The sequence below is a fragment of the Chiroxiphia lanceolata genome, chromosome 6, assembly GCF_009829145.1.
Source record: "Chiroxiphia lanceolata isolate bChiLan1 chromosome 6, bChiLan1.pri, whole genome shotgun sequence".
NCBI classification, from domain to species: Eukaryota; Metazoa; Chordata; class Aves; order Passeriformes; family Pipridae; genus Chiroxiphia; species Chiroxiphia lanceolata.
Window position 1 is genome coordinate 56,964,320 of NC_045642.1, and position 144,179 is coordinate 57,108,498.

At 44.6% G+C, this 144,179-nt stretch overlaps 1 protein-coding gene across 2 annotated transcripts; it reads right to left on the reverse strand.

The window, feature by feature from the left end:
* Positions 1 to 9,173: 9,173 nt before the first annotated feature.
* Positions 9,174 to 86,254, reverse strand: GPR132 (G protein-coupled receptor 132). Of its 2 annotated transcripts, XM_032691087.1 has the most exons (4): positions 23,471 to 23,596; positions 23,261 to 23,377; positions 22,401 to 22,525; positions 9,174 to 11,550 (listed from the first exon to the last, which is right to left on the reverse strand). In XM_032691087.1, the coding sequence occupies exon 4, from the start codon at positions 11,524 to 11,526 to the stop codon at positions 10,426 to 10,428; it is 1,101 nt and encodes a 366-aa protein (XP_032546978.1). In that variant the 5' UTR covers positions 11,527 to 11,550; positions 22,401 to 22,525; positions 23,261 to 23,377; positions 23,471 to 23,596; the 3' UTR covers positions 9,174 to 10,425. The 2 variants fall into 2 exon arrangements, with proteins under 2 accessions (XP_032546978.1, XP_032546979.1); XM_032691088.1 differs by lacking the exons at positions 23,261 to 23,377; positions 23,471 to 23,596 and adding an exon at positions 86,046 to 86,254.
* Between the last annotated feature and the right edge of the window lie 57,925 nt (positions 86,255 to 144,179).

The following is a 144,179-nucleotide window of genomic DNA, read 5'->3' on the forward strand; positions in this document are numbered from 1 at the left end:
GTATTGGCTCAGCTGGGTGTTTGTGCTGGCGAGAAGCTGAAGAGCAGTAGCAGGCAGGTGATGGGAAGGGGGTGTGTGGCTGTCAGCACAACAATGGCAAAGCAAATCCCTTCTTAGGCAGAAATCTGCCTGCCTCAGGCCACCAGCCTCAGACCTTAGGTTTTATGGCTGTGGGTATCTGATCTATCTACTAGGAGGCCAGGGGGATTAGGGGTGACATGAGCCAAGAAACGAGTTCTTTGTAAGAACTTGTACAGACTAAGATACTCTGTGAGCTAAAAGCAGCACTGTTGTGTTTACCCAAGCCAGCGAGTAACTTTATGGAACTCATAATAAATTGCTAAGAAGTGGTATTAGTATGTTTTGACTGCAGGAAATAGAGTGGAAACAGGGCACAGGGAAGCTGTTAAGCTTGTTCTAGTCCACAAACTTTCTTAGCCTGCCTGGCTGAAGTATTGTGTTGGAGTTATCCCTCATGTGCAGGTAGGTGTTGAAATCACTGACCATCAGTTTCCTCTTACAGTGGAAAGAACCTGAAAGGAAGAGTGCCCTCCTGTTACTCTATTTGTTTATGCTCCTAAACCAGCAGGATGTGACAAAATAAAAATTAAAAAAGTGTTTTCAGCAAGATTTAGAGTTGCCAGACAGTTCAGAGAAGGGATTCTACATGGTGGGTGAGATGCAAAGCTATAAAACCAAAGGGGCTACGAAGTACACTTGGGAAATTCCATTTGTGACACCACAATACTGTGTACGTGCCCTGGCAGGCAGGGGCCAAGAGCTGGTGTTGTAGAGGGCGGGAGGAAGAAAGCCTGGATGATACCAAGTTAAGGGCAATGGGAACCTCCAGTGACAGAGCCCCATGCACTGAACCAAACAGCAAAAATCTCCAGATTATGTACCAGCAATCAGCAAAGATGGATTTTGAAGTGCTGAACGATGTTTGGGGTTTTATTTTAAGGCTTCTAAGCCCTCTCCTGGATCATCATGGTAGTTCTGGTTTGTGTTTGTGAGGGACGATGAGGGATTGTTTTGTTGTTGCAAAAGTGCTGCCTTAAAAGGATTTTTAATAACTAGAGGAACATGCCTACTTCTTAATAGGGCTTTTCTTTTAAACATACATTTTGGACACTTGAGTACCATGTTATCTGGTGCTGCTTAAAATATGTGTTCCATATCTAAGCATAAATACCATAGGCTATGACAGTTGCTATAGCAACTAAGCATCTACTATTAAGTAGCACCCACAGGCTCAAAACCCATGTGCAGCCTGTCACTACACAAGGTATTCCTTTCTTTGCATCCAGCTAAGTACCATATTTTCACCTCGGGAGTTAGTCTGTTTCTGATGAATGTGTTTGTGCTGGGCATGTGAAGATCTTTTCTCCCCCATCAGCTCTACCTTCCTTTGAAACTGCAGATACTGTAAGAACAAAATAGCCCGAAGCAGTTGCAAGCTGAAGAAGTTAATGAATAATTCCTTTTTCATATATCCTTGAACATACATTAGAGCGTGGCTTTCAGATCTTTTAGGCCAGATTTGCAGCTTGCACCTTTGCTGTTCTGCATCTTTTGATATTACAGTGTTTTGCTCTTGAAACCAGCCTTTTGGAAGGCACCGTGCTGTTCCTGGAAGCCGTATCCTTGAAAATTACAATACCAATGGGAAACTATTTTCTGCAGTCATGGCAAACCGGAGAGTTATAATTCAAAAGCACAGTTAAAGCTAACAAAACTTTTAAGATTATAGAGGTCAGTTGTTTATTTTTAAGCTTGCCTTAAAGTTGGTAAGCATTTGGACCATGGAATCTAGGGGGGGAAAAGCAGAAGAATAAGAACACTGAGGTTAATATGCAGTAACAGTTCTGGTAGTTCAGACTTCAGTAACAAGCTGTTGACAGCATTAGTTGTTTTACATTTTCCAAACCAGAAATGTGATTTTCTTTAGATCCATCATAAATAGTAAGGAGAATAAAATTAAGCGTCAGTAAGAAAATTATGCTGGTTATAGAAATTAATGCTTTATCTACAAGTTAAAATGACCCTCTGTGCTCCTTGAAGAGAAGACGAAGGCTGTGATGACTTGTTGGAGTGTTTGGATTGTGTCCAAATTTTACTGGAGAGTTTGGTGAGTCCATAGGTTAAATGGAAAATGTACTGTATCCACAAATTATTACTGATGTTGATTTGATGTTGGCTTAGTAGAATTGCGTAGTCTATAAGAAAAAATATATTCTAAAATATAGTAGCAACATAGCAATTATAATTTATTGAAGGTATCAGAAAATATTGATAAGAATTAGGTAAATGAAGGCTTGAAAAGGCATATTAAAAATGTGATTTTTTTTTAACACTGTTTTTTCCTAAGAGAATGATTACTAAAGCCTGTGTGTACCTTGTCAGGTTAAAGGGTTAACCCAATTAGAAACATGAGTATGAACACAAATAGCAGTCTTTGAGCTGGTCTTGTTCTCTGCTCTGGTCCTGCACCTTGATGGGAATGACAGCTTTGACTTTTGTAGCAGTAAAGGAATGTTAGCTCATGTCTTCTGGTGGTCTATCAGTAGCCAGTGGTTTCCCAACAATCATTTCAACATGTCTGTTGTTAATGGAATAATACTTTGATTGGCGTTATTTACAGATAGCACCAAATGCCAGTAGACTTGGGATAAAGTCACCAGAGCTGCAATGAGCAGTGGTGCAGGATGATGTGGAGAGTGGTTTTCTGAGGCAGGGAGGCAAAGTGGGGCTCATCAAAGGGTTGTTCACAATTTGCTGGGTGTTTAAATACTGCATGGGGCTCCTCAGCTGAATGTCTTAGATGATCTCTTTGCCTTCTGCCACGTACATGCTCTCCAGGGAATCACGGGCGCATCCTGGCAACTTCTATCATCCTCCATTTTTTATTTTAGTGCAAGGGAATTGTCTCTCTCTTTTTCTCCCCATGACTTTCCTGCTTGTTTTCAATTCTGGTTTTTTTTTGGTTTTTTACTTCTTCTTTTTCATCCTGTTTGTAGCCATCATTTGGAAAAGGTTGAGTGTTTCTGCCATATTTGGATAAATATTATAACCCGGTCTTGTGTCTGGCTCAGCAGCAATCAACAGCGCACACACACACATCTGTACGGACTGTTCTACTGAGCAGCACGAAGTCTTACAAACTTATGATTACAGGATGTGAACTTAAGAGATATGAGCGTTATTCATGTTTTTTCTTCTACTGTGAAGTCCACCATGCCCAGAAGGAGAAATAGGGTAGAGTCTGGTGCCCTCTTGTGACTACACGAAACCCCTGGAAAAACATCATCCCGTGACCTGAAAGAGATCAGGACTTGAATTACACTGGAAAACACAAAGAAATTTATCCTAAACAAATCTGGAATATAGAAAGGGGAAATTAACCTCTCAGTGTAATTTCTGAGATGAAACTTCTTCGTGGTTCACAATAAAGGCAGTAGACTTGCAACCCATACATGACTGTTACGTTGAATATTTCAGTGATATGTTGCTTTCAAAAAGCTTTTTTTCGTGCTAGTCAATTAGATATGATACTGAAGGATGGACAGGTCAGGATTATATATTAATATTGCTTTACATTGTATAATATACTGAAGCTACATTTCTACCTTAAAAAACCCCCAGACTCTCCAAATTCTGGAGGTTTGAAGTCATTATGATCTGAAAGTATGGTCCAGCAAAACAGATTCACATAAAATTTTTCACAGCCTTCAGGGAGGAGGAGGAGGAGGTCTGTTTTCACAGCTTTAGTTTAACTTCACGGTGATTTATTTGTAATGAGTTTCAGTATCTCCAGAGTTAAAAAAAAAAAAAAAAGATTATTTTCTGGGATTTTCCCTTGTACATTGTTATTTATCATCTTGGAATTTTACTGGTTCTAGTATCTGAAACTGAATGCTAAGAAAACAAAAAGAAAAATATTTATTATAATTTCCAGCTTCTCCCTTCTCATGAGAGGGGAATATTTCTGGTCAGAAGAGGGAATGACTCATCCTTTAAAAAAGCAAGCAGGGTCCACTCAGCCACTCATTAGGGAAAGCCCCGTGCTGAGTTACAAAATGACTTTTAATTCTGATTTTGTGGATACTGAGGTGGCCTTCTGACCTTTAGTTTCCCATCAAATCTTTATGACATTACAGTTTGCCTGTATCTGCTTCACACCCCTGTGTACAGAGGAAGTTCCTCATTTGCCCCTTTGTTTCTGACAGAAACTTGAGATTTGTTCTTGACCTGCCTGGAATCTCTTGACTTTTGTCGATGGGCCATTCCCGCAGGTCAAGACAACAAGAAGTCAGTGATACTCCTGAGTTCCCTTGTTGTTTAATGTACATTTTTCTTCCCTTCTGCATATTGCTGTGTCCAGTCCTGAGTTTAGTTTGAGGCTTGTGCATTTGTTCCCTTAGGACAGAACAGTCACTGCCAGCGGTGCAGCGAACTGTACCATTCCACTGAGAGCTGAGGACTGTCCATTTTCCTAAGCCTTATTTTAGGGAAGAGTTGAACAAAAGAATTAGAGGTAGACAGAAACTGTACGTGCAACTAAATGGAGAATTGCAGGATTTTTTAATAACACCTCATTAAATATCCTTTATTAAACATATTGTCTAACCACCTATAAATGTCAAGCATATAATAATAAAAACTAGCTGTAGTGGGTAGTGCGAGCCTAGTCTTCTCAACCATATGTAAGTAAGGCAACCCCTTCCCCCAAATTAATCAAATAGATAAGCTCAAATAAATAAGAATAGTTCTGTTGTCTCAAGCGTATCAAACTCACATTGTCAGAGACTCATCCCAGAAATCTGGTGCTAAGAAAGTGCTTCCTAATCTATGAAAATAGTGCCAGGAAGGGAAGAGCTAGAGAGGCAGAGTCCACTTGGATAGGTCTCCAAGAACTGAGGATGTTGAAGATTTTTGCTGGGGGCCTATTGTGTACAGTAGTGCAATAGCAAATGCCATTAGTGTTACTGATGTCTTCAGTCCTGTACCCAGACAGGTACTAGGACCCTTAAGACTACTTGGCCCTGATAGTTTCCAGTTTGGAAGTCAACTCTGTAGATCAGTATCACTCATATTTTGGAAACAACAAAACACCTCCAAACACCAAAACATCCCAGTGAAGAAAATCCCAGCAAAGTCCCCAAGGGTCTATTGCCCATGTTACCAGAAGGAGACACGAAGTTAAAATGAAAGTCTGCATAATTTTTTTCTGGTGTCCCAGAATAAATAGAAGCAAAGAAAGTACTTTGAATCTGACTCTGAAAGTGCTGACCCATTAGAATTTGTGCTTTAATACCTTATATTTGCCTCCATGCTCTTCACTGCTCCATTGCAATAAGCTCTGAATATGCATACCACACACCTGCTCACTCTTTCTAGTATCTCCTACAAGGGCTGGTATTTTAAACTGAGAAGCCAGACAATGCTCAAGGGAAGAAGTGTCACATTTTACAGATGGGGAACTGTGATACAGGCTGCTGCATTTCTAAGTAGCTTTCTGAACATGGATATTTGCATATTTGAACAGAACATCTGCGACTTCAGGTTTACAAGGCTTTTCAGGACTTTGTTTATCACACAGCACCTTTTTCCCACAGTATCTCTCTTCTCTTTGATTCTTCATCACCCTCCACAAAATATCTCGAGACAGACCTTTGAACATAGAGGGAATGCTCTGTGATCAAGGGCTGAAATGCACAGGCCCTGTCACAGACTGAGGCTACCAAACAGGATGGATCATTTCTTGGTGTACTGAGAGCTTGCTCTTGTAGACAATATTCATGTGATATTTCATACAATTCTTACCACAGACCTTATCATCTCTCCTCAGCAGACTTTCTGTCTGTCTGCAAGGCTACTTTTTGCTTCCTTACCTCAGAGCATTTCTTATGGGATGGAGTAAGAGAGTAAAATCCTAGCAGTTATCCATGATGCGAATTACACATGATACATAATGAATTGAGCGTCCTACCCTTTCTTACCAATAGCTCATGATGGCAGCTACTAACATCTATTGCCACGATGTAAGCATTAGTCCCATTTGGGATAACAGATTTCTCATTTTGTGCTTCATATTCTTGTCACTTGAAGATTGAATCGTGAGGCCATGCTACATCCCCCTGCTGCAAATATAAGCGCCCTCTCCTGTGCAAAGGTTCATTTTGCAGGGAAAGAGGGAGTGCAGAGGAGTGAAAACCACCTCAGAAGGCAGAGGACTGATAGGTATCACATCCTCTATAAGTTGGTTGCAGAAGACATACTGGGAGATCCCACTTTGGGGATGCTGACAGCTGTATGCCTCCCTGCACACCGAGGAGGTTAAAAAAAGGATTGCATCCCTCTGATGCAATCCCTCCGATGCAATCCCTCCACCCTTATTTGCTGCCTTTGGTTTGTGCTGGTTTGGAAATAAGACAGGCATTCCAACCTGTCAGGGAACTTTGTCATCATTTCACTACATAGGGGAAGTTTCCTAAAAGACGTGTCCCACAGTGTGAGCTGTAGAATGATAATATGCTCACAAAGAAAAGCGATTAGATTTTGGATATTTTTGAAATATTTTTGAGTTAGGTTTCATCACTCAGTACCCAACAAAGATTCGATATGGGGTTGTACATGAGAGCAGGAACTAAATGAGACCAGCTACAAGGTCACCAACTGCAGATGAAACTGTATCACACATAGAGTCTGAGTAAATTCATGTCGGGTTTTGCCTGTTTTGTGTAACTATCCTCTTGAAGCAAAATTTAAGACAGAACATTATTTACAGAAAATTTAATACAGAAAGTATTTCTTAGTCAGAAATAGAGTTTTGTAAGTGACTTACCCCAAACATTTACATAAAAAATTGCGTCTTTAGAAACAGCAGAAATTGATGAATAAGCAAACAGATCAGATATATCGTCTGCAAAAACTAGTTTGGCCAGCTCTAGTTCATAGCCAGAAATTATTCACTTCACGCTTTACAGTCATACTTAAAATAATCAGCAATCCACTTATCTCTCAGGCACATTATGAATGTCTGAGACACATGTAAAAATAAAATCATGTTTTATTTATTCAGTAGCCCTCTCTTCTTTAAATGACGGAAGTTATACTTGAGTAAATGCTGAATACAAAAGAGAGTGAAATTTTCTAATCTCAACCCCGTACACCGATGAGCAGCTCACCTGCTCTGAGTCTGATGTGTGAAGACCTGGCCATGTAAAGACCAAACTGGGAGGCAGAGCCTAGATTTCGTTCTGTACACTCTCCAAGTCATCCTATAGCCTGAGTGAGTAGGTTGTGCACGGATCCGAATAGCTGTGTTGAGATTCAGATCTGATGTAGCAAGTGAGCCTTTCTTCACAGCATGAAGCAGTCCCTGCAGACCCACTGCAGGGTGATGTCTCTGCAAGAGGAAAGGGTGGAAAGACCCACACAGTCAGTCTACCCCTTAGATCTGCTCTGACATGAGTAGTGCCCCTTGCTGAGTCTCTTACATGTGTCCCAGTGCTGAGACCTTTTCTTTGCCTGCGTGGCACAGTCAGATACTGTCTGACAAACCAGATCACGTGCTTTAATTTATCGGATAAGAAACATCAAGTTTGTCTGATGGGATATTTTAACAACACAAAATAGCATTTCTATATGTCCTCTCTCAGCTGTAAAGCTGCTTTTCTGTTTATCCAAAGAAGTCAGGATTGGTAGTTCTTCCATGTGGATATATTGCTTGATACCTGGCCTCTAATACTTTCAGTAATCTGTCACAGAATTATTTGGAAAGCACCTCTGGAGATTATCTGGGTAAATTTCCAAGTTAGATCAGACTGCATGGGTCTTTGCCACTTCTGAGGCTTTTGGTTCAGAGTGTGTCTGAACAAAGAAATTCCAATGATTTTCTTTAAGAGAAGATGATAATGATATAGTAATTTAGAACAGCATGTAACTTCAGTGAGGCAAAAGAATTACAACTGTTGCATCAGATCCTGATAATCCCTGTCCCTTGCATCTATGGCACTGAGCTCTAATGCTGGTTCATAGAATTACATAATATCTTGTGTGGGAAAGGACCCACAAAGATCATTAAGTCCAGCTCCTGGCCCTGTGCAGGACCATCCCCAATAGTCACACCACATGCCTGAGGGCATTGCCCAAATGCTCCTTGAGTTCTGTCAGGCTTGGGGCCATGACCATTGCCCTGGGAAGCCTGTTCCAGTGCCCAAGCACCCTCTGGGTGAAGAATCTTTTTCTAATATCCAGCCTAAACCTCCCCTGACACAACCTCATGCTTTCGTCTTGGGTCCTATCACTGGTCACCAGAGACAAGAGATCGGTACTTGCCCCTCTGCTTCCCATTCTCCCCTCATTCTCCTGTGGGCTGAACAGATCAAGTGACCTCAGTCACTGCTCCTACAACTTCCCCTCTAGACCCTTCACTGTCTCTGTAGCCCCCCTTTGGACACTCTCTGATAGCTTTATTTCCTTCTTGTATCGTGGATCTGAAAACTGCAACAAAAGGCTTGAGCTGAGGCCGCACAAGTGCAGGGTAGACTGGGACAATCACCTTTCTAGACACTCACTATTTATCAGAGGAAAAACATCAGAGAGATTTTTAAATTCATTGAGGTCAATATCTAATTTGCATCCATTTCAAGTAGTTCAGAAGCCTGTTCCTCTGGTTTCTTCTAAATTCACTGATATTATTCATCAGAGTTTACATTCAGGCTATGAAAATCCTGAGGCTGGGGCAGTTTGCATTTGCGTCTTCAGAAATGTGTCACCAGTGTGGGGGCTGTATTCAGCTGCTGCTGAAAGTTTGATTTTCAGCAAAGTTACAGATATTCTGATATTCTGATCTCTTCTTGATACCTCAGAGAATTTGATTTCTGGGATGTATATGAAAATAGAAACACAGAATTTGTTGATTACCATCTCAACAGAACTTCACATTTTTCCAATTTAGTATTATGTGAGCTACTTTTGAGGAAAAAACATTTCATATGTAGATACTAGAGGAGCAATTAAATAATGGTAATAAAAAAAGAAATATGTAATAAATATAATGAATTGAAGAAATATCATTTTGGCACAATATTTCTTCCCAAACAAGTATAAGAATAAAACATAATATATAGAAATATCAATGGCAATTTTAATATATTAAAAAAAATGTATTTACATTAATATTAACATTGGCTAATACTAGTTCAATTAAAAAATCTGAACAAATAACAGTTTTAAAATATCACAGAAATACAAAATTAAAGATGAAACAAAATGATGCTGTGAAACACTTTACAAACTCGTACTCAGATTGACTCATGATCTTTGTCTGTTGGATTACATAAAAATATGAAGAAGCATTTATTGCCATATTTGTACAATTCTTAATTTTTAAATTCTGGTTTGAAGGCACAGGGAACTACTATCAGTAAGTTATTAGTAGTAAGAGTGGTAGCATCAATAAGAAATTTGCTGCAGGGTGGTCTCCTGTGTGCACCTCCAGCATGTCCAAGGGAGTTCCCAGCTATGGGGAGAAAGGACTCTGCTCTCCAGGCTGCCAGCCCTTCCATGTCAGTAAGGCACTTGGCTCTTTTATAGACAGTGTTAGCTTATTCAGAAATGAAACACAAGCTCAACAAATGTTCAGAGATGGCATAAAAGAGTCCCTGACTCCACTTGGAAATGTCTAAGTTTTCTATATGTGTCAGTTCATTCTAGGTTTGGCTGCAAAACAAGTAAAATTTACTAATTGTAAGCCGTCAGGCATTAGAATTGTACATTTTAAGAATTTCAGGACAGTGCGGGATCTTGACTCATGCAGCAGCAGTACTGTCATTCTGTGTTACCAGGCCACTGTTTTGCCCTCTAATTCCCCCAGAATGTGCAATGCATACAGAACTATGGGAAACATTTTCAAGGCTCTCGTTGAAAGACTTACTCATTCTTAATATTTTCCACTGGTTAACCACAAACAGTAACGGCAGAGTGCGTTTATGAGACTCTGAACATGTACCTCCTCAAGAAGCAAAAATGTCAACCATAGGAAAGACACGTTGTTCTCCTCAGCAGTGGGTTGGTTTTTTTTTTTTTTGCTCAGATGATAAACCTGATTTTACCTCATGTGAGCAAAGGAATCAGTCCAAATAATAAACTTTTAAGATTTCAGTTTGAGTCAAAGTAAATTACTTGGTTTATTCCACATATCCTTAGCAAATCAATATTTTCACCGATGATACTGGTGGGCAAAGTTTATTGTAGGAGGCAAACAGAAGAAATAAGAATTATTGCTCCCGTAGTGTCCTCGAGGAGTTGCTGACCCATGCAGGACATGCAAGGTGATGTCAGCATGGAAATACTTGTGTCCTACAGTCTGCAGCCTGCAGCTGGCATTGGGAACTTCTTATTTGTTTCAACATCTACCTGCTAGCTACCACCTTCTTGGTCTCTGCCACTAGTACAGGTCTTTTGAGTGTTGGGCGAATCTGTTAGTTCTTTGTTTTCTTCCCTTTGCCCTTCTTCCCCTGATTCTTCTTGTATTTTTGATTTTCTGCTCTCAGTCTTGTGATTAATGGATGAATTTAGCTTGGATGAGTTCAATCTCCATCTCCTCAGGCTCCTGTAACAATCTCTTCTGATGTTTTCACTAACCAGCACGTAGATGATTGGATCAGCAACACCATTTGCAGTGCCTAAACACAGAAACATTGTAAAAATCGAATATATCTTCCTTTCAAATGGACACGGGCAATTCTGATTAAACATAAAGTGTATGGCTCTTATTATGAGTACCACATGGTAGGGAGCAAAGCAGATCAGGAAAATTACAATAATGGCAATAGCCAGATATTTCACTTTGGCTTTTTGGTGACAAGTCAAGCTGCTGCTACTTTTTGTAATTTGAAAAATTTTGTAGTTTGTGAAAATGAGGATTGTGAAGGGTATGGCAAATCCAAATAGGAATCTAGCAAAGCTGAAAGAAGCCAATTTTATGCCAAGGGGCACAGTCTCAAAGCAGGTTCTATTTGTGTGGTTTTGCTCATCTTCCATGTAAAATACTGGAGTGTGGATTACTGCAACCACAGCAAAAAGAAAACAGACTATTATGATGGCCTTTTTCTGTCCTCTTCTCCCCCTTGATTCCAGGGGATACACCAGTGCCACGTAACGATCCAGAGAAATGCAGCACAAAAGCAGAATGCTGATGTATATATTGCAGAAAAAGATGAATCCTGTTATTTTGCAAGCAGTGTCACCCATGGTCCATCTGTGCCTGTTTTGCACATAGATAATCCAGAGAGGCAAGGTACTTATATACATCAGCTCACACAATGACAAACTGAAAATGTAGATGGCAATTATTTTATTCCTTTGGATTTGTACCAGTGTAAGCAGGGAGGTTAAGCAATTTGCTGGAAGGCCTATGGCAAAAACGATGCTGTAAACAGCAACCAGAAGTGGCTGGCTCTCTTCGTAGGGAATTCCTGGGCAAGTGGAGTTATTTTCTGTGTCTAGGCAGTCTTCCATTATTCTTATTCCAGCTGGTGTTTCCTGAGAATGAGAAGACAAGGTGGAAAGTTAGCATTGTATCACTTAAAAATGTGTCAGTAAAGGTTATGGCCCTGTAGGTGCCCACTTGACATGTCAGGGGAGCAAGTGGGATGCTTGAGGAAGCATCTAAGGCAAGTTTTCCAAGTCCTGCTGGTCTTCTGTGCAGACCCCCTGGGAGTCAGGTCTGATTTACTTCCAGGAAAAAGTGCTGTTTTCCACAAGGATTTTCTTGACTACAAGAAATTTCATTTTGTTAAAAAGGGTGTCTGTCTATTAAAACAGGGTTTCATGGGCTGTTCCTAAACCATGCCTCATAAATAAGACTGAGCTGCTGATCAATTACTAAAGACAATTCCCAGAGTAAATTGAGGGCTTTAGTTTTCAATTATTTTATTTTTTTTTAACTGAATAACAAAAAATTCAGAGATTTCAGAGGCAGACTTCCAAATGAAGGTAACATTTATCATGTAACATTCCCCCACTCAGGTGGGGGAATCATCTAAAGTGGGTGATGGTAGTTCACAGAATCATAGAATCGTTAAGGTTGGAAAAGAGCTCTAAGATCATTGAGTCCAACTGTGCTGTTGTGTCAGAGACTACCTGGTATACAGAAACCAGAATCTGGCCACTGGTGTGTGCCTCCACACTTGCAACATAGTGGGTCAGGTCTGTCTAATTCACACTTCTCTCCTCCCTCCTCTTAAAGAACAACAGCTGAAGAAGACAAATTCATAGTACGATACTACACCCATGACAGAAAGTCAGTGAAACTGCCAACCACATCTGTTTGATACCTCTGGAAAACAACAGGAAATAAGGGCAATTAGAGGATGTAGACAAGACCAAAGAGAAGAATATACATGTTTAAGAGATGGAGGCAAAGAAATTTGGTGCTCTTTGAACAGGAGTGGTTACAAAAATCTCCACCTTTTCAAGATGACCATACACAAAAGCAGATGTGGCATTTGGGTTGTGTTAAGCAGTGCTAGGGGCAGCATTTCTTGCAAAGATGTAGGATGATTTCCGTGCAGAAGTATTCTCCAAGGGAATAGAGAAATATGGAGGTGGGTGCGCTGTGATGGTGGTGTGTGCCCTTAAAAATTGTATTTTGCTCTATTTATGAGTTGAAGGTGTCCACTGTATAACATTCTTGATAAAAAGAGGTCTTATCTGGCTTAATATTTTGGGGATTCTCTTATGGGTGGACACCTACTCCAGGGTAACTAAATCCTGCTAACTCCACAAGGAGATATGTTGGCAGAAACAGTCCCTTCAGACAGAGGAGGCACACGAGCTTTCACAGTCCACACTATGTGTGTGCAATTTTTTTAACCCTGAGTTCATGCAGGGGAGAAGCTTTTAGCAGCCTGTGAACATTTATTTATTGCTTGTTTGGGCCCACCTCAAGCAGACCAAGGGAAAGCGGTTTGCTCCCAGTGCAGTGGGATTGTCTCCTGCATCTCTTCCCCTCCATGTGGGCAAGAGCAGTCCCTGTGGTGGCACAAACAGGTCAACCCTGAATGCTTCACAGGGCACCTGCCTTGCAAGATCCCTAGAGCCTGAAGGGCAATCAGGTCCCCTGACTTAGTTTGGTTACCAGATGATGAGAACAGTGTGAGAAAACGGACACAGGTTGCATTGAGCTGCAAGACCCTCACAGCAGCACAGTACTGGCCACAGCCATGGACACCAAGAGAGGATCTCCTGTCCCATGTTCAGAGATGTTCACTTCCATCAAGTACCCCGATGCAGTCAGTTTTGAAGATGTCCTGGCAAGCAAGAGGGCAGAGGCCAGTGGTACCTGCCGCCCCCAACACCAGCAGCAGAACAAGCTGTTCCCTGAGCTGGGGATGTTTGAAAGGCACCTCCTCAGACAGAGGAACTGAGAAAGTGCTGTGAGCATAGAAGTACAGTGGAGGGTGTGACCCCCCTCTGAGACTGTCTTCCACTTCCCCACAGTAAATCTTTCTCCACTCTTGTGTTGACAGGCTGGTGGTTGCTGCACCGATTGGGCCAAAGTATCTTTCTAGAGGGTTGCATCCCTCCACCTCTGAGAACTGAACTGGAGTCTGGTGGGTATGTTGAAGCTCTCTCAAGGGGGATCTGAAGTTTTGTCCCTGGACACAAAACCATCCCTCTCCTATCTGCTAGTTCCCCATTCTACAATCATATTTTAGTTGCTAAAAGCCCCAACATTTCTCATGCCATGTGTCACTGCATCCAAAATCTCACATGGACCTCAGCCTACAAAAGTAAGGTAGGTGAATATGAAGTTGTAGAGTAATTTAGATATATTCATGCCTTCAAAAAAATTTGGATCCACTATTGTCTCATCTTAAGAATCAGTGTAGAAGAGAATCCTCACTGCTGTGTGGGGAAGACATCACAGTACTCAGCAGGGCTGCTGCCAGGTTGTATGTCAGAGGGTGCAGTTACTTCCCTCATTTCCTAGCAGTGAAAGTGAGAGCTGGTGTTAACTTACAAAAGCAATGGTTGAGATCAAGGCTGATGGTGACTTGAGTTTTTTGCTGCCTCTGAGCATCTGCCACCCATGGTGTAGGAGGAAGGGTTTTCTATAGGCCACCTCCCAAACTGCTGTGTAGAGGGTATAAAAAGGGTGTTTGATTTCAGGGTCATCAGTGGTTCTCTGCCCAGACTTCACCTAGGAACTGATATACAAGAGCTTGTCCTCGACTCAGACGTGCCTGACCAATGTGAGAGTTGCTGTTCAGCTGCACACCAGAGCTGCTCTACACCTCTGCACCACAGAGAGTCTTGGAGACCTCCCCTTCTATGATAAAGCACAGCAGGTGAATACAGCTCATGGGGCAGGAAGATGGGGACAGCCAGGGCAGGGACATGGCAGAAGTCACACACCATCTCAGTTACTCATCAGCTTGTCTACTCAGAGCAACTTAACAAAAACACCTTCAGGACTGGTTGAGTTTCTCTCTCCTCCCCTCACTCTGGGCTTTGCACACTTCTTTTGACCCTGTGTTTTTCTGAATATTCTCCTTTCTGCACGGCTTCTACCGGGGCAGCTGATGGTGCAGGGCAGGAAGGAAGTGGTAGAAGAGTTCTGTAGACACATGCTCCCAATGTTTGTGTCTCTTGCTTCTTTCCTTCACCTCCTTCCCTCTCACTCTGCTCCAAGTCTCCTTCCTATGCTCAGCACCTGGGAGAGAGCCTCAGGAAAGAGATGCCTGTGACTTTCTTAGCTACCTGCACGGAGCATACTTTTTTCCCTTGGTGTTTGGCATATGGACTAATCACAGAGCTGGGGCTGAGCTGAAGAGACCTTCATCTTTATAAGACTGTCAGCTGCCAGGAGCAATGCCTTGGCTGGCACAGTGCAGCTGTAGGTGTGGATTTACACTCATAGAAAAAAAGCATGTGCTGAATGACTCTCCTGGAGCTCTGGCCTGTCAGCTTGGGAGCATGTATCCTTCCCAGCAGGAATGCTCTATGTCCCAGCCCCACATCAGGAACAAGGAGAGGAGACCATCCACTTCCTCCACTCCCTCACCTACTCTTACCTCTCTGCCACTGGACACTGCATGCAGCCCCAGTTCTGAGCTTTACTTGTCTCTGCTAAGTTCTCCAAGCCTGCAGAGGGATTTCCTTCTCAAACTGAAGATCACAAAGCAGCACTCAGCAGATAATTTATGAAATTTCTCCCAGTGACATTGTGATGACTCACGGTTACGGGGAAGAAAACACCACTACAACCCACTCCTTGACTAAAGTCAACTTCTCTGGGCCTCTACACCCCCCTTCAACTGAATACACATTGTTATCTTTTTCTCAAGCCTTTAGAGCTTACTGGATTCACACTTGATTCTGAGTTCTTGGCTTCCTCTGTGGTGTCTAGTCTAACCTGCATCTCAGATCTTAATTCAAATGAAAAATAATAATAATTACAGAGCTGAAAAATCCATGCACCATTTTCTGCTAATATTTGTGATGAGTAATTTTGATTAGAACAGCAGAACTTAAAAGATTTATCACATCCAGCAATTTTCAGGTATTTATAAAGAGTCAAGTGTAGCTGTGATGCCAAGGATGAACAATATCCAAGAACACCTTTGTGAGATACAAGCTGCTCCAATGCATTAGGTTTCTTCAGTGCTCAGAAGCTTTCAGTTGAGCTAAGCCTCTCCAACGTAGCTGTTTTCACCTTTCTGTGACTTATCCTTATCTGCTAGGTCTCACCAACCATAGCTGGGTGTTATATCAAGTCCTGGCCATGTTTCACATCAACAGCTCAACATATATTTATCATCACTCTGAGGCTTCTTGCTCCGTCAGACTCACTGCACGTGACAAACCGCAGTCAGCATGTGCATATTTGTCACCTTCAGGATGTGCAAAACATCTCATCTTCCCAGACAATCCACTCTGGCTCAGGAAGCACCTGAGCACAAATCACTGGGAGGTGGGGTAATCCGCTAAGGAAGACGTGCTGCGTGTGTGCTCTTTATTTACAACCTTGCATTTCTGATGTAACTGTGCTATGTTTACACTGTTAGTTGAATAGATAATTATGTTTCTTACTCCTAAAATGGAGTGCCTACATCCTCTAATGTATTGAGAACTTACGAAGAGAAAACCCTGGGAAAGGCCAGGAGATACCCAAGTATAAAGGGAATGGATGGAAGGGGCATGACAAGATGAAAACCCACTTTCTTGAGGCGTGGTGAGAAAGCAGCAGAAGTGTCTTGCTGCAAACCCACTAAGCAGGGCTATGAAACCAGAGTGTGATTGACTGCCCTTTCCTCATCTCCTCTTTGATCCAGTCACCTTGCATTCCTCATGGCAGGTGGCCCAGATTTACCAGGAGGAATGGAGAGATGTTCTTTCTCTGGCTTTCCTAGGAAGTGGCAGATTTCAAATGCCAAACTGGTGTCTGGTCTAGAACAGATCTTCTATATTGTGGACAGGGACCAAAACATGGCACTGATGTGCAGGAGAGCCTGTGCGATGGTCATTTGTCCTCTCCTCTACCCAGCATCAGGGAGCATTGAACTATCCTACAGCAGTGCCTTACACACCTCATGGGCAATGAAATCAGGAGCCTGGGATGCTGTGAGGATGTGGTTTCACATCACAGCCACACCAGACTTACAACCCGTCTGCCATCTTTTTTTCTCCCTTCCTTTTTCATGACCAGTAGCTCACCTGACCCTGCAGTGACTTAACTGGTGGTTCCTGCTGCTCATTTGGGCCAGTTGCATTAATTCTCTCCCAAGAAAAGTCTTTTTAGTAACACTGAAGTGTAAAAAGGGAAGTGAAAGCAAGCGGGAAAGCAAAAGGCTTTATTTTGCCTATTTTTTCTTTATTTGTCTATGAGCTGCTCGTGTAAAACTGTTTAAATTTCCAACAGAGAAGTAGGAGTGATAAAAATAACCCCTTTTAGAAAAAATAAAAAGGAAAATTACAGATACCATTACAAAGAAGGGAGAAGTAAAAAAAAAAAACCATAGTTGAACAGAGACTGGTTGAAAGTCTATGGATTAACTCACATGAGATACAGAGGGACAGCATAGAAAAAACCCAATGAAATCCATAACATGAGTACAATTACATGAGCAAAGTGCTTTATTTCATAAAATTTTCTTTTTCTATTAGTTTGCCAAAGATTATTCTTAGAACTGAATGTTTTGAGGTATTTACGTGATATTAAGAACAATTTAAAATAAGTGCAGTGATGGTTAGGATTAAAATAAACCTTCTCTTCACACCTTCCTTTCTGTCCCCAATAGTTGTAGATGAAAACAACCTGTGTGTCTTAAAGCATAAATCAGCCTTCAGAGGAACAGAATCTGAGCTTCTCTTGAAGGGTTTTGTGTGCTTTCCTTGGTAGTATGTGGTACTGGAACTGCCCAGATGTGGCAGATATGCCACCTACAACACCCATCACCAGCAAAATCACTCCTTGTCTCAACCAGGGCTTCTCCTTTTTGTGCAGAACTTACTTTACCTGCCTGTAAGCTTTATGAAGTATTACACTTTCCAGCCCCTAGCTTTTGTGTCTCTTAACTTGAATACAAAATAAGAAATTGCCATGGATTATTTGCTCTGCTGTTCTTGAAAGTAGGAAAAATGTTTATGGTATCTTTGTGGATAAAAATAGATTGTAACCCATGGTCCCAGCAAGTCAGTGAACATCTTTATTTTTTTTTTCCATTATTAATAGACAAATTAATAGATGAAGTCACTCCTATAAGAAAATCTCAGCATAAAAAGGGAAAACCAGCAATGGCTCCACTTAATTACCCTGCTTTACTGAGACACACAAGACGGTAGGACTTGAAGTTATATAATTTGAAATCTGAACATAAAAGTAAGTATTTTCAAAAACATTGTTTCAAGTTTGAATGTAATATATGAGTATATAATTTTCAAACTATATGGTTTCAAAAGTCTGTAGAGAAAAAAGGCTGTTTTTAAATTACGGGTCTCTACTGGGAATTCAGCCTGAGCACAACTCCATCTTAAAATATCTTTCCTTCACTGTGGTGAAGCAGGTAACCCCTCTCTTGACTAGTGCTGGTTAAAACGAATCATGGGGCATTTGTAGGCTAAAAATAACTACTGTCAGGAAGCAGCAAGACCTTGGGATTAGTTATACAGCCTTAATACTTAACTCTATACTGCAGATACAAGCAGTCTTACAAAAATAGAGAAGATATTTGTTAAGCAAGAGAGGATATTAACCAATTACCTTTCAGGAGGGGAGCTCAGCAATCATTTCTGATGAGAGGAAGAGGTTTGATTTGTCTCATGATACTCTGTTCATAGATTTGAACTTTTTGAAACTATAGATTTTTAAATGCCTCTGTGGAGGTGTTTTTACATAGATCCACTTCCTCCTTTCCACAATCTGCAAATCCCACAATAGTGGTAAATGTGCTAGTTTGCTAAAATAAGCAGCTGTGGTATCAATAAGCGGAACTGTCATAATTCAAGGTTGACAAGGGACTCAGTTTAAAATAGTGATCCTTCCCTAAACTGTGTCTCCTAGTGCCATGTCACACTACCTGGAGAGGGACTGCAGAGGAGAGAGCATGCCAGGTGGTTTGGAGAAAGATGTAACAGAAGATCCTGATACAGGGTTTAAAACTGTCTCATTAAACATATCTAAAAGCTGGTAAAACTACTCAAATGTCATACACTGCACATAGGGGAAGTTCACAGATGAAAAATAGACCCCAAAATCCACCCGTACCAGTGGACTTTTTTCTCCAGTCTCATGATTCAAAGGCTGTGACTCATAATTTTGAGACTTTTAGACGCAGCAAAGTTTCTCAGTCCTCCCTGAGACCATCAGAGAGCAGCTGTTGCAGGGGACGTTTACTTCCTGGTACCTACTACCTTGTCTGGAAAGGATCTTGGAGCCAGAGGAACAGTTTCATGGCCAGAAGGGCCACCAGGAACCCCGGAAAAGCTCTCATACATGTGAGGCTAGACTATAAAGCTTGTCAAGTCAAAAGGCTGAGGAAAGCACAGGTTTTGGAGCAGAGGCAGTGAAAGTGAGTAGCTGAGAGCAGCTCTGCTTCACACCCTCTTCCTCACACTTTCACACACAAAGCCATCAGGCACTCCTGTTCAATGACTTCCTAAAGCTGTCACAGCTTAACTGGTAGCCTTGTTGATGGGGGCTATTTGTATAGGGCTTCTGTTAATTAAGTGGCTCATTTGGAAACCTAATTGGCCAAACTTTCTTACTGGCTCCTGCTGGAACTACAAAATCTTGGAAAAAGGAGGTGAGAAGTGTGACTCCCATGCACAGACGCTTTCTCCTGCACCAGAGTGCTCATGGATGCCAAAGCACAGCCAAATATCTGCAGATTTGGCAGTGAGGGCTTACACATGGATGAATACTCCTCTGGACTCCTAAAAGAGCAGGCTGGGGTGTTGGGAAGCAGGCTGTTTTAACAAGACAAGGAGCTAGAGCTGAGTGCGTCTAATTGCCAGATTTAAGGAAAATCTGACTTCAAGCAGAAGAAGAAAGAAGCACCAAGACTTATGTCAAAATCCACAGGTCTACCCCTTAAAAAATAGTGCTCTGTTATCCTTAGACTTTAGGATTTCCCCAGCAGCTACTTAGGACATCTTCCTCCTTATTCTTGGCCTTCGGGCCTTCAAACAGGACACTCCTGCCAAAACTCTGGCACCTGCAATTAGAAACACACTAGGAGCCACAGAAAGCCCACACTAGAGCCATTTGCACCCTCCAAACTACCGTGACTCAAAGTCATCTTTGGGACAGCAACTGTTCACCTGGAGTTGCTGGAGATTTCTGTACTGAGTCCATGCACCTCACCCTTCAGGGAATGCCAGCACATGGCCATGTGTGACACCTGGACCAATGCAAGGCATCAATAAAGGTCATCAAATCCTGAGCAAGCAGAGGGCAACCACAGCCACCCTGTGGTAGAGAGACTTGTTCTGCAAGGAGGACATCACCTCCAGAGTTGTGAAGATTGGATCTCATCACCTCATAGGCAGGCAATGAGATCAGCACACAAGGCATGGCCATGCCTGTGGCTTGTGGCATCCCTTGGCTGGCACTCAGCACCTCTGTGCTCCTGGCTCCACAGAGGCTATGGGAACTCTTTTGCTGCAACACAGGAACAGAGCAATGCTGTAGCAGAGTTCGGTAGAGAGTGTGAGTTTTCGCGATCATTCAGTTATCCTACCTTGCAGTATGCAGCTTTGCTTGTTTTAATTTGGCTGTGGATGGTGCCTGGCTAATGGCTCTGTTTGTTTCTCAGGTATTGGTTTGTTTTTATTAAGGGTTGTGTCTACCCAAGCATGGTCCTGCATGCTGTTGGCCTGCCACTGTTGAACCCAGGCTCTGTCCTCCATCCCTGACCTCTTCTCATCCTGCCAACCTGTCGTCACCTTGGTCTGTCTTTCCCTGTATGTGATCTCTGTACTGCCACGGTTCATTCCCACCTTTCACCATCCCACTGCTGCTTTTCTTCCCTCTGTCCCAAGTCAATCAGTGGTTTTCAAACCAAGAGATTCACAAATGGTAGCTCATACCTCTTCTGTCAAGTTCCCATGGAAGCCAGAGGATGCTGGCTCAGCAGCAAATGTCCAGTGCCACCACGCAGTGACACTTGTAGAGAACATTTATTCATAACTGAACACATCTAATCAAATTCCCAGATTCACAAGCTTCCCTTCATCCTGCACTGACACTTTCACTGCAACCATGACAGTCACAGGGATCTCAGGATTTTCCTGAATTCCCAAAATGTGTTTGTCTCTTCCATCCCTCTGAAATCCCTCAGTCAGAGCATGGCTTAACTGGACTGCAAAGAGTGAGCATGGACAGGATGCCAGGAGCAGAAAAGTGCAAAGACAGTGCTGAGCTTTGACCTCATGGACATTTACCATGAAACTCAATTTCTTTGTTCCCTTTTGTCCTATGATTCAACGAATTGGGGAACCTCCATTTTCCTTCTCTGACGTTTGGGTCTCCTCCTGTAGCTACCAACTCCCATACTGGCAGCAGCGTTTCCTCCTTTAGACCTTAGTCATACCAACAAAAACTGTGACGCTCAAAGATTCCCCTTTGCACCTACACACGTCTCTGATGTCCCTGTAAGCCAACTCACATCTGCTAAATCTGTAGTGTCTTGTCTGAATCCTCAGCTCTGATCTCTTCTGACTCTTTGCACATCTGCCACAATGAGCAACTCATTCTTTGTTGGGCCACTTAGGGTTTACCCTGGAAGTTATTATGTAAAAATCCCAGTTGCTGGATATTTCTGAGTGTCCTGACACTAGACAGCAGCACTATTTGTGTGATCGTGATGAGGCTCTAAGATCAATGGCTCCCTGAGATGTATAGGAAATGCTGAACCTGAAAGAGCCATCTGCAGTTTCAGACAGAAATCTGTACAGAAGGGAGTGATCAATTCAAATTGTGAGATTTCTGTAAATGTAGAGTCCTGTGTACAGAACTGTGGAAAAGTTCTCAGAAGAAACCCAGTCTTGCCCATTAAGTACAAACAATCAGAATAAGTAGGTTTCTTTCTTTCTCCCCCTGCCTCCTCGCCACCACCCCTAACCCCCCGCCCCCCATCACGATGAGTTTACTGGAAGTTAAGGAGCTGCTGGTTTAGAAGCAGCAGCAGACTTAAATGGGATAATGGGAAGGGCAGGTTTAAAATAACACCAGATGCACTTTGGTCTTTGGCAAAGTAGTCAAATCCCAAATATTAACTCAGTCTTCATGTTTCTGAGTGCCAGAGATCAGCAGTACTGCATGAATAAAAGATGGAGAAAAAGAAGGAATGTAGTATATCAAATTAGTCACTATAGACCAGCAGGTAAACTTCACAATTAAATGCCTGCCTTGCTTTTCCAGCAGAGTAAGAATGAGAGGAGAGGCTGGCTGTTAATTCTCCTCAAAAGAAACCCAGCATTCATATTTCTATTACAATTCTGTATTCATACCTCATGCACTGCAGTAATTGCTAAATCTAAACTCACAGCAACCTATATCCTGCCAAAATCCTTCAATCCTAATCTGTCCCTGACTAGAACTAAAGTTGATTTGTAAGAGAAATGTGTTTTTTATAGGCAAGGAAATTCGTAAGGAAGACAGGTAGGAAAGACTTCACAATCTGCAGAGAACTCTAGTTAGTACAGACCCAACAACACTTTTTTGCTGTTATGTCAATCACAAGGAGATTTAGACTACGGTGAAACATCAACAGGGTCTGCATTTCTTAAGCATAAACCCACAGCATGGAGAAGCAGTGATCAAACCAGAACAAAGCAAAATGACGCTAAATAGAAGCAACGCCTTGCCTTGTGGACAGAACACTTACTTTTTTTTTTCCTTGATTTGCAGAGGAGATGATGGGGTGCTCCAGCTCCTGCCGTACTCACAAGCTGCTCTGAAAAAACTGCAGGAAGTGTCTAACTTCCCCCACGTGCAGTCATAAGTGACGAGCTAAAAAGAAAGCACATAACTTCACCAGACTCTCCAACTGTGTCACTTTTAGTTGGGTGTGCACAGAAGGAGGCTGACCAGTGCTGTCAGGAGAGCAGCTAGGAGAAGAAGCCTTAAAAAGGAAAGCGTTTGCTGTCAAATTCTGTCACTTGTACAGGGGTGGGAAGATGCTTTTGTGACTGCCAGACTCTATTTGGGCTCCCGTGCTGAGCGTGCACCTTAATCACTGTGCTGACGTGCCCTGGAGGGACCAGAGACCAATGAACTGCCCCAAACCCTCCTGACTCCTCAGGAGCAGGATGCCTGTGGTAGGTGCTTATTCCTTATTTGTAGAGTGGAGGCAATCACCTGGCTATGTGTGAAATGGCTAGGTATTGAAATAGGTGAGAGCCAGTATTAGAGCCCAATAGAAGGATGGTGACAGGGGGGAGAGACTATTCTGGTGCCAGCAGTGCTAGAAAAGGCTGAAAATGAGATGGTGGTTTGAGCAGCTTCAAGAAGAAGAGATCCTTTGCAGGAGTTCCTTATTAGCAAAGAACATTGATACAAAGGAGCATATGATCTTTGCCAACTGCTCTAGCACAGGCTTTAAGTGAAGGAGGAAGAAGATCCTGATGTTACGTTGCCAGCCCAGACCTTGTTTGTGAGATCTGTTCCAGGTGTTTTTGCAGATGCTGTGTGTAACTCTGCAAAAGTCAGTTATGAACAGATTTATTAAGTTTTCAGGCGGCTTACCCATCAACTTCTACCAATTCCACTTTCAGTGAGATGCTTACAGGACCCTGTGAGGGTCTGTCAGTGCTTACAGGCTTCCAGGGGCTAGGGCAGAGCAGGGTGGAACTGGGTGGTAACCTAAGGCAAGCAGAGTACTGAATTTACTTTTGATATCTGTATTGAAAGCAAAACATTTCTGCTGAAAAAATTAAAGAAATACTTAGTATGTACTTTCATTCTGGTCTGAAAAAGTTACTTCCGTTACATTTTGCTGGAGAGGGTCTCTGGGGATGAGTCTTTCTGTGAAGAGCAATTTATTCTCTGGATCCAGAAGAAACTGAGGAAGAAGAGACTGAAGCCAGTTTCCATCTGCAGAGGAGAATAGGTGAAATTTCTGTCTGTATCAGCTCAACCTGACTGGGCATAGGGCTGGAACCAGTTTGTGCACTTCCTCAAACACGTGGTTTCACCTTGGTTATCCTCTGTGTAGAGACCAAACCCAAAGGAAAAGAGAAAGAAGGACAGAATGACGTTTCTGAGATGACTAGAGCTGATTTCTCTCTGTAGGTGACCATTCTTCGTTTAGAGATGTGGGTCAGAAAAGAGCAAAGTGCTCTCAGACCTGAAGAACTGGAGTTTTCATAGAGACCAGTGAGCTACCCTGTGGTATTTTTGATGTCACAGTTCCCATTTGGATGCAGCCAACTGTGGAGTCAAATACCTGCCTGATTATTCTCTTACTGATGTAGGGTTTAGGATAATCAGAGGCATATGCATTTTCCAACTAAATTTCACGATGAAACACTGAAAATTGCATAGTCTTCCATAGGGAAATGGAAGATGACACCTCTCTGTGCCCTTGAATCTTCCAGTTGAACCTGAAAGGTGTTACTACTTAGAGTCACTGCTGCTTCATTCTTCTCTCAGTACAGCCACAATCACCCACAACCATTACCCTGCAAGCTGAAGACTGATGCCAAGATATCAAAAAACCTTTGACAAGATCTTCTGTGACTGAGACGAATACAGACCTAGAGCTTCCGTGGGTGGCAAAACTAAACCAAACAGAAGAAGTAAGTTTAGTCTGTATTTGGTAGAGATAATGAAAGCAGTACAGAAATATAAATTCTGGCCTACTACTCATATTGTAGTGATGTCATACCTAGGCAGTGAAAAAAGATCAGATAAAGAACCATTTATAGCAGAAGGCAGAAACCCTCTGGCCTCTGTCTAAGTCCAATAGAAGTAAATGAAAATGTTTCTTTTAGCCTTACTGAGTTTAGATTGAGCAGTCTAAGAATATTTCTTTCTACCATATAATTTCCCCATGCTATTCAGCCAGTTACCTTTATGGTAGCACGTTTAAGCAAGTAAAGCTGCAGAGATGTCTCCTCTGCACTCTTGATCATTTTGCTATTGAGGCAGAGTGACTGTCCAAAGAATAAAAGAAAAAAAGAGTCCATCCTTGTTTTAACTCAGTGCTGCATAACAGAGAATATTTGTGGGGATTTTCACAGCACTATGATAGAGAAATTGCTTGTGCACCATTGACCAGTAAACACAAGTAACTGTGGAAGACTCCTGGGGCCCAATGTCTTTGAAAGACTTTCAGATTTGAGTTTTTCACTCATCTTTTTTTTCATTTAGAAACTATCAAGAGAAAAGCTGGTAGGATATTTCTCTCTTCCACTGCATATGAAAATGCTCCATGTTAACGTTTTCTTCCCCTAGTTGTGACCAATAAGAACCCAGAAATGGAGAAAACTTCAGATTATCTGCCTCTCCTACCTCCATCTGCAGCTGACACAGAGTCATGGTTATACAAAAGCTCTGCAAAAGATTACCCAGGAAGACAATTTTGTACAGTTGTGTATCTTTTTCCAAGGTTCATTTTTCTTGGAAAATGGTAGAATATGGCTTTAAATTCGCAACATGGGAAGTGCTCACACGGCTTTCTGGCTTCCTGTGCACACCCAGTTCACAGCAGGGAGTGCAGAAACTTTCTTGTTCTGCTGCTGGAAGCAAAATGTGGGAGTTTCAGCTGCTAAGATTTTCGATGCACTGGCTTTTCTACATGTGATGGGTGGGTAGACACAGTCAGATTCCTTCTGGTTAGTCAGGTTGCATAAATGCCTTCATCTCATGTCTGCACTGGAAAATCCTCTTGCTTTAAGTTTGCCTGTTTTTCTGAATGGCACGTGGAAATTTGGTCGTCCTCAGTTTTCACTGGTGCAGTGGTGTACTGTGTGCCTCAGGGGTGGAAATCCACAAAATGACTGATCATGCCCTTATTAAGGAAAGATTTCTCACTCCAAAAAGAAAAGCCCTGTCACGTTTGACAGTCCTACCCCTTCATGCATTGGGATTGATGTATTCCCTCCCAGGAGCTCCCTGGCAGAGCGCAGCTTGTTGCCACATGGCAACCGAGAGAACTTTGACTCTACTGACTTCTCTGGGGCAACAACAGGTTTGTCCTCTGTGTGGTGAGAGTGAAGAGGTGCCAGTCTGTGCATTGGGGCCCTCGGGATGAGGTGGGGCACACAGCTGGGTTATTTCTAACAGCGTTTTTGGGAGATCCTGCTGCCAGTGTCACGGCTGAAGCTGAGATAGCGAATTTGCTGCAGTTCAGTGGATTTGTCTCCACGCTTTGAACTCCACCTCCAAACACATGTATCTCCAAACATCGCACTCACGCCACACGTGCAGCCTGGGTTGCAGCCTTTTGACAGATATATCTGGCTTTTTTTCTTGTAAAAACCCCACCTTATACTAGGAAACACTAACACCCACAGGGGTAAGGAGGTTACAGTTGTTAGAGCAGGGGGAGGAAAAGGGTGCGGTTCAAAGAATACACATTTATAATTTTTTTTTACTAACTCAAAGTAGCAGCAGTTCTGGGCCAACAGTTGTAGTTGGTTTAACCTTCACAAACTCGGAGAGAAGTTCAAGCTGGTTTTGCATCCTGTGCAAAGAGCTAATGTGGCTACCCAGAGCTCTTTGCGACTGCAGAGCTCTTATGTTTTTGTTTACTAGATCTGAGGTTAATGCAAAAATTGTGTCAACCATGTAAGGTCGAGGGCCACTATGGGCAAATGAACTCCAGCTCAGCCAGACCCAATACAACGATGTCATAAAATTTGTCCTCCCATTTGAAATCCCTAGGATGTGGAGTGGCTGAAGGACTGGGAGTTGACATGCATAAAGTGTGTGCCTTGGACAAACCTGGGTTTTGGATCCACCAAATCCCATTCAAACACCATAAATCCAATTTTTTTTGTTTACTCCAGCTGTTTGGTGCTTAGCCACCATAATTTTTATCTGTAGCTAGGCTTGACCAAGCTGGTGCAGCAGAGATTCAAAGGGTGTTTGGTGTTTATGCTACATCTGCTCCTTCTGCTACTGTCAGGGACCCTCAGTGCCAGCTCTCCTTGGCAAAGATTCCAGCAGCCCACCTTGGAGAGCTGCAGCAAGCCCTGGGAGGGTGAGTGGCTTTAGGAAGCTGGTGCCCTGCTAGGGGAAGCTGCCACAGAGCTGGCAGGTACTCATGGGTTATCCCTGGCACGACTGCGCTGGGCCTCAGTGCCGAGGGGCACCTTAGAAAATGCTGCAGGCAGGAAAGCAGGAAACACTTTGCAGAACAGAGATAACATAGAAAATAATGTTATGTAAATGGTTTGATTTACTGATTTGCACGTACAGGGGCTGACATGTAAGCACACAGGAAAAGGAAACGGGACGGAGGAGGAGTGGGAGGAAAAAGGCAAGAAGACAACAAAACAGGCAGGCAGATTTCACTGGGGACAGGACTTAATGTCCTGGTTTTTCTCCAGAGCATGATGTGTTGGGGAGGTCTGCAATCACAGATGGACACTGAGAATACGAGTCCTTTGGTTCAAAAGAATGTCCCTATATATCAAAATGGGCAACTTGCATCATCTTGGGATTCTTCTGCACTGGGAATTCCCTCTTGTATACAGCTGGAATCACCCTGGGCAGGACAGCCCTTGTCTAGATCAAACTGGTCCCTGAGTCACTGATCTGAACTTCAACAGCTCTGTGTGATGGAGAAGTCACAGAAGAAGCTGTCAGCCCTGTGCTCCATTTCTCAGATTTTCTCAGAAGCCTCTTTTGCGAGAAGACTTCAGAGGTCTCAGTGATTTCATGTGAGGTGAAATCTCCCACGATATGAGCCTCAGCAAGCAGTGGGATACACACCTCCTGCCAGCAGCAGTCATCTACGTAAGACCATCAGGTAGAACCTCTCTGCACAATTGATTTTTGTGAGCCCTTGCCAGGCTTTTTGTGATCCCCCTGACTGCACCTCAGTGGGCGAGCTGACAGAGCTGTGCAGGCTCTCCGTTACAATTACTTGTTCCTTCATTTGGTCCACTTCCTTTGTGCCACTGACCTCCAGTGGAAAAACTGAGGCTCTTATGTGGGTATGACCTGTATGGATGACACTGTTCTGCAGCAGCCAGGCTGTGGAACCATCTCCTGCAGTTACATGGTTACCTCTGATGTCTTTTCTGAGGCATCTTCTCTTGAATATTGAGGGATGCTGGTGGGTGTGAAAGACCCCTTCCAGTCTTTGCTAGAATCATAGAATAGAATCATTTGGGCTGGAAAAGACTGCTAACATCATCGAGTCCAGCCATTACTACAGCACTACCAAGGCCACCACTAAACTGTGGCCCCAAGTGCCACAATTAACATATTTTTTGAACACTTTCAGCAAAATGTTTCAACAAAAAATGTATTGTTATAAGCAACTTAATGTTTCAGAGAAAGGATAAGTGTCTGATGTTCAGCCTTCAACTAAAGTGAAAGATTTAGTGGGGCACATGTCTTGAGATATTTGCTTCACCTTTTCTCAGATAAATTCCCTGATACAGTCTGAAAAAGGAAGTATGGCCTTCCTTGAGATTTCTAGGGTATGTATACACCCAAGGAAAAAAAATCCAAGCTTTTCCCCCTCCTTTCCCACCAGTCTTTCAGATCCTCTTACTTTGTCATAAAGAGGGAACAAACAGAAAAATCTACTGGAAATCACCCTTGAAAATTGCTGACTTTTGATCTCTAGTACAATTTTTTCAGTATAAATATACCTTCCTATATGTGTCGGTCTTTGTATAGACATCCAGAACTTTTGTTGGTGTTCAGCAGTTTCCATTCACTTAAACAATTAATTTACAGCCTGGGAATGTATTTTTGAAGATGCATTTGTGAACCAACCATATTAATTGGGAAGATTCTTCAACATTAAAAGGCATCCCTTCCATCACCTTTTCTCCTGACACTAGCAGCTTCAATCATTTGGTGAATAGAGCTACTCATGGGAAGGCAGATAGTGCAGCTTCACCTGGTGCAGACGCATTTTAACATGTGAAACTGAGGATGGGAAGTCTGTCTGCCCTGCAGTCTGCGGTGTGTGAGTGGAAGCACGTGGACCTTGACACCACAAAGCTCTGTGTACTCCAGGTTATCCAGATGTGGGATGTTTTTGCATGAAACTTCAGTACAGGCAAACCTGCAGTCCTCAACATTTTAAGAAATGCAAATATTTGATAATTCTCCACCACCTTTGGTGGAGTATGCTGTCAAAAAATGGGAAGGAAACAGATAACTCAGTTCTGGACTGATCTTGTGGTCTCTTTTCATTAATCTCTTTCTGAGTTCTAGTTTTCTGTGTTTAAAAGACAGCTGCGATATATACTTCCTTTGAAGATATTTTGAGATGAAGTGGCAAAAAGATACTGTATGAGACCCAGGTATTATTACAAATTAAAAAAAACAAACCAAACCAAACCCCCAAAACCCTAGATATCTATGTGTAATGAACATGCATGATACTCCCATAATTCTACAGGACTAAATATCAGGACTGACCTGACTGAACAAAAGCGTCGTGCTGTGTTGTGCCAACATCAACACAGGTCCCAGGCAAACAGGATCACTGGCAGGAGAGAGGCAGGTTGCAGTCCAGCTGCATCCTGGAGCTCCAGCTTGTGGAATACATACAGCAGAGATATGGGTGAAAATAAAGCATGTCTTGTTAGGCTCCAAAGTAATAACAAAAAACCAAAAATGCTAATACAAGAACACCCATAAAATCTGACTTCCATTGGTCTGCAATAGCCTTCTCTTGTCCCATCATGACATCCTGGCACTGTCAGGAATAGGAGGAAAATGCTGTAAGGACAAAAGAAGAAAGAAGATGGTCCAGAGACCCAAGCAGTGTCTTTGTTCTGCTTCGTTTCAAGATGCCTGAGATGCCTACATGTCAGTGAGGGCTCTGGGCAGTGATAAACAAGCTCATTTTTTTTTCCAGAGAAGTGAACAGGAATATCTGCAGGTAGCTGCAGGAGCAGCCACTGGTGTCCTACACATGACTTTAGTTGCCCTGGAGAAACGTGGCATTGTACAGCCAGGCAGTTTCTTTGCTTAGGACTTCTTTAAAGGCCAGGAAAGCAGCTGCCATGGCAGAAGTGTTGGTCATCAGCCTCCTGTTACCCACCTCAGGCGATTCACGTTTCATACATTTTGCTTTGTTGAAAACAGCTGCCTGTACTCTCAGTCAGAGCCCCAGCAGACCCCTCAAAAGAGCTACCCGAGCCTGCCATTCCTATTGAGCCCAGTTTGCAGTAGTTTTTATTTGTGCCACTGCAGTGGACATGCTGCTGTATGGACCAGACCCCCTTTCTTACAGGCACTGCACAAAAGTAGCATAAAACTTGCTACTAGAATGCTGCAAGCTGCAGTTTTACACAGCATCTAAATTACTGTTGGGAGCACCACCATGCACTTTTATTGGAAGGGGAAGGTCCATCCCTCTTTGAAAAACAAACAATAAGATGGGTTTTGTTGCCTTGAAATTTTACTTTAAAAAATAATTGATAAAATGGACACAGGGGATACTAGGCTTCTTTCCCTAAAAAGCTTCTTGACAATCCAGAGGCAGAAAAACAGGAGGAGAGAATGTAAGCTGCTGTACTATATATAAAAAGGTCACCTTCTGGTGTTTTCTGTTATTGTTCTGTGGTTCCCCTATAGTGTTTTTTTTGTAAAAAAATTATGAGCCTGTCATGATAATCTACGATTTGTGCACCTACTCCTAGCAATAACATTTTCTGTTAGGACACCATCTTCTATCTCCCTGTTAGAGGGTGTCTTAGTAGAAGCATCAGTGGTAGGACAACAAAACAATAAATAATCAGTTATAATGCCTAAAGCCTTTTGAAAAATGGTAACAGCATGCTGATATTTGCTCTTCAAAGTCTAATCCATTATTTGGGAATGAAGAGGAGCAACCTCTGAGTTCAAAACCTTATCAAGCTCAATCACAAAATCAAATTAAAAGCTGCGTTCAAATGTAACTTAATTTATGAAGTGAATTATTACTTCATTGAATAAGAAATTTAAAATAGTTTAAAATGAAAAATCAGATTCTATCAGCTCTTGGTCTTTCTTTGTAAACACCAGATTACAAGTAGTCCCTAATTCTATGTCTGCTACTGAATTTCAGTTCACTTTATTTTAGCATATTTGAATGGCATTTGTTTATGGTATAACTAATGGGAAATTCCAGATGGAAAGGAGGAGTTAGTACGTACAAAGCCGGACTCCGAGCTTTTCTTCTAAGCTTTGGTTTTCTTCTGAGAATGAAAAAACAAAACAGCAACAATTCCCTTTTACCAGTGCTTTTTCATCTGGCTGTGTGGGTGGTATGTTGAAATAATAGTTTGGTGGAGATTAAAGAAAGTGTGACTGCTGTGTAACTTCTATCAGAAGGGGGAATCCCAGCTCTTTAAAGACTGTGCACAATGAGACATGAGTAGTGTTATTATGGGGTTCAAAAGAAAAACCAGCCCAAACAATCCCCTTCTCACAAAACCTCCCTTAGATTTCCAGTGTGTGCAGAAGTGGGCCAGGTCTGTGACCGGGGAGATCTCTGCCAGTGTTGGTGTGTGTGGCTGCTGGGTCTGGGCTCTGTATTGAGTTTGAATCGCCCTGGGTTAGAGCCCCCACTGCAGAGATGGGCAACCGTGCTCTGGAGGTGCAGAGAATGGAGACCCCACCAGTTCCCTGATGTGTTTGGTCACTTCCAATGGTATCTCACCCCAGTTATCAAAGAGCACTGCTGAGAACTGTCTCCTTTCTTCCAGGCTGGACCCAGCAGAAGCCAGGGCTTTGTTTATACAAAAGTAATACGCCTGTTTAATACATAAGGAACGAACCTGTTTTAACCTTCCCACCTAAAGTAAAGCAGCCTTTAGTTCCTGGTGTTTTTTTCCATATAAGTCCAAGGTACAAAAAAAGGCATAACTCCCAAGAACCATTCTTAGTAGACACCCTCTTTCTAGCCCATATCTAACCCACAATCTGTTTCCTCTTTTCAGAAATCGCATTTTTTATCATTGGTGTCCCTAGATACCTACAGTTGAGTCTTCCTACATGCCAGTGCTAAGCAGTAAAGCACCTCAGCAGTCTCACTTTTATTCCTGGTAAAATTATGGAGAATAATCTGGGAGTTACTGAAAAACACCTGGATGACAGGACAATCACTGGTCACAGCCAGTGCGGGTTCATGAGGGGAAAGTCCTGCTTGACAAATTTAATTTCCTTTTATGACAAGGTAATCAGTCATAATAATAATCCTTGATCAAGGAAAGCCAGTTGATGAAATCTTTTTGGATTTCAATAAAGCTTTTGATGCCGTCTCTCACGGGATCATTCTGGACAAAATGTCCAGCAAATGCCTGGATAAATAAATACATATGACTCCCCAGCCAGTGGCGGGTACCAGTCTGTGCCTGTGAGTTCCTCTGAGGATTTTTGTTGCTCTGGAGAGAAGACACGATGAAGAGAAGAGGGGTGGAAGAGGGTGAGGCCTGTACCTCTCCCACCAAAAGCAGGCCAAGTATATGGAAAATTACATCTACATTTCATAAGGAAAGTGATTGGGGAACTGACCCAGAGACTGGGGAACTCGGTTCTCAGAAGGAAGTCCCAGTCCAGGGTGCTGAGGCTATTTTTGTCTTTTGACAGATAACTGTGGTGGATCAAATGGAAAAACACTCCTGACAGCTGGGTCTGAAACACGCCTGCTGCCCATGCACCCTGCTAAAGGTCATGCTCGAGGCCAGACCTGTGCTGCCACAGCTAGGAGACTGTGCTAATAGCTAGGAACTCAAGAAACAAGTGTTTTGTGAAAATATTTGTGCAATTAGCCTACACACGGTCACAGTAGACCGAGAAGTGATTTAATGTGATGGATAAAGCAAATAAAAGACCAAAGTGCAGAGCGAGTCCTGAACCTCACAGAGGATGGAGTTTGCTCTGGTCTTTGCAGGTCACTGTTCCAGGTGGTTGGTTCACGATTTCCTCTTTTCAGATTCCTCTAAAGAGTGCACACATACAAAGACAGACATGCAGACAACAGAAGACAGTAAGAGTGGCTTTACTGGGTAACCAAAGGTTTGCCTAGTTCAAGGTCCCATCTGAAGCAGTGGCTAAAAGCAGCCCCTGGGGAGAAGTAGTGTCCTGGGGGCAGCACACAGTGTCCTCTGCCCAAAGCTGCCCCATGACTCCACAAGTCTGCACGTCAGGGACTATTTCAGCAGGGATCTTTCTAGTGCTATGCATGAACACAAAAAGATAAAATCGTTTTGCTACGTCTCTGCCTGCATGTAACACCACATACACACACTCATGGTTGACTTATTTCCTTTTCACATAGGACTTGTACTGGGAGCCCATGCTGTGGTCATTCATTGGTATTTGAAATCTCTCACTTCTCCAGCTCTCATATCAGTTATGGGATCATTTTCAGTGTTTTACAGGACACAGCCTTGTTCCCTGGTACAGCATCTGACGCCTTGGAAAACCCTGAGTCTGTCATGTCTGGGCTGGACTCATCAAAGCTGGAACTCAGTTTGGAAAATAATTCTTGTTGTTCTTTGAAGGATGCTAATCATCATTTACTGCACTCTCACCCTTAGCTCACAGCTGTTTGCATCTGTGTCTTCTATTTGACTGTCCTTACTGGGTTCATCCTCTTTACCTTTTTGGACTATTGATACACTATGAGCCCTTCTTTAAATGGAAGTGAGATCATGTCATCTCTTTCAGGAATGTTGATTAGCCACAGTCCTCATTTTAAATATTTTTTTCCCTATTAGACCTTGTTTATGAGCCTCTTGAAATTACTAAGCAAAAATGTCAATCAGGAACCCCATGTTGCACCTGCACACAGTCTGACTTCTTTCTGAATGCAGGCAAATATCTATTAAGTACTCTCCTTTTTTACATTACCATTAATTTTACTACCTCTCTCTATTGATATTCTCGCACTATTGTTAAGCTACTTTTGTCCTTAGTAGATTTTTTCCTCTGTTCTGAGGTGTTTCCAGAGAGTTCTAATTTCACTTACTAATTTCTCCCACATAGTTATTTCTATTTGATATTAACTGGCAACTGTTTCCCACTTTCACAGCTGTGATAGATCACTTTTCTGTTTCACATTGATTCCTTCACTTTGTCACCGAACCAGGATGAGATTTTTTGCATGATCTGTTTGCACTCTTGACTTGGAAATCCTGGCTTTTTGACCATCTGATAAACCCTCATCAAAGGCCTGACCTTTCATTCAGATTTTTCTACCCACATTTTTTCTACCAGTGAATCTGGATAGTAATTTTCCTTTGAGTTAGAGAATTTACCTTTTTAATGCTGAGTGTTTAGGGCAGACATATAATCAAGTCACAATCATAATGTCTGGTATTCAGAGATCAACAAACTCTCTACCCAGCACTTGGTTCACCATGGTATGTTGTAAAGAATGATCTCACCCTGGCTGCATACCTCATGGGTTAGAGAATTCACCTGTATCACCAAAATGCTACTTACAGCTATTGGCTGCTTACATCTCTAGCTCATGCCTCCCACTTGAAATCCTCCGTGCATACAGAACTCTTCTTTCCACAAAGTGGATGAGGGTTTAATGAAGAGTGAGTTTAGGAAACAAGTCATCCTGATTTTTGACTTTCTGACGTTGTTTGATGGTCTGATATATGGATCATTCTGCAGATATTCTTCCTCTTCTGCTGAGCATCTTGTAAATCTGACTTTTCAGCCCCCAACTCCATGGTGGTGCTATACAGAACTGCCCTGAGTCTGCCCTTCCTAATCAATAGTTTTACTTCAGTGATCAGGAAAGCCATGTCACCAGGCTTCTGTGACATCAGCTGTGTCAAATTCCTTCACAAGTAACATAACTTTCTGTTCCTCTCATTTGTTACCAACCCTTCTAGCATGCATACAAATGAGCACAAATTCTCATTTTTTCTCATTCAGCCCTGCCAAGCTGCTGTCTGTGTGTGGAGTTGCATGACACACTCTTTCTTGCCAGTGTGTTTAGTGTTGCTGGTCTAACCAGCCCTATATGGCCCCCCTAAAAGTGTGGGGAACCTACATATGACAGTATTTTTTTTCTGTTTCTGATGTTACCCCTTTTCCTCAAGGACAGGAGACAAGCAAAAGCAAATCTGTTTTCCTCATACCTGTTGTGCTGGCCATGAACAGCTTATTGTTGTTCTGCTTTGCTTTGGTTCACCAGAATATCAGTCAAATACAGATCTTTTTTTGTGATCAGTCTATTATTTCATGTCAGCTCTAGCTGGATGAAAACATGAAAGGCCTTAATGCTCATGAGAAAATCTTTAGTTTTAGGATGTTAGAAGATGAGTTTTGCTGATCTGTTGATATTCATGTGAACATCACCAAGTGAAACTGCTCGTGGATCACATCCCTCTTACAACAGTGAAAAATGAAACATCATCTACAGTATCTGGGTTGAGGGAAGGTGGTTGTGAGACAAGCTGTTGTGGTGGGAGTGTCTTTCCAGAAGGAGGAAGAGAATAGAGTAAGAGACAGTAATTGCAAGTGAGTGTACATTCGAGAAAGTAAGAAACAGCATGAGCCAGACAGCCTCATGTAGTGCCCAGCATCACAGTCCCAGCTCCTGTCTCCCAGCTCCCATCCCATTGCAGGGTGGCCAAGTCCACCCAGGACTCACCCAGGTGGAGGAAATGTCCTCGTTTCTGGCTGCAGATCCTAAAATGGGCTGGGAGAGCTACTGCGGGGCTTTAAGGAAGAGAACACAGGAGCTCCCCCCAGGAGAAAGTAGAGGATCTTGTGATGGCCTTGAGCTTTGTGGGGTTTCCCTCTGTCCCTGGGGCTGATGGCCCCATAATGTCTTCCCACTGACTCAGAGAATTTCCTGAGACCATGCTGAGAACTCTCCCTTGCACAGATCAAAACTGGTTTGTGGTTGGGTTTTTTTTGAGCATCAAAAACGCAAAAGAAATTTTCTAGGTCCTCTCTATCTGTCTGGGAAATGGAGTAAGTCACTGAGAAAGCATGTGTCAGAGGGGAACGGGGTTGCCTGTCTGTCTGCCTACTTGTCTGTCCCCAGGCAGGATGTCCTGGATGGTTGGAAAGCTAGGTAGAGGTGCAAAATCCTAACAGCTACAGCCAGGGCTGTAACCTCCTGACCACCTCACCAGGGTCACAACTCCAGGTCCAAAAGTCTACATGAGAGACAGTCTAAATGCAGCCCTGCTTTTGGAAGGAGAGACAACTTTTAATACTTTAAAGTAAAAATTCTAACTTTTACTTATTAAAAGTAAAAGTTTCACCTCTTTGCTGCTTTGCTACTTAACTTCTTTACTGCTCAAGGATAACCACTGCAGCCCCTCACAGATGTAGGTACTTTCTCTCCTCATGGACATGTATTTGCTTCCATGTGTCTGAAAGACAGAGCCTGGATTCCCATACGTGGAAGAGCACAACTGTGCCTGGGAAGCCACCTGGGAGGAAACCTCACATTGGGCCAGGAGCAGCTCGACAGAGTTACCTCCTGCTGATATCAAGCTGCTTTCAATTTTTTTCTTGGCTATTTATTAAATACCCTCAAATAAATGCCCTTAAATACCCACGTCGAGATATTGTCCTTGTGTGACTGAAGGGATCTCACACACTTCCACACAGGGGACTCAGAGGTGGCACAGAAAAGCTGTCACAATGCAGTGATTTGAAGAGAATCTTTCAAATCTTATGCAGTCAGGATTTTGTCTTTTTCTTGAGTCACTCAATGTAAAACTATTCAAGTTACCCAGGGATAAAGAAAGTTATCAAAGAGTTTAAAAGAGGCAAATTCAGACATGCCTCGACTGTACAGGCTGCACATCCAACCTCTTTTCTCGTAGAAGGAATGTAGCTGTTTCCACATTGAAAAAAAGAACATGACTAAGATGCAGTGTGTTTGAATAATAAAGCAACCCAGTCTGGGCCCCACTGAGTTTTAAAGCAAGACTGAGCTTGTAACATGTGGCTTCGAAGCCTCTAACTGATAAGTGATTTTTTGTCTGAACCTCTCAAACCATAGGAATTCAGGAATGGCCCAGGCTGACTCTACAAATTGTGGTTCTGCAGAATGTCATCCTCAAGGCATAGAATCATAGAATATTTTGGGTTGGAAGAGACCTTAAAGATCATCTAGTTTAACCCCCCTTCCATGGGCAGGGACACCTCTTACTAGACCAGGTTGCTCAAAGTCCCATCCAGCCTGGCATGGGACATGACTCTGTTCTCACTGAGCCATCAGTCTGCTCCACTCCTCACATGGTTGTACCTGGCTGGATGACCTTGGTCTTGGGAAATGCTCCATCTTGGCAGGGAAAAGGTCTGAGATTACGAATACAACCACGCATCACCTTCCCATGGTTTGTCCTAGACTTTTAGAGCTGGTAGGTGTTCTCATCCCACCCAAGATTTTGTAGAGACTTTGTTTTCCCCAACTCAGTCAATATATTTTTCCTAAACCACCAGCAGCACCACCACCATAAATGAATAAATAAATAATCCTGCATCCCTAAAGCAGATCAATTATTCAGAGTTCTTCCTGGGTATAAAATCTTTGGAGCAGTGACATTTAGGAGGCTGTGGATCAGCTACTCTGCAGTGTCATGAAAATTTCATGCTGTCTTGGCAAGGAAGTTAGTGAGTCAGGCAAATGAGCTCTTTTGCTGTCTCCCTGACCTGGATACAGACATACACAGTTTCAGATTACTGCTGTGGGTGTACGGCTCAGAGAGGGAGAGACCCAAGTGCATTTAGGCCTTTGACATCCAAGGGTCTGAGTTTCAGATGAGCAACACCCTTAAGGATGTTTTGAAAATTTCAGCCTTGATGACCCTAAAATAAAAATAAAATAAAATAAAATTAGAAAAAAAGAAAAAGAAAAAGAAAAAAAAAGCCTTACAGATGAGTTGTTGGTTTCTAAATGCAAAGGTTCAAGTCATGCACAGAACATCCACCTGAGAGTAACTTTATTGACCTGCTGGCACTCACTCCTCCTGGTCCTGGCTACTACTGCTACAGCCAGAAACACTGTCCCAAGGCAGGGTGTCTCACCTGGTCTGCAAAGTATGGCTGGAGGAGTGGAAACAGAATATGTGTCAGCTAGTTGCTGCAGTTTTGAAGTTTAAAAAAAGCCAAGAGTGAGGGAAATGGGGGAAAAGAAAGAAGAAAAACCAAGACAGTAGACCCAGCAGGCAGGTTTAGGAACAGCAGAACCAATTACTACAAAGGGAGAACTGGAATTTTTGACTCGCTTACAGCTTGGATACACCAACTTTGCTCCACTGTGTTACTTTATTTTCTGCAGCCCCGCCTGTGTTCCTGGCTGTCGCACTCCCACGCTCTCCGGCAAGGCATCAGGACCGGTTCATTCCCCTCGCAAATCTTCTCTGCTTCTCCAACGAGCTTCTGCCAGCCCGGGGATGCTTCAGCCTTGAGCTGAAGGGTTCCTACCGGCTCTCACCAGACGGTGTCACGCTAATCCCGCGGATGCTCTGCAGCCGGGAGTTTATGTCCCAGCCACAAGCGCTGCAGTGGAGGGTGCTGTCCGTCCTGCTGCATCAATGCCTTCCCAAGCTCCGCTTTTTGTACCAATCACACAGCACAGAAGGTGCCATTAAGGCTTTAAAATTTAATGAGCTCTAATAAAACCTCTCCCCGTGATATACAACCCAAGCACAGGCTATGCTGCAGGAAGGTTGCATTTGTGTATGGCTTTATATCTTTCCCTTCGCTCTGTTTTATATTCTCAATCACTTAAATAGCATTTCTGCATTTTTATGTTGTGGAGTTATTGCAGATTAACTCCATAAGGATAGGTAGGTGTCTAATTGCCCCCTCTAATATGAGGCATCTGCCCCACCTAACTGTGGTGTTTGTATTCCTGACACCATGATAAATTCAAACCTGCCTAAATCTTGGCTTGGCTGAAATGATCATGCCTAAATCCTGCTTGATGACTTCCCAGCCCACGGAAAAAAATGGGAAATCCATCCTGTCTCCTGATTTGATGAAGAGTTCATCCTCTAAATTTACAGGGTGCAAGAAGCTCTATAAGTGGCTATATCCCATAAGCTTTCTCAGTGCACCAGTAATCTACACTGGAAACAGATGCCACTGGTCTAAGCCTTCTCTGAGGCAGTTGGAAACCCAGACTGAACTTCTATTCCCTATGGTTTATGCAGAGTCTCCCACGTCTTGAAAAAGTGCCATGAGCATCCAACTGTTAGATCCTCCAGGGTCTGGTCTCAAAGTCTCCTGCTGAAGCTGTTCCATGTGGTATAAATAATTAAACATTCGTTGGACCAGAGAGAAGAAGTGAAAGATGGACTATCCAGCCCCAGAGTCAGGACACTCATGGATGTAATGTGGGAAAGTCAAGTTACAGGTTCCTGCTCCAGTGAACAGCTAACTAGCAGCACAAGCTGGACCAGCTCCAACAGGAGAGCCTGAGACCCCCCCATTCCCAAGGCCATCCAAGGCCTGTTCATTTGGGCATTTCCCTGAAACAGAGGAGAAAGAAAATCAAGAGCAACCTGAAAAATCTGCAAGCACCTAAACTGCTGATATAAGAGCTGAGATGTCTCTGTGGGAAGAACCTGAACTACCTCACATAGAGGCTGAGGGATGAGCTGGATGAGAAGGTTCCATCCAGCCCTGTGTCTGTCTCCAGCCTTGGCTGAAGGCAGCTTCTGGTGAAAGAGAAAAAAACACAGGGTAAATCTTTAATGACACCTCCCTAGGACACATGTTGGACCACCAGAAGGGATGATTTTCTCAAGTGGATAAAAACACCTGGTCACTTCTCCTGTGTTCTCCATAATTTATTGTTGTGCCTTACCCAGTTAGCTTATTTCCTATGAACTTAAGCCCCTTACTTTTCTTAGATGTACTGTTTTTCACCTGATGCTCTTCTTTAATGACCTGGTTGTGCAAGAGCATCTGAAATGATTTTATTTAGTCTCAGATTGGTTTTGCTCATTTTTCAAAAAGAAAGGGGAAAGGAAAAAAGTGTTTCTTTTTGAAACGAGCTTCCATCAAAGGACCTCTCAATTTCCCAGTCTCTTGCACCAATTTTAAAGTGGAAGCAAGGTGTGGAAAGAGGGTCAGTATCTTCCCTCAGATATATTTAGACAGAAAGGCAAGTGTCCAGGTCTTGACTGGTCCTGGTCTGAAGAAGAAAACTCCAGGCTAAGTTTAGCAGCTTCTATTTCAGACCTGAAAAACTGTGGGAGTATCTGAATTTATCCAGGTTAGTAGTTGAGCTAATGAAAAATATTTCTTTGCAGACCTTTCCCAAAGGAAATCCTTAGATTATCTCAGCTGTCTGTGACACTCAGCCGAAGTGAGTGGAGCTGCACAGGTGTTAAAACTCAAAAGTACACAGAAGACCAAGGCTCTCATGTAGGCTCCTTGTTAGGGAGGTTTTAAAGCACCTTTAAACATGTTTGCAATTCCCCCGACTTCAAGTCAAAGCTCCTTGCTTAACACAGTAAAAGGTGGAATGACTTAGCTTTGGAAGCCCTGGAGACTTCAGGGAGAAGTCGTTTGACCTCCTTGTGTCTCAATCCATCCAGAACAGGAGAGTGAAAAATAAACAGCACCTCATCAAAAAAAGAAATAGACAGTGTGACTGACCTAAGCTTGCCTTGGTAAATAAATTACAAAGCCATAAAACTGCTTGAGGAGCTGCTTTGCCCCTTTGAAACAACACCCACTTTAGGCACTCTCTAAACACATCGCACTGAGGATGACGCAGAGCAATCGCCAAGGAGATGTTATTGTTATCTACCTCTCAAGCCCCCATACATTCTTCCCAGGCTTGTGCCTGAGCTCAGGAGAAAGTACAAACCAGTGATGAGAGGTCCCAATAAACACCAAAAGAGACTGATTTACCTATGAGGTTTCCCTCAGTAGTTGTGTTCTTGGCACACAAAAGCATCCCAAGCCCAAATTTATACCTACGTCCTTCTCCATACCCAAAGGACTCACCTTGATAGTTTAGCTACCTGGGGCATTTAGATGCTGCTGCTCTCAACCCTGTTTGCTGCAATGTCCTGTATTTCCTTGATAAATAGCAGGTTGGCATGAATAGTCAGACTGGGTGATGTTGGAGTTACATTGATGATCCTTAGGGTTTCTTCCAAGTCGGGATATTCTATGATTCTATAAATAAGGAGAAAAACAGCCAAGGACTGCTGGGAGAAATGTCAGAGGAATGATCTGGGATCTTGAAGATTAAAAGAAATGGCCAACCAAACAAAGTTTGGGGCTAGTATGGGCCTATTTAAGCACTGAGGTGACAGAATCCGTCTGAATGAAAGTCAGTGCCTGTATTTCAGTACCAAATCTGAATGCAGAGTGAAAAAACCCCATGGCTGTAAAAGCAAAAACTGTCTCTAGAAATGTATTTGTAGGGAGTTCACCATGGATGGAGATTGTTACCAATATAACAGGAATCAAAGTGGGGAAAGACTCCATAAACTGCCCAGCCAGATGAACCACAATCCTCTGCCACGCTACTACTTCAAAAGTAAACCAAATGCACGGCATCCCATCAAAAAGAGCAACCTTCAGCTCCTTGCCCAGTGCTGCATGGATTATCTGCCCTTGGATTACCTGCCTGTGACCTGAAACTCTCATCCTGCCCATTCCCTCACCTCTTGATAACCTCTGTCTTTGGGAATGCAACCTGCCATGGGTCACATGAAGAGATTACAGCCTAGACATTTAAGCTACATCAACACCTGTCCCCATGCTGTGTCCTAAAGACAGATGGGATGGCAGTAGGATGTTTCCTCCTGTGTGTAAACAGAAACCTTCCTGACAGATCATGGTCTCATCAAAGAGAAGGTGCAAACTTGCTTTTCAGTAGTTGTAGAATCAGTGCTTAACTAACATGGGACTGATGAGGAAAGATACAGTTTCTTGGCGTGGTCTTTCTACACTACCTTTAAATTCTTGTGTAATTAAAAAGAAGCAAGGAAAAAAAAACCAAACCACAACAAGCACCACTTTTTACTGCTCGCCCTATGCTTAATGAAGTCCTAAAGATTAGAGAACTGTACAGACAAGACACCTGAGCATGGCAGACCAGAGTTTATGGGCTGTATCCAGCCTGCTGCTGGCACTGCACACAGTCAACTGCTGCATTATGTGGCTGCAGGAGATCTGTAAGTGATTCAGGTCGCTTATTATCCAGGACAGTGAGGCTTTGGTACAATGAGTGGAGAAAACAACCATGGCACTTATATTAGATACCCAAATGCCCTTTGTCTTGAGCAGTAGGTGTGATTTTGTGTGTGTTGTCAGCTCCCCTCCCTTCCCTTTAACTGTGTGAAAGGCTCTGTCACAACCAGATGCTGTGAGATGAGGATGGAGTTGTGTCTTTGTTTGCAAGTATCTAAGCAGCTGTATTGTACCTCTGAGCAAGACGAGTTTGAGATGCATTTGAAAAGCAGCTAACTAGTAATCTCTGCTAGGCAGGATTGTTCGAGGGACAATCACATTTATTATTTCATTTTACTGTTTAGTATTGCATATGTTGTTCATCTTGAGGGGGGCATTTATCGAGGGAAGTGCAGGAAAAGCCCAGGATTCCAGACAAAGAGGGTAACTTAGATTTCCATGATACAAATATTCTCCTACATACAGTGCAGCAAAAGGAGCTGTTTGCTCAGGATGAGTGAAAGTATTTTGTTGGCCTCCTCTCACGACAACTCATCTCAGGCCAGACCCTGTGGGCTCTTGCTCAGATGGGTTTCTTGATGCTATCAGTAACGGCAACATACCTGCAAATGTCTTAGAGGTACAAACCTTGGCCAAGACACCCCAGGAGCCCGTGGAGTTACCCCGACACACACTCTGTTTTCCAGCTGGAGCTTTTTTGAGTAATCTGGATGACTTTATGGGCAGATTTCCTCAGGCTTATACGTGCTGAGCTGTATTTAATGGGACATTTTGGAGAGTGAGAGGCTGTTCAGTCTAGGAAGGGACTTGGGACTGGCCGTGACTTGGAAATATCATGTACAGTTAAGATCTGCACACTCCAGTGAGATAGTTAATGTGGTTAAAATCAATGGGCTGTGCTAATTTACCTCAGCTGAAGCCTGCAGTTCACATGGCTTTTCAGTACTTCCTTCAAACTATTAATTCCACTGTTTAACTGCAAACAAACTGACTGATGGATCAGTTAAAGAAAAATCTACTGTAAAGGGTCAAGGATTTAACCTGTACTATCTCTATTACTCCCATGCAGATCTTTCAAACCAGTTATTTGCATATGTTAAAATCTAATTTGAATTGTTCCTCACATAGAACTAGGTAAGCTTTTTTTTTAAATGAGAGATGTAACTTCAGGGCACTATTAAATTCTAATTAAAAATCAGTCAAAAGCACCCTTTTCTTAGTGTTTGTGCCTGCAGCAACACTTCCACTGTGGTATCAAAAGCTCAGTTCATTACTTCTTAATTAATTTTGCCTTGAGATGCTCTAAGTTCTCAGAGGACTTGTTGGATTTTTAGAGTGTTGTCTACATAGCATTTGCTTGTACACAGCAGCCACGACATTCAGATCAGGAATCCTTACCCTCGTAATCCAATTTGATACAATGGCTGCAGCTTGCCAGCTTTTGGGAATCTGAAAGACCCTTGAAGCTCACAACACAGAGGATATCTTGCCTGGAGCTACTGGTCTTGTAGGGGTTTTCCCATCTCCCTATTCCCAGTGTGCCTATTTTACAGTAGAAAAGGTTGTTTGGGTTGGGTGTTTTTTTTGATGAAGAAGACCGTGATGAATAAGAAAGTAGACTTGTTCCTGACCCCTAGGAAATCTTGTTTGGAAGTTCTCGAGTTGGCCAAGATTCTTTTTCTCTGCCAGGCTCCTGAAGATGTGCATGTTTTTTTTCAAGATAAGAATCCTGCAATCATGATCTCCCAGTGTAAGTGATTCATTTCCCCTCTTGGCCCGGCTGTGTGCGCACGTGTCTGAGGGTGGTGAGCCGGAGCTGACCGGTGCCCTGGGACAAAGAAAGGAAAAGAAGGGAAAGGGGCGGGGGAGAATAATCTACCCAGTCTCAGGGGACATTTTTCACTGGCGTAGGGCATTTTCACCTCAACAGCTTTTGTGATGAACAGAGTATAAAGGTGCTTGGGGTGGTTTGAACATCGGAGTATTCCCCAAACTCTATAAGACGAGTTTAACAGGAGAGTGTGAACCAAACCTGCAAATGACCCTTTGAGCTGGGCTGAGAGGGACATGTGTAGCTGCTGTCTAAGCCAGGAGGGGTCTGGATGGTATAAACTTTCATTAGGAACCTTTGTATTAAGCCTAGTTTGCACAAGCAGACCCTGTAACTATCAAAGGCAATAGTTCAAATCTACCTTCATGTGTGTCCAAGTGTTCTTGCTGCAAGGCACAGAGTTAGATGGGTGTGACTGAGGGAGCTGTGGATGAAAAAACAGCATAAACTGGGAATGGGAAAGGCTTAAAATGAGATTTTGAGGCAATGTCAGCTTCCAGATTTCCTCTTGGACAAAGTGCACAGAGAAAAGGGGAAAAAAATTAAATATAGAAGGAAAAGAAACCTTGATGAGTGGATGAGGGCAAGGCATTTTAGATGTTGGGGAAAGCCCCTTTCCTCAGGTTATCCTGTCCTTTTCTTGAGCAACTCTTCAGAGAAAGCTCATCTCTTCTTTCCTCAGATGCTAATTTGGGGGTGGAACAGTGGCTGAATATTTTGCTCCTCCTCCCCTCTGCTGGGAATGGTGAGGGGGCTGAGCATGAAAATAGACAGAACATCTTAAGGGGGACCAGGTATAAATTTCCTGCTCAACTCTCTTTTTTCAGAGCCTGTCCACAGTGGAGCCAACAGAAGCAGACTTCAAGGCTCAGGTTCTGAGCCACGCACCTTCCCTTTCTCTGTTACCAGAGCCACACTTAACAGCAGGCTTTAAGGATGGATGGATGGATGGACGAATGGCTCCACATCTAAATGGTCTTGTTTCTTGTTGTGGGGGCTAGGAGAGGTTGAAAAGCAATACCAAGTTTTGCTCATAAGCTGTAGAATTTGATGCTCCTGCTATGTCATGCTGCATCAACACTCAACAACAAGGAGCTACCCGTTGAGATAAACATCCAGTTGAGCTGAGAAAGCTCAGCCCAGCCTGGGTCAGGCAGAGATGGTCATATTTCTTTCTGTCTTCAGGAAAGAGTCAAAACCTCAACTTCTTGATGCAGTTGTAGATGTGCTATCAGTGTGTACCCTTCAGCTGTGGCCAGTGCTGTGTTCTGCCAACGTGGGCATGTCAGTCCTGGAGAGAAGAAGCTGAAAGTCCTTTCAGTTTTTATTTTGAGGTTCATTCAATTTTGCCAACTTTTTGTTAGTGACATGCATCAAACCTGACCCTAATGTGTCCCAAAAATATCTTCACTCGAATGTCAGAGACCACAGGGGCTGTGGAGCTTAGATAGAAGATAAAGGGAAGGAGGGATATGTTCTTACTTGAGATGTAGGAGCAAAGCTGGCCTGGCTTTCCATGGAGGAAAAATCACAGCAAGATTGGGCCAAGGCCATAGTGGTACAAAGATGGCAAATTTCAGGGGAAAACAGAGAGGCCCTTGCCTATTCCATGTGGCTGGATAGAACAGTTTTTCCTGATATGTTCCAGGATCTCACAGCTGCTAGTAATAAGTTTATAAGAGGGTGCACAGAAGGGGCTGGGCAGAGTGTGAAGAGCCCATGGCTATGTAGCCAATGAACCTGAGCAGGGTGTCTGCCCTACACTGTATGCAGGAATAGCCTGACTTTCTACCTCTGTGCCTTCCTGAACTGACTGTTCCTGCTTTGCACTGAGTGCTGATGAAAGAACAAATACTCTCTGCTCAGGGAGCCTTAGATGTTAGCTAAAATTTGGGGTGGGGAGGTGAGCAAGGCTGCAGACCAGTTTTAGCAGGAATCCCCTGCGTAGTTGGACCTACTTCCTTTTCTCTTTCTGCAAAGAACACCTCACCATGGGGCTCTGGATGCAGTCTGTGCAAAGACCTCCTGGCAGGGAAAGCTGGCCACTTGTGAAAGACTTCCTAAGGGAAATGCTTGCATCCACTAAGATTTAGCATACTGGAAAATGTACAAAAAGGAAAAATCTTTGTGCAGGACAGAGGATGGCCTGGATAAGATAAGATAAACACTCTTGTCAGGCTCTCAGAGCCTGTTTGCTTACATACACCACAGTGCATGGAGTGAGGGTATATTGGCAGCATCCTCCCAGCCTGTACCTCCTCACTTGCAGCTGTGCAGAAACCCATCAAGGAGACTGAGCCCAGCTGCAGAGTTGAGAATGCAAGTGGACCTTCTTCCTCACCTCCTGCTCTGCTTCCAGTCCCTTTCCCTCTCCCACCTCCCCACCACCCCTTCCACTAGCTGCCACCAGTAAGAGCATGGTTCTTGGAGTACGTGCCTCTGACCACCCTGCCTCTATGTTGTTTCAATGCCGAGCACTCGGAGCTCCGGGATTACCAGGAGTAAGTTTCCAAGGAATTCATTTGTCACTACTTGCTAAATAAATGGAGTGTGATAAGAATCTGCATTCTGCTTCCATGAAAACCTATTGATGCTGTAGTTGGTGTCTCAGTAGTTTCTCACAAGAATGCACAAGTCTCTTATTCTTCTCCATAAAAGCCGGAAAGGGCTGCCTGGATCAGCTGGTGTGGTGAGTTCTTGGGAGGGAGCCTCTGAGCTTTCATTATCAGCAGTTGCCACGAAGTGTTGGACGGGGAGGGCTCAGCAGTACAGCAGGAAAAGGGTTTCATATCTGGGTATAATCTTGTAGAAGTCTCTCCTAGGCCTGAAATTCTTGGCAGCAGCCTTTCATCTGAATATCCCGAGACAACAAGGCAACAGGCTCTTGTCCTTTGGTAAAGCTGAACAAGTTTTTTGTATTTCTGAAAAGCAATTGTGTTTCTTTTAAAAACTCCATGTGACGGGAATCATAAAAGGAATACATCTAGTCCCTTTTTATGATGGACATAAACCGACATATTCCACAGGTGACATCCTCAACAGTCTTCTTAGGGGACAGGTCTGACTCACATCTCCAGAGCACCTGAACATCAGATCTTTAGACACCTGACTGCTGCTGAAATCAGTGTGATTTAGTCAGCTGCTTAAATACCTTCTCAAATTAAGCCTGTGCTACCTTGCATGCATTAATACATGTATTGTCATAAAATCTCTCTGAAACAGGACTGTATTTTAAGGTTTGGCGTACAGGCACAGAGCAGCATAAGGTCACATTTTCTGCAGAGCCTGGACTAAATCCCAGCAGATTGAAAACCTCACCCCTGCAATTTGTCCAAACTCTGAGAGAGAGTCTTGGGATAATATTCACATCTTCATCCTCCAAACCTGGATTTTGCAGTGCCAAGCAGGCATCAGCTAGAGCTCATTAGCTCCAGTAGTCTTTTAATTTTTCTGTTATTACATATAGTCTTTCTATTATAGAAATATCAGGCACTGGGAAGGGAGGGAAAGACTTTTGTGCTTCAAATAGGTCTTCACAAAAGGGCTAAAAAAAAATCCCACAGAACACCCAAGATAACATTGCCATCTGTAATATTAGTAATGCACCCAAAATGGAAAACATTCTTTGTTGTGAAACTCTCAGGTTGCTGTTTTGTTTGCTCCTTATTAAGAGTTAATAAACAAAACTGTTTGGGTTAATTTTGTCATGTGTACTGCGAGTTGCTAAGGAACACGGCTCCACTCTGCCTGGAGTCTCTGTAGTGAGACAACTAAGAGAGGCATTAAAGTGCTACAAAATAAATGAGATGGAGCATGTTACAGTGTACCAGATCCTGGCTTGGCATTTGGAGCATGGACAATTTTTTTTTTCCCCTTTTTTTGTTTTAGGTGAAGAAGACCCAAAGATACAGAGCCCACCTAACGTAGCAGGGGCAAGGAGCAGGATCTGCTGTTGGCAGGTGGAAGCTGTGCAGCTCTGGCTGGGAGATGAGTGCCCCTTGCTGAACTCATCGCTGGGCTGAGGGGGATGTGAAGCAAGAGGCAGGTACCAAAGGGCCAAGATGGGCAGTGAGGAAATTATCTTGGTTGTCACAAGAACTGGGAGGCTTATGCACAAGATTTTTGGTCAGCAACAAGTGGAGGGGCTCAGTGTCTCTGGAGGTCCTACATGGTGGCCCATCATATCAGAGAAGGCAAACTGCATGTTGTGTGTGTCTGAGGTGATACAAGAGCTACAGTCCCACCATATTTCGCTGATGCATTTCAAACAAAAGGCTCTCTGAATGTATTTTATCTCCTAGCAGGGCCAGGCAGGCCAGGCCAGGCTGGGAAAAGGGAAAAGCTGGATTAAATGATGACCATGTGAGCTGCTTTGAGCCTGTCTGTTGTGGAGGGCTGGGGGAAAGGCGGTGATTTCGCCACAGCTGTCAGACAAATAGACTTCTCCTTAAAATGGTGATTATCACTGTCATATGAGAGTAAATTGAGAATCATTTTCTACAGACAACTACAAAAAAAGGTACTGTGTGTAAGGTCTAATTTAATACTTAAAGTAACTAGCAGAGAACAAGGCACTATTTTAATAGCAATAGAGATGGAGCATGTTGCTGGGCTGGGAATTACCAGGGAACACTCTTAAAGGTTTTATCACATCTCTTTTGCTTAGTTTGCAGGCACTGTTCAGTTTTTGAAGAAATCCTAATTTGGATCAGAGAATTTCAATCTTTAAAAGTGGTGTTAGCAGCAGAGTAGTTTATTTCTGCCTCAGTCTCCTCCCAGGACAGGTTTTTCTGACACAGTTTTTTTTGTGTTTGGGCTGAGGATCCTAAAAGAAGAATCACACATGTGTTGCTCAGGACCATTTCTGTTCCAGGACTGGAGATACAGTCTGAAAAAAGCAAATCATGTTAGAAAAGTCTTACATTGGTCCGCTTATAGGGTGAGCCACAAATTTTCAGCATATGTCACAGCTTTAAGAATTATTATTTCGATGCAAAGATTAGCGTGTTCAGCATACATTTTTTCAAATACGAATTTTCCCCTTGAATTCAGTGACTTTAAATAGCATCAATTATGCTGCCACTTAACCAGGGGTTAGAGGAGAGAAATGAAATACAGGAATACCAATCAGTTGAGACAGATGCTGGAGGAATGTGAGCGGTGCACGTTTAAAAATTTCAGGACTTCCCAGATTTCTCAGGGCTAAACTAATACTTGTCAGTATAGAAAAAAACCCAAACAACCCACCCCAAAATTCCAAAACTTTCTGGTTTTGATGAAGTGTGGGTGATAACTGCTGGACTTAGGACTCAAATGACCACTTTCAGAGCACACCTGAAGCTATTTGCTTACAGCAGCCAGTCAGATATTCCCCAAGTGCTGCAGACATGACGAGAGACCTCCTAGCACCTTCTGGGGTTATGGTTAAAAGCATCAGGTTGGCACTTCCTAAGACACTTTAAAGCATACATGGAGCTCATTTATGGCTTCTGCAAGCAGAGGTTGGGCAGGATGCATTTCAAACAGCTTACGTGTAGAACACATATAGATGATGCATATGCAGCCTGTTCTATTTTGCCTGCAGTGCCTGACATAGCCCTGTCTGACAATGAATCACACATTCAAACAGCTCCAGCGAGCCACAGATTTAAACATGCAAGTGCCATTTCCTATTGTCCCCAGTCCAAGGGGTTGGTGGAACATCATGTTAAATAATAGGGTCGCTATTAATAAAGCTGGTGGGTCTGCATTCAGCACTGCTACATGACAAAACACATCTGTGAGGCTGAGGTTCTCATCTGCTGACACAGGCAGACAAACCTGGCCGTGCTGGAGCTGCTAACACGCTTCTCAGTCTCGCTGGAGACCCTCTAGAAACACTGAGATGATTAACACAAGACAGAACAATATGACTAATGCAAACCAGGAACCCACACTGCTTCTTGGAAAAGCCGTTGTGTGCATTTCTGCTGGTGGAAGGGAGGCCAAGTCACTGGCACTGCATCAAGTGGTCACCATTTTGTATGAAATTTGCTCTGCCAAATGGATGTACCAAAGGGACACCTTTGGATCTCAGAGGGAGGGGAGATGGGGGGACACCTATTTTAAAGACAAGGGTCTTGGGAAAGTAGCAAACACAGCAGATTGAGACAGTGAGGTGTCAGGGCATGGACAACAGACCTGCCATCTCCCAACAGGAGGAGGAAGCGTGAGTGACAAAATGCAGTGCAGCCAAAGGGTTATTTGAGTGCTGCTGCTTAGTCAGACGAAGGTGTCAGGTGGATTATAGATAGTTGTGATCACACACTGCAGGAGTATTTTAAAATTAATTATATTCTGACCTGGAAGGGAAGATTTGGTGCCATGGGTTTGCAAGGCTGAACTTCCCCAGACCGACCTATGCAAGTGATGAGCACCGGCTGGACCAGCCACCAGGAACCAGGAAAAAAGCCTTGGTGAGAAACTGAGGCTCAACTTAATTTCCCCTCACTGTAAGGACTTAACTGAGTGTCTGAGCACCTCAGTTTCCTCCAAAGAGACATATTTGGAGACACCTAATCCCTACCTGTGTTGTGCCTTGGGGACATTTGTCTCTTTTGGGGTAGCTTTTTGGTGCTTGGCACTGTGGGAATGAATCCAGGACTGAGCAGCACCTGGGACCACACCAGGAAGGATCATCTCCTCCTCGGGGGCACAGTCTCTCCCCTGGCTGTTGTCCTCTGCCACTTTTCTACCCCTCTTGACTTTCACTGCATCCTGACCTTGGTCTTTGCTGGAAATCCTTGACACTCAGTCTCTCTCCCAGAATGCAGACTGAGGACTGAGCCTTTGAAACTCTGACATTTCAAAATCAGTTTTTCCTTCTACACACATCACAAAGAGCATCAGTAGCTGCTATATCCTTCTCATTATTTGCTTCCCAAGAAAATGGGAAGGCTGGTCTGATTCTCCACTCCATGCTCATTTCTGCTTCCCACTGTGAGTGATCCCACCCATCTGGTGCAGATGGGTCATACTGGCAAAAATCCATTTAAATTATGGCTTGAATTATAGTTTAAGTGGCATGAAGGCCTCTCAAGGGTCCTTCTGAGACCAACTGAGTTTCAATTCATTGAGAGAGAAGTTTCTTCCTGAGCAAATGAGAGAATTGAATGGGTCTGTGCTCTGCTACGTGGCTGGGGTTGATATGGCAACAAAGGTTCTAAAAATGATGGGACACAAATGATATTCTCCTGTGTTATAAATAGCTGTGTCAAGTTGTTATGGAAACTGTCAAGTAAACTGGGTTAAGAAGGGCTACTTTTTCTACTCTCTTTTGCCAAGGCTTTCTGAAACAGTGTGTACCAGAACAGTACGAGAAACTACAAATACTGGGCAACGCATTGGTCAGAGAGTCTCTACAAATGAGGTGTGATGGCAGCACTTTCTCCATGCTCCTCAGAGGCTGCGACTTCAAATGACATGCTGTACCTGCTCTGTTCCCACAAAGGTGAAAATCACGACCTGGGCTCACCAGAATCCCCTCCTGGAGACCTGGGGCTTGATGCTCTGTGACGACACAGTTGTGTGGGTACGTTTTTACCTGAAGTCCCCAAGAAAACATTCAAGTGGGTGACTGCCAGATGGAGTTATGGTCACAGCTGTGCATACAGTAAAGCACATTTGGGACAGGCAGGTGAAAGAAGCTTCCACCAAGATAAAAGTGTAGTTCAGTGGGTTTTGAAACCAATGTACCAGCTGTGAACTGGAGGGGGCATCATATATCCTTTGATGGGAAAATAAAAAAGGTGAAAATCAAAGCAAAAATGTTGAATTGCACCTTGGGCACTAAGGTTTTGTCTTAAAGATATTCCAAGAGCAGACAGACCCAAAACATGCAAATACTCTGTGAAGAATCCTTCTATTCTTCAGCTGAAAGATTGCTTTGACGTCTTGTTTTCAACCCCAGCGCCTTTTGTGAGCTGCACAGAGGCATCACTTAGGTTAACCTCCCCTTATGAGATGCCCACTGTGTTGTATTGTCAGATGGGTGATTTTGAGATAATACACTTGTTCTTGATTCATTTTAGTTCCTTAGGAATTTTCCAGTAATGAAGAGCAACTTGATATCTTTGAAAGATACCAGGCAGGTAAATGAACCACTTACCTATTAGTGCTGTCCTGTTATTGTCACTGCATCTGTCCAAGGCCATAATTCAAGCAATACAACTGCTTATGGCATGTACGGCCCTCTTATCTCTGTTTCCACCGATTCAGTTATCTGGCATCTATCCCTCTCAACACAATCAAGATTAGAGTCAGAGGGAATGAGGTTGTTGAAAGGTTTGCCTTTCATATTTCCAAAGACATGATGGCAAAGAGAATTTTTAAAGGGTATTCCTGTGCTGATGTACAGTGGGTATTCAATTCCTATAAAAAGCTCTCTGTCATACATTCAATACACCTTTCCAGGGCTTAGCAGTCAGCATGTGGAGTTATGCCACAAGGGGTTAGTGGAATGTACTTTGTTCCTGTGTATAAATAGCTGGCTTTTAATAATGAGCATTCAAAAGTATGCAGAAGCGAACAGGATGTTAAGGCTGAGAAATCCTTTTCCTCTGGAGCTGTGCAAAAAAAAAAAAAAAAAATTATATAAAAATTCACACATGCAGAGGAAAGAAAGTAAAGCACAGCAAATTGGCTTGGTGCCAGCATTACAAAAAGGGGGGGGGGAAAAAGGACAAGAAAAGTTCGCATTTGTCTCTGGGAGCAAATTTTTGCCCTTATCCCTTCAGTGAAGAAAAATTGCCATTTACCTGGCAAAAGAATAGAATGTGTGCACAATGGGGCAAGGCTGCAACACAGGGGTCAAACGGTAAAAACCGTGCCCTGCAAATCATTTTTGAAAGCTGAATAAGTTGCACCACACTCATTCTGGGATGTAACTCCCATGGAGAAGAACTTGACCCAGCCCCTGTCCATGAGGACAGTACTGCAGAGTGGTTGTAGGATGGAGGGGATTCCTCCAGCTGCTTGGTGCTTGTTTGTGAGGCAAGAGATATTGCTTGTGTCACACTTAGGGGAAACCACAGTCAGGGGCAAGGAGGGCTCTCGTGAGGTCCAGTTGAGGGGTGTAAGAACAGTGGCCAGTCCCTCTGCACTCCAGGTGTCCATCTGCCTCTGCCATTTCAATTGTAAAGACCTCAGATGATGGACTGTTTCTCCCTATGGGCCTGGCACAACTAGGGCATGTTTCTAGTAGTGATCTCTGATTCCTATAGGGTATAAAAGTACAAATAAGTAATGAAGATCGATAAGGAACAGATGTAATGGAGATGGGCAGCAGTAAAAAGACCTGACATAGATTAGTAATGCAAATATTTCTACTGAGTGGTAAATCTTTCAGAAGGAAAGAGGAGAGGATCAAACAAGAGAAGGAATCAAGCACGCAGCTCAGAGAAAGAAAGGCTCCTGGTAAATGGCTCCCAGCCAAGAAGATGTTCAGGCAAAGAAATGGAGAGCAATATCCCATCATGGGGGCAGCAGTGCAGGGTGTTTCAACATGTGATTTATAGGACAGAATTGGGGATCTAAAGAAATGCACAGAGGAAGTATCACTCTCTTAATTTCTGTTCTCCTGAGACGACTACAGTCCTGGCAGAGAACAGGGGAATCTTTTCTACCTGCAGCAAATCTGCCAGATTTATGGTCACCCCATCAGGAATTTCAGAGGCTGGAGGCTGTCTCCTGTCACCTAGAGCAGGATTCCTTTGCCCCTCTGCTGCCTTGTGAACACCAGACTTGTGGGACAGGAGCAGAGCCAAGGCAAAGGGTCCATATGAAATAGTGTATCTACTGATTTTTCTTGCCTTTCTGCTGATTTGGTAAAGGATCCAGGACAACACTGGGACCCAAACCTTTTTCAGTGGCATTCTACAACTTCATAAACTTCATATTCATCTACCTTACTTTTATAGGTTGAGTTACATGTGGGGTTGTGGGTGCAGAAGAAATGCTGGGTTTTTTTAGCATTTAAAACATGATTTTAGAATGGGAACTGGCAGAAAGGAGTAGGATGGTTTTATGGTTCTGAGACTGGATGAACCAAGACTGACTCAACAGTGTTTTTGACTGGGGATCTTCTTTCAGGGATTGAGCTGGGCTGATTATGGGAAGTACCTGAAGGATTATGTCCAAAAGATGGAAAATTAAAAGCTCTGCCTACCAAGGTTTAAAGTTTCTATTTTGAAGGTGTCTCATAGCCTGAGACTTATTCCTGACTATAAAAATGGGGAAGACTATTAAAGTTGATGCCACACCTCCAAATGAGGACAACTAAATACAAAAAAGAAGCAGAGCTACAGAATTGAACATTCACATTTCCCATGGGTTTTTTTCAGGCCGTTTTAAGGGAGACTGCAATGGAAGAGGAACTTGGTGACAGTTTCTCAGAAGTCATATAACTCTTAAGCAGCTCCTGGATAAAAGAAACAAACAAAACACCCCCTGCATCTCAGGGCACTGTGCAGTGATTTTCCAGTCCTTTCCAATTACTTCACATTGCGTGGGCTGAGCAGTGATTGGAAGCTCTTACATTTTAATGCCAAGTTTCAGAAAGATCTTTCTCGATGTCTACTCCACCTTTGTTTCCTCTTTTCTTTGTGGTTTGGGTCCACCCAGGCTCAGAAGTCAAAGAAAAGTGGATGAGCTGATTCACTAGACTTTGCACTTGAATGGCTTCAGACATTTTTCATTCATTCCAATCCTCCTTGGAGGCATTCAGAACATTTTTGCCTTTTCCCCCCCCCCCCCCAGCCTTACATGTATATACATTGCACTATCAGATAGGGTAATAATAAGCATTAAAGAAGGAGTGTGCTTGTTCACGTCTTCTGGGTGATGTAAGACAAAATTGTAGCCCTCAGGTCAGCTCTCTAAAGTTGTGCAGCCACACAGAGACTGCCCATAGCAGCATCTCTCCTGCTCCCTGAGCCCTATCCATTTCTCAGTTTCATGTTCTTCCTTGTACCATTATTTCTCCCTGGGATCAGGATGCACGTCCCAGTTTCCTACTGATTTTATTCCCGTTCAGCCCATCTCATTTTAGCTCTTTTTCTGAACCAAATCCGTTGTCAACTATGTTCTCAGGCATGTGGTCATCCCTGGAAATGTGATCTTCTATCCCATAAACCTAGGGAAAGTTGGCCCTAGAGAACAGACCCATGGTCCTTGCTGTTTTGTTGCCTGATGGGAGCTAAAAATTCCTTGTTGAGTCCTCCCAGGAGATACCATACCTCTCAGAAATACCCTCCCCTTTTTTCTTTTTCCCAACAGTGGAAATGCTTTACATACTTTGCAGATGTGTAAGGCTGTTACGTAAAGCATCACATGAAGGCAAGGGCTCTTGCAAATAATAAAACTGCAGGCTAGTTGAAACCAGCCCCCTTATTTCATTTTCCTTAACGAAATGTAAATCTACACCCACACAAACTATGCGCGCTCGGAGCAAAACAGTATTTCACATTCTGCGGCCGAGAGGGAGCCAGCCCTGTGGAGGAGCAGCTGCCTCACCACACTCCCTCTGCCCTGAGCTTGTGCTTCGTTTCCACACCAAATTTGATCGGCCTGGGCATCGGCATGGGTGTTGGCAGAGGCACTGAGGTGAGGAAGTGGCTTGCCTGTCCATAACTCATCAGACAGCCTTCCTTGAGGATCTGCCCAACCCCGTGGGCTTTGCAGATGTGGACTGGAAAGTGCTCAGCCTGTTTTCCTTCAAGAAGTCTTTCATGTGTCCAGGCAAACTTCCCAGGCACATATGGGCACGAGTGCAAGAGCAGGAGAGTGGTTTCTGTCCAGCCAATGTTCATCCTGGACCTTCTCCATCTGAGCAACCTAAGTCTTGTACCCTCTTCTCTCCTACTTGGGGCTGGAGTTGTCCCACTTTCACACTAGCTTGCTTTTCCACCACCTGTGTGTCTGGTTTAAATAAAGATAATAACCCTACTTTCCACCACCCCCTCCAAAAAAGAAAAGGCATAGCAATTTGGAGCAACACCTTACTGGGTATCTCAAAATTACCACCACAAAATCACTGCCAAAGAAGGGACAGGGCAACCTACAGGATGAGACATTTCTCAATATGATATCCAGGAAACTGTTTAACATGACTAGCTTCAATCAAATTAATTATCTATTATTCAATTAAAAATAAGGAAGTAAAGAGACAAAACCTTATTTGATTTCTTTCTGTCATCAGCCTATGTAATCTGCAGTTTAATGAAGCTGATGGGTTGTCTTCACATGAATAAAGAATTTTTCCTCAGGCCACCTACTCCAGTCATCACTGGGGGATGGGAAATCTCAGTTCCATTAACAAAGGAGAAGTCCAAAGGTGCTGCTCTGCAAATGAGACAGGACAATTCCCCATTGCTATTAAAGCGCCTTAACTGGAACGGGTGCATTTGGGCTTGCAGAGGGACAACATACTGCATTTTCCAAGAAAAACTACCTCCTTTTCTCACATATATTTTGTGACAATTCATTTCCACTCCTCTTCCCAGAGGTTTTATATGCAGTCATTTCATAATTTGCTGTCAGGCCCCAGGAACTGCAGTATGGACACAGAGAGATGCTCATGAAAAAAATCTTTCCACTGAGCATGGATGTGTTGGCTCAAACCTGGTATCTGGGAAAACTGTACAGAAACTCTGAGCCTTCTCTATGGAGAACCTGGAAGAGGAACTTAGGCTGCCTGCAAGTTGCTTCTCTGCTTCTCCAGCCTCTGGACAACAACTCAGGGCCAGGCTTAGTTTCCTTGAAATTATGCTCCTTGGGACAATATTAGAAAGCTTCACCTGCATGGTTTTGCCCCACGTAATCCCCTGCCAGGTCCCTTTCTCCAACAGAATTAAAAAGCATGATTTGAACTGCATCTCTATGTTTCCTGCACCTACACACAATATTTCTGGTCCAGTTGGAGAAGATGAAGTTCAACACATGGTCAGTTAAATCAGACTTGAAAAGGACAGCCAGTGGGAACAGGAAAGATAAGGAAAGGCTCTATTGAACATGGTATGCCAGGTTACCCCAGGTAATCCAGATGCTGATGGAGCTGGTGATGGCTGTTGCAGTCTCTCTGCCCTACTGCACACAGAAGCAGGTGGCCAGGGGTCACCAGTTCCAAGAGTCTCTTCATCATTTTTCTCTCACTTCTGAGTCTGATATCCACTTGCATGTTCAGTGAGTGTGCACACATACATTTCATTGCACACTTGGTGTTTGTGCCATTTCCCTGTGCTTTTTAACTCACCACCAGTCATGTGGACCATCGTGCAGCAGACACTCTGGTTTGTGGAGGTTCTTGGGGCAAAAAAGTGATCCTAAACCCTTCAGGATGCTAAAGTGAAACTGCGGCATTAACAGACTCCCTGGTGTGGCATCCCCAGCCTCCACGGGGATCCATGCTCTCAGCTACCTTTGTCAGCCTTGTATAATGTTACAGCCGCAGCTCGTGTGACACTGACACCTTTGTGTGACTGTGAGGCTTTTGTGCATCAGCCAAAATGCAATGCTAAACCAATCAGGGTGGTAAGCACCTGCCTGCTCACACACTGCTTATTCCAAAAGTGGGGGTTTTATGCTGTTAATAAAAGAAATAAAAACTTTACTCACAGTATCCTGGAATGGCCAAACAAGGAACAATATAATCTTAGAGCAATCCTAGAGAACTGGATAAAGGGATGTACTCAAACAAAGAAGATGTAAACTAAGCTCTTTATACCCAAACGAGATAAAGAACAAAAGTAACAGGTTTTGGTGGTGGAACACAGCAATGCTGTACCTGCTCGAGAACTGAGGTCAAGACAACAATGAAGACCCGGGAAGACCAAAGGAGGACTTCCAATAGGGGTGTGACTATGCAAAAAACCTAATGAATATGTATTAAGTAAGCAAGAATATCTAATGAATATGTGAACAGTAGATGTAATAAAAGGCCCTGTCCATTTGTCATGTGGTATGTTCCATTAGAGGAGCTGTCCTCTGAACATCCAGCATGCTAAATAAAGAAGAATGTTCTTTTTAACATCTACAAATTGGTGTTGAGAAGTTTGTTTCTGCCACTTTTTAGTATCACTATTTCTTAAGTCACTGGAAGCGTTAGTTTGAGGCTGGGCTAAGTCAGAGGGCAGGTGGGCTCATCCTGGGGCAGGTGTGCTGGTCTGTTGGTTGTACAGCTCTGGAACATACTGGGCTCTGTGAGCACTCAGTGGAGAAACCCCACTCGCCAGCCAGGAGCTTTATACTGGTGGATGGAAGGAGACAGTCACTGCAGTACTTGCGCCTCCTACACCTGCACCATGTCCTGCTCCAACCCAGTTGGCACAAGCAGTGAGATCCAATGTTTTTGGTGGGATGTTGCAGAAAGGGGATGCAGGAGCTGTGGTGACTCAGGCAAGATGCTCTGGTGGAACTTGAAAGCCTCTTTGCCTTGGCAGAAGCCTCCTTTGCCACCGTCCCTCCCAGAGCCTGAGAAGTGCTTCCACTCGGACCTTCAGGATGAACCTCACCTGACACAATTAGAGCTGTAGGAGGGATCAGGCTTTTCTTCTCCCTCGCCAAAAATAGAACAGAAACAAGGCAGAACAAAGAAATCAGGGGTGTGGAGGGGTTGCTTGTCAGTCAAGGCTCCAAGTCTGAGGCAAGAGGTCAGAGGATTCCCTGTGAAGCAGTCAGAAATCACAGGAGCAGATGATAAACTGGCCAAGGTTCCTTTAAATCAGCATCTGGCAGTGCAGGGCTACCCCAGCCAGAGCTCTGGAGTTTGAAGCACTGTGCAAATAATGATAAGAGTGACACGACATCCTGTTAGGAAGCTCACTAATTGGGCGAGGAGCAATCAGGATGAAGCTGTGAGTGTTGGAAATGCCATCAGTGAAGGTGGCTGTTGCCTCAGGGAGGTGGCATCTCCCTGTGCCCCTTGGAGTGGGACAAGTCCCATCTTGCACCGTGACCTTCCTGAGTGTCTGGTGTGCAGCTAAGGGGGGAGCTCAGGAGTGGTGCCAGGCTTGGGGTCACTGCAGGAGGTGAAGGGACACATCTGGGTGAAGAACAGCCCCAGTTTTAGAGATTCCTACTGTCCAGGGACAAACCTCCTTCCCTACAGCCTGTTGTTATGGATAGTGGTGGCAGTGGCTGGGTCTGCAGACTCCTTTGCACGTCCGCCACTGTGCACAGCATCTCTTTTCCTGATTCAGAAAATAGGCTGTAATTCATGGAAATAGGTGTTTAGTCACAAGCTCAGCTCTCTTAGTCTTTTCTGGCAGCTACTGAGATGTAACTGGCAGGTTCCTCTGTATGGCAGTCAACAGAAACTCTGGTTTTAAGTCACACATCTGAGAAACCATTTCCCCAGCTTTTAACAAGAAAGGGAAGGCTGGTTAAACCTATCCACCAAGAACTGTAGCTCCAAATGCCTTGTGCCCTAAGCAGCTCCAGTTATCTAGCTACAACATCAGCCCCTGGCCAAGCCTGATCCCCAAATTGAGGCACCCCAAGCAGCAGAACACAGCAAGGTTTACACAATATTCCTACTTGTTTCCAGTTTGATGTGACTGTGACTGCCTCCTCTAGCACTCACCTGACTGGTAATTTTGGCCTAAAGCATGTGACTCCAGTTAACTTCTCTGATTTAAGACATGCATTGCAAAATTTAACATTTTTTTCTGTACGGCCTAGAAAAGCATATTTTTGACTGAGTATGACTTGACACCTTTCTGGAAAGCATGACTGCTTGTCTTTTAGTTTGCCCAATGGGAAATGTAAATTACGAGTAAGCCAGCATGACATATCAAATTCAGCTCCCTGAGTAGAGCATATTAAAATGCCATTTTTACATCCCAAATTATATTTCATTATGCAGTTACAATTTTGACAGTAGCAGTGTGCAGAATGCATTTCATATGCTAACTAAAACAGACTTTTTTGCTAATTTGCTGAAAAAATATTATGGTATATCTAGGGCATAATGTTTCTGGAGTGAAAAGAACAGCAGCATCATGGATGTAGTCTGTGATCTTTGTTTTGGGCGCCGATCGTAATTGTACACTTTGCTCAAGATGAAACGACAGACATTTCACCTTCTATTGCTAAAGAACCATCCCCCATTAAGATTTTTTTGTCTAATTTTAAAAATTCACACACAGTTGTATAAAAATACTTGCTTATCTATCTAAGATGCAGTTGGATTAGAGGATCACTGTAGGTCCCTTCAACTGAACTCCTGTATTCTACAAAAACAATTTGCTGATTCAACAGGTTATTGCCATAGAAAATGACCCATTTTTCCAAACGGGTTTTAAAATCCTTATTTCTTTCAAGAAAGAGAAGAAAAGCCGAACCTAGGGTTATAGCTTACTCTAAACTTTATCTAAAATCTGTCTGTAGAGGTGGAGATGGGGTTTAGTACAGGGCAGAGCAGAGACCATTTCTCTTAACGCACATTGACAAATATGAGAGACTGTAATAATTTTGTTTTCTTAACTGGTCTCATGGTCTATGTTGTTTACTCACTGAGAGAGGGGTATAAAGTATCATGACATCTCTTGCTATGGTCAGCAATAGGACAGGCTGTGACAGCAGGGAATGTCATCTACCTTGTGATGTTACTTTCTGTGTGCCAATCAGCTCAGCTGGAACTGGGTATAAGCTGCATCCAGATCAAGCAAATGCCACTTCCTGCCATCATCAGGAGCCAAATTAGGAGTCAGGTTGTGCTTCAGGTGTCTCACAGACTTTTGCTTTTAATACTGCTGCCTAGATCCTGCTGTTGTTTGGGGCTGGCTACAGCACTCTCCTAAATGGGTTCCCTATGTACTCTGTCCCTAGGAATTCTCCTGCAGTTTGACCTGGAGACACTCCACCAGGAGCTCATGTGCCTGGTTTGGGTGTTCATCGAGCACTTCATTCCTTCTGCTATTACCTCCTGCTCCTGGCTTTTAGGCAGCCTTTAGACACTGATCAAAGATCTGTTTAAACAGTGGTATTACATTAATAGGTGACCGATGGGGATGGTGCACAGAGTGCAGGGGTACCAGGCACGTGACAAGGCTCTGAGCACTCTGTGCCCAGAGGCTCCCTCCTCCCGGGCAGCAGTGTAGCACCTCTTGGCAGCTCTGCATTCATTTTGGCTCGTGCCAGGCCGGCAAAGCATGATAAGAGATAATTAGTGATTAAATTGCAACCTTTTATCTCGGCAAATGACAGTTACTTCCTCGTAGGCTGCCTACGTTGACAAGGAGTATTCAGGACAAGCTGAACAAATCTGTTTGCTTTGATCCTGAATAAAAACCCGGGAGAAGCTTCCCAGTCCTAAGGCGAGGTGGGATGGCAGGCTCTGGCGGCTTCAGCTCTGCAGCCTCTGGGAGCCTCTGGTGAGAAGTTTTGCTGGAAATGGATGCATCCATCCAACCGTCTCCTTGTCCAGGGCTGCACAGCAGCAGAGGGCAGTAGCTCAACATGATGCTTCCTCCACTGCAGATACCTTCTCTTCGTCTCATGGCATCTTTTCCTACAGGTTTTTGCAGCCTCCAGGTAGCTGTACACGCTATTAATGTCAATCATGACTTTTTAAATAAAGCTGGGTGTCCTCTGCAGGGAAGGAGGAGGGCTTGCCTGTACCCCCAGCCTCTTGTGAGGCACCCACGGGCAGCACTGAGTGCCTGCAGCTGACTCACTGACTGCCTTGGTGCCTCCCCATCAGCCCAGGAGGTGGAGGTGGCACAAGGGAATTAAGGCACCGTGTGGGATGTGTAGGTGGAGCAAGCATCCTGAAAATTGAGACTGAAGAATCAGGATGGCTGTTGTGTCTCATTAGGCTCTCCTCTGCAATGGATTTTGATCCCACAGGAGAGACCAGCATTTTCTCTGTATGGTGCAAGTAAGGGTTTCAGTAATACCCATGTGGTGGCCATAAGTCCTCGGTCAGTGCCGGCTGGTGCAGAGTCCTGGATGTCAGTCTTTGGGAATAAAACCAGCTCCACTTTATTCAAGGGTACTTTCTGATCTAATGCAGAGCACCCAGACCTTGCCTCAGCAGCATAAAAAAGTCCCTATTCTCAGTCTTATTCCTTGTGGGTACGACAGTGACCCTGAAGCCAAAGACACATAGGACACAGTCTCATCTGGAAAAATAGGCAGAGGCACAAAAATATGATTCTTTCTAAAATATGATTCCTTCCTCAAAAGCCTTTTCAGAAGCTTCAGAAACCCCAGCAAAGAGAAGGGAAATAAATCATGGAAACCTGTGATGAACCCCACCCTGAGCATACCAGCATACACACTGCTGAGGCAGAGAGCAATAAAACCAAGGCACATGCAGCAACATGGCAGGCGGGTGCTCACAGCCACATTTTACACAATCCAGTGCAGGTATGCGAGTTATTGCCGAGTGCCCTCCTTCCTCGCCGAGACGCAGCCCCAGAGCTGCACAAACACGCCCAGGGAGCTGCAGGTTATATCTTTGCCGGCTTTGGCAAGCTCAGCTCAGCCATTAGGTGAGTGAAAGCTCTGCCTCACCGCAGGTCCCGGGAGCTACAGCTGGCCCAGGCAGTGCCTGCTCCGTGTGTGCCGGTGCGTAGGCTGGTTTCCCAATGCAGCTCCGTGAGCTGTAGCTCACCCCTACCCCTCCTTGGCTCCTGCAAGGCCACGCTGCAGGGAGGGTGCTGGCTGCAGCTTTGTGCGGGAGAAAGAGTCATGAAGGGAGACAGGAGTCTCCAGCAGAGCAAATCTGCTGGAGCAGCACATTTCCCTTGCCCCTGAGGTGCCTGGATGCTCTCCAGACCCAAGCAGACCCCCAGAAGGGCTGGCACTTGTTAACCCCACCATGTCACAGAATCATAGAATGATTAAGGCTGGAAAAGACCTCTAAGATTATTGAGTACAACCATTAACCCAGCACTACCAAGTCCACCAGTAAACCATGTCTTTAAAGCACCACGTCTACATACTTTTTGAACACATCCAAGGATGGTGATTTCCTTCAGGGCTGGAGAAATCAAATGTTTTTGCTGCGGGCTCCCAAGCATCTGGTTTTTCTGTGTCTGTGAATGTCTTTACTGTGTGCCCTGCCACTGATCTGCACACTGAACCTATAACCTTGCACCAGACTTTGGTCCTTCCTGCCTGCTGCCCTCCAGGGAGCAAACACAACAGGAAGGAGAAGGCCATCACGCTGGAGTGCTTCCTTCTTGCTGCTGCAGGGGAACACCCGGCATCAGACCCATCCCTGGGACAGACTTCCTTGCCCTGCAATCCCCTCTGCAGGCAGGTCCATACACTTTGCATCCAGACTTTCTGACTGCAGTCACTGTATGCACCACATAGACAAACCTAATGGGAGTCACCCAGAATAGGGTTTTGTAAAGTGTTCAGGCTGGATCAGATTTGAAAGGATATTAGCACATTATAAATCAGTACATTTCCCATCTGTTTTCTTCACTTCTGTGGAAAAAGAACAGCACAGAACAGCACCTTGATGTTCCAGACACAGTTTAAGTACCATCAGGATTTGTTAAAGGACTTTTTTTGCAATGTCTAAATCACCAGAAGTAAATGGGTTCCTGTCAGCCTCATTGTCTTAAGAGTTTCTTGTCCACTTCTTGGACCCTAGCATGAACACTACTTAGCTCTGGATGCTCAGCCCTGAACCCACTGAAATCAATCAAATGATTTAGGATCACCTCAGGCAACTTTTCCCTCCCTTGCAGGAGGATGTCACGGCTCTGCCCAGTGTCAGAGAGCCACAAAAGTGAAGTGGTGTGACTAAGAGCAGACACAAGTTCAGTGGCAGAGACTCCACTTCCTTTGTGTCAGGAAGAGATCATCCAGAAGTTCCTAGAGCTGAGGTCTGGCTCTTGATCTCTGGTCGGAGGGCTGGAGACTTCAATCTTCCTGGTGTTGAAACAGCCCATGACACAGACCTGCAGCAAAGCCATCTGGATTGACAGTCTTATGGTGATGACTTCAAGGACAGTCTTGGAAGAGAAAACCAGCAGTCCCAGCTGCCAGCAGTGCTTATCAGAGCTGAAGAAGGCACTGATCATGAAGATTTAAAGAGGAAGATTTGCAATTAACTCGCTGTTAATAATCCCCAGGCACTACCTGTTGCTTGCTCTGTAGATGGCAGCACAAGGAAACCAACCAGCTTCATGAACTCTGTGCAAGGCAAGTACATAGGTCTGTCATTAACAGGGTCGGTGGAGGGGGTTATTTCACCTGAGACTTGAACCACTTTCAATTTTTAACAGCAATGGGTTAGGAAAACAAGAAAGAAGCCACGGCTGCAAACAAGTAGTAAAAGTAACTTGTAAAGGAGAGGTCCTGTGTCATGTGGAGATAGCCTCCAGCTCATAAAACCCTCTGATGGTTACCACTTAACTGCTCAAGAGAAGAAAGCCACCTGATTTGATTTATTAGGAGTCTGTGTTCTTTTGAGCACAAACCTGACTTTTATTGTGTTTAAATAGCAAATAGGGACTCCTTGTCTCAATCACCAAATGCTTTTGCAAAAGGGGCTGGTATGGCAAAATTTATCAAAACAGAGCATGTTCTAAACCGCTTGGAATTTCCATTTGAAAAATGTGAATAGCTAATAGTTCTCAGTCAGCTCCTCTGTGTATCTGCCCTGAAATCATTTGGTTGCATCATGATAAAGCTTGACTTTGCAATTTAAAACCATAAATACTCCCTCCAGGGCTTTTGCTTTTCTTCTACAGGGTGCATTGGAGAGGGAGCCTGGAGGGACCTTCATCTCATGAACTCCCAGGGCTGCTATTTCTGAGCACCGATTTCCTACTTGGGATGTAGATCTTGACCTCCATGCCCCCGGCCGACTGGTTTGCATAAACAAAGAGCATCGCAAAGAAGTCAAAGCCGGATGTACCTACAGCAAATAAATCTCTTCCTCTCTGACAAACAGAGAATGAATTGACCTCTTGCACGTCATGTCTGGTTGTCTGACCAAAACTGTCACTCACAACTTTCCCTCTGGAAGCCTTGGATGAGACAAGGGATAAAAGGGACATAAAAGTGACATCAGTAAGACTAAAACAATGAATGACAGGATTTCCTCTACCATCTCCATTACTTGATTCCTACATGTTTTCCAATAATGGCTGGTCAAATCCAGACAGTGTCTGTGTGCATTTGACTCACACACAGAGAACTAATAAACCATCGCCTGTCACTCCTGTCCCAGCCCCACTTTTGCATTCGTTTTCTGGAAACAGTCCAGCGAACAAGTTCACCAGCCTGAACATTTGGGCTGGAGTGAATTTTAAAACAAACATCTGGGATCTCTGCAAACAGGAAATTCACCACACTTCTGGGCTGGGACATTTGTAGCTGAGAAGTGGGTGCTTTCTGCTCTCCGGACGTGAGATTCCTGGGAGACGCCCTGAAATCCACACATCCAATCAAGCCCTCACAGTTCTCCTCAGATTTCAGGTGGTGAATCCTAGAAGCACAATGCTAGCAGTCATATCATGAATTACAGCTGGAATTATTATATCCTGAGTCATGGGAAATTAATCTGTGAGTGCTGGACATTGCTCCTAGATAATTTGGCCATGCCCAGACTAGGGGGGGGACATAAACTCCAAGGTAGAGCTTGTGTCCTCTCCAGCCTCATGGAGGGAATCATTCCCTGGTGAACTGGGGAGACAGGATGGGGAATCACGCATGGCCAGCATGTCCTGGCACAGTCCCATGTGGACTTTCTGAGCAGTGACGTGGCTGCATCCATTGCCTGGATGATTTACAGCGAGGTACTTGCTCAGTTTTCTAACAGTGTGGCATACAACAAAATGTCACAGACAATTCCATCCCAGCAAGATTTTCAACCTCAGCCACAGAGAGCCATGTTTTCTGGCACACACCATCTGGCCCTATTGGTCCTGCACGTGTTTATGCCAGTGAAGGATCTGACCCAGTAATCTCTGCAAGAGATATATATACACACACACATACACACACACACACATATATACATATATACATCTCCAGTTTGCAGGGTCAATATGCAGGGCAGCCTGTAATGAGAAGCACTCTCATGAAACATCAGTGTGAGATCTTAGAGTACAAGTGCTGCCCCTTGGATACCAACCGAGGCTTTGAGACCCTTTCCCAGCCTTTCAGTTACCCATGAGATGTGAAAATACAGGGTAACATCGTCCCCATGAACACCCCACAAGACTAACCAACTCCTGCTGAAGCCTCCTTCCAGACCTCCCTGGGAATGGGGAAACTGAGGCAGCAGCTGCTGTAGGGAAGACTGTGGCAACTTGGTCTGTCTAGGACCCTTCCCTATCCCTTTCACACTGAGTTGGTCCAAGAGATGCAGAACACTGGGACAGTGGGGCTGGGCTCCTGGATGCACGCTGAGCTCCCTTCTTATCCGAGCTGACCTACTGCGCTGGTGTGAATCCAGACTAATTTGAACATTGTCTTTTCCTGTGGGAATGATGCCTGGAATGCACATCTGTATAATTTTTGTCCTTTTTAAAGCCCTGGCAGATTCCAAGGTTGCTGTGAAGAAACAGCATGTTGGGCAGGAACTCTGCACCATCAACCAAAGCAAAGAGAGGATGGGCATGCCTGCTGGGAGACACTGAGTTGTCTCCATTTTTCAGTGCAGCCTGGAAACAGGGGCTCTTTTCTCAGACTCCATAAGTTAAACTGGGAAGTCCACCCAATGCTCTGAAGCACACATACAAAAACCTCTGCACCTACTTTTGGAAAGTGTATGCTTTTCTGAAACAAAAAACCAAAACAAAAAACCCAAATGGATTGTGATTCAATCACAAAGAAGGCAAAGGGGCAAGTTACTTTCTGGTAGTCCCAGCTGCTATATATCTAAGAGGAATGTAGCCCATGCATTTATTTCCACCATTCCCACTCTCCTTGTACTTCAAGGAAGGGCTAATATCCTTCCTTTGGAAAAACCATGTGCAAAGCAAACCAAAGCTATACTCCCTGCAGTGCCCAGCATGTTCCTGCAGTAATTTTGGAAAGAAGAAGGGTGCAGGATGCTGTTGAGCTCTTCATGGGCCATTCCTCCATTTTGGATCTGGATGCATGAGGTTGAGCCCTGCACGGTAGCCAGCTCAGTCCAGACCTGGCTGTTGGGTACAGGTGACCTACAGGCTGCAGTCAGTTCCCTGGAAAGGACCCAAATGCATACTTTGGGCTCTACATGTTCTTCCCCACGTGCAGCCTGGTCCCACTCCTGCCCTTCAACCCCTGCTTGGACTCACTGAAATGGAGGGGGAGAAGAGGAAGGGAAAAATATAGAGGAATGATGAAGGCTCCACTCTAATTCCAGCTCAGATACATCAGCAACCTTCTGATTTTGTGGATCTTGCATTTGAGAATTCATCCTACCATTATGGAGGTTTCTGGTGGGACACAACAATGAATAGGCTGGGGGACAGAAAGTCCCCCTTTGCCTCCATTCAGACAGCTCAGTGCTCCACGAAGACTTTTCCTGGTAGCTGTGAGCACTGGGAAAGGGTTAGGAAGGCTTCAGAGGGTAGGGAAGTGCTTCACTCGCTTGTTTGTTGGTTTGGATGTTGTTTTAAGAGCAGCACCCTCTCTTGTTCTGCTGCCCCAGAGGCCAACTCCCAGTGCTGGCCTCGGGTTTACTCTGCCAGAAAGGCTTGGAGTATACACCCTCAGGCATCACCTATTTATCTACACAACACTTCTGTGGGAAGGGAAGTGCTGTTAGCCCTTAAAAAAAATAAATTAACATAGAGTGACTGACAGACAGATGAAGGCTCAGAACCCCAAATGGATGCAAATAAAAATCAAAGGAAGGTGAGGAACAGAGCTGCATGATTTTCCCAGGGGTGGCACAGGTAGGACATGATTCCTGACAGCCCAGTGGTCCCTGGTAGACATGCCAGTCCCCAGGCTACCCTCTGTCCCTGCAGTGAAGCTCTTGGAAAAGAACCCTGAGAAGAGCAGTGGGCAGGCAGGCAGGAGGGGCCAGGCGTTCTCCTGTGTACCTTAGGATGCAGCTCAGCTGGTATCATATTGTGCTGGGCTAGAAATCACATTTGCCTGAGTTCCCAAGATAAAGCAGCGTATAATATCTCAGTAATTTTCCATCCATCCATTCAGTCTCATACACTCAGCATTTACTATCATCAACTTTATTGTCTCTTCCAATGCAAACAGCCCTGCAGCGCAGCCTTTATCTTCCCCGCCTTATCTCCAGGCTTCCAGGCTGGGGGAGCCCTCTGGAAAAAGTGAGATTTTTCTCAAAGAGAAACATGATTGCAGGCAGTTCACTTCAGATAGGCCCTACTACTTCTCACCCCTGTAGTGGGGAGGCAACCCCATTAGGAGCCCATGTATTAAGTGGAACACTTCACCGGCTGGGGAAAAAACCCATCCTGCTACTGAAAATGAGGGAGAGTCGCATGGCTCCAGGCAGCAGAAACCAGGGAAGCTGTGTGGCCTGGCAAAATGGACCCTTCTCAGCGTTGCCAGGTATTTATTCTGAGCAGTAAAGGACACCTCACATTTTTTCCAGATAAAACTAGACTCCAGGTCATATGGAGATAGGAAACATTTCTGAAGGACTCAAGGAGGCGAAGGAGAAGCTCCTCCAAACCATTGCTGGTGACCATGAGGGTTCAGGGAAGGATGGCAGGCACTGCAAGCAAGACTCATGGAGTGGGATGATCATGGTGCAGGGTTCATACAGCTCTGCATGCTGGAAATTCTACCCACTTGGTTCAGTTTCTTTAAAAAGTCATTCAGAAGAATTTGGAGAAGCTGAAAGAAGCCTTGACTTGAAAGAGGAAGTGCGGATTGAAATCCTAAATGCTTTCAGTACTCTAAGTCCACATGTGAAGCATGATTTAAATCAAGATATGTGTTGCCTAACTCAAATGATTGCAGTGACAGTTACATTAACCTCTCTGGCACTGGAGAGAAGATCACATCCCACTAATTACCAGCTCTAAACAATGAAATACATGCCAGCTGAAAAGTTAACACGCAACTGGCATCATCTTTGTTTTCTATCCAGGCTGTGCCAAGATACTCCTTTCTTATGAAGACTTGATCCAGTTTAATTTAGGAAAAAAAAAAGTAAAAATCCCCAATTCTCTGAGTCTGAGTCCCAACTCTTGGCAAGCTGCACCCTGGTGAGTACTTCTCTAAGCAGGACACGTCTTGTTTGATGGAAAAGCTTAAAACCCAACACCTCAGGGTGCATTATTGCAGGAACTTTTTATCACGAGGAAGCAGTTTCCTGAAATCACACGGTGAAAAGGGTGTGGGAAGGTATGGAGTTTTTCTTCCATCCTACCCTGGTGAAAATATCTTCTGCAGAAGAAAGATTACTCGCATGGGGGTTGGACTTATGCCTCAGCCCTCTTGTTCTGTGGGCGCGTAGCATCAGGAACCACAGCTGAAATATGGCCTGTCTCAAGGCCAGCAGAAGTGAGCCATCTGGTATCCTGGTGTAAGGAACTCTTTAACCAGCTCCTATGTTTGGAAAGGCCAAGATTAAGCAGAGCTTGAAGACTGAGTACATCCTCAAGGTCTAGAGTGCAGCAGGTCCTCTAGGAATGGATGCCATGAGAACAGAGATGCCACAATACAATGCCAAGAGGATCTATATAAATATATCATTTCCAGTGATTCACTCTTCCCACAGATTCTTGTCTATGCCATGTTATTATTAGTGTTATAAGCAATTTGTGGGTGAGACGGTGTTTTACCAAGGACAATATCTGTGATTCAACACTTTCTCCCATCCTGCTAGTTTGAGAGCACGTAAAAGAGACATTTGGATAGAAGATATGTTTCGTAGTTCCTCCACATGCTGGAGGGTGTGATTGCCGAATTCTCACTTCCTTGACCCAAACCTTTTCACTTATCTGTGCTGTGGCTCTGCCTAGAAGCTCCAGCTGAAACTCAGGTGGTGGTTGTGCTGAGTGCTGTACACAAACATGCCCCAGATGACACCCTGGCAGGAACAAGCACCAGGTTGATGCATATTTGCAAACTCTTTCTCTCTCTTTATCACACCACCCCCCACACACCAATTTTTTTTTGAGTAAACATCCCCATAGCTTGTTCTCCACACTCCCAAATGAGAGTTACGGAAATTGCCTGACTGTGTGGCTCTGGATGAAGCTGTTGCTCTGAACAAGTACAGACAGACAGAGTGATTGCCATAGCAACAGAAGTTATGTGTGAAATCCCTGGGAACTGGTCCTCCTCCTTCTCCTCCCCCGCCCATTCAGGTCCCTTTTCAGATTTCTTTCCTCCTTTTTTTTTTTTTTCCCAAGGTGCCAGTGTCAATTCATTCCTTGTGCTGAACACCTAGGGAGATGCTTTTAAAACAGCCCTCTGGGTTATGACAGCCTGCCACCAATTACTGCAGTGGCAGGACAACTTTGTGGAGCATCATATTGGAAAAATGCACCCTGCTGGGTCTTGGGAAAGTCTTAACAAGGCAAATTGAAAGAGGGCAGATAGTGGGAGGGTTGCTGCCTGCATTTAGGACCTCAAGGGCATATACCAAATTCGTTCCTGATCAAATCTGTGCTGAACTATTTACTTTTTGAGACGCTAAGTCGACAGATGTGCATCAAAACAAATTAAAACCATTTAATGTCAAGCTGCTAATGGCTGGAACCACACGAAATAATGCAGGTTATTAGCCCCATAATAAGGAGCTCATTAAAATGGGAATTAGCAATCAGGTTACTTAGGAGTTCCATTAGGAGAAACACAAGCAACAGAAAAACCACTAAATATTTGCCAGTTGCTGGGTGCAAGACACTGTGAAGATTGATGGCTAAGGAGATGTGTCGAACTGGTGTAGACTGGTAGCATTGCCAAGGGCTGCCACACAACCAAACTGCCTTAAACCACAGCAGGATAAAGTTCAAATGTCTCATGAACTCAACTCAGATCTTAATGAAGAGTATTTTATGCAGGAAGTGCTGGAAGCTTCATTGGTGGTCAGGGTTAAGGATGCCAGTGCTACCACTCAGATTTGAGATTGGATTGACATTTGGCTTCCCTTGGCAAGCAATGCTTCCTTCAGGTCAAAGGGGGCATATTTAAATGCCCTTTGGACATGACAATTAGCCCAAAAGTTACCAAAAGCCTTTTATATTGTAATCTCTGACAAGAGAGACATTTAACTGGACTATAGCTATTAGCAGCTTGACCTTGCACGTAGACATCCTCAAACTGCTTTGGAGAAGAGTTTTACTACTCTTGTCTGTGCCCTGCGTTTTACTATTTCACACAGCTCTGCAGCTTTAACTTATTCTTCCCAGGTACTGGCATTTTTATGTCACCTGGAGGGAGCTCGCAGCCTCTCAGAACTTTCCTTCCTTTATATACGTAAAAATATATTTTCCCCAGTACGCTGAAGATGGCACGGACAGAAGAGACCTTTAAGTTTTATTTTGTTCACGTATAAAACTAGCACAATAATGTCCTCATGTTGAAATCCTCATTTCCCAAATGGCATCCTTCTTGCTTTGCCATTCACACTTGAGTGGATTTCAGGTATCACCAGGCAATCTTAAAAGCAGCAAGTGCACTGCCTAGCAGACGAGCTGAGGGTATGGAAAGACAAAGACAGAAATGTGCATCAGCTCTGTTTCACTCACACTCTTAACTCTCCCAAACCCCAGACTTGAGCTGAATGCGTCCAAAACAGGTTGTTAGACATATCAAGAATGGCTTAAGAATGACTTCAGAAAAATGCTTTAAAAAAATAACCCAAATTTTCCCTTCTGAAGGCAGAGAAAGCCCCAGAGTGTCAGGTACTTCTCAAGATGGGAGAAGAAAGAAGTAAGATGCTCCAGGAAAGGCTGGGGTGATGCCTGAGTGCATCAGGAGGGGTCTATGACAGACATGGTTTCCTGAAGCTCTCAGAAAGCATCCAAAAGGGGCACGTTTTCCTCAGGAAAGGAGCCAGCATTGACCCTGGGAGGACAACAGCTGTGATAAGCCCCTTCTGTGGCACAGCTGAAGCTCTGTACCTCAGGGGCCACACCATCTGGGGATATCAGTTACTGCCAACCTAAATGCCAGTCTTCCCACAAGGACTGAACTTCCGGCAGAAGTTACATTTAGTCAATTAAGTCACCTTCTGCTTCAGCAACACCCATCTTTATCCACGCTTTACCTTCATCACCCGACATTTGCTTTATGCTCTTGTTCAATCCTTCTGGTTTTATTGAAGTAGCCAGTTATTATCCATGTTTCCTGTTAACTCAATAAATGCATTAAGGAACAGATCAACAGTTAAACTGAGTGCATTCCCTGTAGTGCAGACTGTGGCTGACTGTGGGGCCAAATTGCATCTGTAGGCTCCTGAAGCATGAGAGAACTGCTCCCACACAGCTGTATTGGGCTCTCCCCTCAAAGCAATGAGGAATCTCTGCAGTGCCAAGCTCGGTGGCATGTCAGGATACACCCCACTGTGGGTTTCTACTGCGCTGCCTTGTTCTGGGGTAAGCTTAGCTGGTAAGTGAAATGTCACTCCCGCACCTTGCACACATTTGGGAAAGCTCTGTTCCAGCCTCTGCTTAGTCCAGCTTGCAGTCCCCATTGAGAGACCTGCTTAGGATGCTCAGTTTCACTCATGGTACCAGCAACCACCTCAAAGACATCTTGGGAAAATGAACCCAGGATGGGGGAGAACATATAGGAGTTAGCTACTCCATCCCAAAACATCGTTAGTCCCCGACAGCCCCCTCCAACATCCCCTAGGGAACATCAGGGTGTGGAGATGAGAGACCTCACAAGGGACCATCAGCATGTGACAACTCCAGGCAAGTAAAAAGCCCTGCCAAATCATGGTTTTATATGGGATCATGAGAGCAATGTGTATGTACTTCTCTTTGACACAACTGGCAAGAATATTGGCACTTCAAGGGGAAGAATTATATGAGCATATCAGTAATATCTTCACGTGGTCCAAGGTGAACACTTGAAAGTTTTTTAATAGGCAAAACTGTGCTTTGAACAGTCAGCAAATCAAGGTCATCTCATTCAACAAAATGACAAAGAACAGCAAAATGTTAAATCAGTATGGTCATATATTTACAGTGAATAATTTAAGCAGCACGAGAGTTGAAGCCAAAAAGATTTTCTTCAGTGCTTTGAATTTAGCTCTGTTTTCAGAACCACTTAAAATGGTAAATTATGTTCTTCTATCCCACCAGTCTCACAGAAAATCAGTCTCCCCCATGATGACTTTGCAAGGAATATTTGCCTTTAAAGATTGAGTGGGGACAGGTTCTGTTCTCTTTTGTCTTCCCCAAGATGTTAACTTTTGCCCATATGCTTACTGAGGACAGAAATCAAGATTAAAGAGGTTTTACTAGCATTGTTCAAGAAAGTATTGAAAAGATGTTAAGTATATTTAAAAGTAGAACTGTGCTGTCATCTCAGCTGGTATAGACTGACATATTTCCAATGGCATAATGGATCTATGCCAAATTACATCAGCTGGCCACAGCATAAGATGTTGAAACCAACTGGAAAAACTCATCTGATATTTAAAAGCAACATATGGGAGCAGCAGAGACTTCAGGAAGATACTTCATCTAGGATATTTTGAAAACAAAATGTATCCTACAGTAGTGGGGAAGGAGGTGTATTGGCTTGCATCTATGTCCTATGGAGAGTAATTATAATTTAAATGTAATTAATATTGCTCCACGTCGTAACACTCATTGTCATGGTCTTTTGGGGTAAATGAGAAGAAAGTGAATGATGCATTGTCACATCACAGAGTCACAGAATCACGGAATATTCTGAGTAGAGACCCAAGGATCATGGAGTCCAACCCTTAAACGGGGACCAAACCCACGACCTTGGTGTTATTAGCACCATGAGCTAAATGAATAAACAGAAATGCTGTCCCTCGCAGGACTTGGTTTTGAAACTCAAATGCTACTGCTCATAAAGAATATGTACAAAATATTGTATAGAATATGTACAAAAGATGTACATTGTAGAGAGACTGTTTACAAGGGCATGTAGTGACATGACCAGGGAGAACGGATTCCAACTGAAAGAGAGAAGGTTTAGATTAGATATTAGGAAAAAAGTCTTCCCTGTGAGGGTGGTGAGGCAGCAGGGTGGTGAGGCACTGGAACAGGTTGCCCGGAGAAGGTGTGGATGTCCCGTACCTGGTAGTGTTCAAGGCCAGGCTGGATGGGGCTTGGAGCAACCTGGTCTACTGGAAGGTGTCCCTGCCCATGGCAAGGGGGTTGGAACTGAATGGTCCAACTCAAACCATTCTGTGATTTTATGATTCTATGATTCTATGAAAATGTAGAGACTCAGATAACTACCAAATGTGAAGAAACTAGGATTCTGCAGGCACAGAGGCTGTTCTTGGCAAAGAGCTGTGAATGATCCTATCTACCTGAAGGAGTGAACGTATTCAGCATACCCATATTCAGCAAAGTAACCTCAAGAAGACATGAGTATAACCTGGACTACTCTCTGAGCCAGGATCTGTCTCACCTTTGGTTTACACAGGAGTCCCACCTGCAAGCTTGTCGATGCTCAAGTGCACAAATGGTGCTGTTTGTAGAACAGACACCATGAAAGGATGACAAAGGGAAACATGGGAAAAGAGCCTACTTTCTCACTCTCCTTGGCAGCAGGTTGAAGAGCACAGTGCATATTTTGTAGTGATTCAACATTTCACTACCTAAAAAAAAGTCAACATTTCCTACTCTGTTTCCTTTACGTCTTTTTAATCCTTTAAGGAAGCTGCAGTGATGAAAGCATTATTGTAAGGACTGGTCTCATCTATAAATGAAAAATAAAACTGATTTTTCTCATCAAATGTGAGCCTGATATTGCTGCAGGTTTTATGAAGGAGAATTAATTTCGTTCCCAAGAAAAATTCAGATGAGGCATGATGTTAAAAGGTATTTTGTCAATGGAAATCATGTTGAGGTAGTTCAAAGTTTGGCATAGCTTCCCCAACTTGGTATAAAATCTCATGCTTAATGAACATACTCAACTCCACACACTGAGCCCATCACAGACCTACTCTGAAACCCACAGGTTCCTTGTCAGGTCACTTAAAACTGTTAAGAACAGAAACAGAAAGTGACATCACTATTGCCAAGAACTCTTGGTTTGCAAGCACTGACACCTCTCTTTCCATCCCATTGATTAAAATAAACTCATGCATGAGTTTAACTGAAATGTTAAACTTTCCTATTAGCTGGTGAGAGGGGACAGAGGGAAATTCATCTCAGAGATATCTACAACTCAACCCCTGCAGAAGGCTGAATACAAGGGCACAGAAAATACCTGAGCAGGGACTTAAGGCTTCTGTTCATGGACTTGAAATCTGTGTATGACCTTGTGGGGATGGTTTGGGTGGAAAGACCAGATCACTGCCAGACTGCTCCCTGATAACTGTACAAGCTCCAGGGCAGTTGATCACACTGAACCTGACAGGTGCAGGGGTGCTTATGTGTGAACCCCTTTGCACTCTGGCAGAGCATATTTTTCTTACCAAATTGTCACATTGTGACAAACAGGAAAACCCTGTTTGGGGAAGGGTTAATTGCCCTGCCTGGTTGGCAACACTGGTGATTCTTCCTGTTCTTACAATGACCATGGAAGAGTCATGTGAAGAATTGCTCTGCGGTTGTTTCTCCAAAGATTATGCTACCTAACACAGATTAAGCTCCCAAATTTGATGCATCTGAGGTTGTATAAGATGATTTCAGGACTGGATGTGGCCCTCGGTATCCTCAGCCACTTTGGAAATCAAGTCAAACAAACCCAACCGTCCAGCAGAATCTTTTCACCACTATCACGACTCTGACTCAAGCCCACTAATTCTGTGCTCTTAGCCTTAGAAGGGTAAAAAAGCATTAAAGTTAAAAGGCAAATCACATGCATTTTGTACAACAAAATGACTCGTTTATACCATAACGTTTTGATTTCCTCAGGAAAACTAGGACAATTAAAGGCAGGAAGGAAGATCATAAATTTGAAAGAAGTTTAGGGGATCACCACTCACCTGAATAGGAAGTTTAAAATACTCTATCATTGACTCACTATGATTTGGAAACAGTGTAGCTTACTCTTTCTTGCAAAACATAGAATAGATATTGTAATTATGAATTAAAATAGACTTATGGTAATCTGTACCCAAACAGATAAAATACCTACATTAGTTTTAATTACATGTGTTATCCTTTCATGGTGTAGACATACGGTGAATAATAGCTAGTTCTGGGAGCCATTATGTGAAAATGAAGAGTTAGTCTTCAGCCTTTCAGTCAAAATACACTCTCCATCACAAGACTTGGCCACTTACAAAATCACTCAGCCTCTAACACATTGCCTATACCAGACAGATAAATATAACTCTTTAAACCAGAGAGACAGATACATGTAATATCTAGTTAGCCATGCTCTGTAAGAGTTGTTTTCTGTAATAGTCTTCCTTTGTATAAAAGAATGTGGTGGGAGAGCTGACATTAGTATAAATATCAATAATGTATATGTCCTTAATCAAGATGAAGCACTCCACTGTGCAGGAAGTTGTGCATTTTTATACTAAATCTTCTCCCCATCTCTCACCATTATTTAATAGATAAAATAGATGAAATGTGGAGAAGGATAGTATTAGCCTTATCTCCTGATAGGGAACTGTTATACATAAGGGTAGGAGGATTAAGTAATTTGGGTTACAGGAAGCTGGGCTAGGACTAGGAACTGACTCTGGACTACTCATCCTACCTTCTCAACCACGAGCCTGCCCTTCCTCTCATTTACTAACAGCAAAGTGACGTGCAATTTGAAGATTAGACAATGTAACATTTCCTTTGAAAATATAAAAATTAATTTTGGGACCTTGATTACTAGTCCCAAATCCAACAATTGTTCCTATATCTGCATATTCCCACTGTGATTGTTTCTCTGAAACAATACTTATGCAAGCACCACATTGTCCAGTCAGAATAGCAGCCCTGGCGCCTTGGGATGCCCCTTAAAAACTCTTTTCAACAGCTCATAGCTCCTGCACACGCGTGGCCTTTCCCCAGTGACCAGGCTCAAAAGGCAGCTAACTCAGCCAGCATTTGAGCAAGATGGTGCCTCACTATGGTTCACTCTGTGCAGCCAAAAAGCACTTCTGAAATGGGCACGGTAACCACAGATGAGCAGATCCCAAATATTTTGATAGACAGAGCCCCATAAAACATCAAGTTGGAAACTCGGCAGCCCATGGAGAGCCATGACTTCAGCGGCTGCTCCAACCTGTATCTAAGCAGCAGCCCACATGAGTCAAGTGGTGGGAGTGAATTTCTCATCCCCTTCCTTCAGAGCTTCCGTTGGTGTAGCTGCAGTCACTGTTACGGGCACCCGAGTGATGCCGTACGATTACAATGCCCTGTCACCCTCCCAAACATGTGGGCGGATTTCATATCGCTTAGTAGAGTGAAAGGCTTTCCGTGGAGAAGAATTGCCAGGAATTCCTCAGCCTGCTGTGAGCAATACTGCCGGAGCAGCGAGGTGAAGAGCTGCCACTTGTGGTGAAGATCAGATAAGAACGAGGAGTGTCTCTGCTGGGTGCAAATTCAAGAGCAGAGGGCCTGCTGCAGGCACATCCTGCCACGGGCTTCTGAAAGCCCTGTGTTAATAAAGGCTTGGAGATGATGTGTGTGAAAACAAAGAAGAATTTGCTATCTGGCCATGCACATTTTGAGATTTCTGGAACATAACTCCACCGGGAATCCCAGCCAGAAGTCGGTGGGCAGACAACTCAGAGAAACAGGAGCATAGGTGGAACCAGTGGTCCAGGATTTTCGTAAGGAAATCACTGAAATTCTCAATAAGTCCTCTCATCTTTTTCCAGATTGGTGGTCCACAGAGAAAAGAGAGACACTGAGAGATAATGGACAAAACTAGGATTCAGGTGTAGCATTAATCTCTTGTCTGTGGTGAAAGACTAGTTGAGGTTGTGAGCTAACAGGAGTTAAGTCCTTGAGGTGTGGCAGTGTAGCATGTCTTTCTCCCGGTTCCCACACCAGAGAACTGTGGCACTACCATAGGGATATCAAGAAGAAGGTGAGATTTCTCTCTCCATTGGCCCACATTAATTAGTCTCCAAGAAAGAGGAATAAATAGCACCACTACAAAGGACATCTGCAATCCTTCTTCTGGGACTGGGCCTCTCCATGTGATAATTTATGTCCTTTTCTTTCTTGATGTTTGCCTTGCCAAAGCCTGTTTGTACACATCTGGAGTTATCTAACCCCGTGACACTGGGATTTTCCACCTCTTCTGCAGCAACATTCCTTCCACTCACTATGACACTTTTACCCCAGTATTCAAGCTCTGATGATTTTGCTTTCATTTGTACATCTACTGGCCCAAGGAACATTGCCAAAAGTGTGACTGTAAACATGCTGTGATCTCAGAGGCAGCACGATGGTGACTCCATGGAGGTGGAGAACCAAACACAAGACCAGAGTATATAGCAGTTTTAAACCCTGTTCTTCCAAACAGTGCAGACCTTTCCAAGCCAGTCCCACTGGATATCCTGTGAAGCTGTCAGACCATTACCCCATTCCCCTGTCCAAGTTTGGCCATGTATATAGCCCCACCAATGCTCTCTGATGAGCCCTGGTTCTCCCTCCCAGTCAGCAGCATTCTTTCATGTTAAGGTTTGTCTCTATATCAAACTATACCCTGCTGCCTTCCTTTTTTTTTTTTTTTCCAGGCTATTTATGTGTTTATTTCCTTTGATCTTCCTAGTAAATAGGTCATTCCTTCCACCCTCTTGTCTATACCAGTTAATCTATAATATTACCTGTTTGCCTGCACTCTTTTCAGTAGGCCCTGCCCCAAGTGGTATTCCTATTAGCACTTCAAAAGCAGATTGATCTGGGTGTTTTTAATGAATTATCAGCTGTAGCTTTCTATCAACATTAGCATCCAAGGAGCTTTTCTGGATTACTCCTCTCCACAGTCTCTGGGGTTTCTGCTTTGACCTCTCCTCAGTGAGCAATGTTGCCCTGTGGATGTTTCTGCACTTAGATTTGTTCAATTTCTTACTATTCCCACTATGTCTCACTCTTCATTTACTGAAGTCCCTTTAGGATAGTGCTTCTAATAAATGATTTGCAATTCACACTCCAGCTGAGTGTTATCTTTGGATTTGATTGATGTATTTTTCTTCTCCTTCCTCGATACTACTGCAGATGAATATAACGTCCAACACAGCAGGAGTCCCTGAGGAGCCCAACATGGCAATATTTAAAAGCATGCTCCACTTTCTATTGTAGGAGATTTTAATCTCTTTCATTGTTATTCTCTGTATCCACCCTACATCTTTCTTGTAATGCTTTGGGCCCTGTCCAACCACTGTTAAAGTCAACTGTGTCTGCATGGAATCTTTTAGGGATGGATCAGGATCTACAGGAATACCATGTCTGAAGAAACTGAGTAAAATTACTTACTGAAATCAAGGAGCTTTCTGCAAAAGAGTTATCTGTACAACCAGCTGTCTTGTCTGTGAGTGAAACCCATACAGGTAAATTTTCTGAGTGACTCAAGGGATTGTATCCCTTCTTCCTCCCACCAGCATATTCCACTGCTGTGTATACTCATCCCACATGATGGATAAGCAGCTGCTTATCCACTCTCCCCACCCAACACTTCCCACCTCCCGTGATTTTCCTCCTCCCATCAACACTGTGAGTATAATCTGCCTGTGAGGTCTATCACTCGGGTGCAAATGCTTTTCTTAATATGACCTCTCTATGTATGTGACACATTTCTGTTTTTTAACTCCTGCAGAACAACTGCCAGTAGTTTCTGAGTATTAGAGACCAAGTTTCACCTGGAAAGAATGTCAAGTTAATTGATCTGTAATTCCCCTTTTGGAAAAGAAGTGTGATGTTTTCCCTCTGCTAGTCACCAGGGCTTCCTCAGTTCTCCAGGAGCACTTGAGTATAACGGATAATGGGCCTAAGAGTTTTTCAGCTAATTCCTTTAATACCCTTGGGTATGTACCATCTGGCCCTCTGTGCCGATTTGAATGCATTGTGCTCTTAATATTTCTTTGCTGTTTCTTTAATGATTTGCTAACATTTAGCTCTCAGCTTCTTGGCTTTCATTTGACTGCTCATTGCACACAATATTTTAAAGGAATTTTAGAAAACTGAAATAGGTGATTTTTTTTCTCAACTCACTTTTTAAATTAACCTTCCATCAGGAAGCATTGTGTCTCAAAAGTCTGAGCTGCAATTATTGTTTTTCACCCAATCCAAGCAAAACGGCATCTACAGAATATTTGCTGTTATTTGAAAGAGAAAGGCATGCAAGAAAATTTTTTCTTAGTCAGAAACCCTATATCCAAGTCTTGTCTTCTCAATACTGGTAGGGAATTTTCCCTTCTTCCTTTTACATCCTATTTTCTCTCTCTTCAAGTGTATTTATGTGACCCTGCTTACATCCTTCAGATACTTGTAGACTCATGTCTGCTATTTTCTTATCTCTGCCAGCTTATATTTAAGCACCATTTTATCTTCATGAATCAAACCCACACCAAATGATCTGATCATGTCTCTACTCTTCTTTGGGGCCTCTGACTTTACAGTGTTTGGCATTGAGATTCCAAGAAATCAACAGCAGCCTTCCAGCTGTATCTAAGCCAGGCAGGTTAGCTGATGCCCGCTGAGCATGGCAGGGTCTTTCACAATGCCAGCTGGCTGCCAAAAGTTACATGTACATTTTCCTCCTATATCACCTCCCAGCCTCTTCTTAACGTGGCTGCTTCTGAGTGTCCTTCGGGGATATTTTTTCCTGCGTGCCTATATTATTCCATGTTTCATGTTGCTATATCCTGGCCTCATTGCTAATCTCTGTAGGTGCCACAGGGTTAGTTCTCTGCTCAATAACATTCCAAACTCCTCCCATTTTAGCACCAACACCATCTTGCTGTACTGTGCATTTTCTCTGCCTACTTACATGTGACTTGTTTTCATTTTTCTCCAAACTTTTCTTTCTATTCTCCAATATTCTTCCCAGAACATTTTTTTCTTTAAAGTGGTGTGTATAGGATTTCCTTTTCCTTTTTTTAAAACAAATAAAATTTTTTTTGCCTCCTTTCTACATAAGCATATTAGACACAACAGGTTTATACCTGTCTGCCTCTAATACATAGTCTCCTTGAAATAGGTACAGAAGACAATGGGTCTTCCCACATGCTGAAAGATATAGTAAAAGGTAAGCAAAATTTATTAGATGAAACAGCAAGTAGGCAACACAACTACCAGGGTATGGTTGCAGGATGGTATTGGCTTGTATGTGAATCATTTCCTGTACAATCCATTGAGGTTGGAAGGGTACAGTCTCCTTCCTTCTTCCTTTTAGGTAGCACTAAATGAGAAAGTTCCTGTCTTAGGTCAGACTCACCAAAAGGACTACACCGGAGCTGCTCTGCACTTCTGACTTTCCTCAGCTCCTGTATGGGTGGGGCAGGAGCAGGTCAGTTCAGCCTCCTGAATGCTGCCACCTTTGATGACACTGATGCTGTTAGTTAAGGGTATTCCCAAGGATGCTCTCAGGACCCAGCTGGCCTCTCTCCTGCATGGCACAGGCCCTGAGCATAGCCACAGAATACCTTGGAGGGGCACACCAACCCCGCATTCCTCCTCAGCCCCAGCACTCAGGGTCCTGGCAAAGACCTGGGGAGTCCCCAGGCCCCTCTGCACAACATTAGCAAGGAGACTCTTGGTCAGCAGACAGCTTGAATAACCTTCAGTCTTCTCCAGAGGCTGCTTCCAGTGTCATATGGACATTCTCTTCAAGCCAGGTAGTTGTGGTTGCCTTCCCTTCACCCTGACTTTGGAAAATTGTCATGCCATGGACTCCAACACTCCATTCCTTTGGCACATCCAGCGAAACTGTGTCTGGATATGGACTAGCCCATGCCTGTCAAAATGCTGGATGGGAAGCAGAGCAGGATAGGACATTCGATAACTTTCCTGAGCCTTCAGGCTTCAGAGGAGAAATGACCCCCTTTTTTTACAGAGACAATAAACAAAAGACTGCATTAAAAGCTTTGTTTGGAGGAGATCATGAGGATTTCAGTGATACCATACTCCCTGCAGGAGGAGGGATTAAGAGTGTTACGGAACAGATTTACAAGCCCTGGAGAGAGTAAGTATCCAACAGAAATCTTTGGCAATCTCCTTCCCTTCCTCTTCGGAGTCTCACCCTGGCTTCTGGTAACACTTAGAACAAAACCACCAGCTCTTGCTTATTTTAATGTGTTCTCTATTTTACCCTGAACCCAAATGAAACATCAAAGGTTTGGCTCAAGCACTTGCAAGTAAAAATAGCTCTAAAGCCAATATATTTAAGGCCCTTGTATGATATCTCTGAAATAACTCATCCTAAGCCCATGAGAGGGGAATGGTGTTGTTTGTTGAAGGAATGTGCGTGGTGCTGATAGTGGGCAGCACTGACATGTAAAGAGCAACGAGTGATACTGCAAAGCAGAAGGAAGGTGGGAAAAGGGGCATGAAGACTGCATTACACCGTACTGTGGAAAAAGAGCAAAATACATTTAAGATAAAAGCCAGTTGCAAGATGCCTTTATTTTCTTTCCAATCTGATCCTTCTCTTCCCTTCTTAGAAAATTAGATTTGAATGTGTCTTTCTTGGTACACAAGAGAATGGTGAATCTTGGTACATTCTTGTTACACAGGGGCATGACCTTCTCTCCTTCATAAAGTACTTTGTTTATAACCGTCCAGGACTCATTTATTCTCTGTGATGTACCTGGTTTTGAAGTAAGATGAATCAAGGCTATGAAGGCATCAGGTACATCCCATGTAGTCCCTTTGTCTCCATTGCACTGTATTTCAATAAAACACTACGCTTTCTGTTCTCTGTTACTATAGACTTCTGTCTTAAATTCCTTTGTTTTATAGGGAAATAATGTTTTCTCTTTCCATCTTCTAGTAACAAGGTGCATGTTACCTCTGCAGTCATTAATCCACGCTGCCTTTGCATCTGCACTTTCTCACTGAAACTTGGGCAAGGATAACTTGAGCCGTTGTGATACCAATACCAGCTGGGATTTTCTGGAATAGATCGGTGTAAGTCCTGTCTTCCTCGCATCTGATGTTTTTCATCCTCATTTTTCAGCAAATGGTTCCCAAACGTAACATTTCCAATTAGTCTTTTTTGGATACGACGGAGGGGTGCCACAGGGTATTCCACAGACTCCTGCCTTTCCCGGTAGACAATTCAGGAAATTACTGTAGTCATGAAGGAGGCTTTCTTTACTGTGGTGGTACTCAAAAGAAGTTGGAAAGTATATTGGACTTTAAGAACACATGTCCTTCAAAGACTGCTACATGGACAAACCCACTGAAGTGAGTATATCCCTATGGCTCACCAGTGAGGAACATGAACATGGACGTATGGAGCAGATGCAGGTTTCAAACCACTGACTGTGAGCAGTGCAGTTGAGAGTCCCATTAGCTGAACCAGAGAAGAGCACAATAATGGGTCAAAAATGGACAAATACAAAAGGAGCGAGGGCTGGAGGGTGTGAAAAAAACCAATCTTATGTCTTACAGCTCCCAAAACCGCTCTATTAACATGAGGGCTTGCTGCAGTTTTTTCAGCAGGATGAACAAGATAAAAAGGGCTTGTTGGTGTTGGATGCTGAGGCAGTGTTTAAGACATCCCTGACTCACAGCTCACAAGCTGGGACTCGTTTTGCAAGTTCAGTCTCTGTTCAGATAGGATCAGGGAATGTCTCTGGGCTGGATTGCGAAGGAAGCAGTCTTGCCAAATATGCTCTGCCCACAGCACAGTCCAGACCCGTCAGATGATATTTCTCCTAACTTTACTAATGTATGCTTGGCCCTGATTCCACGCTACCTGAGGCTACAGCCATAATAAAAACACGGCACACATGCTGTGGGTGGGTGCATGCAGCTGGTGGGAGTTCAGGCACGTGAAAATGAAAAACACAACCCTTTCTTAATTGCAGCCTAGAAATCAAGAAATAGTGTTGTTCTGGTTCCTTTCGTTCTCCCTCTCTCAGTGGCACACCCTCACCCATAGCCCTGTCAGATGTCAGAGAAGGTGACAGCAGGTTTCCTCTGTACGCAGGTTGCTCCATACCCTGAGCAATGCTTGGGTTTTCAGGCAGCAGTGGGCTTGTAATGCCACACACAGCTTGTGTTCAGGTGTGGCTCCTATGGTAGGATCATCCCACGTACCCACCTTGTGGGTTACACTGGTGGATGGTGTGTTAGTGATCTAATCCCTACCTGAGGATGAAACCATCAGGCTGCAGTCAAGCAGGACATACACTTCTGGAACGGAGTGAAAGAATCCTGGTCACACATTTGTCTCCTGCCCATGAACTGCTTCCATTAAACCCTTCTTGCAGAGGTGGGCTGGATTGCAGCTCTGGGCTGTGTGAAAATCTCACTTAGCAGCTCCTGGGTTTAGAAAAGTTGGACTTCTTTGAGCCATAAGCCCTCCTGAATGTGCAACTTATAGCAACATCACCGCTGTGTCTGTAGAAAAGACATTAAAACAGAGGCCCAAGAAAAGGTATGGGCTTGTTGGGGGAAAGAAAAGCTAGCCCTAGGACCTGTGGGATTTGTTAGGGGGGGGACGTGGGGAACCTGTGGACTTTAACCAAGAAATAGTGCTGAGTCTGGGATCACGCCTCAGGTGGTTCCTGGGCCAGGTGTGCTGCCTCAGTGGGAGTATTTGCCCTTGGGGCACACTCCTCCATCTACCAGTACTGACCCTCACCCTGAAAGGGATGGGAGAGAGAGGAACTCCTTGATGCAACCCTTGTTTCTGCTCTCAGGGTGTAAACACAGGCACTAGAGGGATACTCCATGAAGGGGCCAGAACATGTCGAGGTACTAATACCATCCTCATCACTGAAACCAGTCAGCTGCTCTTGAGCTCCCTGCCGTATCATCCCACTAGCATGTAGTCTTGATAGTTTCAAGCTTCTGACAATAGTCTGAATCCTTGATTGTGAGCTTATAGTGAGCATTGCAGATATCAGAAATATTTTCAGTCTAAAAATTCGCATTCATCACAAGTAGCACAGTGTATTTGTTTTGATTTTCAACAACAGCATTCTGTTTTTTGGCAGCACTTTTTGCTGGGTGATGTTTAGCAGCTCCACCTGCTGATGCCCAACTCTGCAGGATGATATGCAAGTAAGATGATGCAAGAAATAGAAAATGGTCACTTCCTTCTTCCACTTCTGATTCATTTCACACACTTGGTACATTGGTGATTGTTTTTTACACTGGTCTGTGCTGTCATTTGTCTCAGATACCTCAAAAACACTCGCCCAAGCAATGTACTGTCACATCAGAAGAAGCCTCTTTTTGTTGCTCTCTCCGGGGGAATCTCCACCCCTCTCTGGGCAAAACGCATGAAATGCTAAGCCTTAAAATTTATGGAGTCTGATTGAAAAGCCAGGATGTCTCCTGGTCTCAAGGGAAGGGAAATGACCCTTGGCTTATTTTGCAGTCACTCCTTTTTGGAGAAGGAAGTGCTAATAAGCGCTCACTTGAGGCACAACAGCTTAGTACAAATGAAGGCCAAAAAGCAGACACATAATTACCGTGACTGGGATAGAGGAGCCAAGAAGAACACGTGAGAAGTTTCCCTTGTGAGCAGAGCTCTGGGAGCGAGACAGACCAGCAGTCACAGGGAGGGAGGAGCTACCAAACATCCAGGACTGCCCCTGGGGTCCTGCTTCCCTTCCCAAGGCAGCTCAGCTGGAGCTGGGTGCTGAGGATGGGTCCATGGTTGCAGCATGAGAGAGGAGACAGAAAGGAGAGGCAGCACAGGGAAAAGGAAATGCCTAAAAAGCATCCCAGACATTGGTAGGAGTTAGACATGGAGACAGTCCATTGCACACCCTGTGGATACACAAGCACTTGAGCAGCTTGAGAACAGCTCTGAAACCCCATCACACTCACTCAGGGGAAACCTCATGTGGGATTTCAAAGCACAGCATCACCAGGCTCTCAGGAGCCCTCCTGGAACAGTGTCAGGCCACTTGCTCCCACTGCACCCAGAACCTTCTCCTCGAGATGAGCCTTCCCACAGCCTCCCTGGTGGGGACACCTCCTTGGCTGTGACACTCTGAGTTGCCCGCCCCAGTTCCACCTCCACACACCCCAAAAGTGACCACATTCCAGTCCCCACGGGACACAACACACAAAGCAACATGGACCCAACACATGATGCAGCTGAAAGCCAGAAGGGGCCATTAGTTTGTCTTACCTGGCTTGGCAATCACAAACCATCAGATTTCACCTGAGTACTGCATCTGGTGACTTGGTTAGGCAAAATGTCTTGATCTTCTCGAGGCTATAGGGTCTGGGAATAGAACAGACTGATCCTGTTGTAGTGTGATGCCTCAACAGTGGCAGAGAAGAGCTTCAGTGAGCTGTGCCTCCATGATACCAGCAGGCAGCCAGCAACTCACTGCTGTAGAGGAAGGCAAAATGAAGCCAGGTCCTTGCTTTCTGGTCCGAGGAAAAAACAGTTTTGACCCTTAAAAGCTGTATTCACTTTGACCCTCAGCAAGTTAGAGCCAAGAGTCAAAAGGGGATGTGGTAACACTGCCTTCATAACTGTTACACCACTTTTCGTGTTGCACTTCCACTTATTGCCCAAGTACAGTCCACGACTCTTCTGGCCAGGATTTGCCAGTGTTATACTGAATAAAACTCAGCATGATAGTGTATAACATCCTTATTTGTGACTGTTAATAGTTCTCAGGCAATGTGTAAAATGAACATCACTAATTTCTAAAAGACTAGGTGCACCCAAAATAGGCAACAAATCTAGAAGTCCTGGACAAAAAAAATATTTTGTTTTTCTGATTTCTATGGCCTTTTCTTACTGTTAAACACTACAAGGTCTCAGAAGGGGATTTTGTCATGTATGTATGTAAAAACACATTCCCACCAGATCTCAGAGGTGATTCCTCTCTGTAGTGTCCTCATCTTACAAGTGTGAGGGAATGGCAGCACCTCAGCCTCTCCCCAACCATCAATTCATCAGTCAACAGAGGTGATTATCCTGCTGTATTGATAAATTCAAGAAAGATGCTAAGGGACTTGAATGCATCCAGAGGAGGATAGCAAAGCTGGTGAAAAGACTGGAAGGAATGTCCTATGAGGAGCTGAGGACTTTGGCTTGTCTGTTTTGGAGAAAAGGAGGCTGAGGAGTGACCTCATTGCTCTCTGCTCTTGAGAAGAGGAAGTGGAGAGAGAGGTGCTGATGTCTTCTCCGTGGGATCAAGTGATCGGATGCATGGGAATGGTTCAGAGCTGCACCAGGAGAAGTTCAGACTTAACACAACAAAACATTTCTTTACTAAGAGGGTGGTCAAACACTGGATCAGGATTCCACAGACATGGTCGATGCCCCCAGCCTGTCAGTGTTTAAAGAGGCATTTGTACAATGCCCTTAACAACAAGGATTAATTTTGGTCAGCCCTGCAGGGGTCAGGCAGTTGGACTGGATGATCATTTTTAATCCATTTCTATTCTATTCTATTTCCTTTGCAAGAGACCCTTTGCCTTAGCACTCAGCTTCTGCTTGTCTTCCACACAGGCCACAAAGTCCAGCTTCTCTGGGGGACAGGTTGCTCAAACAGAGTCTACAGGAAAGAGCTGCTTGGTGAATGTGGTTTGGTGAGTACAACCCACCAGCTCAGCCCCCTCTGCTCGTGCTCTGTCCGGGGGCAATGGCACTTGGCCATTTCCAGTAAGCCCAGCATCCTTTCACTGGCTGCTTCTGGGAACTCCCTGCTGAATCATCCAATCCTCTGTAGATGCACATGCACTTCCTACTGCTTCTCTCTGGAAAAAACAATCTGTGTGTACCATCCTCTTACAGCATGTGATGTCTGCTGGCAATGCAGGCAGGTATCAGCAAAGCAGAAGTATATTTCCAGAAACACTGCAATTTTCAGGTCTACCCCTTTTTGCTGTCATACTGGAAACTGAAAGCATACTAAACCTTCAGAGGGAGGTGGTAAATGAGCAAAAAATATACTCTTAGTATGCGTCTACTCCTGGAGGAGCCATGAGCTTATACTCCTCTTATATTCTGAAGACAGAGCCACAAACGTGATAACCACACTGAGGACAATTGCAGCTGGCCTTTTTCTCCACAACATCCAGGATGAGGGAGAGCAGGAGTTGGATTCAGAGTGAAGAGTACTCCCCACACACCATGCAGCCTTGCCCAGTTGTACATACTGACTTCACTGAAGAGTATTCCCGGTAGCTGGATCAGAGCACATGGTGCAGAAAAACATCCTTTCTTGCTGCAACAAAGTGGGAAGGTGAGATGTCAGTGGACTCCTTACTGCGAGGGTGGTTTTGCCAGACGTCGTGTTGTTTGCTCATGTTTCACCTTCACTAGCAAGACTCAAAAGCATCTCCACTTCCCCTTGTTCAGTTCTCTTCACACTGGAATCACCCACTCGCAGTGATGTCTGACAAGTAAAAGGAATCCTGGTCCTCAATCCCAAATCTCATTTTCCAGCTACATCCCCACTTCACTGATCCTCCTTTACACCCTCCAGTGCCTTCACATCCTCTTGCTGCCCTAGCACAACCCATTCCAGTATCAAATGCAAGATTGCTTTCCTGACTAAGTGTCACTCCACCCTCCATCCCTCTGTGAGAGCTAGACTTTTCTTGTCACTTTACTGCATAGAAAGCAGTTGTTGGCACCACTTCCCAGAGTAGTCTCCCATCCTGTAGGCAGACCCGGGGTTTGCTTGAGATGGAGAGCTTGCAGCCATGCCAGGCTTTCCAGGTAGCATTTGCCAGAGCATATGTAGTTTAAGCGAACAGAAATGTAAAGAACAGCATGACTATCCCCACCCCTTGCTAGCCAAGTTCTGCACATGTTCCCCAGTAAAATTCCCAAACGAGGTCAAGGCATTTAACTCATCATCATCACAGTGTTCCCTCCCAGACCGAAGGGTGTCCAGATAGATGACAAACATTCTATCTAGGTAATATGGATGACCAAAATCCGCCACTGCAGCACAGCTGCTTTGGACTGGAACACAGCTGTTTTCCCAAGCCAGGAGTGTTACACAACCATTGCCTAGAAAGGAGGAAATCAACAAAACTTCCCTAGTTTTAAATCGCAGCAGAAAATTGAGTAAATAAAAAGTGGGCTTGGCCAACGACACTCAGACTCCAACAGCTGGGAATGGGAGATCCTGGTGATTCTAGTGGCCACAAGCCACCAGGAAATTAAAAGTAGCTTTCTACTTGGAAGGCCAGAGGCCAACAACACCATGGCCTCTACCAGCACTGAATTAGTCCTAGGTTGACCCAACCTGACAGCACTTCCTGCAACATCTGGATATTCTTTGGATGTCTCTGCCAAGTTGCAGCTTGTTCCAAGTCTGTTGAGTTCATGCGACCTGAAAACACATCTGCCTGGGAACTGGCAGCATCCAAGGCAAGAACTGTGCTGAGAGCTTGGTTATCCCTTTGCCAGCAATCACGTGGGCATCTGCACAGCCTGGGCACAGGTCACTGGGGGTGGTCCAGACTTCACTGGCAACAGCAGCCCCACTGCTGTGTGGCCACGGCAAGGCTGCTCGGGGACAGCCAGGTCCTGTCCCCATCCCTGACAGCTCTGCCCAGGGTGGTGGCATGCACAGAGCAGCCTGCCTCCAAGCAAGCTCCAACAGGATCCGCTGGCAGGGAGGGATTCGCCCTCCGTTACACAAACTGACGGTGCAGGATGGTGAGTCACAGCACCTGGGAGGGCAGCTGAGTGAACAAGGCTCCCTGAGAGAGATACACCTCTGTCTCTCCCAGACTGTTCCCCACAATGCCTTGGGCTATGCTTGCCCACAGGCGCTAAACTCCAGAAGAATATTCTCCATCTCTTGTGCAACCTTCCACCCAAGCAGGGTGCTTTTCTATGGATCCACCTAAAATTTTGGTGCCCCATGGTTTACGGGGCATCTGCACTGTAACAAAACAACAGATTTGATTTGATAAAAAAGTCATCCTCTGTCAGGAAGGTCCTACAGGATGCAAGGATGCCTAAGGACACAAGGAAATGCCGCACTCCTTGGAGGTGCCCCCAGCAGTGGGTCACGATGGCTGGTGGAGCTGATTGGGGTGTCCAGGCTGACGGTGGCACAGTGGGTGACAGGCATTACAGGTGTTTCCTCAGCAGCACAGCTGCCTGGGCTGAGCCGAATTTTTGAAGAAGAAAGCAAAGCCCTGGTGCAGTGTTTTCGTGCACGTGGAGGGTGTACCCTGGAGCCAGAGTGTCTGGGACAGCCGCGGTCAGAGGAAGCTGCTGCGGCTGCTCGCAGAGGAGGAAGTCGGTGTCCCCAGGCTGGAGGCACAGCGAGTGCTGGTTTTTGCTGGAGAGCAGGGGAGGTGGCGGGGGGAGTTGGAGAAGGGAGTCCAGCCTAAGAAAAGAGCACGGAAGGAAGAGGCTTGCAAAGTGCACTGCTGATGCGGACGCGGAGGAGAGGGCTGGGAAAGGAGCTTGGCCCTACAGAGAAGAGGACGCAGCTTTTGTGAGATGTGGGAGAAAGGGCTGAGGTTTTGAGATGGAGGGAGTGGAAGGAGCAGGGGCACTCCAGGCAGACACAACAGGGTGAGGGGGAGAACTGCTTCCCAGTGGAAAATAATTCAGGAAATGGTGGCTGGAACTGGAGAGTGAAAACCCAGTGGACTAGGAGATACAGAAAAGGTCACTAGTGACCAAAAGTCATCATTCAGAGCTACCATAAAGGCTGAAATGTGTGTGAAATGAGAGGCATCCTGGAGCAGCCAAGGTGAATAAAAAACAAAACTTTGCCCTCAGGTATATGTAGCAAACATGCAATCCTTCTTGCCTTGTAGACTCACGGCTTCATTTCGCCATAGTTTTTGTTTTACTCACCTAAAACCCTTAAGCTTTACCTGGCACCATTTAAATCCGATGAAAGGGAGCAGAAGAGCAGGGAATGGGCACATGTTTTTTTTCTGGAAAATCCCCAAGTGCCTGTACGCAAGCAGAGAGCAGACCAAAGTCACACAGTCCGGACCAGGCTGGAAACATCCAGCAGTACATGGGGCATGTCACCAGCATGTGCTGCAGGCATCTCCTCCACTACGTGAATAAGTCAAGCCAGCAAATACTGGCTTACACAGGCCCCAAGGGCAATGGCAACTAGCCATGGGGCAATGCCAGGGCAGGATTTCTAGGGACCTGGGGCAGGAGAAGAGGTCTGCTGTGTTGCAGCCACACAGGACAGCTCCCCATAAAGGAGTCAGGTAATGGTGCTTTCTGGGTGTGGGTTTTACCAGTCAGTTCTGCTAAACTAGATCCAAGTGTGCGTGTCCAAAGCAGGGCAACAAAGCTGGGGAAGGGTCTGGAGCACAAGTCTGATGAGGAGCTACTGAAGAAGCTGAGTTGTTTAGCCTGGAGAAAAGGAGACTCAGGAGAACCTTATCGCTATCTACAACTACTTGAAAGGAAGTAGTAGGCAGGTGGGGTTCGGCCTCTTCTCCCAGGTAAAAAGTGATGGACAAGAGGAAACAGCCTAAAGTTGAGTGTGGGGAGGTTTAGATTGGATATTAGGAAAAATTTCTTAACTGAAAGGATGGTCAAGCGTTGGAACAGGCTGCCTGGGGAAATGGTTGAGTTACCATCCCTGGAGGTATTTAAAAGATGTGTAGGTGTGGCACTCAATGACATGGTTTAGTGGTAGACTTGACAGTGCTGGGTTAATGGTTGGACTCGATGATCTTAGAGGTCTTTTGCAACCTTAATGATTCTAAGATTATAAGTGCTTCCTGCCCAGCCTGGCCCAGGACTAAAAGCTGTGTATGTTATTATGTCCTAACACCTATATGCCTTTGCATGTGCCCTGGAGATGTCCTAATTAACTACTGATAAAGTCCTTACCCAAGGGCAGTGCAGCATTTAGCAACAGCCTACAGTGCAGCTGGCAGCACCAAGTCTTTGATCCCCAGTGCATGGCTATCCCTTGGTTTATGCTGCTCTGTCCCTGGCAATCGCTGCCATCAAGGGGTTTGCAGAAATCAGGATGGGAGATTACTGATGCTGAAGCTCAGCGGTGTCAGGGCTGATCTGCAGAACTGCTGTGTTTGGCTCAGACTGGCTGGAGTTCAGCAGAGATGTGTAAGTGAAAGAAGTGTGTCTTGCTGACGTGCTTCATAACTTCTGGGCTGCAGGCTGAACTTCCCATGTTGGCATCTGATGTGTACCCAGCAAGTCTTTAAAACAAGTAACTCCAAGAACAAAGAGGCAGAGCTGAGCTGCCCAGGGCTGCATGTCTTGTGACTGGAGTCTCTGGAGTCTAATAAAACACAAGATGTGGCTGCGGCTGGACCGTTACAACATCTTCTGTAGACACCTTTTGTGCCTGCTGTGGTTGAGGTCCTTTTGCTGCTTTCCCCTGCAAGTTAATGAGTTTTCTCTCTCCTTAAAGCAGAGACAAGTATTCATGGAAAAAATATGAGTGCAGCATATCTGAGTGCCCTCCCCTTCTGCCAAATGTTTGTTGCAAGCGGCCAAAATGATCAAAAGTTGACCACATTTGCAAATCTTGACTAAAGAAACTGCATGAAACAAAGCTACAAAATTGTAACCACTTTTTAGTTGAGCTTTACTAAGGAGTGGCATGTATTGTGGCTAGCTCATACAGAATTTGGATGTATTAAATATTTCTAAAATTATATGGCACTCTGTTGTGTGTTATTATATGCCTATTTGGGGTTTTTACCTGCAACAGCCCTAACAATTAAGTCAGTATAATTCTTGCTAAACCACCCTGCAAGGTCAGAACTGTGGTCTGTGCTTCAGCAAAGAGAAGAGCTGAGGTCTATGAAGAACAACTTGTCAAGCTGGAAAACAAGTACCGCCTGCATTCTCCCATCACACATGGGGCAACAGGCACCGGTTTTCTCCACCAGCATTTTTCCTGAGTGTCTGCAATATTTGTACGGAATACTGGCAGCCTGTGAAATGTCACAGGCACTGAAGTAATTTGTAATAGCCACAGAAAGTGTCCAAAAATGGCTTCCTGCAAACAAGATCTAAGTTCACCATTTCTGCTCCTGATGAGCAGCACCTTCGGCAGTTCTGGATGTCTTCTTGTGACCTGTAGTGTGTTAATATTAACTGCAAATACCAAAAGCTTTGCAAGTTCTGCTGCCTTGGATGGAAAAGCAAAGTATATCCCGTCTTGTTTCATGATTCAGCTCTGTAATTGGTGGTTTCAGTTCTGATGGTAAAAATCACCATGGTAGTAGAGATCAGAAATAGTAAGCTGTTGTTCAGATTCCCAGCCTGATCTTTACTGTCCGAGTTGTAAACCTGAAACTTGGTCAAAATAAAAGCTGTATCATCTTTCTTAGCAGACAGGGAATTTATAGAGCACAATATACAATTACCCTACAACATATATTCCTTTCTTTAGTAAGAGTAAATCTGTCACTAGAACCTTCCATTAAATATGAAAAATTTCATTTAAATGAATTAAGTATTTATCATAGAAAAATACTGGCAAATATATATATGTATATGTAGAAATATGTATATGTGTGTCTGTACATATATATATATATATATATACATGTCTACATATATACACAATTAAAAGCACACATGCATTTTTTTCATAGATTGGCCATTTCTCACTGCAAGAGCCTTCTGTTACTGCTGGGTGCAGTTCTGTTACTGGGTTCTGTTACTGCTAAAAATAGTATATACATGAGGTTCAGGTAATGGTTCTTATCAGCTCTCCCTTCCAGTGGTTGCATCTCCTCAAGTGTTACTGAGCTTTTACAACTTACCCAAATACTTAAAATAAAGACTTTAAATAGGAAAAGTCAGCCTTGCTTGGTTGATCTTAGACACCTTTCTGCCTGCTTTTAACCTGAAATCAGCCTTCTATGAGGCAGGGAGGAAAATGCAATGAAAAACTAAAGTATCCATCCATTAAAGGATGAGGAATGCATTCAGTAAAGAGATCCAAAGAGAAATAAAGGCAGGGCTTGTGTTTAATTTTAAGCATGAGATAAGAGTGTGGCCAGGAAATACCTCAAATGGAGACATTATCAAAACCTCAACCATGTTTTCTCTTACAGCAGCCTTTGCTCAGGGAGCTTGACAGTAAGGTCTAGAAATGAAAGTGATGCTGACTATACCCAGAAAGGGATTTCTATACCTATAGACTCAATGCGCACGACTGACAGTGAGCACCTACATGTGTTGGACATCTATAGATTTAAAAATATTGTCAGATTTTGCACAGGTGCAATAGAGAAACATAGAAATGAGCAGCAAGCTACTCAAAAAGCTTGTTCTGTGTCACTCAAGGAAGGTTGCATAGACACTTGGTAAGCAAGCACATTCCCAAGGAAATGGCATGGTCCTGAAGATGTTTGGAGCCAGGAGAGACTGAGGTGTAGGGTGATGTAACCCCACCAGCTCGGATCTGGAAGCTGCACTGGGCCAGTGCATCCATTTCGGTGTTTGACCCCATTGCAACATGCTTGGTTTGATCTGCACCCACCCTTCCCAGTTGTACATTACCAGTGAGAGTGCTTATTCACTGGAACAAACTGGGCAGGGAGTTGTTAGCATCTGCCTCTTTGGTCTGGCTGGAAGCTTTGCTGTAGCCTCAACATAAGCTACAGGTCTCAGCTCGGGGCTCACTGGATGAAATACCGTGACCTGTAACATTCAGGAGTTGGCCTAGGTGACCTGAGTGTCCCCTTTGGCCTCACGCTCTATGAATACTCCTGCAAGACCAACTGCCTTAATCCCTCACCAAAGAGATGGGGGGATACTGATCTTCCCTCGTAAGACTTTCCATCTCTGTTACGGCGCACAGTCTTAAGCAGCTCACGTTCACCCATATGGCCAAGCACATACTTTGCATTTGTCTTCTGCTCTGGTGTTAATGATCCTACCAGATGCATCCACATACGACTGCAGGAAATTCACCCAGCATGTGCAGTTTTGGAATAGTGCACTGAGTAAGAGATACCATCTTTCAGAGGGTGAGTGTATTCACTCATTCCAGCAAATTTTGGAGAACAAAAGAAATAGGTGAATTCTCTTCTTCCTTGCAAAGTTTCCTGCTACTGACACAAGTGTTTCTTCAAACAAAGGATTTTCCCCCTCCTCAGATGTCCTCAGACACTGAATTTGTAGTATCTGATAACACACATTTCCATAGCAACAAATAGTGATGACCCAAACACAGGATTATGTGACTTCACTCAGAGTTGAGCAGAATATTAACAAGGATACTGATAGCTAATACTTTCCATTCTGTGGCACCTCCCTGCAGAGGATTTCAGGGAGCTTTACGCACATCATCCCCAATTTGCAGATGGAGAAATGAAGAGGAGAAGTAAGTGACCTATTCTAAGATCAAGAAAAGAGGCTGGGCTCAGAGTGCCCAGGAGGGAGGGAAGGAGAAAAAGAGTCACAAATGCCAGGTCTTCTGGACTCCAAGCAGCAATGGAGCTCCCCTGTTCCTGAGAGCTGCTCTCTTTGGGATAACGTGAACCTGGCTGCTTCCCATCCCCTCTCTCTGTCCGCTCAGAGGGTTCTCTGAGGTAAAATGGTATCTGTAGGTCCAGCTGCCTTCTGTTAGCATTGAATGGGCTGGCGTTACCCCTGCCTAACAATCCCCAAAGGCTTGGAGGTTTCCTTCACTCAAAGTGATTTACTGGAGGTGATGTGAAGGCAGAGGCAGTTTGCAAATACAGGGTGCCTGGCCTCAGACCTGAAATACGTGAAATGCAAGTCCAGGAGTTTAAACTTCAGCAAAGGGACATGAAAGATGCAACTGGATGAGCAAGCACCATATAATGCTCTACTGGAGTCAAAGGAGGAGGGAGAGAGATGCCAGTGTCTGAACTTGCACAATGCATCATGGAAAACAACCTGTATCTCACTGACGGCAAGTTGAAAAGACTGTTGCATCTTCAGAAAATCAAGGAGTCTTTGAATTTCAAAAGAAATTTAATGAAAATGATAAAAGCAAGCACATCGCTATCTCTCCTCCCTCAGATAATTGGGTGTAAATACCAGCTTCTTTTCATGCACCAAACCTTTTATCTGTAATTATAATTGGCTTCATCCAGATCCACTGGTATCCCATGCAAAGAGAGTTCTGATGGTGTAATAAAATGCCATGTGATTATTTATTTATTATAGTAATACGTGTCAGAACAACTTCCAGAGATTTGTCTGGGTTTGGAAATGAAACTCTGAAAGGCTGCTCTTGCTAAAGCCCAAGAAGAGGTCCTTTAACAGGTCTCTGTGATACCATGCTGCTGTGGTTGTCTGTTCCCTTTGTTTGAAGAATGGGGGTAATTCATTCAATGAAGAACTTGGGCACGAGTTTGCCTCCAAGTAGTGTAGAAAATACCTTTAGAAACCTGGAGAAGTTAATCACATGCTTAAACCATGCTTGAAATAAGCTGAGGTTTTCTTTTGGTTTGCTGTGAGTTTCAGAAAACCAATAAAGCTTTAAAAGAACAGATCAAATAAAACATTCTTTTTCAGTCCTAATAATCTGTTTCACCTGGGATTACTTGAGGACTTCTTTTACTGGAAATTAAAAGGATAATTTGGAGAGAAAGGGACCAGAGTTGCAGACGTTTTTGTAAGTGTGGGTAGGACAGGGAAGCAGGGACTGGATGCTACCTGCATGCCACAGCCCAGTGAGTAGGATGCCCACCTACTGAACGGGAATCCCTTTTTGCTGTACTGGGAGAGCACAATCTTGGTTCTTCCTTCCATCCCTTTGGGTGAGGGCCTAAGCACCTATTTTGCAGAGCTCTGGTTGGATGAAACCTGGTTTTAGGGTGTCTATAAGAAAGTTGTAGCTTGCAAGGAAGTTGTCAGATATCCCTGTGATGTGACCTCTAACCTGAAGCATATAAGTGGTTTCTTATGTCACTAACGCTGACCCAGATATAATGGGAGAAGGACTTTTCAGATCTCCAGATGCATCATGTATTACAAGAGCACCTGAGAAAAGCATCTTGTCCTCAGTCTGCATCTTCTCACAAGAAATAAGCCTCCCATCACCTTTTCTACTTCCCAGTTGAGGTAAGTTTGGGTTTAAAAAAAAAAAAAAAAGTACTTTGTGACTCTCAGGGCCTTTTAGAGGGAACTAATAATATTCTGTGACAAAAGACTTGACTGGGTTTAGGGTGGAATTTCTGAGTGGCAGACTTTGCTGAGGATTTCGTATCCAGTTGCCATCCTGGTTTAGGAAATGCTGTCTATGTATAACAAAAAAAGGTGTAGTGTAAACCAACCGAGTGTTAAAGTTCTAAGCGAGCTCATAAATTAACATCCACTATGAAAGAAAATACGTGTGTGTTACTGCACAGTTATTACACATCTCTGCTGGAGAACAGCTGCAAAATCCCCGAGCAGCTACTGGAGCCACGGGCTCCACTGCACAACTCAGAGAGATTTTAGCTATGGCTCATATACCTTCTACAGAGACCAACTGGGCTTTGGAGAAATAAACCAACAAAACCAAACCAAACCCCCAGAAAACCAGCCTTACCTTGGACTTTCTGCATGCAACTTGAGCAGTCAGCCTGTCGAAGGAGAATTCCTTTGGATTATAACTCCAAAGCACATTTTCTTGCAGCTTGTTCTAAAGAGGAGACATTTGGTGTTTTTGAATGACAGAAGGTGTTGATAGAATTTGCATTTGTGAAACTGATGGAAAGCAAATTTCTCTTTTGCTCCTGTGGCTGGAGCAAAGTGGACACAAAGTGCTGTGTCCAGGTCCTGTCACATTTGTACCTGGATGCTAAAAAGCCTGGATGCTAATTCAGGGATTGTAGCATTCTACATGGTAATTTTTTTCCTGTCAGCTCTATGGTACCTGTTGCCTGCCACGATCTTCTTACTAGTGCTAGCTTAAAAAAAAAGAGGGAAAGGGGATTTCGTATCAGCCGCTGAGCTTTGTAAAAACTGTGGAGCAAAGCAGAGCATCTTCCAAATAAATTAGGCCCAGTAGTTAGAAGTGACTTGGAAGCCAAAGTGTGTGAGGGTGATGTCAAAAACAAGCTGCAATGCATCCTGCTGAAGTCCAGAGGGATCGTTGTACCCTGAGCTAATTGCGGTGGCCTTGCAAACATCCACCACCAGCAGCAGACATGTTACAAAGCAAGAGGCCTATCTGGAAACCCAAGTGTATCCCTGAATCCTCTGATACATCCAGATACATGGACCAAAGAAGCCATCTGGATTTCTGGACAGATGTTGCCCACATCCCCTTGGATTCCAGTGGGGGCCCACAGGAGTCCCGAGCGCAATCGGACCCTGCTGGCAGACCTGTTGCTCATTATTTTCTTCGAGTAAAAAGCAGGATATGATGGGCTGAATTTTGCCCTGAATTCTGTGGATAGGATGACTCAGAGACTGGGATATTTCAGGGGGAAAAGAGATCAGACTGTGTGCTTACTGGGCCAAGGAAGTTCTCTGCAGTGAGGAAGCTGATGCAAATAGCCCTTGCTGTCAGGGAGCCGGCATAGCCTGAGCTCGGTTGAAGGCGAAGCCAGATACTTCTCCTCCTCACCACGTCACTGCAGACATTGCTTCAGTTAAGTTGGTGAAGAAACACTGCAGGGGAAGTGACTTTGATATTTCCTGCAGGAAAGTGTATATAGACCAGCCCGTGCCTTGTGCTTTGCACACATGGCCAGGTCAGGGTGGATATTACACTCAATCACACAAGAGTCGTAACACAGTGGACCTGTGTGTGACTGAGAGAGGGACCAGATTCTCAGATGCTTCCTTCCCCACCCTGCCGGAGTAGTGGCATGCACATACCTTGCTTCTTCTCCTTCCTAAATGGCATGACCATTTCCAGCTCCCAGCAGCACTCTCCAAGGGTCCAGCTCCGGGCTGACTACCATACACCAGGCTTCATTTCCACCACTTGCATTATATACAATATTCGTTCTTACCAGGTTTGGGGTTTTTTTGTGACATGGAAGGAAAAATGACTGTGGAAATCCCAGACAATTAGACCTTCAGAAAGGAAAGTGGTCAATTTCTTTGCAAGTTGCCTAAGCCCTTAAGAAAAATTTAGAAGGAGAGGACTATGAAAAGAGGATGAGAATTGAATAAAAAAGAAGGTGTTTCCAAATGAAACAAAGAAAATTCAATATCTTGTTTGATCTTTTCATCATCATCTTCAACCTCTCATACCCTTCTTCTACACCACATCCCTACACAGCACGTGTTTGCATTCAGCCAAAACTACTGGTAAATTCCACCTGTGTTCATGAAAAGCATCCATTTCTCCAAAACTGCATTTGTGGGTTTGTTGAATAGACTGTTTTGCACAGGAACCCCAACCTAAGCTCTAACACTTAAGTCAGCAGGAAGCTATAGGTACCTCTTTCTTTCCTAAAGTGGTTATTAAAGCCCTTTTCCATCAAATCCTCCTGGGAGTAGAGATTAAGGAAAGGCTCAAACATGGGCTGAGCTGTGACATCACTATTGCTCAGTGGGGAGGCTTGTCCCCAAGGTAACTCGCACTGGAAAAGTTTGTTTGCCATAAAAGTAAACACTACTATAGTAACCTGCCCTGTGCAGAGCAACCCATGCCAGCAAATCTAATAATTCATCGCATTCACAGAAGTAACTGCAGGGCAGATGCACCCAAACTGCTTTTAAATGACTCACTTTTGAGTAGCATGTTGCTCAGTGCACGCTCTTGTTCGAGGCTTAATCCCACTGTCTCCAGTTCTTGCCTGCACTCTGCCCCAAACAGTTCCAGCTGCCCTTGTCTTTCCCATTATTTCCTGACCCAGTCTGCAATGAATCCCAGTTTCATATTTGGAGCCTTCACCAAGGCTCTGTATTTTTCTTACCTTATGGTCAGTCACTCTCATTACTTTTACCTTGTACCAGGCCTCTCCCTCTGACATTCTTTTTCTCTTCACCTCCTGCTGCCACTTTATTACCTGTTTCATCTGCTTGGACCAAGCACCCACCATCTCCTCAGACTCTAGAGAAAGCATCTTTGCCCAGCCAGGACAAAAGTCCTCCAATCCCCTCTGCTAAGGGCTCCCTGCCTCTCTATCTGTGTCACATCAGTCATCTCCTCACACTGTTCTTGGGAGTCCTTGCTGCAGGGCATTAGAAGGTTCAGAAATCTTCATGAAGTCAATTGAATTGAATCAAAAGGATTGAGATTATTTTTGACTCTCTCCTCCTGATTTCAGAATCACCTTTGCTGTCTTTTAGGGATCTCTAAGAAGCAGATGAGCTCTGAGGAAAGCTGCAGGATCTGTGAACACGCTCAGCAGTAGACAGTTCACTTTTACTGATGATTTTACACGGACCAAGTCTGTACAGCTTTTAAGACATCCCTCCACATGTATCTATAAACCCAGTCCTCAGCCATTCAAATTAGGGGCCATAGAGAGGCAACCAATTCCCTCCCTACCTCATGCACACAAAAAGTATCACTACGTTAGGACACCTCATAAATAAAACATATATCAGAAGTTTTCCTTGCATTGAACACAGTAAACAAAAGCATTCAGTCCTGTTTGAGTGAGGAGACGTGTGCCAAGCAGTGCTGTAGGAAATCATGTTTATGCCTGCACAGAAATTGCTCAAGATCATTGTGTCCTTGCGAAACTATTACCTTTGTCCCTTCCCTCTCTCCCCTAACTCCTCCATGGCCAAGTCCTGGGAGAGCCAAGGCTCTTTGGCCACAGGGTGGAAACCATGGAAGTGCAGCACATGCCTGGATGCCACTGTCTGTTTGCCCAGTCACTCTGAGCACTCTTCTCACTCCTCCTCCTTCCTGGTTATTCTTTGTCTCCTCTCATTTTTTCCCATGCCCAGATCGCAGTGGGAGCTCCTTCCTCCTCTGAAAGGCTGGAGAAATCCCCAGGAGCAGAACATAGCCTTTGGGAGAAGGCAGGGAGCTGCATTCCAGTCCCACTCAGTAGCACTTGGCAGGGCAGCTGAGAGGGTGACCGAGGACAATTTGCTCCTGACATCAGCTCCTAATAAATTATGGCAGGAGTAAGGAGGGAAGTGGGGAGATGTCTGGAGATGCCACCCCTTCGTGTGCACCTGCAGCAGGCCATGGCTCAGAGGCAGATCACAGCCCCTGGGGGATTGCTGTCACAGAGCAAGCTGAAGAGCCCTGGCTCTGTCTTCTGTGGAGGTCAGAGCAGCAACACAGGTCTTCTACTGGAAAACATCTTCTCCCACAGTGCCTGGAAATCTTCATCCAAAGTGCACATTGTGGGAGGGCATTGCTGCACCTGGGCCAGGATATATCATGCCTGGAAAGGGTCCAAAAGGCAGGACAGAGGTGAAGACAAGTACAAGAGAAGTGCTTTAACTCTTCATAGAAATGAGCTCCAAGGTGCATTGCTGTACATCCTCTGTACAAAGAAGGGAAAGACACTGATTTTCAGGGTCTGCTATTTTTGGGAAATAAGTGTGGACTCACTTCTATGGTCTTCCATCCTCAGTTTCTGAGTTTTGCTTCTTCTACTGTGATCAGCCATCATGAGGAGTGTATAGAAAGGGTTGAGGAAAACAGTAAGTGCAACAGTTGACCCTGTTTTAAAGTGTCAGCACAAAAATCCTGTCCAAATCATGTATGTTTTTGCATACTAACCTCTAGCAGCCTGAAGCAGGACCACAGCTGGATCCAGTCCAGTTCGAAAGCTCAGAACATCACTGACCAATAGCAATGTCTGAGAAGAGGTGAAGATGGATGTGACAGACAGAAATCTGACTTCTCTCTCTAATTCTACTTATTGGGAATGAAAGCAGCCTCAATTTTGGTTTTGTTGTTGTTGGTTTTTGTTTTTTTTTGTTTTGGTTGGTTGGTTGGTTTGGTTTAGTTTGGTTTTTCTTGGGTTTTATTGGTTGTTTCTTTTTTTTTTGCTCCTGAATTTGGCAATCCACAGTAGAGTTAGGATGATACTGAGCATCATCATTTCTCTTCTGTGTCTAATGTATTGCTGAACAACTGTTTTGCAACAAACCTATTCAGAGTAGAGATATGACAAGTCAGGACCTCTTCTTACCAAGGAGAGACTTGTCCATGTACACAGAAGAGCTGGAGCCAAACCTAACCCTTGGCAGGGCTAACAAATCTGGGAAGAGGACACTTTGCTCGAGAGGAGCAGGTGATCAAATACTGAAGTGTTCATGAAAATGAAGAGGATGCTTTCATTATTGTTTGGAAGGGAGCAGTGATGATAATCACTTCCTCTGTTCACTTCATGGAAGAGAGCAAACATTTGCCACCAATTTATCACTTACACAGAAACAGAGGCTGTTGTGAAGTGAGAGGGCATCACCTTTCCCTGGACTGACTGTGGGAACAGTGTGAGCTGTCACACACCTCTTTCAGTTGAAGCCACTTCATATTCCAGCTGCCAAACCCTTGCAGAGTTTCGTAGCCCCACTTGCAAAACTTGGAGTTATCACTCCTTGGGTAATTAGGTTGATCCCATAGAATGCATATAAATAACACACCTGAGTAAATGAAAAATTACAGCCTGTGCTGTGTCTGTTACATCCTTTGGCAATGCCCTGCAACGATAACTTGCTGTCTCTGATCAAGAGAAGATACTGTACCTAACTTAGAAGCAGTATTTGTCTACATGGATCTGCTGGATGTCAGGTGTGTATTTTGCTCTCTAATTATTTAGCATTTAAATATGGGGCTAGGCAGAGAGATGTTAGTGGAAATAAAACAAATTGTTTCTATTAGAATTTGGAAGATTTGTAAAATTGAGCAGAAAAGTTGTTGAAACATCCTGTTCCACCTTTCTTACAATTAAGTAATTTATATTTTCCACCATGGAACAGGTTATTATTTTGATATCCTACTGTAACATGGATCATAATGTAAGAAAACAGTAATAAAATATAGTACAAAATGGAAACATTGAAAACCAAAAATTAATCAGATCAATAGATTTAATTTAAATCAAGGAACCATACCTTGTGTTTGTTTGTATTCTTTTTCTCAAAGGTTTTCCTTACAGTAGTTTCGAAATTTCAGGTTTTCAACCCCAATCTGAACAAAGACAAACTCTGGAAATCTTCCTGAGGTGGAACATCAGCATTCAGTTGATGGACCTTCCAAGATTTATTTTGCTGACCCAACGCACATTACCAGGAAACACAGCATAGCTATATCAGATACAGAGCTCTTGCCATTAGTATATACACAGCTATATCTGGGGTCTCTGCCAACGCAGCCATTCCAGCACAGCCTCTGAAGGAGAAACGCGGCTTCCATCACTGCTTATCCTGTCTGTTCCTGTTTAGCTTCATATTTCCACACTGGCTCAAAAATGTGCATTTATCTAAAATAAAATTTGAGCCTTGGATTTCACTTGGCTTGTGAAATTTGGTCCTACCCACTTTTATTTTGTTTGATTTTTTATATACTCACATACGCACATACATACATGTGCACTCACATATACACAGAAACATAAAACACTGAAGGTAGAATATAAGTTTTTTCTAATGTTTTCCAGGTGGTTTTCAGGCCCAACAGCTAAGATCCCTTTTTTTGTTGTTGTTTCTGAAGTACTAAGTGGATAAATATTGCCATTTAAAAAATAAACTTCCTCAAAATTGTCCTTTCTGTTCTGAAAGACCATCTTGTTCTTTGGGTGATTTATGATATCAAACTGTAACTACACGTGTATTGTTCAGAGTGTTCAGCAAACAAGACATGAGTGTTTGAAATACTTCAGGGCAGGAAGACGCACAAAACATTAAAACAGTCTCCCAGTTCTAGTATGGGCACTTAAAATTCAGTGTCTTCTTTCCTGTTAATTCATCTCATGCTGTCATTGCCTCTTCATTTCCACATAAAAGAGCACTGGTAAGCCAGCTAAGCAAGGCATTTTGCTGTGCAGAGACCAAGATTAGCTTAAGCTGAGTACATTTCTACTTTTTACAGTGTTAGACCATGGGCCAGGTGGGCCAAAATTGTTTGGTGTTTTTTTTCTTTTTGAGTGAACTTGATGCCCAGAAAAGAAATTCTGCCAGATTATTGCAGGCTTCCCATAGCACGGCTGGCAATGTGGGAACACAGGTCAGGTAAAATGCAAGAGCATGATGAGTGTTAGGAAATTGGTGTACCATGACCACGGAAAACACCTTTTGGTGGCAGGGTTGGGCCAGCTCTTTCCCTGGCTGGTTATATCCCAGGGGTTCCCATCAGAGTGAGGGCACACAGACCTGCTGCCTGAGGAAAACCAGTGTTTCTGTTTCAAGGGACTGTGACTGGAAAGTCTCTAGAGAGAAGAGCAAAGAAATTAGCCTTAAAAGACATGAGACCCGAGAGTATTATGGGAATCCTGAAGGCCACAGCCTGAGGGTTCCTCAGCAAGAGGGAGAGTAAATCCATCCTCCTACAAGACCACAAGCGTTAGGGAGAAAGAGAGCCAGTGGGGAGGAGAGGAAACAAAGACAGGAGTAAAAGGAAGAGCTGGTAACTTGGTTAGAGAACCAAGGAACAATTTGTGCTGGAAGGTACCTCTGGAGACAACTCAGTCTAGCTTTGAGCTGGACAAAGATCAATTTACTCAGGGACTTGTCTAGTCCAGTCTTGAGGATCTCCAAGAATGGGAAATCCCACAGCCTCTCCGGATGACTTGTGCTGTATTTGACCATCGTCATGGTAAAAAATTTTTTGGCCTTATATCTCACTGGAATTTTCCGTGTTCCAACTTGTGACATTATAGGGCACATTCCTGCTTGCACCTTTTGTTTATGAATCTGTGTAATCCTTTGGCCCTGCTGGCACTCCTTGCCTCCACAGCCTTCTAAAGCAACAAACTCCCCAAGCTGACTACCAGCTGGCCCAAAGGCTAATCCTGGTGGTCCAACCCAAGGATGACCTTGGGCTGGTGGTGGGGAGATGGACAACAGATGACTCCCTCTTCATTCACCTTCTCCCTCCGTTATGACTCATTTTTCCATCATAACCTATTTTCTAGGCTGGGAATTAGGGACTAACAGTTCCACAAACATTTGATTTGCCTGAAGAATACTGTAAAGCTTATTAATTTCATCAGTGACTAATTTGCATAAATTTGTTCAGCCAGCACTACAATAGCTCTTTCTGGCCAAGTCTGAGTGAGTTACACATCTAATATTATATATCTCATGCACATTTTGTGTGTATTATCTACATGCACATGTATTCACACATACATTCATCACCTTGATACACGCTTTCATGTCAGGTATGTGAATTATTTTGTTTATATGAAACAGAGTTCCCTCCCTGTGCCAGGATTAAGAAGATCTGTGTTCCTTTCTTGGCTCTCCTTGGGATCCCATGTGATCCGGCCAAGTCATTTCATGTCTCTGTGCCTCTGCCTCACATCTGGAGAACAGAGGCAGTGCTTCAGAAGAAAGTGTGGCTCACTCTCATCGGAGCTGCATCCCAGAGATGCTGAGCGGGAAGAGCGGGGACGTGTCATTATCTGCAGAACAATGGCAATTGTGACATTCCTAATGCCATGGCAATATGAATATTCAAAATAACAGGGCCTTTGTTAGAGGTCCTGATTAATCAGTGATTAATATCGCTGTCATTTCCTGTAAGCTTAGAATAACCTGTGCTATGCTCTAATCTGAAGAAAAGGGAAAGAGAGAGGGGAAAAAGATAGTGCTTGAGCATACTAGTACGTGGACTTCAATCATGTCTATGAACAAAGGCAGGAGACTCAATTATGAACAAACACCGGTTCCCAGTCTGACCTTATTCCTGTGACATTTGTGCTGCTCAGGTTCATGTACTTAACACTCAGCTTCAGGAACCTTCCCTGACTCTCAAGTGCTGCTGGTGTAAAGTGTCAAATCCACCAAACTCTGGGATAACAATTACGCACTGCAGCTATTTTCATCTTTCTCCTGTGGACATGCTGTGCCCCTCTGCTGATCCAAAACTCTCCTCTGAACCACAGAGTGCGTGGAAGATCCACGTTATACCTTGTCATCACACCTGTCCCTAATTAAGCTGTTTCAACAAGAATGTATCTTTGAAGGACATGCACATATTTCAGTGGAAAATTAAATTATTAAGCACAGTGTTTGGAATGTTTCTACTTCACTGGAAGATCTGAAGTTAGCTTTACCATCAAAGAGAGCAGATCACGTAATTGCACTCAAACAGTGTGGCCACGGTACATCTCCAGCACACCTTCTCACCCCATTATGTGGCTCAGACAGAAGAATTTTGCCCTCAAATTCTTGTTATGCACACATATAATGGGTATTTTCTTGCTTGACAAAGCTTAACTGTATACAGGTTCTCCACAATGAATTACATCTCCAGGATTTAACTACAAAGGCCCCTTTAGAAACTATAAATGCAACATTGACCCCAAAGAACAAATCCTCCACTTTCATCAAGGCAAAGCATAGAAACTGCTTAACTATGGCAAAACATGGGCCAGAGCACTAGCAACACCTCCTCAGAAGGGGTCTAGATCTTAACAGACAGACATGTCCTCTTCAACCAAGGAGCTAAGAAAAGAATCTAGTTCAGTATCTGGAATAATCAAATGAAGACCTGGGTCACAAATTTCATTCATACCTAAGCTCTGTAAATTAAGATGGATCTGAAGATGTGTGTTTCTAAGAGGACACTTAAGCAAAGATAAGCAGCTAAGTACTCACAGCTTTGCTTGTGTCAATGTTATCTGTAGATACTCTTTTTCCACAACACTCTGAGTGACTTTTTAATGTATAGATAGTGTGTTCCTTAAATGTAGTCTATATACATGCACTGTGAATTGCTCTACCGCTAATAATGTAAATTTTGTAGCTTAATAAAAATATTATTCCTTTCTGGATTCTTCTTTCTGATTTCGTTTGATGAGGCCTGGAATACAGCCATTCCTACTGAATGGAGTATTTCAGCAATGGCTTTTCCATTACTGCTGCACTAGACTGCCCTGTCTGCTGAGAAAGGTGGTGCCTCTGTTTTGGTAGCAGGGAGGGAAGTTTCTTGCCAGAAGTCTCACACTTGCAATTCTTAAATAGGTCAGGGATAGGGACTAAATTTTAAACAGATGCACACTTTGTTTCCCCGTTAAAACCAGCCAGATGCTTCTGGGTTCTCCAGGCCAGGAATGTCCTGGTGTCTGAGGGAAATTCTGATGTCCTGGTTGCTCATGATTTTCTTCATGAGGAATCACTATCAGCAATGGCCAAAGTTAAAGTTTTCACTCCCAGTTCACTCTTTTTCCATCTTCCTCCACCAGTCTTGGCAAAATCTCCATCTACCCTGTCCTTAGTGCTCTCCTGATCACGTCTCCTTCCACTTTTACTGTATGATCCCGGCTCTGCCACTTGTTCTTCTGCAAACTCATCCTTCAAGCCCAGCCCTGCTCCAGGTTTCCACATCGTTGCTTTCCTCATTTACAGTGAAAAATACTGCCAGAACCACCTCCTCCCTAATGCCCTTCTGGCCACCTCCTTTCAAAGGGTGACAACCGGTGGGCTGGGAATGAAGAATGGGATCATGGCCCACAGGACTCGACGGCAGCAGGATGGGGTGTGCTCACACTGCGACCGGGGAATCGGGGCATCAACATGTTTCAGGACTCCTGATTATGGCACTGGAGACATTTCAGTCCACCCCTGGGAAAGGGCACACAGCTCATAGCAGAGACAAGGTCTGGCAGTCCGCTTTTGTAGCAAGGTTGTGCTGTTCCAAGTATTAAAACTCACTTACAAGGGATTCAAGGCTGTTGCTCTTCCTCCTTCGTCTCAGTGTTGTGTCAGTGTCTGCACCCAAGTGCCAGCCTGTAGCATTGACTATTTTCTCCTTATGTGATGCTAGTTGAATGGCTCTTGAAAACATAGGCTAAACAAATCTATATCTACCTATATCTATACCCATACCTATACCTACATCTATGTATCATGCTCAAACAATCTTAAGTATTGCAGCAACAAAACCAGCAGTAGACCTTTTTTTTCCCTAATCTAATCATATTGCTTCTAGCGTCTGAAAACTTAAACAAGATCAGCAGTAAGCCCCATATAAAGAAGAATATATGGAGGGATATTTACTTGTTCAAGGAATTTACAGGCAAAGTACAGAAGAAGGGAAACGTGCACTGCAGTGATGAGAAATTGAGAAATGGGAGAAGTGCAGGCACTTATCAAGGTCATGCAGGCAGACCTTGTGGCAGAGCATGGTATAGACTGCACAATATACAGGCACCAGCCCAGGCCTTTGCCAAGCAACTATCCAGCTTTTTAAAATATTCATGGAAGAAAGGCAGGCTTGTGCAATGCTCCGCAAAGAAGTCAGAACAAATGAGGAGTCATTACCCTACAGTAGGGCAGACTGCAGAAACTGAATTTGAGGGGTTATTATCTGCTGGTAAAAAGTTGTAGACATTGCCAAATACTAATTTTAAAATTTTCTGATCTAAAATGCTTAGAAAAGGCGAAAAATCTTATTCTCAGCCTTAAGCATTGCAGCACATTCTGTCCAGTGTAGTTAAACTGGCCATGTCTGCAATCCAGGATTTATATGTCACTGTTTTATCAGATTTCCAGAGACATATAATGTCTCTTTCTGCTGCCAGTAAAACCAGATGCAGAAGTATCCCTGTGTGTTTATTTAGCACAAGATTGTTAATGGCTGGGAGTAGCATACCCTGGGGTGTGGCTTCCATGTCTTGCACACAGAAATCAGCACTAAGAGACCAGAATTAAAACAGACTGAAGCAGAAGTGCAACCGGTTGACCTTGGCGCCCGCAGAGTGGGAAAAACGTTATGAAAACCTGGACACAGGAGCCAGGTCAAGGCTGATTTTTACCCCTTGAAATTCAAAGGTACTTGATATGAAACATTCATATAAGTAAGTTCTTTGCTTTCCGTTTCCTTAAGGAAACAAACTTCCAGGCTGCAGGCAGTCCTTTTCATCTCAGCTTGAAGGGAAGAAAGAAAATCCTGGGCTGGTCTTTTCAGTAAAGAACTTTTTGCATAACTTCATTAAGACAAAACAAGATACCATTATAGATTAAAGTAAAGACTTCTGTTAAGCAGGAGGTTAAACAAGCCTTTAAAGCAGCTCCTGCTTCATGTGCTAATCCTGATTTCCTGACAGGTTGGAGGTACAGTTTTTTCCTCTGGTTCTACTTGGCTCAGCTTGAGCCTGAGCATCCCTGGTTGAAAACCAGTCTGGCACCTGCAGCATTAACTTTGGGCAAAAAGGGGGTTTTGATCCAAGATGCCTTTGGTGGAAAAAGTATCCTCTTGGTGGTGTTATCTCCTCCCTCACCCTTGCAAAACTCTTCATCAACAAAAGTCAATGCACCCTGAATTTTCCTGCAGCTCACAACACAGAGGACTGAAACATTCATAACAGAAGGCTCACCCTCATCCCATTTACAGCACTTTGCATTTTTCTCTGCTTAAGTGTTAGGCAGCCACATGCCCAGGAAAGTCGTTGGCTGGGAGAAATGGTGTGGTTGTGCCTCACCACAACTGCACAACAGTTCCAGCCTTGCTGAGGACTCAGACTGGGTTTAAAGCAACAGTGAGAGTCAAAAGACCAGTTCCAGAGCAGGATGAAGGCAGGAGAGCAGCTGGTCCACCAAGGGCAAAAAAAAAAGTAAAAACTTTGCTGAGGAAATTCCTGTGTCCAACAAATTCAGCATCCTTACCAGTGTTAAAGTCACCTTTAAAGCAATAAAACTCCTCACTCTGCCTCTGAAGAAGCAGCAACAATCTCTGGTAAGTGGGAAGGGAGGAGAAGAGTATTTTAAGTTCTCATGGTTCCTTGGCTCACACCAGCACTGTTTGATTAACTAGGAGCAAGATTTATGTGCTATAAAGTGCTCTGGGGAGGCTGCTGATGCCAAAGCTCTGCACCTGGGTTTTGAAAGGCTTTCTAAAGTTATGAGAATATCTGTGTATTCTCATGTAGGATAAGAAAGTCCCCCTGAAAACAAAAATGACTACTGCTTTTTGGCAGAACAGCAGAGTGCATTTTCACCTAGGAAGTAGATTTGCAGATACCAACAACAACTAAATGGCCTGGTCCCACAGCAGTTGGATGTGAACTAGCATTTCATGGTCATTTACCCATGGGGAGAGGTGTCCCCTTACCCCTGATTAGTCTGGATTTTTCCATATAAGGAACATTAAGGAAATATCCCATTAAATGATTTCAGGGTTGTTTTTTATTCCTGAATTATTCTACCCAGTATAATCCCATGGAAACTTGCTTCAGAAGACAAAGGAGTTCAGTGTCTCTTAATGGTTAGTGGAGTCACATTCCTGTGCGACATCGGCCTCTAATATGGTTACTTGGGAATGAGCACACCAGCAGGATGAGCAGTGTAAGCTGGGGATGTTATCAGCCTCTCAACAGACTTGGGAACTGATTTTCATCAAGCGTTGTTTAAAACTATTGTGCTGAGCGTTGAAATTGGCCTGTTTTACAAATAATTATGCTGTGGTGATGATGTTTTCAACCCCTCTTAAAAGCCATCAACAGTCTGCAATATCTGGGTGTTGTGCAGGCTTTGTCTGGAAATGACATCCAGTCCGCATGACTCCTGTGAGCTCTGACCAAGAGGAGGCTGTTCAAGGGGATGTGTTAACTCTGATTTCCACTGAGCAAGGTTTCCTTCAGAAATGTGCTGCTGCTTATCACCAACTAATGCCACATGTGGGCAGAGTACTCATTTGATTTGATTCCCATTGCAGGGTTGAGCGTTGTGGACTAGGATCAACTTTACAGCCTGTGAGAGCTGTGGTGACTTCAGACTACCAACAAATGGGATGGTAGAGGAGAAAAGCAAATGGGGGAGAAACAGCAGGAAGAAAACAGCCTTGATGAAGGCAAGCTGAAGCAAACAGGATGCCTGGGCTCATCTCACCTCTGCAACCACAGAGGCCAAGATTTTAACAAATTCTGGAGATCAGTGGCCTTGGGAGATGATACTTTAAATGGAAAAGACGCAGCCACGGAATTTCTTTGCCCTCCTGGTGACCTGTCTGATGCCATGACTCCACGCCCGTGTTCAGGGGTGTGACCTCAGCAGACCATGCCTGGATGGCCATGGGGCACAGCCACCTCCTCGCAGGGAGGGCAGGGCCCCTGGGTTCATCCCCCTGCACTCCAGGAGTGAGGATGGCACCCAAGGAGGTGGTGACTGAGTGGCAGAGTATTGAGAGAGGAAGAGGGTTTGGGCTGTGATCAGATGCCTTGGAAGCAGTTAAGGTCTTTAAATTTGGGGTTGGGAAAAAACCCCTGCTATTCAAAATCCTTTGGGGTCTCACTTCTGACCCTGCAGTGTTGGAGGCATTCCCTGCATCATTACAACAAATCCTGAATAGCAACTAGCAAGACTTTAATCTTCTGGCCTTTTTGTGTCAAGGTGCTGCCATTACTTGCTACTGACCCCTCAGACAGACAGACAGGCAGCAGTGCCCTCTCTACCTCTCACCTCTATACTCATGCCAAGCCCTTCAACCACACAAGGTACAAGCACAGAGTTTGCATTCAGTCTTTGAAGCAAAAACAGTATCTCCAGGGCTTCACATGGATTAGGTCATTAGATCTCTCCTGTTGGATAAGAGCTCCCTGAAGGAATGCAAGGAAGTAAACACTGTTTCATCCAACTTTGAAAGAAGTCAAGAGCCATGTATTTAACTCCCACCTGATCCTTCCAGTTACTCAACCTGGTTCAAATCTAGAGGGGGTTCAAGGAAGACAGAAGGTATGGTTCTGCATGCCTATTTGAAGACACCCTCAGCTCAAACCAGGTGGTATTGGACTGACAAGTGGCTTGTCCACAAGCGCCCTCACCGTCTGGCTTGTTTCTGGGTGTCCAGGCTCCCTGGGACTCGATGTTCATGTGAACAATGAGTACATAAATTCTCCAAATGTCAGGCACTTCCTGGCACTTGCATGTACTGGATGCCTTGTACTCGCTGCTCACTGCACAAGCTCACTGCTAGATGATCCCTGTGCCTTTGGAAACGCCTGCAGCCATCTCCAGCCTGTTATCTGCAGGCCTTGGGGTGACCTCACCTGTCGACTGCAAGCTTTTCATGGCATGATAGAGGAGAAAGGTTTACCTTCATAGGCTCCAGACTTTTGCAAGTTCTCCCTGTAGGAGCTTAGATAATTTGGCAGCAGGATCACAAAGGTTGGTAGACCCCATGAAAAAATCAGTGTCTTGATGTGATGGCACTGGAACTTCTGTTTTGTTTTCTTTCCAAAGGGGTTTTCCAGCACAGAGATTGTTCAACAGTCTCTGGAGGCATCACCTGTCTTCTTTCAGAGGCTGAAGAAAGGATAATTTTTTTATATGTCTTATGGTGTTGTAGGCATACCTAAAGACCAGTTTTACAGATAAGTGGTCCATCTCATTTTGAAATGCAAAATAGGTAACTATACATGCAGAAGGACTTTTCCAGATTCATACATAACCAGCTGCTAAGTCAGAGTGATCCAATCCAGCACTATCCCACAACCATGAAGTCTGAGGAGTTAAATGTGCTTTAAGAGGAGATGACTGATATGGAAAAGAAACATTTCAGATGATAAGTTGATGGAACCTGTAGTGCAGTTTGGGCCTGTGATATTCCTCTTCTGTTAACATGCTAGCTGTAAAATTGTATCTATATCTATACACACACCTATGGATATGTATGTGTATTAATTAGTCTGCAACTGGCCTGTAAATGGGATGTTGATGCTATCTAAAAATGAGACACAGAGCATACTGAGAAGTGCAAGGATTTTATCTGGAGTCTTATTTGTAAAATGCTGACATTTAAATTAAATGTACTCCTTAATGTTTGTAATCTGGATGCCCAGCTAGGGGCAAATTGTGGTGATGCTGCTAATGGAGCTCCAGCAGCACAGATCAGCAGAGAAGCCAGCCCATGCAGAACAACATGAACATCAATTCCTCTTGTTTCCTTGTGAAAACTGGTGTGATTCCTCTCTCTAATGAAGTGGCAAACCTGTCTTCCAGGATTCCAGCTGGCATGGTATAAGTCTGTACATTATTCTCCATTGATGGTGATTTATGAAATTTCACAAGAGGGGGTTTAACTGGTGCTAGAGAGCTTGATTTCTTGATCTTCAGATTAAATCTCCATGTATGCAGAGAAGGCAGGCTATAAATAATTCCTGTAGTGTTTTATCAACGATTCAAAGTAGCAAATATCATCTGTTAACTTTATTTGCAATTGGTTACATGCAGCTAAGGGAAACAAATGAACTGCTGCTGAATTAATTCGCAGCCCATCCAGAAACTTTTTTGCACTTTGTCTGGAAAGTTTCCAGGCAGCAGAGCATCTGGCATGCAAAAAGTGGGTGGCTTCCTGGGAAAGGGGGTTGGCCTTTTTTTTTTTAATAGAATTTATTTACAGAAATACCCACCTTCAATGAGATTTAATTCTGCCAACCCACCTGGAGTAGTCCTTTTCAAAGAGAATGCGTCAATTCGGACCGGCCTTTGTTTATCGCTGATGAACAGCTATGAGCCTGTGAGAAGATGCAGCCCATTCCTCTCAGTATTCTCCTCAGGGCAAGAAAACCTCCTGGAAGCATCCACCTCTCTCCTCTGCCACAGATAGGACTAAAGCAATTCCTCTAAACGGAGCACTGAAGTTTTTCATGATCCCTGGGAGAGTGGGAAGATAGTGGGACAGTTTTGGGAGTTGCTGGTGAAGGTGAAGGTGGACTCTTTGTGTACCTCTCCCATGGGCTAGTGGGTAGATCTCTGCTGGGCTGCAGGCAGTTCCTGTCTAGGGAAGAGCTTTGAAAATAATCTTCCCTCTTTTCTAGGAATGTGCCCAATTTCTTATGCCAGTTACCCCAGTGTGTTTGCATTGAGAGAGAAAAAACAAAAAGGATTTTCTGAAATGCTCCTTCTCAAGAAAAACACTTCTCCCAAAAATGCAGCTACAAAAATTCTCCTTCATCTCTTCTGTACAAATTTTTTTGCTGTTGCATGTCTGGGTCAGGCCCCCCATCACAAGTGCTGCAGGATGTGCAGGATGTGGCCCGGAGCCCTCCAGCTTCCATGGCCCTGAGCTCATGCTTGTTCCAGTGGCAATAACAACACTGCTAATAAGGATAATGACTGCAGAGCTGTAAGAGTATATCTGATGTTTTCATAAGTGATGTAACTTTTCTTGATATGGAGATACCTCTCAAACCCCTTCAGCTATACTTTTTATTACACTTCATTTTCTTTTATCTTTTTTTTTTTTTTCCTTTAAATGCACTTCTGATTCTGGTATAAAACAGCTGACATGCACATAGACAGACAAGTTTCCACAAGCAATTAAAACTTTGGGTGCAGACACCCGTGTCCCGTGATATTTCCTTTGAGGAAGGGAAGAAACACAATGGGAAAGAAACTGTTTAAACTTTTAAAACAGCAACAATGAAACTTTAAAGTAATTTCCTAGAAGAGAAAATAAGCCAAAGAGCCAAATCACCGCATTAAGTACAATATAAAACCTTCATCAGTAATAAAAATCCAACCGAATATCTTGAAAACCCTGGAACGCTAAACAGACCCTCAGCTGTGTGGGGATGAAGGTGATACTGGAGGGAAAAAGGCACACTTGCCACTCCTGGTCCTTGCCCAGTGCCACAGAGCATGATGATGTTGCTGTTGAGGCTGCTCAGAAGTGTGTTAGGTTAAAGGTTGATCTTGGTTGCAGTGGCTGGAGCAGCTCCATTAACTTTAGCTAGAAATGCTACTCAGAAATTTTGTCTTGCTTGTGGATGGTGGGAGTTTGGCCCATTTGCCCTGGAGCCACCCCCACAGGCAGGCCTTTCCCCTTCCTCCCAGGAGCATGTATGGCATCGCTGCAACACATCTCCTGCTGCCACTGGAGAAGCCAGGGGAAAATTGCACGTGTGATTAAGGCCTGTTGTTTTTATGGATGTTCATAAGACACCACTTTCTGTGACCACAGGAATTCAAAGCTTAGTCAAACTATTGGAACTAAAATGCTTTCACTGAGACCTTTTGCTTTCAAAAACAGGAAAAAAAGAAAAAAAAGCAAAATCCTTATTCATTCACCTATAGAAAGAAATATGCTCCTGAGCAGCTGTTGGAGGACGTATCCTCTGTACACAGGGCAGTATCCCTTCTCATTCCAACTCAGGGGCTGCTCTAGCACTAACAAGGCGGCTCCATGTCACCCTGGAATGAAGGAGAGCCAGCTTGGAGCTGCAGCCTGCCAAGGTGTCCACCAGTAAGGCTGCTCTTGGGTATGTACCTCTGAACCTCCTCGGGGACACACCACACAGATTTCCAGAGCCCCGGGATTACACCCTCTGTTTGGCACCACTGCTGGTGCTTGCAGGAAGCTCTCGAGACAGCGTGGGCAGGGAGGGAAGGCATGGCCACCACGGATGAGGCTGGAAAGGTGCCCCGGCACGCCAGGCCTGGGCATGCTGCCAGCCTGCCAGGCTGGGGCTCACTGGGGGCTATGGGGGCTGGCTGGGGAACCCCATGGGAACTGCTACAACAGCACACCAGGGCAGACCAAAGCAACCCCACATTCAACTCCCGCCTCTTCTTGGATGGGGGACACTTAAAATCTGACTTTTCACCCAGTTCAGTCAGGGCAGAGCCTGGGCATGGCAGTAATTGCAAAGAGCCAAACAGAGGCAGCCCACATCCCTACCTTGCCAGGGGACCCTGTGACCCTCCCTTGGCCATCACATCACTCCTCACCAGTGCGTGGGATTGCTACGAGCATTGCTTGGATCTCACCCAGAGCAGCCAGATCTGTGCCCTGAGGGAGCCCATTCCTGCTGCACCATGTGCTCCAGCCAGCTGAGTAACCCTGCAGGAATCAGGCACCGGGGTGTCGGCAGAGCTGCCGGGCACGCGCCAGTGCCCCGCCAGCACCACAGTGTGCAGGGCCCCTCCCCGTCACCCAAAAGCCGCAGGGAGTGTGTCCCCACCAGAGCCAAGAGCGAATACCAGAGGCATGAATCCTGTCCTAACAGCCCGTGGTTTGCAGAGCTTAATTAAAATGATAAAGCTGCTGCAAGGCTGGGCAGGCTCGCTGGCACGTGGTTGGCGGCAGCAGCGGGCGAGCGGCTCGGCTGGTTCCTCACTGCCAAGGAGTGCAAACTGGGGAAGATCTGCTCTGTGCCTTGCTCCTCTGCTGCTCATGTTGCTCCTGATGTCTTGGGAAGCAGCTCATCTCTGAGGACCAGAGAGGGATTCACCTGGTGCTCAGGTCTCACCCTGGCCCAGAGCTTGGCTGAGAAGCCATGGTGGGCTTAGCCCTATTTCTGTGCACGCTCAGACTCTCACACACCTATTTGAAGACCCACTGTGGTCTGCACCAAGGGACACTGTTGCTATTTTTCTCTTCACCTTAGGGTTGGCCAACCTTTGATGTTGCAGGTTCAGGCAGTTGTTGGGAAGGGCAAAGCACTTGAGGGATTTTCCTGTTTCTACCCCCCAACCAGGAGGGATTCACTTGATCTCCCTGTGGTTTAGAAGAGCCTCGAGATCCACTTCTTCTCTTCAACTGATCCCACCTTCTACCCACATAGAGGTACCACCCTTACACAGTGTGTCTCTGGTCCCTCAGGAGAGACCTGTCCTTGGCTTCCACAGCCAGAGGCAGTTCCTCTAAAGTTTGATGGCTCTGCTACACTGCAGCCTAAACTGACAGCCTGCTGCATGCACAAATAACTTTTGTCCACACAAAATTCCCTCAAAGTAGTCCCAAGAGTGAGAAACCTTCCACAGATCTGGTTGGACATGACCACCAGGCAAAGGTGCTCCTCTTCCATCTTTCTCACAAGAGCTTTCCTCACATCTCCCCATCCACACTCATTTGGGTTTAGGAAATCAGAAATAAATCTCATAGGAAGCATGTTAATGCAGCTGGAATATCTCTGTGATCCCTCCTCTCTTTGCTATCCTATTATGTAGTGGTAACCACAAGTCCCTTTGCTGCCTGTCTGTAGGACTAAATGTTATCAAAATGCAAGTGGTTTGTAAAGGGTCTGAATTCTTACTCATTTTGTATCTGGATCCTTTGCTGTTCTTAAAAATTGTCTGCTTTTCTAATATCCAGCAAGATGCAATGGAACCACAAAAGCCTAAGATACACACATTTACGTTTCCCGGAGCTTGCTGGCTGTTAAGGTGCCCTCAGATATTCTCCCTGCTCTTCCTCCTCAGGGCTATAGCTGAGTTGCTTCAAGGATGAATATTCCAACTACAGAAAAAGCAGAGAGCTCTCAGAGGCAGGTGTTAACATTTAGCTTGTAGCTCCAGCTTTCCCAGTGCTCCTTTCGAGGTGTCCAGTCGGCAGATGTAATCCCTCCGCTTCCCTTTCTGTCCACAGGTCTCACAGTTCTCTGAGGCCACATCACTGTCACCTCCCGGTAAAAAGGGAAACATCTGAATGACACCTCTGCAATGGGAGAGCAGGAATGGAGATGTGATGGGTGTGTGGAACACTGGAACACTGGATAGCATGAGTGGTCACCCCAAAACAGGCCAGCAGATGAACTAAGGATGGGATTGCAAAGCTGCTGGCTGAGCAGAGCAGCCAAGTGACTCATTCTTCATCCCCTGCTCAGCTCTTAGAAGACATCCCTGCATCATCAGCCTCTGCTCTGCCACAGATGAGTTGGAATACTGTGGATATATCACCTGTACCTATGGGACAGCAGTAGGATCTACATCAAGCACTCTTGCAATGAATGTCCCATCCTGTGCAGGTAAATCACCATTTCTCAATGGCAGAAGAGAGAAAGTAAAAGTGGCGTCAAAGACAACCAACCTGCTTTCATGGAGGAGGGAACCCTGAGGATTAGTTCCTTGGTCATAACTACTTCTGCAAACAGGCATCAGGTAAAAGCCCCTACCATTTATTGGTAATATTCTGTCCTGCCATATTTTTCAATCGACTTTTTCTATAGCTGGGAATAACAGTGTCAGAAATGAATGAACAAAGTATCTGACTGGGAATGGGCCAGCCTCAGTTTTAATGCTGTGACGTCTGACAAAACACCTTTCTACCCCACTGTTTATGCTTCCACGCTTTGTCTGTCTTGTCTGTCCAGACTACTAGTGCTTTGGGACAGGCACCATCTTCCAAAATTTGTTTGAAACAATTCCCCTAGGAGGGCACTGAAGAACATAATAAATGCTTAGTAGATCATAAAATTATTTAGCAAATAACAGGCAGTTGTGAGTCACTGCCCGGTAACACTGTGCCTAGTTTTTGGTAAGTATTTTTATACACAACTAAGAGTTGTAAGGACCTACACCCCATCTTCAAAAGGAGGAACCTAAGGGTCTTGACTCACGTGGAGTTAAAAATGCAATGGCTGAGGTAGGCACATGTCCTCTTCTTTTGGATGAGGGACATAAAGAGTACAGCTGGGAGCAGTCCCTGTCTTCAGCTGTCCCGTTATATGGTGGCAACCACAAGACCCTGAGCTCTCATTACTTCAGTCTTTTGAGTCCTTTCTGAAAACACAGCTTAATTTTTTGACGCTTAAGAATTTACTGGTCTCTTGGTGTTAAAATAGATGTTTATTTTGTTGTGTTTGTTTTGCCTTGGTTATTTTCTCTGGCCTCTGAGGAGGACTTTGTCTTTTATGGCCTTGTTTCATGATATAAAAAGGTTTGCTGAGGAACAGCTATGAATCAGCTTTGGTCTGCAGAGCACTTGAGAAGCATCCAGCCGTGGGGACAGCTTCATCTGTGGTCACCTTGTCAGGGAGGTGTCCCATTGCCCCTTCTTTTCTTTACCTGTTGCTCAGCTTTCTTCATTCATTCAACTACCTGCTGCTTCCTCTTTGTTTTCCTACAGTACCAACTGGCTTTGTGTGACCACCGAGGAGGTCCAGCTGGTACAGTCATATCAGGTTTGGTGCTCCTGACCCAAGCAGAGGAGAGCTCACATGGCTGAGGATGTGTCTCCTCACCTCCAAGCCCATCCACCCTTGCACTGCTTTGGCTGATGGTCAGACTTCGTGATAGCTCAGGGGAAAAACTTGGTCAGTCCTGGCACATGCACATCCCAGGAAGTTGGCTGAGGCCCAGGTGTTGGAAAGCCTGTGCATGCACAGCTGATCTGTGAGTTTTTTGTGCCCAAGAGCCATTTCTGTACCTGACAATGTTGGTGGGTCTCAAGCTCCAGCTCTCAGGTCTCTTTTCCATTTTCTGTTTCAGCAGTGCAGATAAAACTGCTGTGAGCTGAGATTGCAGTCAGAGGGTGTATGAAGTGGGGGATATGATTTGTCTTGGTGAACATGAAGATCTGATAAGTGTGGCAGCTGGATCAGCCAGATGTTTCACCGGGTTCAAGGCATCACTTGAAGAGGTGAGATGTGGAACCAGCACGTTCTTTCTCTCATCAAAGAGCTTTACATGTACACCCACAGATAAGGGAACAATTTTAAGCATTTATCTGTGATAATCTTGTCTGACCAATTAAACCAATCACCAGATTTTGTGCCCTCCCCCAAGAACTGTATTGAAATGAGGATATCTGTGTGACTGCACCAGCAGGAGGAAAAATTAGAAACTGGAAATGCACAGAAACATATGTTGCAGTGAAAAAATGGGGGATATTCAGAGGGGGGCTGTGTCCAGGAGAAAGCAAACGCTTCTTAGATCAGACCAATTCTTTGTCCTGTACATATCCATGCAATCCAAACAGCATCACAACCTGACTGACAGGGCTGTTTTTATGTGGTACCCCTGCACAAACCCTTTGCAGACAAAACCAGAGCTCCCAGGCCATCAAGTACATTTTATTCTGGAAAAAAAGAGAGGGCTGTTCGTCCTGGGTCCCAATGCATTCCTCCTTCCACTTCTCCTTAAAAGGCATCACCCACCTGGCCCAATTACGAACATGAACTAAGCAGCCTCACACTCACCCTTGCGTAGCAACTGCTGGATAGTGACAGATTTTCAGGGAATTGGTCGTTATCTGATACATAGTTGAGCAGCCACGTTCAAGGCTATAATTGATCCTTGCTCTCTTTTCTTTGCCACAAGCCCACCTGCTAACTGCAGCTCTTTCCATCAGGTTGTCCTCTAAAAAAAACAAGAAGGGATTAATCTTGTAGCATAGCTCAAATTACACAGGAGTTATTTGGCAGAATAATATCTGTGCACTGAGCTAAAGAACCAACCTGGGAGTAAAAAATCAAACAGGGTTGTTCTCTTAATGTTTAAAACCTAGAGACGAGGCTCAACTGGTGCCACAGGGTAACAGGCGACACAGAGGGCAGATTTGCATTATTATTTTCATTTTCAAGGGGTTCTCTTGTGCTGTGACATGTGCTCCAGGCTAATGCTGCTTTACCTTAAACTGCTCCCCTTGGGTGAATTTAACAGCTAACAACTCTCATGTTATTCCAGCTGTAGGCAAAATGTGTGGCACTGTGCTTTTTATTTGAAAAATAAAGGCACGCTGGTGCAAATAAATGAGACTGGAATCACTGATGCTGTGGATTATTTGCAGCTTGGGAAGTACACGAGGTTGAAAAAATACCTCATTTATGGGTGGGTCGCTATGGAGGTTAAGACCTGAAATAGAGTAATTAGCCATGTCCTATAGCTATGTTTGGTAATGTTTCTTAAATTTATTCTTTCTACAGAGATAAAATCACTGTTTTCTTTTCTCTCTTTTCTGGTTTTATGATCACAGAATACATTAACATATATTCATTTTTTTTGCACTTTTATAGTTGCCTTCGCAAGTTTCTGAACATGAATTTAACACAGAGGCACTTGGAGACAGAAAGATATCGAGTTACCAGCTTAGAGGAGAGGAAAAAGACCTGGACGTAGATAGCAGGGAGGGAGAGAGTGGCTGGAGGCAGCTGAGAATACCGGGTAAGTCATGGAGGATCCAACATGCTTCACAAAACTGCTGCCTGGATCTGCTGGTCACCAGTAGGTGATCCTGAACTCCGACATCAACACCAAGGGAAATTTTTTGGGGAAGAAATGATCATGAAAGCCTGGCCTTGGAGTCATAATCACTGCTTGACTGCCAGTTCTACCAAACCTTGATGTCAGGGCAACACAACCAGGGGGAAAATCCTCTTTGGCTTTGGCTTGGGCCACGCTGCCACTCCATGCCTCTGTCTCCCCACCTGCAGAGTCCCTCTTTTCACAGGTCTGTCTGAGCATCTCAGTGACTGCTCACAAGGGGGAACAAGCCTTCAGTAATGGTGGCCCATCTACTTCACAAGAGCTGTGCTTTTAGAAGAAGAAAGTGCTTCTTTTTTACAGCCTTACCAACAAATTCACTGTCAAAAGACCTGTTTGTTGGACAGGAGCTCGCAAACATTAAAGTCTGACCTCAGCCACGATTACATGGGACACTGGCGCAGTTAATATCACAGCAGTTCACAGCAATTGGGAAGTAAATTAAACCTCTCTTTGCAGAAGGGGCTGTGCATTCATATGCCCCTATAAGGTGGGGACATATCGATTTCCCAGCTGGGGTAATTTCCAACTCAATGAATTACTACTAAAATGAGAAGAAATAAAGTTTCTCCCACTCACTGCAATCGCCCACGAAGGCTGGGGCTCAGGTGGTGAGCCAGGATCTCTGGGAGATGCTGTTACACAGAGCACTACTCCAGGGGACCGTGCTCCAAATTCTGAGCTTGAACACCTTATCAAACCACTTACAGCCCACAGCTCAGGACCGTGGGAGCACCCTGCAGCAGGATCACCTCCCTGCAGTGGCACATGAAAACAGCTCTGCACACACCTGAGGTCCTTGGAAGGGGCAGAGTGAATGGACAGGCTTTAGGTAGCAGAGCAGCCCCACAGAATCAAAATCCACATGGCATCTGTAGCATTTATTTCTTAGCCATCATTTGTGAATTATTTGGATTTTTTAATCTAATGTTGCCTTGTTCTTCCCTCCCCTCCCCGCCCCCAACGTTATTAAGTAATTTATGCATGTGTGGATAGATTGACATTTAATAGGATGCTGGAAAAATGGAATTAAAAATTTCAGGAAGGAAAATCAGATGGAAAATTAAATTTGATCTTTTAATTGAGACAAATAGGGAGAAATGAATAGATGTCAAGTGATGATGTGGGGCTGACAGGGAAGTAGAGATAGAGGCACTTAAATATCACATGAAGTTATACAGGTTTGCTTTTCTTCAGAAAAAAAAAGGAAAATACTGGAACTTCCTTCAGGTTGTAGATCATTTTCTGATAAATTTAATACTGGTTTGGCTTTATTGGTTTTTTGTAGACAATACACCAGGTTTCCAGATAAAATGTGTTTCTGATCCATGTGTCGGGTTCCCCTGTTGTCATTACAACATCTACCCCAACACAGAACACATCTGCTCCCTGGTCAATGACAAATCTGCTCATAGATGCTTAGAGGTTGTTCTTGCTTAAAACATTCTCTCACCTTTCCTAAAGTATCCAACTACATCCTGAGAAAGCTTAGAGAAATAATGGCTATAATTTTACTAAATCCGGTTTGTATTTTTTTGCTTAAAAATCCCTTTTCGTCCTAAATTTGGAATTCATGTGAAAAGTTTTGGATTTTCCTAAATATAATATTTCTCAAAAAAAAAAAAAGAAAAGAAAAAAAAGAAAAAAAATCTTTCTGCTTTTTTTCCTTTCAAATAATAGCATGTCTTTGCTTTATCCTCCCTTTTGTCCTTTTTAAGTCCAGTATTATGCAGTTATTGGAAAGTCACAGATGACAGGGCTCATCACCCTCTTTCTCTGCTGCCTTAGTGTAGATGTCTAGTGAAAGCTAAGCTAAGCCTTTTGCCCCTTCCTAGAGAGCGTGGGATAAACTGCCAGCTGGGTCTCTCTCTGCCCACTGTAAAATGAGCCCAGAAGCCCAGCTCGAGTGAGCAGCTCCCTCTCAAATGGCTAAAATTGCGTCAGATGATTTGCACCCGGAGTGACGGGGAGAGAAATGAGACACGGGCGAGCAGATGATTGTAAGAAAGCTGGAGAGAAAATGCAGATTATCATAAAATCTATGTGACATTGAGTGACAAGTGAGGAACAAAGGGGCTTGGAATGAAGAGTAAAAAGGAGAAAATAAGTAAGAGAACCGCAATTTCAAGCATTTTAATAGATAAATATCAATAGTTTAAATTATTGATTTTTTTTCAATGCAAAACTCATGATTTCTCATAGGTCTAAATTATTCATTTTAGGATTCACTTCTAGAGGGTTTTTCCCCAACCTCTGCTATACGTTGCAAAATAAATGAAACCCCTGTATCTAGAAGAATAGATTCTGGCAGCACAAACAACTTCCTCTCTTTCTCTGCTTCTCTTTTCCAGCTTCAGCTGTTATCATCTGCCTTCACACATGTTATGTGCTGCTTTCCCTGGTTCCAGATGGCCAGAGAGAAGACAGTCAGCCAACACAGTGCAGGCACTACAGAATAGCCCCATCAGTCTCTGGGAGAGACAATTCATTTTCCCCTTTCTGGGATCATCCTGTTACAGGTTTCCTGACTATGCAGGGCATAATAACTGATGGTGTAACTGATGTACTGGACCTTATACTAGCAATTATACAGATAAGCCTGTTCAGCTGCTTATTCCTGCCATCCCCTATCCTTGCAGCATGGAGCATGGCCCCATGTGCTTCAGTCTTCCCAGAGCTTCCCTCCAGGGTATGCAATACACAACTTCCACTTCGAATGTTCTGACTGGTAACAGGATGATCTCAGTGCTACTGCAGAGACTTTCAGATGGAAAAATAGGTACAAAATATTCATGTTGGAGGGTCATTACATGGGGCCTAACGAGGATCCAGTTCTAAATACTATGGAGCATGGACACAGTCAATTTGTGTAATTTGGTGCCACAGAAAGGCCCTCTGTCTTGCTTTAGGTAGCAGTGTATTTGGGCCAGTTCTGAACTTCCCTTTGGGAAGGAGCACCTTGTGTTAGTCTCTGCTCATGCACTTATGGTTCAACCCAATATACTCTTTTTTTAAGCTTCCTGTGAGATGGGAGTCTTAAGGGAGAACTGCTAATCCTTGCATGACCTTGCATATGGGTCAGGTCTGGACAGTGATTGGAGCTGGAGGGAGGGCAGCAAAGAATTCACATGAAAACTCATATGGGTCAGCTCTGGACAGTGGTTGGAGCTGGAGGGAGAGCAACAGAGAATTCACATGAAAACTCCATCTGATCCAAGCAGTGAGGCACTGTGATAGATGGGAATGGAACAGCCCCAGGAAGGGTTGTCCTGCAATACAAGACAGATAAGTGCTTGTACCACTGGTACTCTGTGGTCCATCTGGGTAGCAGTTGCTTACCTGCATCTTCTCTTTTTGAGTGGTACCTTAGGAGTTTTCTGTCATGGGACACTGAATGTGTCAAGCACATCTAATAGAGCCCTTCAAGTGAACAGCCTTTCAAGACTAATCTCCATTTTCCAAGGTAACCTTTATGAGTTTTCATAGAAATCATAGAATGGCCTGGGTTGGAAGGAACCTTAAAGGTCATCTCATTCCAACCCCTCTGCCATGGGCAGAGACATCTTCCACTAGATCACATTGCTCCAAGCCCCGTCCAACCCGGCCTTGAACACTTCTAGGGATGGAGCATCCGTAACTTCTCTGGGCAACCTGTTCCACTGCCTCACCACTCTCACAGCAAAGAATTTCTTCCTAAAGTCTAATCTAAACCTGCTCTATGTCAGTTTGAAGTCATTGCCTCTTGTCCTATTATGATACACCCTTGTAAAAACTCCCTCTCCAGCCTTCTTGTAGCCCCCTTTAGGTACTGGAAGGCTGCTATCATTATAATCACAGTTTCATTGGTTCCCATTCTTGGTTTTCCAAAGGTTTGTGGCAGATTTTCAGGAAGTTGCACCATTTTAAAGGGTCACTGGATGAAAGGTTCAACTTGTAGGTCTATATTCAAGTCTTGAAGTCCAAGTACAAAGCAGACTCCTAGGCCCATATGGGGAATGTGAGCAAGTGGGACATGACTTCAGGTTGTGCCAACAAATACAAAAATTCCCTATCAGCGTTATGACTTGCCTTCATTCACAGTACTATGAATTTAGAAGCTGAAAGAAAAGCAGGGAACTTTGGAAGTCATATTAGCTATTACGGGAAGTAGTATTGTTGTAGTCAAAAAAATGTGTCCTACTTCCAACATTCTGATATATTTTGTCATTTTTCTGGAAGAGACAAGAATATATGATGGAAATTAGGGTTTTTTTTCCATTGTTCATTTCTAGCAGTTCTAGTAGTATCTGCAGAAAACCTGCTAATCCCAGCTACACACCCACACAGAGACCTGTATTAGAAGCATATCTAAAAATATTTCAAGCCAACCCCCAGGATTTATTAGCATTATGATGCCTCCTACAGATGCTAAGATTGGGCACATTGGGGTAGTCCTTGAATAAGCATATGCTGAGAATAGTGTTTGTGCCACACCACTGGAAGCCCCAGTGTCCAAGAGAGTGTAAAGGAGGGCAAGGATTAAGAAGAAGTGTCCAAACCAGAGTCAGACTCTTTAGAATTGAGAATAAAATCCAGTTCTAAATGCACTTTTCCTCTGGCATACTGGACAAAGTTGCTTACTCTCTTACATTCATTACTGCTTTACGTCAGTCTGCCATAAAGTGCTTTATCCATATCTTCTTCCCTTTGAAATGGATATAAACCCAAATACCAGTGGATCCCTGCAGAGGATCTTTAGCCATTTCTGCCAGCTTTGGAACTTCTGATGTACCGATGAGATCAGCCATGACTGATTTGATTTGGTGCTAACACACAGCGTTGCCATGACTCTTCATATTGCAAACTCTTCTCTTCTTTTCCCAAAGTCAAATATGGAAAAGCTGTGACAGCAGCATGAGCAAAAGGATATTGGAAATAATCCTCTTCATTCAGCCTGCATGCAAGATTTAGTGGTGCAGTAGCATTGCAAGGATGATTTCCACGCATCTGATAACACTGTGACACCCTATAATAAAACATATACCTTCTGTTTCATTTTATCCATTTAAGCCCTTTGAGCAACTAGCAGTTGTTGAGTTCCCCACTCCAGCTATTAATAGTCGGGGCAGACCACGTCTGCCTACTTAGATTTATTACATTTTAACTAATCTTGATTGAAGTCTTCATATGTAAAGGCTCCAGGGCAGTCACTCACCAGGGTTACACACAGTGTACACACACACACATACACATACAGAGTTTGCCCTGAAATTATCTCATTAGATCTCACATAATAACCATTTAATGTGAAAAAAAAACGGGTTTTGATTTCCCCTTTCAGTTATGAAACCTGGACAACTAAACACAAGGATCATCTCTTTTACCATCATGGATGTATTCTGGACTTTGACCCATGTGAAAATTCCTCTGAAGTCTATGGGGAGATTTCCCTGAGCTGGGAAACCTGTGCAGTTCCACAACTTTTGTCTATACTGAGAATCCATGATTCAAAAGACATCACACACAGGAAAGCAGAGAAAATCCTCCCTGATACTCAATATTTTTTGCTGAATATTTTCAATTATGGACTATATGCCCAGGGATTTGTTAGTGACATATGAAAACCTGCTCAGGGGAAAATTTGTGATGCAGATTTTCAGCTCAAGATGAGATCTGACAAGCCCCATGTATGTATTGCACAGGGATGATGAAAAGACTGATGCTGTCCCCGTGGCTGGGAGAAGGGGATTTGGAGGCTGCCATGTCCCTGTGTCCCTCCTTCCTCCCCCAAGGACTGCATGAGTAAGCTGGGTGCCTGGCTGAGGAAGGACTTCTGAAGACACTCTAAACGCTTTGCCTTTAACACAACCTTTCAGTTCCCGTAAGACAAAATATTTTGTTTAATTTCTATGTTTCAGTTTCTATTACTCCAATAAAAAGTCAATCATGCTCACTTCCTAAAAGATATGTCAACTTTAAAGCTTTCTTGAGAAACATCCAAAACCTAAAAATAAAATAAACCAAAAATACTTCCCATTCTGGGCAAGAGCATCTCCATTCTTAGATTCAACCCACCATGAGTTTTTCCAGGAACTGAATTTGCCAGTGAACGAGCTACACACCAGCAACACACCCTGACTGCAGGCAGCCCTCTCTGGAGGAGCTAGGCAGTCTTGGGAGAAAAGGCTGTCACCTCCTAAAAATCCTCAAGACACAGATTCTTTTGCTTGAATCTGATTTTCACTGAATGCCTGCTGCAACCAGTGCTGGGGGCAGGCGTAAGTGCAGCGGCTGCTGTGACACAGGGTTGCAAATGCTCCTATTGAAAGAGTAGGATAAATCTCTCAGGTTTCTAAAGATTGGCTTCAAAGCTCCTGCAGCTGGTGTGCCAGGGCTGTGGGTTTGTCTCAGCTGAGAACATGCAGGAGTCTGGACAAGACATGGTTGGTATGGGCAGAGAAATTGCACAGTGTGGGGAGGGCACAGCAGTGATGCAGGATGTGTCAGACTCCAGGAGCAAGCACCATACAGGAAATCTGATGGGTTCAGCACATGTGGAGCTTCCTGACCATACACAAACCTCCTCCACCGTTTGTGCACAGCAGGTCCAAAGCGTCCAGGGTGCATTCAATGTATTCACATGTGGCACATGTACAGGTTGAAGGTGACTGAGGTCAGACTGTGGGATCTGGGGATGCTGTCAGCACACTGCAGGACCCTGTGAGAGAGTGCACATGAACTATAGAGACCATATTCCTGGAAACTTTGGAAGAAACCTGGCTATTGGCAAAACTCTGCATTTGGGGAGGGACAGTAAAAGACTGATAAGAAACTGTTTTCCTGACAGTTCAGCAAAAATCCCAGGAGGAATGACAACTAAGGAGGGGCTTGCGTTGTCTGTGGTTTGGCAAGGGGTTATGGCTCAGCTGGGACTTGCCACTTGTTAAAGCCCTCCTATTGTCTGGGCCCAGGACAGAGGTGACAATTTGTTTCCTCTTGCTTCCTTCCTCTGGCACGTTGGGGTTTCTGGCCTTTCACTGGAAATGTGTGTTGAGGACAACCCTGATCCTGCACTGCCTAGTGGGGACATGCAGGGCCAGCAGTGGAGAGTGATGTTCACAGGATTGAGGGGGGCTGGACTGGATGGCCCCAAATGCCTTCCCATCCTGCGTTGGGTGGTATCTTCTACTTTGAACCACTGCTTTGACCCGCAAGCTGAGGGATGAAAATTCATGCTGCTCTGATGTGGCAAACAGGTAGAAAATTCACCCTTTTACTGATCTTTCTGTCCCCGACTGTGCAGTGTGCCTCTGCCTGCCTGGCCACTGAAAGAGCCTTTCATGAAGAGCTGATGGCTGGGGACATTTGTTCTCGAGAACAAAGTAAAAGGGAGATGTGGGAGTCAGTGTTAGGTGTGGAAAGGTGATGTGGACCCTGCTTCAGTGCTTGCATGGATGCTTTAAAAGAGCAACTGGGTGGTTCAGTGATGTCTGCCAGGAGTAGCACTCTGTGTTTGGCTTGTGACATTGGCATACACCCCACATAGCTAAAGGGACCTCCGCATACCCACTAGAATCGTAAAAACATCAGCTGCAGGGGATTTGCACCTAATGTCTTTCTTGGTACAGACAGGACCTCCCCACCCCCAGCAACCAAACAATCCATCCCCCCTATCTGCTTTTGCCATAATATGTAATGTAGATCAGCACTCCCATCAGGGAGACCTAAACACTTTTATAAGCAATTGCATAAAAAGATGCTTCTCTGAGCCTACATACAGGAGAATCTGCAACAAAAGATACAGCACAGAGACAAATCCATCCATCACCAGCAATATATTTGGGAAATTTTATGTCTTTTTCTGTCTCACACACCTATTGCAAAACTCTGTATCTTATCAGTTGTTCTAAACAGTGTCCAGATTTCCTCTGTAAATCATTTTTAATTCACAGCCATCACTTTGTGACTGCTAATGACATTATTTGCAAGACATTTTTACAGTTACCAGCAGCTTGATGTATGTATATATTCCAGTGAAAAAAAATAATTGAGCAGCCAAGCAAAGTATGAAGATTAAAATGTTGGTTTAAGACTATTAAGGCACAACAGAGATGGAAGAAAGTTTTGGTGGGAGAAAGAAATCTCAGTGGACATTTTGGAGCAAAGGCTTGGGGCGGTGACTGTGGTCCCTGCTGGGGATTCTGAGCTGGAAAACAGGCTTTGCTGTTTTCAACCAGCTGGGAAATCTTCTCCTTTTCCCTGGGTGTGGATTTTCCTGAAACACTGTGACTGCAATGTGTTTTCCCAGGGGTTTGCATGGAAGGCAGGAGCCCATGGAGCAGTGCTGGTGAGACAGCCACTGTTGCTGAGCTAATGAGGTGCCCTGGTCTGGGATGGAGCACCATCCTCATCCCAGCCTGCAGGGACTTGTCAGCAGTGCTGAACCCACAGGAAAGCCAGACCTTGCTCAGGGCTGAGAGTAGCAAAAGCCCTCCCCGAGGTTCATTCCTGGGCTGACCTCAGCATATGGTTGGCCCACAGCAAGGAAATGTGTGTGGGAGAGCAGGCAGGGAAGGGAAGCACAGCTGTGAAGAAGGGGAGAGGCTGAGATGGAAAATCCATGGGCATCATGAGCCCGAAGGAAAAGCCCCAGTGGTAAGTGGTGGGTACTGAGGTGTGGAGGCAGGTCCTCCTCCTGCAAATGGTGGGGAAAGGCTTTTGCAATCCAGGGGAAAGTGCAATCAAGACCTAGTAGAAGTCTTCGTTCAAGCCGCGCTTCTTTGATGCTCCTGTGGCCGAAGTACTTTGAATCGAAAAATCCTCTTTAAAAGAAAATAAAGGGCTTAACAAGAGTATCAATTATATAATAACAATACTTATAAAACCATCTGCTGGGCCCTGATGCCTCACTTAGTTACGAGCAAGTACTTGGTGCATTTTGCTTTCTAAATAGCAAGATGTCCCCTGAAAAAAGCAAACTCAGAGCTGCTTCTTGGGAGAAAAGCAACATCCCATTTGATGAAACCCATGATGTGAGCCAGTACATCAAGGAAGAAGAGCGTTTCCTCAGCTTTTCCTCCTGGAAACCATTTTGGAGGAAGCCTTCCTTACAAAGCCAGAGCGTGCCCCTAGTCCAGTTCCACTCTTTTTAAACACCACCCCAGGCTTTGCAGCGGGCTTGAGAGGGCTCAGCCAATCCTGGAGTGACAGGAATTCCTTAAAAAATGATCTGCATGCCCCCCTTGAGCCCCCTCATACTTGTGTTCCCCCCGCCCTGGGGAGGCAGGAGGACTTTGTGAGGCTGCTGTGGTCCAGACAGCCTTGAAGCAGCCCCAGCAGGGTGATTGATGGGCACTGTGGTGGTGGGAGCGCTGAAAATAATCCCAACACATGTTTCCCAGTAGCACCTGGCAGCCAACCAGAAGACAGCACTAGCATTTCCTAAATACTGGAAAAATGACTGTCACCGCAGATGCCTTGCTAAATATAACCTCAGTGAGGTGGCAGCCTGTGAAAGGCTGGAGAGGGCCAGCTAACCAGGACATACATACAGTTCTGGTCCCATCTGAGCCCTGGCTGTCTTCCCTGGACTGCAGGATCTCCAGCACTGCTTGTGGCACAGGCTTCGGAATCACAAACCTGATGAGGAAGTGCCACTCAAGGCGTAGGTGCCGATAAAATGCTGGAAATTAAAAATACAGATCTGTCCGAGCAAAGCAGGCTCTAACTGCCCATGGGAAAGGAGGTATGATTTAGGGTGTCTCTCCGCGTTTTGGTATCTCTGGAATGGGATTTTCCCCTCTTTGAGGCCAGGGACTTGGGACTATGGAGCGTGTGGTCCTCCATGGTGCCTGCTCTCTGCCTCTGCAGAGGGAGCTGGGCAAGCCCCTTTGTCTGGCACCCAGCTGAGAGCTGGGCAGCTTGCACACCTAGAATTTCCTGGCTTTTCTCAGTGTTTCACAGAGCAAAGTGCTACCCAGTGTTGGAGCGGTAGAACACAGTGTTTAATTTTTAAAGGAGATGGGGATTATCCTCCCCAGTGTGCCCCTCTCCCCTTTGCCCCCTGGCCTCACCTCAAGGATTAGTTTACCAGCAGAGTCCAGTGGGTCCTCGGGTGACAGCACTGCAAAGCATCAGTCCTGGGAGCTGCTCTGTATTGTGTTACAGGGCAAGTCAAGGGGTAGTGCTGCCAGTGTTTGCTTTAGCAGCTTGCTGGGCCACCATATGCATCCAGATACGTGGTTCTGACTGATAACCTGAGACTCGTTTTCCCAAGCTGGCTTTTGTAGGGGGAGTAGAGCTGAAGGGACCTCTTGGGTCAGTCTTGAAATCTGGGATCTGGGACAAGCCCCGCTCAAGGTGTTTCATGCTTCTGAGACTCAGAGGTATCACTCAAGAGCCAAAATGTTAAAATAACATGTGTAGATTTGTGCTTCTAAGAGAGGAGAGTTTGTTTGCAGAGGTTTCATTTGCTCTTCAGCTTGCTGTCACCCCCCAGTACGAAGTGTATAAGGTCAGCCCTATACACTGCAGACACAGCCCTAAGGAGCTCTGTCATGAACTCTGCCAGGTGAGAGCCAAAATCAGAATTTTAAATTAATGGCATTTTTCTTCACTCCCTAACTGGGCTTGTGAGCCATGGGGAGTGACAAGGCAGTGGAAGAGAGCCTTCAAATCTGGGAGCACAGAAAGTCCCCAGTAAGAAAGAGTTACCATCCAAGAGAGCCTGAGTGAGGCTGCAGAGCAAGGCAGTCCCTGTAGAATGCCCGTTGTCTTTGTCTAAGGAGCAGGATGAACAGAGCCCTGAAATCATCATGACTCTGCTTTTACCTGACTCACTCAGGTCCCCAGCAGGGACCTGTTCTTCCGTTACCTGTGCTTGACAAAGCTCATGTCATGGTGCCCTTGCTAGAGAACTGCTAGCAGTGTTCTAACACACACACACACAGCAGTCATGCTTCATCCTGCTTTGTGGAAAAACCCACAGATGAGGGGAAAAAAACCCCCATTGAAAAAGTCTTTTCTTGGCTTTGTGTTCTAGGAAATTATGGGAATGTCTTTTGGGGAAGCGACAGGAACAGCATTGCTAACATCAAGCCCAATCTTCTAGCAAGCATTGCCCAAGATCAGCCCACTGCCAGATAGGGAAGGGCTCAACAGCACGCTTCCAGTCTAGATGCTATAGCCCAGGTTGGTCTCCTTGGTAGAGTAAATGGGCATTTTTCTGTTGGCCAAAGAAGGTTACAGCAGTATGAGATGTCACTACTGGAGTGTTTGCTGGTGCAGCAATCTTTGATTGCTTTTACAATGTCTGCTCTTGGATGTTTGGCATCTAACACTGCCAGAATTTGAACTTTGTGCTGGACCTCAGTTTAATTTCAGCAATGCAGAAAGAGGGCCTGAGTGGAAGATTTGTTTTTCTGGATTTGGCCTTGCCCTTTGATCCTGATCTGTATAAAGCAGCAAGTAACCTTTTCACAGCTCTGATTCAGGAGCAGAATTTAAAAAGAAAAAGATTAATCAGCAGGATAGAAAGAAAAGCCCATCCTGTAAACCCCAGGCTATGTCCTTTCTATATGTGTGCAGAGTGCCTGCTGGGGCAAACTCAGGGATCCCGAAGACTTATCATCAGACAGGTAGACTGCAGTGGCAGACTTCCATCTCAAATCCTTCATGTAACATGCTGGCAGAGGGGAATTCTGGAACTCATTATCTGAAGCTGCCATCTTCTAGATGCAGCTCCCCATACACAGTTCTAAACACTCTTTGGAAATTCTCGCTCTTCCCCTTTTTTAAATGATTTAGGCTTCAGCCCATCAAGATGAACAATTAATTTCCAGCCCAAGGAGCACAAGGTTTCAGACTTGCAGGTGTTCCCTCTAATAGGAGCTGTCATAGGAACGGTTCCTACAGCAGAGTAGGTAAACAAACGGATATAGAACACAGTCCTCTGTAGGACAGCTGGTGAGAAAAGCTGTAAGGGCAGAAGTGTCATTTAAACAAAAATACCTAATTTGGGATCTCCTGTACAGGACACAAGCCTTTAGGAGTTGCCAGTGTTCAACCACATTAGAGCACGTGGTTATGGCTGATCCATTTTTGTCTCCAGCATTATCTGTACAACCCAGAATGCAGCATGTGAACTTTTTTTGTGCAATGAAATGGGAAAAACCAACCTCAATAAAGGGATGTGCAGCTTCATCAGCACTGCCTGCATTTCTGGGTTTCCTTTTTTGCTGTGTGTTTCCCTCCAGCCTGGCTGTCCATGTCCACCTGTTGCCTCTGCTCTTATGTTTCGATTGTAAGCACTTTGGGATGCGAAGAGTTATCTTCACATGGGGCACTTGTGCAGGGCCTTAAAGCTCTGACATTTTATGTAATGGTCTCCTATAGCAGTAAAGTCTGTAATACATACAAAAGTGTGTGCTCACACGTATGTTCAGACTGCGTGGTGTGGCATTTCATGAACCCTGGGAGGTGGGAAGTGTTGGGGTGGGACCAGCAGGCATGGAGCTGGATGTGGGGGCTGCTGAACCACCTGCACCCCAGCTGGGGGAAGGGAGACATCCTGTCCACAGTAACATCTCCTGCCTATCTCGGGGCTCAGCTGTGTGTCCATCCCTGGAGCAAGGTATGGTGCTCCTGGGAAGGCTCTTGGGAGGCTTGCAGCGTGGGGCAGTGTGGGGCTGCAGCATGTGGAGTCAGCAGCCCCTGATCCAGAGTGAAAAGTAGGGGTTTTGGGAGTGAAGCACTCAGCTGAGGTGTGAGTGATGAAATTCCACTCCCTCCACAGCATGTCGTAGGATAAACCACCTTCTCAGGGCCTTCCTCCCACCCTCCTCTTTGTGTCTTGCCATCCTTCCCCTCATCTCCTACCAGTTTATGTCCTGCAGAGCTGGCTGTGTTTCATACCCGTGTTTGTGATGTGTGGTGGAGTTGGACTCAATGACTCTCGTGGGTCCCTTCTAACTCAGGATATTCTATGGTGAAGCAATGAGGAGAGAAAGGGCTCCTTCAGCCCACTTTTCTGATTCCTCCCTGCCTCTGGCACAGCTGTCCTTTAGGCAATGGGAAAAAAAGCCTCCTGGTAAATCAGCTGAGCTGGACTCCTTGAGACATCATTGCAGCAAATCTCATAACCTTTTAGGAAATTCCTCAGGATTCCCCCCCCCCCCCACCTTCATTCAGCATGCTTGATGATGCTCTCAGGTGGTTTTGGAAGAGCAGCCCTCCATGGCTGAGATTAAGAGCTCTGGGTCTCTTCTCTTCAGCCCTCCAGTGGGAAGCTGGCTTCCAAGAGGCATTAGAGGGCACTAAGAAAAATCAGCTGATTGAAAGGCTCCCTTTATCCTCATACTCATCTTCCTTAGGAAGGCCCATTGTGTATCTTCCTTTGCATTCAGGTATTAGCAAAGTTAACAGGTACTTCAGGAGCCATTAGGATTTTAATATTCACACACTTTCCTAATTGTTCACTTCCCAGTGCCTTTTCTTCCTGCCAGGAGATGAAAATGTTCCTTGCCTAGAGCCAGATTCCTCCAGCTCTCTGACTAATTTTCCTACAAATTTTGCAGCAAAAGCAGTTGGCTTGTAGACCTGTTCAACACTGAAATTGTACTTTGTGTGAAATTCATGTCCCTAGTTGTAGGTGCCTCCATCTAGCTCATTACCATTCAACCTGCTGCTGTCTTTGGCTTCAAGCAGGATTTATCTCATGCGAAAACGGGTGCCCAAAATTAATTACATCCATCCTTCTCTAGAACATGTTGCAGGACTGTGAAGGGAGCTCTGATAAGACAGTAATGCTGTAAACATCTAAATCACAGTGAGATGAATCTTGTGACACAACTGTTTTTCTCCAGTAACTAAAGTTGGTTAAAAAGAATGTTAGGATTTATAACAAATTCACAGCTGCATTGATCAAAGTCATCAAAAGCCTTGACTTCTTTCTTATTACTCCGGATGAAGAGTTCCTATTAGCTCCTAATTCCCAAAATTATCTTGAACCTCCCAATCCCAGTGACAGGCCCCAAGAAATTTTTATGAAGGTTCTGTATCAGCTTTCTGTGTGTTTGCACACAGTTTGTTATCTTATCTACAATGAAGTGTCCCTTTCTGTGGCTGAATTGCAGGTTTGGATGCCTGAAGCAGCAGCTTTCCAGGTATGTAGCTGTGAATTTAGGGCAGGCTGATGAGCTGTACATGTACTTTGCCCACCCATGTCCACACCAGGGCAAACACAGGCAAAAAGAGAATCGTGGAGTCAGAATGTTTTTGGTTGTAAGAGACCTTAAAGACCATCTTGTTCCAACCCCTCGTCATGGGCAGGGACACCTTCCACTAGACCAGGTTGCTCAAAGCACCATCCAAACTGGGCTTGAACACTTCCAGGGATGAGGAATCCATGGCTTCTCTGGGCACTTGGTGCCAGTGCCTCACCACCATCACAGGGAGGAATTTCTTCCTAATATCTAACCTAAACCTGCCTTTTTTCATCTTAAGAACATTTCCCCTTGTCCTAAAACACTTTATATCCTAATTTCTTCTGAAAACCTTTTTCACTTTGGTTCTGAGTCGTGAGTTTTCAGTCTTCCCAGTGCCTATAAAAACTTGTAGGGTCTTTAATTTAGTGGGAGACTTCGGCACATGTCAAAAGACAGCCACGTAGTGAATCTCCCTCCTGAATAAGGAGACACTAAAGACTAGGGCCCTTTGAATGGAGTATTAGTGTTTATTTTAGGTCTTAGAGGCTGAAATTATGGTCTTGCTGTATGGTTGTCCAGTGGACTGGAGACTGTGAGTCTGCAGATACACACATGCACAGACACACAACTGGTTTGCAAACTATCAATTACAGCACTAAAAAAGAGAGTTCGATATCTACTGAGACACACAGATGAGGTGGGAAAAAAATTAAGGAAAAAAAAATAAAAAGCACAGAACTTGCAGGAGTACTGCCCAGAAGTAATAAGTGAAGTTTTTAAGCTAAGTTTGAAGACTAGCTGCAACTTGCCACACAGGAAAAAACAGAAGACAAAAGCACCATTATGCTTTCTTAAAAATGTAAGAGTACAGCACACACATTCCCTGACAAGGTCATTAAACATCGGTTCAGAGACCCACAGCAGCATATGCCTGGGTACAATGGGTGTTTACTCTTTGATTCAGCGAGGTGCTGGTATGCACAGGGGTTACTGTCGCCCGAAGAATATCGGTTTTGGCCCCGTGTGGATCATAACCACTTGGTTGGGTTAGTGCACAGAAATGCGGCTAGACCCACCCCTTCGGATATCTAATTTGTTTGGAATGACAGGCATGTCCTGACTAAAAATTAATTCTGCCAGGTGATACAACTTGTTTGAATTTGCAGGAATTTGCCATTTGGAAAAAGGAAAAAGGAAAAACATTTAATTAGGGCTGGAACTAAAGCAGCTAATTTGATCTTTCTATGGAAAAAAATAAATTACAGTTTGGAAATGAGGATTGTGCGCTCTGGGTGAAGCATGGTCCCTCCTTTCAGGTATGCTTTGATGAGGCTTCTTCCCCTGCTAAGAAATGCAGTGCACGTTTCTGTCGAAGCAATGGCAGCACTGACTTCATCTTGCTGCTTGTTGTCCTCCTGCCTCTGACCCTGAGCAGATGACCCAGCCGTGCCAGGGATTTATCCAGGGGGCTTCACTCTGCTGTTCGGCTCTTTGTGCCACGAATCAAAGCCAGCTGCTGTGGCATGGAGAACAGACTTGCCTCTCCAGGGCTTCCCACCTCATGCACCACTCTGGCTCAGCCTGTGCCCTCTCCTTCCCGGGAAGGAGACCCCCTACACCCCTTCCTATTCCCTGGAGCTGGGCAGTCCCTTTTATCCACACTTTTTATCACACCAAAACCCTGTGGCACAGCCCCTGCAACAGAAATTATGTGGTGGGGGAGCCTGAGTCAGGTGGGCACAGTGCTGCCTGTTCTGGGCTGGTCCAAGCATGGCCATGAGACCACTGCCCACAGCTTCTCTGTGCTCTGGAGAGCCCCAGGGCAGCTTCGAAGGAGCAGTTTGTTTGCCACGTCCTCGGAGCTACCTCAGCCCCTGCCCAGATGAAAAACGAACCCTGCAGGTCGGTTTGACCTCCGGCCCGAAGAAACCCAGGCAAATTTCCTGTTGACTCCAGCGCTGCAGATCATTAATAGCACCAAGGACATGTCCCAGCAGCAATGGCTTTTGGGCTTCCTTCTTCTAGGGGAGGTCTGTGACTTCTTTGCTCCTTCTGCCTTCCCTGGGATACCCAGCCCAGGAGCACAATTCAGGAGAGCTTTGTCACTCATGTCAGAGGGGTTCGAGTGCAGACGGGTTCAGACCCACCCTTCCCCTGGCCACGAGCAGATGGTCTAGACGACTAAAAAACCACATTTTCTGGAAGTAGGTACTCAGAGGGAGTCACTTCCTGACAGAGCTTTTTGTCTTTTATCGGGAGGAGCGCAATCAGAAAAAAAAAGCTAATTATTTACTGGAGGGAGGGTTTTTTGCTTAAATCTTTTCTCTTTTCTTATTAGTGTCCTTCCAGTTTATTGCTCATCTGTGGCTTTTTTACAAGTTGTCTTTCAGGTGAGGCGCAGTGAAGTGGTGTTACATTCCATACATGTAGGGGCTTAGCAGCCGCTTCATTGTGTATTCAACCCTATAATTAAGACTCAGATGGAAGACTTTATGCCTCTAAAGCAAAGAAATTCTAGGTTTCTTGGCAAAACATTTGGCTGAGTACATAGAGAGCACCTTAAGTACTTAAATGGTCTCTACGTGAGGAAACCTGATGCCAGAAATGATGTACCTTAGGGGCAGGCTGTTGGGAAAAGGCAAACAAACCAACGCTAAAACGCTTGATGTCTCGAGGTGCATTCTTCCTGCGTATTACTTTTTTCTTGGAAGATGCTCTGTGAGAGGAATTGTATTCTCAAAAACTGCTTGACGCTGGCACCCGATCGCTGTTAATGTGAGCCACAGAAGGCGTGGGAGTCAGCAAAAACCACACGGCTGGTCCTCAATAAATTATGAGGGACTCGGTCGTCGCCTTTAAAAGAATCAATACAGCGCTGCTGTGGTGTGCCAACAGCCAGGAATACTCAGTGGGAGGAAGCCAGCATCTTTCTCAGGGCGTGTCCATGCAAGGCTGCAATGCCTGGTCCCTTCAAGGGGGAGGATGGCTGGAGTGAGGCATGGAAGCCGTGGGACCGAGGGATGAGGCTCGTGGCAGGTTGGGTTTATAGGCAGTGTGGGGCGCTGGCACAGGAGGGCTTTACCCACGAGAAAACCGTTGCAGGGAAGAGGAGAAGCGTGTCTCCTTCAGCCCATAGCTCTGCACGGGACAGCCAAGGGCTGTGTCCCTGGCTGGGGCAGGGCTGGGGCAGTCACAGGCAGGATGAGATGCTCTGCTCTTGCCAGTGGTGTTTTCCCATCTGAGCATGCACTCATGATCTCCCCCTGCCTCTCCTCTCTGTGTGCTGCCCTGCAGCCTTCCCTGCATCCCTCAGGGCCTGCTGATGTGCAAATGGACCCGCTGCTGTAAAGGAAGGCTTCGGAGGTGGGGTTCAGCAGAGCAGCCCTGTGACCCACCCCTCCAGGGGGAGCACAGAGCAGTTGGTCTTTTACTTTTTGTCTCCTGCTGGAAGGCAGCACAGCTTGGTGCAGACTTTGAAGCTGGAGATGGTAGAAAGAAGGACACGGTCATTAGACTCGGGATAAGCAGCACAGGTCACCTCTCCCTATACTAAACTGTATCACCCACATGGTGCTCAGACAACTGGGTGGAGCAATATGGGCTGGCTTAACAGCCACCACTGGGGTAACAAGAGGCAGCAAGAATATTAATGCTAGCAATAATGGTCTCAAAATACTACAAAAAGGGATCAATAACTTTTTTTTGTAGATGGAGAAACAGTGTCACAGAGCAGTGACCTTGTCACTGCCATGCAGCTGGCTGCCAGAAGAGCCAGCAGCAGAATGAAATTCTCAGCTCCTTCTTTTCTCAGCCTAAAACAGACTCAGCTTTGCCAGTTCGGCTTTTCTCAGTGTCATTCTAAAATTTGGCAGAGAAAGATCCGTGTATCCTCCACTCACCTCCCCTGTGTTTGGGGTCTATCAAATGTTAAATGAAACAGCAGAACCAGAGCAATAAAGATTTCTATCAATGGGGACCTCCCACTGCACAAGGAATGTATTTAGTTTGACCTTCAAAAGTAAGCATTTTGCCAAATTCAGCCCCAGGTTTTTAGGGCTATCTGTGCTTCTTTCGAGCAGATGGTCAGTTTGTATCAGATGAACCAGAATCTGTTAAAATTACAGATGTGAAAAATTTAAACAGTTTCTTTTTTTCTTTTTTTTTTTTTTTTTTCGTTATTAGGCATCAGAGTAAATAAGTATAAGCTCTACACGGAGCATCTTGTTGGGGCATACATTGTATATGCTCCAGGGCACAAATATTTTACACACCCTCCCCTTTGATTTTTTTTTTAATGGAATATGCAAATCGTGCATGTTTCAGCTGGGATTGTCTCTCTTTGATCTGACTGCTCTCCATCCTGGAATTTCTCGCAGCAGGGAGAAATTGAACTGAGATGTGCAGCTAAAGGGAATTTCACCCTGCACTTTCTGCAAACCTGTCAGGAGGAGCAAACTCGTTGCAGAGGCCTTGGAGGGTGGCAACAGGTTCAAAACAAAGCCTCTGCAAAGGAAGGGCCAGAGGGAGCAACTGCTCCAGACCATTGCAAAGGAGGAGCAGGAGGGCTTGGTACCTCCCTCCATGTGAGGATGCACCTACAATGGGGACATACATGAAAGAAGTCATGCTTTCCTTTGAATAGCAATGCCTGTTCTCAGCATGAGGCACTGATAGCTGGGTCCTGCAAGCATGATACGTGCAGAATGACGGAGAGCAGCGTGTGGCTCTCCTACCCAGGCAAAGACCTACACTAGTCAAATCCCTGTCAGGATCTGCTCTTAGTGCTGTTACCAGTTTGCTGCCTTTGCTCAGCACCTCTTGGCCCCGCAGGGTTTTAAAAGTAATTCAGGGTGCAAACATGTCCAGTGGGAGCACCTTCAGGAGTCCCACAAAGCAGGGCAGGGCAGGAGGTCCTTCATCCGCAAGCGATTCACAGGAAAATGGTTTTTAAAAGCACAGCGGGGGGAAGGCTGGCGTGAGAGCCACCTGCATCCATCCAGGAGGCCGGGGCAGGCGCCGCTGGAGAGGTCAGCTGGAGCAACAAGCGGTGCCTTGGCTACGCTGCCAAAACAGCTCACGCCGGGGCTTGAATTACCGCCTTTGTGCAAACACCCCGCGCGGCCACCGCCATCAGCTCCTGGCTTTGATGAAGCAGATAGGGCCGAAAGGAAAACAGAACAGGCAGAGAAAGCAACATATGGCGATACGGGTGGATTTGCCGGGCGAAACCTGCTCCTGCTCCCGCTGGAGCCAGGGGAAGTTTTGCCTCTGACCCCAGTGACAGCAAAAGCGGAGCTCAAGGGACTGGAGGGGTGTTTTGGCACACAGGGAAATGAGCTGTTGATCGGGGACATATCCATCGCCAGGAAGACCATCCACCTGTATTCCAGGCAGTGCTGCAGCAAACCAAGCAGTTTCAGGAATTTACAAGTTTTCAGAGAGAACCATTTAAGCTGTCGAGAGAAAAATATACTTATACTGGGGAAAAGAGGGAGGGAGAAAAGACGAGAGGGAGAGAGGGAGGGAGGGAGCCCTTCCCAAATTTGGAAAGCGTTCCTGTTTATTTCTGCTTGCCTGTGGGGGAGAGGGAAGCATAATGAATCATCCCAGCCACATAAAGAGCACAACTAAGATTTTACCTGAGCGAGAAGAACGCTTTTCCATGGCTCATAAATGCTTATTGATTTGTCCTTTTCTATTTGTGTGCCTCTGCATTTCCGGAAGCACAAGTGGAAAGAAAACATCCCTGAAAAAAACCACAACACTATTAGCAGAGGTCTGACCCTCGGCCCCTTGACAGGGATGTAGCCACTTGCCTCCAGCAGTGGATTTGGTCCATCCTCTGCTGACAAAAGGAAACCAGCCCCGGCGTGTGGAGCCCCTGGCCTGCAGCAGTGCCCTCCTGTGCTCCCCACTGCCTCTCTCCTGCACACCTTTGCCTTTCTGGAGAGTGCAGGACACTGCCAAGGGTCAGCTGGGGGGTAGCCAAGAGTTTGGCCTGCAGTGTCTTGGGGCTTATCAATGGGCTGTTGTTCAGCTTGGGATTCCTGAGCTTCTTAGTCACATCTTTGCAGGTAACTATAAATCACCTTCTGTAGAGCCTGGGGTTTTGCAATACTTGGCCCTTTGCAATGTTGCCTCTTTTGCAAATAACAGGAGTGGCCATTTTTGGCCTGCTTGAGACAGGCTTTCCAGTTATGGGCTCTGGTTCACAAAGAATTGGTTGGGCTGATTTTGCTTCCTTGCCAAAGTTATTAAATTTCATTAAAAGCAGCTAGAAACACATTAAGTTCCTCTGTGCTCTTGTTTTCCATATAAGGAATAGTTGCCAGTGGGGTGGAAAACTGGCAAAAGCATCCATAAAAGCATCACTAAACAGTCTCGGTGAAGAGAAATCACATACCTGGATGAGTGTACATCCCTGGTCCATCTCACCCTGATGGGTGGCCTTTCCCCTCAAGTGGGCTCAAAGTCAGTTGCGGGTTCAAACCCTCCTGCTGTTGCTGTGATGGTGATCAGTCCTGCAGAGGCAGGACTAATCTGGAGTCTCCCTTTCCCGCACATCAAATCACATCCGTCTCTATGGGTGATGGAGTCCCAGAGGACAAACCTGGCACCCACACTCTTCCCCTCTGTGTCATGCCATGCAGTTTCATGGTGCAGCAGTTTGACTGGGACCATGGCTGCACAGCTAAATGTGGGTCCCAGGGGATGTCAGCTGATGGTTTAGGATTGCTGTGGCCTTGGCGGGGCTCTGCACTCCCACATGTGCTTCAGGACCAAGGGGATGTGCCGACAATAGAGCTAGAGCTGAGCTGCTTTGCATCACCCATGGTGTCCCCCAGCCTCAGGTGACAGCAGTGCCACCCCAGGAGCACCCAGCCAGGCTCACAGCCCATACATCCCTGTATGGGACTGCATCACGTCTGTGGGATTTGGCTCTGGGGCAGCTCATCCAATGGCGAAGTGTTTCCACTCCCTCAGCACTGAGCTAATTAGGACAGAACCAAGTGTATTGCAGGCTTTAACATTTACTGCCTCGTTTTTCACAAAGTCACTACAATCGTGGAAAACCCCCACACTGCTGCAGCAAACCATCAGCATGGCTGTCATGTCTCTGTGCCTGGCCCGCTCTGCCCATGGGAGCAGCTGCCGCATCGGCTACTGAGGCTGCTCAGGGTTGGATTTATTTTTAAATTCCTTTTTATTACAGGGATAGTTTTGGCTTTTCCACTTTTCAGGTTCACTCACCCTCTCTCTTGTCGGTGCCTTTCCCTCCCTGAGATCACTTAATAATGCATGACAAGGAGCACAGGCTGCTTGCTCTGCCACAGCAGCAATAATGCAGCGCGTCCCCGCTCCGTGCAGGGTCAGGTTTCTGCCGCTCGGGAATTCGACAGATGGAAATGCTGGGATTCTTTCCATGGCCCTCCTGCCTCCCAGGCCCCCAGGATAGCAGAAGATTATCAGGGGCATATCCCAGCACAGTCACAGGCATGGGAGAGAGAGGACCTATGGTTAGGGTGGGGGAGAGGAAGAGAGGGTATGAGTCATTTTAATGAAACTGTTGAAGATGAGACCCTTTCCTCTGCCTGGGACAGCAGTGCACTCATAATCCTATTGCTGATTCAATCAGTTTGGTTTCTTTAAACTGACTTTTTTTCACTCTCATGACCCAACTAATTAAAAAATTCAGACAAAAAAAAAACACAACCAAAAACAAGGTCTCCTCATCTCCATTCTCAAACTGATGCTTGTGTTTCTTCTTCTTTGTTTTCTCTGCACCACATCAGGAGCAGAATCCCTCTGTTCCAAAGGATTCTGAAGAAGATGTCCAGACACTGGGGTCTGCCCAGACCCTCTCACCCACTAGGGAGGAGGCCATGATTACAAGATCAAGTACTTCTGCCACCCTCGAGTCACTGCTGCTTCCAGATACCCACTTCTAGAGATGTAGGGACTGGTCCATATGATCAGGCCCCTCCCCTGTCCATGCAGAGGACACTGCTTTCAGATCAATCCCTTTTGTGCCAGATGCTCCACAGGTGCCAGACTGGTGCAGTAGAGGAGAAAAGGGAATGTGGCAAGCTGGTCTGGTGGTGGAGCAATGTGTATCTTATTTCCCTAATCTATGTTGTCTGGGAGAGCTAGGGTCTTCAGGTTATAGAAGATAGGACAGAAAAACCTGGATTAGGAAAAGCAAAAATGCACTGAAAAGAGGAGCAACAGAGAGAGTGTCACAGCCAAAGCTGAAAAAGAACAAAAAAGACAGCTCATCTGAATAGGTTTGCATTCTGAAAACAAAGCACAGGTGGTGGTTTTCTGTGTCATATATCTTTGCTTCTTTATACTGAGAAACATGGATGGGAGCAGCAGGGTGCACAGGCCAGGGATTTGGGGGTTTCAGGTCTGAGTGACAGTCCATCCTGCAATGTGCACAGGTGAAGACATCCTGAAAAATGGGCTGAAACCACATCCATCCTTCCCCCTGATTCTGCTTCCCATCACCTCTTGCATTCATCGATATTGTGGCATGATGGTTTCTGGTTCCAGCCCCAGTGCTTTCTATATGGGGAAAGACCTGGGCTTCTTTGTCTACAGGAGTCATCTTTTCTTCCAAACACCCAAAATCTCACCTACCTTCCGGATTTCATCCCAGATTAAATAGCTACTTGTTTCAGAAACAGCTGTCTGCCCAGTAACAAAAATATTCATCATCATTTTCATGTAGGAAACATTGCAAAAGCCAAAGCTGGTTATATTTTACAGTTATGTCAGGTGGCTGAAGCAGTCCCACAAAAATGGTGTTTCTGTCAGAAATGAATTGCTGGGACATGGAAACATCAGTGCAGAGGACAGTGTGAAGTTTTGGGGACCATTCAACTGCTTTTGCAGTTGCTTCCAGTGGAGAAAGGGTTGAACAGGAACCCAGTACCCGATGCAGTGCAGTACCAGTGTCTACCCCAGGTGCTCAATTGTGGCTGAGTGAACACAATGAGAGCTGGCTGGTGTCTGGGCACACTGGGTGAATGCCCTCAGCTGGTGCTGAGACAGGGGCTGCCCCCCCTAAGGTTCCTCCTTCTGCATTTGCAACCCTCATTTCATCTCCTGATGCTGCCCCATACGGTGACAAGCAGCTAAA

Excerpts from the sequence above, each read along its gene's own strand:
- GPR132 (XM_032691088.1), bottom strand. The coding sequence starts at position 11,526 with ATGGAAGACTGCCTAGACACAGAAAATAACTCCACTTGCCCAGGAATT.